Source organism: Staurois parvus, unplaced genomic scaffold (assembly GCF_062004578.1).
Source record: "Staurois parvus isolate SC_StPar_1 unplaced genomic scaffold, SC_StPar_1.0 ptg000009l, whole genome shotgun sequence".
Lineage (NCBI taxonomy): Eukaryota > Metazoa > Chordata > Amphibia > Anura > Ranidae > Staurois > Staurois parvus.
In genome coordinates, this window is record NW_028317805.1 from 1431997 (window position 1) to 1573012 (window position 141016).

Sequence of the window (141016 nt, forward strand, 5' to 3'; positions counted from 1 at the left end):
AAACTATGAAAACATTCTAGTGTGCTTTCATTCACAAAATGATCTCCCTCAGATGAAAAGCGATCCATCCTGCATATACTTTTCACCTACTGGCCAGTTCAGAGTTCCTCTAAATGTTATTTTGTACATTTATAAAATACTGCCAGCAAACAGCAGATGATCAGTAAAGAATGTGTGTGTTTCTTAGTGAGCTGACTTTAAAGTGTTACTAAAGTCAATTTTTTAAAAATAAAATAACAAACATGTTATACGCACCTGCAGTGGTATTGCACAGCCCTGATCCTCCCCTTCTCGGGTTATCTTGGCTCTTCCTCTTCTTCGTGTGTCTCCATAGCCAGCTGTTTGCTATGGGGGCACACGGTATCTGCTCGTTCCTGAGCTGTGTGCACTTCATAGACACACACAGGGGGACTTCACCTCACCCCCCACTTTCTCCTCACTGCATTTGATTGACAGCAGCAGAAGCCAATGGCTCCTGCTACTGCTGGAGTCTCAGGGTGAAGAGGAAGAGAGGTGAGAAGAGATGGAGCCGTGTACCGCGCAGGAACTCTTCTCCCCTCTATTCCCCTTCACAAAGGGAAGGGGGAGGACAAAGGAAACATGCAAGGAAGGCATTAAGGAAAAAAAATGTTTTTAGCTTTAGCATCACTTTAATGTTTTAACTCATGTTTTCTTTTGTGGTGATTTATTCAGCTATTATAACAAATGTGCAGTATTTTCCCCGCACTCAATATTTTACTTTGATGAACTGACTGTTTTATTATTTCATGCGATATTTGCTGAAAAAATGGGTCACATGGCCTTTATATCGCATGTGGTAACCTTTAGTGAATTCACCCCAATTCATTTTAAATTTATTAAACTCTAAATAAGTACAATCAGTTTTATTTAGGCACTTATCTTATGCATGACATAAATGTGGGGAACTAATTGTTTATTTGGGAACACATACAACCGTAGTCTAAAGGATACAAACATTTTATGTGATCTCTTCCTATTTTAAATTGAATCACGTAATTTCAATCTTTACAGATGGTTTAGGGGATGGGAGGAATGGGAGGGGATGATAGATGGGTGGGAGCCAATAGTGGCAGAGCATGAATGTTGAAAAAGAGGCAGATCATGGAAGCAGGGCTGCTGTTAGAAACCAGAGGGTCCCATACATCCAACCTGCCAGGGCCCCCCTCCCCCCCCCCAAAAAAAGTTTATTATGCATCAGTAATGAATGTACAGAGTGAGTGGTCAGTACCGATCACTCATTGTGTTCATTCATGAAAGGGGTTGGTAAATGTAACATATTTACCGGACCCTTCCCTCACTCTTCATCCTGAAGGATCCTATTGTGTGTTTGCAGCTGCTGGTGGGAAGGAGAGGAAGGAAATTTGCAGCACTGTAGGGGCACACAGGGGGGCCTGGGCAGCAGGGGGAAACATATGGTGCACAGGGATGGTGATGAAGGATTTGGGGAAATGGGTAAAAAGGTAGCAGGGGAAGTTAATGTAAGGTGAATTTTATTAGAGGATTGGGTAGGACAGGGGCCCAAAGATCAGAGGACATCAAGCTTGGTATATGGAGAACAGATGAGAGAGAGATTAGAGGAGGAGGGTGGGACATATTGGATGGAGAATGAATGAACAATGTATGATAGAGTGTCATCTGGTCCAGATTATGGTTGAGCAACAATTAGGGCAAGGACAATGACTACATATGATTGCATTGTAGACAGGAGGACAGCAAATGTGCCAATTACAGAATGTGAGTGGGAGAAAGGCAGATTGTAGCTGGAAGGGCAGAGATAGAGAAAGCAGCAGGGGCAGACTATGGATGGTAAGGGAGAGAAGGAGGCAGGAGGAGCAGATCAGAACTGATATTCCTGAGATGGAATAAGGGAGAAGGAGGGTCTAGGCAAGGTAGCAACTTTCATCCCCCACCCATTCAATTTACAACTACTGCAATAGGTACAAAGAAGCCAACCCATTTTCATTGTATTTACTGGCATGGCCCCATCAGACATCAATCAGGCATCAACTGCTACAAGTACATCCTCCCTCGTGACAAGCAGGTGCCCAGCTTTGACCAAGTGTGCTGATCCCCTGGGTTACTACAGGAGCCTGAAATTTGTAGTTGGGCCTCCTGAAGATCCACTGAGCCCTACGCTCATGCTGTCATGAACAAGCCAGGTCAGCAACGGAAGATCAGCCAGAAAAACCAGGAACAGGAATCACAGGGAGCTTAACAACATCCAACGATAAACACTTAGCAGGATCTCCTTTAAATAGGCAACTTGGCAACAATGCGGGAGGACATGCGCACTGTTGCACTCTGGCGCACAGAAATGTGCCTACGTGCTATTGCATGCTGGATATTAGCCCAAGCTCGTCTGTGTGCTGGTACATGTGCATTAGCATTAGCTGTATTAGCTTTCTGACACCTGCCTAGGTTGCATTTGGATGCTCTGACTCTGATAACAACCCCATCCTCCAATTATCTAACGTGGAGGTGCAGCAACAGCATGTGCTCAACCTTTCTTCCTTCATGCCACATGTCAGCGACACGCCATGGCAAGAATGTATTTTATTGTGTGTATGTACTGTTCAAATGTTTGTGATTGACGATTTGAATGATGATTGTGTACCCATAAAGTGTATCTGTATTCAAAATGTAAAATCATATATTAATTTCTAAATTGTAATTATTTCTATCCTACTCCTATTAATCTGAACTATCTTGAAGTTTGTAAACGTACTTTGTGATGAACCCTGCACATTTTTTTTGTTGTCCCCACACATTTACTTACTTGAATTCTATGACACATATTCACTATGCCTTGTGGGCAGGCACTGCTGTGTCACACATTTCACAGAGCTTCTAAACTGCAGAGGTACTGAGAGGAGTTTCAGGAGGCGCAGTCAGTACAGGAATCACTGCTTGAAGACAGCAAGGCACAGCTGCAAATCATGCAGGGAGTCCAGGAAGTTGTGCAAAGTGATGACCAGCAGACAGGCAGCAATCACAACTTGAAAGGAGATTTTGCAAGTAAACTTATGTTGGACTGTCAAAAATAACTATTGTTAAGTGTTCTTGCATGGCAGACCACTTACTGTTATCGCACATATATATTCTTAATATTATAGCCAAATTTACCACCCTAACTCCTCCCACAGTTTTTACACTACATAGACAGTATTATACCGAAACGTGCGGATTGTTCCAGATTGGTGTGCTATTAGTTTGTGGAACGTTTCGCCGAATGGTTCACAAAATATCGCCTTTTTTGTGGTGAAATTGGTCCCATAGGAATGAATGGCGGAATGTTCAAAACTAGAGTGGGAGCTGACAAAAGCTAGTGAGCTGATATATAAACTGCCATCACTCCCTCATTTTCAAGCCCACCTACACAAATCTTATATCATTTCAGCTATCCCTGCTGCCACTAAAAATGTCTACGGCTAAGCCATAGTCCTGATAGTTTTCACAATATGACCATTTGTTTGCAACTCACGCCACCCATTGACATTCATTGAAACTCCACTCTAGCCACCTCAAATTTGAAGGGCAATTTGTAAATTGCAACTGTGCCTTCATTTTTAATATTTCAGAGACATACTATGCATCAAAATGTAGGTCTGGGTCTTGTGTTTCTCACAATATAAAGCTCTTGGCTGTAGGATTTATAGTTTTTAAAACTACGACCGTTGGAATATGGCAACCGCCAGTGACGTGAGCAAGTTGGAGCAGTTTGTTTTTAACCGCTCTTCTCTGCCCTTGCTGTAGAGTGAGTTGCCATAGGAACCCAGGTGTGTGAGCAGGCAGCAGAGTGACAAGCCACTCCACCCAGTTACTCCGCCCACTCCAGTTGTAGACTACTGGTGGAGGCAAGAACACTTCACACAATTTCCCCAGAAATTGTAGCTTTTCTAGTGTGTATTGCTATTACAATGCTGAAGTTATAATATGAAAGTATATGCTGTGACCATGGATTTCCTTTAAGTATTTTCTTTTATATAATTTATATATATTTGAAGTATTTTTTTTTTAAAAGGCTGACTAGGGCAGGCTTAACACTAATAGGACTGGAAGGGATTGTATTGTTTCAGACATATCATTCATATACTTGTTGCAGCTTCATTTATTGTAAAATGTCTGGGTGGAAAAACTGATATAGGGAATTAGCAATACTAGTAAAGATGGAAAGAGCAGAGGAGCCGGGGAGTGGAGCTATTGAGACTTTGAGAAAACATAACAGGAGCAGTCAGGGCTGCTGCTATAAATCACGGGGCCCCTTACAGCCAAATTGACAGGGCCCACCAAACCACGGGGCCCCACACAGCCAACCTAACAGAGCCCCCCACCCTCACAAAAAAAAACACAGTTTACTATACTTCAGTTATGAATGAACACAGTGAGTGATCGGTACCAATTCCCTGTATGCCTCTCTCTGCAGCAGCTGAAAGCCAATGAAGAGGGGAAGAGGAGAAGAATCTAGATTTCAGCTGCTGCAGAGAGAGCCATACAGGGGATTGGTTCCAGTAATTGCCCCCCCCCCCACGCTGTGCCACTCACCCTCTCTGCCCACATCTGATTCACCCAGCTGCCTGGGCTCCCCTGCTGTCCTGGGCCCCACAAAGGAGGACTGGTGGTACCCCCTTATCCACGGCCCTGGGAGCAGGAGAAAAGCAGACACACTAGAGGTAGACATGAATAGCATGGAGCGGAGAAAAAGGAAATGACTTAACATAAAAAAACTCTACTCTAAAACATTTATAATTGGTGTTTAGTGAAGCCACACTAATCCCACTATATTGTTGGTTATGGGGAAATAGTCCTAATTAAGGGATTGTGAAAAAAGCCCCAATTACATTGCTGGTGGGGGCCCATTTCATTGGTGATCATTGGTAGAAAGTCACCATTAGCGGTTATTAGGAAAAGCTGTCCATAACATTTGTGGCCTCAGTGCGTAGCAAAGCCCTGCATTACACTGGTGATTGCTCACTAACAGTAACACTTACTTAATGCATAGAAAAAAAAAGAAGAACTTGCTGGAGGTGCACGATCCCGAACTATGAAAAGCTTGCAAATAACATGACCATTAGGGAGCCTTTAGGGACAATGAGAAGAATCTCAAATCTGTCAAATAGATAGTAGAAAGTAACCCTTGATCACCTACATACCATTCAGGAATAGGGGATAGCAGTATAGTGTACATAACACAGAAATTGACTGAGTAAATAAATGTACAAATAGGAAGTTAATGAATATATAAAAAACAATAATACAAGAGACTGATAAAGAGGAGGATCTTCTCGTCGAAACGCATATCTCAAGATACATTGTTCTGTAACACCAGTAGAAGGTAGTAGGAGCAGATCCAAGCAGCACCTGTGATGGGAGAAGGTCCTTTCAGCATCCGGCCACAGTGTTTACCAGCACACCAGTGGCAGCCTCTAAGGCCTCAAAGCACTGCATTGTGAGAGGACGGGATTTGCCCATGACATTGCTCAGCCAGGCAATGGGGTTGATTTACTAAAACTGGAGCATGAAAAATCTGATGCAGCTCTGCATAGAAACCAATCAGCTTCAGGTTTCATTGTCAAAGCTTAACTGAACAAGCTGACGTTAGAAGCTGATTGGCTGCCATGCACAGTTGCACCAGATTCTGAGAGCTCCAGTTTTAGTAAATGCCCTCAATATATTTCAGCAAACTCCGGTAGTGCTGTACGGTTTTTTATTGAAAAAATAACTGTATGATCTGATATTTAAATGATAATTAAGCTTACTAGTTTTTAATTTTGACTTTTTTTTTTACTAGGGCTTTGATCAAATTCCCTTTCTTCATAGCTAAAAATGCATTACAGCCATTCAAATACCTGCTTCCTATGATCTAAGAGCTGATAACTCAATGAAAAAAAACCTCTACTATTTGTTAGCCACACATGAGTAATCACCAGCAGGGATTTTTATAGTATCAGAACAAGTCCCACCACCAGATGAAGAAGATTAGGTAGGAATGAGGGATTGAGTTATGTTGCAAAACTGAAACAGTAACAGATGGGTTCTTTTTGATTGATTCAACTTTGCATTACAATATGGCAGTTCTTGTATGTTTGCATTGTCTAAAACTAGTTATAAAAACTAGAGTGGCCTTTTAGTGTCCCTAGAAGCTGTTGTATGTTGCTTCTGACATTTGTAAAATGAACCCTTTATTTGTTTTTGATGTAATGCTAAACTTTAGATTCTGGATTCCTAGCCATTAGTCTACTTCTATAGCCGAAAGAACTCTGTACAACTCACCAGCTCTGACCTTTTGAATTGTCTCAACATTTTTGCTTGTGTGACCAGATATGATTGGACCAGCCATTCTCAACCGGGGTTCCGTGGAAGCCTAGGTTTCCTCCAGATGTTGCTAGAAGTTCCTTGAACTGTGGATGATTGACCTCCCATTTGGTGGTGCCTGCGTAGTTTCAGGGCCAACCACATGGCAAAGTCAGTAGCATGATAACGATTTTTTAGCGGTCTATAAGGGTGGTATTTTGACCACCACTGTAAAGCCTAATGGACTCTGGACACTTTGGACATCACTCTGAGGCACCTTTCCTCCTGGCAGCAGCGTTTTGGCAGAATAAACTATTGACACTTGCAAATGCATGTAATGTGTTTAGGCACGTCTAGCGCTTGGGCGGTAATTCATTTTATTGTCCAGAAAAAGTATTTATTTTGGCCATTTAAATTAATGTATGCTGAATTACTAAACACGTCTTTAGAATTTATTTGCAGTGTTGGAAGGAACAGTATCAATGGTTATGACAGCATATACAGTTTTCGAGAAACCATTGTCTGATAAGCATAAGAGCGGTTGACATGGTCAACTGAGCAAAAGAAAAAAAAGGACATTGGGCAGGATTGTTACCCAGAATAATAAAACAACTGCTGCAAAAGTGACTGTAGAGCTCAGTCTCAGTCTTCCAAAACCCGTGTCCACAAAAACTATATGGAGGGAACTCCATAAGCAAAACATTAGTAACCGATATTAATATTAAGAGTGAGTGATGCAATACCCATAAATCGTGGACTATCAATCAATGGAGGACTGTAATATGGTCTGATGAATCGAGCTTCACACTAGACCCAACCACCGGACGTGTTTATGTGTGGCAAACACTGTCCCAAGCTTACGACCAGGACTGTCTTGTGCCAACAGTAAAGCACGATGGCAGTCCAATCATAGTTTGGGCAGCCATATCTTGGTATTCTGCAGGTCATATCATCACCTTGAAAGGTAGAGTCACTGCCAGCAAATATGTACAACAAATATGATAATGCTTCGATATCCATAGCTGGTGTTGTCAAATCATGGTTTTATAAGTATACAGATGAAGGCTCACACCTTCCATGGGCTCCGCAGTCATCAGACCTCAATATCATAGAGCCACTACTGTATAGTTAATTTTGGAGAACAAGGTTTGGGGTAATTTTCCGCCTCCGACATCTCTACAAGAACTAGTATGATTTTTGCATGAAGAGTGGTATCAGATTCCGTTATTCAACATCCAAGATTTACACTCAGCGGCCATCTTATTACGTTAATGTATCTGTTAAGGTCGTCTTTAAGGTGTGTGCCTAAGGGGCCTTCATTTATTGAAAATGTTTTATTATCTTCTTTTAGTATGTTGCATTTATATTGTAAATGTAATGGTACTGAGAATACTTCTTATGCTGGGGTATATCTCTTATCTGTACCTTGAAATTTTTAAGGAACTCTTTATCATTAATGACATTGTGATCTAATTTTTATTTTGATGTGACTGTCAAGGGTTTGGCATGTTATATATGGATTATTTAATGACATGTTGTTGTTCATAAATTCAGCCACAAGACAGGGTTTGCTATTTTTCAGTTTCATGTTATAGCAATCAATTGTCAACTTTATATAATTTATTTATAATTTATTCACAATTTAATTGAAAAAAGAATTCTAGGCGGTTAAGTCATTTTAAATATGGTCGAAATATGCCAGACGTATGTGTGGACTTTGCTAGTCAATGTCTGTAGACATTTTTCAGGCTGTGGCTGTTTTCATGTGCACATCATTTCTGGTACGTTCTGCTTTAAATGTTAAGTGCTGATGTTGCACACTGACCTCCAATCCCAGAGGATGCCAATTGCGGGGAAACGTGCCGGGTGGAGTGTGACGTCATCACATACCGGCTTGACGGCTGACACTGCAGCCAGTTTGTTTGTATATGCAAAGCTTTTCAGGCCCGCATGTTTGTAAGTGCAATACTTTTAGAAAAATAAAAACATTTTTAAGATTTATTGCACTATGAGGCTTCTCCCTATTTACACCTTACACACACTCTATTGCCAAAAGTATTGGGACACCCCTCCAAATCATTAGATTCAGGTGTTCCAATCACCTCCATGGCCACAGATGTATAAAATCAAGCACCTAGGCATGCAGACTGCTTCTACAAACATTTGTGAAAGAATGGGTCGCTCTCAGGAGCTCAGTGAATTCAAGCGTGGTACCGTGATAGGTTGTCACCTGTGCAATAAGTCCATCCGTAAAATTTCCTTGCTACTAAATATTCCACGGTCAACTGTTAGTGGTACTATAACAAAGTCAAAGCAACTGGGAACAAAAGCAACTCAGCCATGAAGTGGTAGGCCATGTACAATGACAGAGCGGGGTCAGCGCATGCTGTAGTGCACAGTGCGAAGAAGTCGCCGACTGTCTGCAGAGGCAATAGCTAAAGACCTCCAAGCTTCGTGTGGCCTGCAGATTAGCACAACAGTGCATAGAAAGCTTCACGGAATGATTTCCATGGCTGAGCAGCTGCATCCAAGCCTTACATCACCAAGTGCAATGCAAAGCATCAGATGCAGTTTGGTGAAGGGGGGATTATGGTGTGGGGATGTTTTTCAGGGGTTGGGCTTAGCCCCTTAGTTCCAGTGAAGGGAACTCTTAAGGTGTCAGCATACCAAGACATTTTGGACAATTTCATGCTCCTAACGTTCTGGGAACAGTTTGGGGATGGCCCCTTTCTGTTCCAACATGACTGCGCACCAGTGCACAAAGCAAGGTCCATAAAGACATGGATGAATGAGTTTGGGGTGGAGGAACTTGACTGGCCTGCGCAGAGTCCTGACCTCAACCCAACAAAACACCTTTGGAATGATATAGAGTGGAGACTGTGAGCCAGGCCTTCTCGTCCGACATCAGTGCCTGACCTCACAAATGTGCTTCTGTAAGAATGGTCAAACATTATTACATTACATTGAGTTTATATAGCGCCAAAGGGTTTGCTCAGCGCTGTACAATAGAGGGGGGGACAATACATGAAACATTACAGCAGCTACGAACAGCACACGAGGGGTAAGAGGGCCCTACTCTTTCGAGCGTACAATCTGGGAGGGAGGGGGTAGTGGTACAGGAGGAAGTGGCTGTGGGGGATGGAGTGGTAGGAGGAATGAAGGAGAGCAGCAGTTAGGTGAGGGTGGGGTAGGCTTCCCTGAAGAGGTGGGTTTTCAGGGAGCGCCTGAAGGTGAGGAGGGAAGGTGACAGTCTGATGGATTGGGGTAGTGAGTTCCAGAGGATGGGGGAGGACCTGGAGAAGTCTTGCAGACGTGCGTGTGAGGAGGAGACCAGGGAGCAAGATAGAAGGAGGTCCTGTGAAGAGCGAAGGGTACGGGTAGGGTGGTACTTGGGAATCAGGTCGGTGAGGTAGTTAGGGGCAGTGTTGTGAATGGCTTTGTAGGTCAGAGTGAGTAGTTTGAATTTGATGCGTTGGGCGATAGGGAGCCAGTGGAGGGAGAGGCAGAGGGGGGTGGCAGAGGTGGAGCGGCTGGTGAGGTGGATGAGTCTGGCAGCTGAGTTCAGGATGGTCTGAAGCGGGGAGAGTTTGCACTGGGGTAGGCCGGTGAGGAGGGAGTTGCAGTAGTCATTCCCATAGACACACTCCTAAACCTTGTGGACAGCCTTCCCAGAAGAGTTGAAGCTGTTATAGCTGCAAAGGGTGAGCCAACTCAATACTGAACCCCTCGGACTAAGACTGGGATACCATTACAGTTTATGTTCGTGTCTGGCAATATAGTGTATGCCTGCCTATTGAGCAGTTCTACAGGTGAGATAGCACTACTGAAGAGGATGCTATTGATAGTTCTGTTCCTTGAGTGTGTGCTTTGAGCGCTGTTTGATCCCTATCATCTGAGATCATTCCCATCCCATAAGAGGCCATCTCTTTTCCTCTGAGGACCACATTTTGAGCACTGGAGCACTTTTTAGAAGTGGAAGCTTATCAGCACTGAGCACTTTCTTTTCCATGTGGATCATATGAACTTTTTGAGTTGATTGTAAAGACTGAAAATGTTATAATTTATATGTTTCTGTTAATTTATATCATCACTTCCATTAGTGTTTGGTGATTTGCATATGTTTCAATAAATTGTAAAGGGACAGCGCACTTTTTTGAGTATTTACTTTATTAGGTACTTTGCTAGTGCCAAGAAAATATCCCCCACATCATTACACCACCAACAACAACCTGAATTGTTGATATAAGGCAGGGTGGATCAGCACTTTCATGTTGCTTATGCCAAATTCTGACTCCACATCAGCAAGGCATTTTTGTCCACACAATTGGCACTCACTGAAGAATTGGACAATTCTCTGTAAACTCTAGAGATGGTTGTGCGTGAAAATCCCAGTAGCTCAGCAGTTTTTGAAACACTCAGACCAGCCCGTCTGGCACCAACAACCATGCCATGTTCAAAGTTACTTAAATCCCCTTTCTTTCCCATTCTGATGCTCGGTTTGAACTTCAACAAGTCGTCTCACCACATCTAGATGCCTAAATGCATTGAGTTGCTGCCATGTGATTGGCTGATTAGCAATTTGTGTTACCAAGCAATTGAACAGGTGTACCTAATAAAGTTGTCAGTGAGTGTATATCTGTCAATTCCCAGGTGAATTCAGGCCGTCTTGGATACCAAAGGCAGTCCAACACCATATTAGGTAATGATTTCATCATCTTACCTGGTGTTTTCATAATTTTGTCCAACCCCTGTAAATCTGTTATGGGAAAATAAAATGACAACTGTAGGCTCCAGGAGATCAGTACACACCAAACTAATACAACACTTTCTTCTGAATCACTCTGAAAGCCCCTGAAATGGACATGAAAAGAGTAATATGCCATCATTGAAAGGCAGGCATTGCCCAATCTCCCTCAAATGATATTGCCATGTGACTGGCAAAATAAGATCTCTGCACATCCTGTTTACCAGCAGTAGAGCTGTAGATATACCAAGTCTAATCCAAGTTTTCTAAAAAAAAAAAAAAAAACTAGCACTTTCCTTGCTATATTGGATTAGATGCCATGGGCCATTTTCAAACCAGTGAATATGAACACCTTGATTTTTCAAGGTCCTCTCAATACAAGCACATCCATCTGCACTCAGGATAAGTAAATACCAATACACACGCAACTCGCCTAGATTCAGTCTATGCTTCAGACTATGCTAGTCCTTCATAAACAAACACAACTTCCATTTAAATATTAATTTAATCATTTTTGAGGCATGAAAAAATAATTCTCTTTAAATTAGGAATCTCTGGTTTCTCTCACCGTGAGGTTAAACAGTTTTTTTTTTCTTTCCAAAAAAGTTGTTTCCTTCATGTTCAGTCCCTGTGTCGGTATATTGAGCTGTATTATCTGACATCCAGAGGAATCCTGTGATACAGTTTTCTAGACTACCGTTACCCTTCCACATCTGGTAACTGGTATTCTTCACTGCAGTTCCACAGTTTGAACTCCGGAGGGCTGTCAAGCATCGCTTTTCACTAAAGCATGCAGTTCCCATATAAGCCCACTAGATGTCAGAACAACCTCTTAAGTGCAGCTGATCATGCAGAAATGAGAATATAAAGGGATCCTGTCATTCCCCTTGCTACCTCTCCCAGAGGAAAGCACTGTTTGAAAGCAGCTGTGCTAATTTTTGGTTATAGGGTCTATAGTAGTCTATAAGAAGCTGTCTGGTAATGGGGAGCATGGGTCCCAGGCTACAGTCCTCCGGGCGGCGGCTGTTCGATGCTTGTTTCTGGCTTATCGAAGCCTCCTGTTCATTATTCAAAGGTCCTGCAAAGAAAAATTAAGAAGATTACGAAAGAATATTAAGAAAAATCCTATCAGCCAGAAGAATTAAAATTAATATATGTGTTCAGATATAGTGAAAGTGATTGTACACGCTCACCATGTAAAACAACCCATTTAGCTTAAAATAGAAATGAAAGGCAAAACATTTGTGCAAACATTAAAAAAAATATAATTTTTTTTTCTCCTTTTTTCTATCAGGGATCACATACCCTCTGTTCTCAGCTGCATAAGAGGTAGGAAAGGAGAAACAGCAGTACAATAGCCTTCCCAGTGAATGGAGTGGGGTGTCAACAGAAACCTGATCATTGGAGGAGAGCAGGCTGACTTCCCAGCACAGCTAGAAAACTGACCTTACTGCACTGTCATGCCTAGTGTGGTCTGTATTAAATAGGAAACCAGAGTGACTGGCAGGAACACCAGGGATTTCACAGAAAGGAAGCAATACACAGAGAACAGGATACTTTTTCATACAAGTACATGGTACAGCATGTGCAGGTATCATCAATGAATTTCAGGTACATCTACACATATCTTAGATTTGGATTGAGTAAGGTTACAAAATGTATTCATTTTTTTTACATTGTGGAGATTTTCCTTCACTTCCTGTTATGGAGACACCATTACATTCATATCCCAGGGTCACTATGAAAAAACAGAGTGACAACATAGACAGCAACACAAACCTGGAAGAGCAGATGGGTGACGCTGGGTCTCCAAAGCAGTTTATGTTTCTAGTTGGACACAAGACATGCATTTTTTGCATATTTTGCTGAATCAGATTAAAGCCGGTCTAGGCAGCATTCACCCTAGCCCAAAATTGCTCAATAAAATGCATGCTATTAATGGCGCCCAAACATGAAAAGCAGACATGCCTCATAAATGAAGCCTATTATCTTCTCGGGCCCTTTCACACTGGTGCACGTTTGACACACACACACACACACTGGCAAAAATGCATCATTATCATTCCCCTTTAAATCCTATGTAACTTTTTACATCGCTGAGCTGTGTTTTGAAAAGTCCTGCATGCTGCATCTTTCGTACACTTTTGAAAAACGCACAAAACAGTTTAAGTCAATGAAAACATAACAAAAACGTACCGAGGGAGTGGTTTTTAGTGCATTTTTGGAGTCACATGACAATTTGTTTTAAAAAAGACGCTGGTTGTTAGAGAGCCGACACCTGTTGGTGTAGACATATAGACAAAAAAGGATTATTTTTTAAGATCCACAGTATCTCCCTCTAGACTGTGTTCTTTGATGTCTCGCGCTTTGCCTCTAACCCCCGAGGACACTGGTTATGGTTATTATTATTATTATTATATAGGATTTATATAGCGCCAACAGTTTGCTCAGCTCTTTGCAATATAACAGGAGACAATACAGCAACAATACAGTTCAATACAAGAGGGTTAGGAGGGCCCTGCTCCTTGGAGCTTACAATCTAAGAGGGAGGGGCTGGTGGTACAAAAGGTAATAACTGTGTGGGATGGACTGGTAGGAGGAATAGAAGATTCCATAATTAGCTGAAGGCAGGATGGGCTTCCCTGAAGAGATAGGTTTTCAGAGATCGCCTAAAAGTGAGCAGAGTAGGCGATAGTCTGATAGATTGGGGTAGAAAGTTCCAGAGGATGGGGGAAGCTCTGGAGAAGTCCTGGAGACAAGCATGGGAGGAGGAGACAAGGGAGCTAGAGAGCAGGAGGTCATGCAAGGAGCAGAGAGTACAGTTTGGGTGATATTTGGAGACAAGATCGGTGATGTAATTTGGGGCAGAGTTATAAATGGCTTTATATGTTATTATTAATGATTTTTGAATTGTATCAGTTGGGCAATGGGAAGCCAGTGTAGGGATTGGCAGACATGGGTGGCAGATACGGAACGGTTAGTAAGGTGGATGAGTCTGGCAGCAGCATTCATGATAGACTGAAGAGGGGATAGCCTGCGATGAGGTAGGCCAATGAGGAGGGAGTTCCAATAGTCAAGGCGAGAGATAACAAGGTAGTGAATAAGTTGCTTAGTGGTTTCCGAGGTTAAGAATGGGTGTATCTTTGAGATGTTGCGGAGGTGAAGTCTACAAGATTTGGACAGTGATTGGATTTGGGGCTGAAAGGACAGATGGGAGTCTAGGATTACACCTAGTACCCTGGCATGAGGGGAGGGACTGATGGTTATGCGTTAGATGGGGCGCAGCACGTGACGTCATCATGCACGGCAGCCGAGGACCTAGCAGCGTGTTTTACTGCTATATCAACATTCTACAGCATCTTGTAAGTGCTTTTATTTTTATTTAAAAGAAGCGGCTTTAAAAGGTTACTGCACTACGGCATCGCCCTCTTTGTCCTAAATGCTTTTGTGGGGTGCAACCCGCTTATACGGCGGAGGAGCATTAACTTAAATTTGTGGCTGGAGCTGCGGGGCAGCAAGGCGAATGATGATCTCTTTGTAGGATCTGAACTCACGGTAAGGTGCCTGGCAACCCTTTGATTGGAGTGATCTGTTGGCACCTTTTCTCCTATGGCACAGCTTCCATTTGCTCACTCTGGAGATTGGTCACCTGTTGGGATTCTTTTATTCATCTGAACTTCTATTTATTCTGACTTTTTTTTATGCATTTCACTGAATTCATCTATTGCACTTTTTTTATATCATATATCTTATGAAGTGCACTTTTTTTATGTCTTTTACTGCACAGTATTTAGTAGTACAATATTTTCACAAAACGCGTCAGCCCTGCTCTTTCCCCCCACTGTATGCTGTACCGCCTATTAATAAAGAGGATCTAGTCTGGCGTGCCATTGTTCGGGATTTTTCTCTTACCTCCTCACTCCTATTTTCATTATTTAATTAAATTATTTCACTTTTTTTTACTGTGTTACACTTTGCGCTGGATTAGTGATTTTGGTAAAAAGAAAATAACATCAGCTAACATCTAAACCCCGAATGCCTGTCTGATGGAAAGGATTCCTCCATTGCTGGGTTTTCATTAGCTGTTGCTATAGCAATGAAGAAGGAAGTCAGTCCGATGAAGATAACACAGGCTCACCGCATGGCGCTAATAATGAACTCCTCAGTAGATTTCCATCTGGACAGATCATCAATACCTTTCAGTCTATATGTAGTACAGGTCATTTGGAATCAAATATGTAAACTGTCTTCCACAGTCTTCCTATTTCCATAGCAACCAGATCCTTCCTTATAGTTCTCAGGTTGCACCTAGATAATTGCAATGGGGAATTGGTTGTTAGGGGCAACAAGATTGTCTTTAGATTTAAAAAGCAAACAGTAATGTCAGCATTTATCAAAAATAACCGCATAGCAATCCATCCGGAGAAAGTTCTTGTCAATTCATTCTGTGAGTATGGGGCAAAAAACAGATGTTATTAGGCTATTTCCTGTGCTGGTCAAATCATTTTCAGTCATTTGGGGCCATTCACACCACGTGCAGTCCAAATGCATGGATAGTAAGTTATATGGTTTCCAATGGCATAGGTCACACCAATGCTGTCATTTCCAGTGAATTCCAGTTCCGGAAAAAAAAAGTAGAACATGCTGAATTTTTTCTGAACTGAACTGTACTGGAATGCAGTAAAACGCATCAAAAATGCACCGGAATACATATGTCTTTATCAAGGTGAGGAAAAAAAGGAGGGGGGAAAATGCACATGCAGAAATATCTCTGGAACACATCCGGACTGTGTTTCCATGGTGTGAACCTTGGAAGTCAGAAGGACGAAACATCAGTGTGTGATTATATGGCAATAGTAAGTGATGCAGGGCTGGGTCTAGGGGGGTGCTGGGGTGGGCTGTGCCCCCCCCCCCCAGATTTTAGTCATGCCCACCCAGGTGGGTCAATATTGATGGGGACAGTCCATGTAAAGGGGCACTGTGATAGGGACACCTGATGTAAGGGGGCACTATGATGGAGATAACTGATCAAGTGTAAGGGGCACTCAGATGGCGACAACTGATGTAAAGGGGAACTCTGTTGGAGACTCTGAAGTAAGGAGGCACTCTGATGAGGACCCTGATGTAAGGAGGTACTCTGATGGGGAACCTGATGTAAGGAGGCACTCTGATGAGGACCCTGATGTAAGGAGGCACTCTGATGGGGACCCTGATGTAAGGAGGCATTCTGAAGGGGGCCCTGATGTAAGGGGGGACTCAGATGAGGACCCTGATGTAAGGAGGCATCCTGAAGGGGGCCCTGATGTAAGCAGGCACTCTGATGGGGACCCTGATGTAAGGAGGCATTCTGATGGGAACCCTGATGTAAGGGGGGACTCTGATGAGGACCCTGATGTAAGCAGGCACTCTGATGAGGACCCTGATGTAAGGAGGCACTCTGATGAGGACCCTGATGTAAGGAGGCACTCTGATGGGGACCCTGATGTAAGGGGGGACTCTGATGAGGACCCTGATGTAAGGAGGCACTCTGATGGTGACCCTGATGTAATGAGGCATTCTGATGAGGACCCTGATGTAAGGGGGCACTTTGATGAGGACCCTGATGTAAGGGGGGACTCTGATGGGGACCCTGATGTAAGGGGGCACTCTGATGGGGACCCTGATATAAGGGGGCACTCTGATGGGGAACCTGATATAAGGGGGCACTCTGATGGGGACCCTGATATAAGGGGGCACTGTGATGGAGAACCTGATATAAGGGGGCACTCTGATGAGGACCCTGATATAAGGGGGCACTCTGATGGGGACCCTGATATAAGGGGGCACTCTGATGGGGACCCTGATATAAGGGGGCACTCTGATGGGGAACCTGACATAAGGGGGCACTCTGATGGGGACGCTGATATAAGGGGGCACTCTGATGAGGACCCTGATATAAGGGGGCACTCTGATGAGGACATCTGATATAAGGAGGCACAGGTTCTGTTTAATCACCCTAATCTAATGACAGCCTAACACATACAAGGTCGTGACACTGTATAACAGTCTGTCAGTGACTCACACACAGTGTTGTCATTATGCCCCCTGACTTTTTTCTTGCACCCCCAGATCTAATAGGCTAGATCCGGCCCTGAAGTGACATCAGAGCAATGACTGAATGTGACACGAATCCTGGTGATGTGGTCAGGCGCAGTATGTCACTGTTACTTTGGCCGGAACGTAACTCTGAATTTGATGAGCTATAAGCTGTTTCATCGCTGTGAGTGTATTTTTAGCTTTTTAATGAATTTGTTAATGCTGGATCCCACTGTGAGGAGCGTTTTGTGTCCTCTGTGCTTGAGTTTCCAGTGGAATTGAAGACCAGTTTAACGGGGACTGCTGACCAGTGCTGGATCCTCTGCTACCATAAAGTGTTTGAGTGCATTGAGCCGACCAGTAATGAGAGGCAATAATTAGCGGTGAGAGCGATGGCAAGAGGGAAGTGTGTTTCACCTAAAGCACAATGGTGGTGTGAACCTCTCAAGGGATCCAGAAGCTAAAGTTTATGGCCTATTAATGAAGGACATTTTCATTGCCTATTTATTTGCACATTTTCTTCACAAGTGGGTGGAGGCGGTGTGATTTCTTGATAGATTGAGTGCTGCTCGAGTAATTGATGTTCCCTCTTGCTGGTTTATAATGGTATAATTGTTTCCCATATTAACAAGCTCTCACACTGTTACACAATAATTGGTGGTAATGACAGCAGCTATATTAATGGGACATTGCCTGGCAAACCAACAGCTGATCCCCCAATGCACAGGTTTTCAGCTGCATAGAATACATAGTATCCACATCTCTGAAATAGAGAATGTCCCTGATGAAAATTGAAAAGATGTTTTCTGTTTTGTCCCACTTGTATGTACTTTTTCTGTGTTGTATTGAACTGCATCAGATTACGATTGTTCTGCAGTATGCTGATCTGTTTATCATTTTGAGCTACTGTAAACTTGTTCATTTATGTGATTTGGTATCTCCATCTTATCTCTCCCTCCTGTTTAGTGCTAGTTAGCTTGGTCCTAGTTAATTCCTCCCTGTACTCATCAATGTTTCCTCAGTCAGTGTTAGTAGGTCATGGAGACAGGGCTTAGGAAAGTCATGGTCTTCTTACTCCTCAAATGACTGGAAAAACCTCCTCTGTACTGCATTTAGCTCAAGTAAAATTTTGTTGAATTCAACATCAGTGTCTTACTGAAGAATTTAGTCAGAAAATGAAGTCCTGCAGCTAGATCACTTCCGGCTGGCCCCTTTTGCAGGTACAGTATAGCTATGTAAAACATTAAAAATAAGTGTCTATACCAGCGGTTCTCAACCTGGGGGTCGAACAACCATTTCACAGGGGTCGCCTAGGAGCATCGGAAAACACATATTTCCGATGGTCTTAGGAACCGAGACACCGCTCCTCTATCCATTTCCAGGCAATGTGTGGATGACATGCCGCCCCTGTCATCTGGCCACACCCCTGGGATCACTCAACAGCTCCGCCTCCTCGCTGGTGATTGCCTGCCGGAACTGTAGCTCAGGAGAGGCACAAAGGCGGCCAATCATCGGCGAGGAGGTGGAGCTTGGAGAGGAGGAGCCGAGCGGCAGCGCAAAGATCAAAGAAGATCGAGTGAGGGAGTTGCCGGAGCGAGTGAAGAGGAGAGCGGCCGGAGAAGGAAGACAGCTGACCGGTAAGTGTCTGTACCGTGCAGATGGTGCTGCTGCAGCCAGGTATGCTGGCTGTAGATGGGAGAGGGAGGGAGCGAGCCCAGGTTGGAGCAGAGGTCAGCAAGGTAAGTATCATTGGTGTCAGTGGGAGGAATAGAGCCCCATCATTGGTGTCACTAATACCAATGATGGGGCACTATTCCTCCCACGGACACCAATGATGGGGCACTATTTCCCCCTCACTGACACCAACGATGGGGCACTATTTCCCCCCACTGACACCAATGATGGGACACTATTCCTCCCCCCACTGACACCAACGATGGGGCACTATTCCTCCCCCCACTGACACCGATGGGGCACTATTCCTCCCCCCACTGACACCAATGATGGGGCACTATTCCCCCCCCCCCCCAACACACTGATATCAATGATGGGGCACTATTCCTCCCACACTGACACCAATGATGGGGCACTATTCTTCCCACTGATACCAATGATGGGGCACTATTCCTCCCACTGACATCAACGATGTGGCACTATTCCTCCCACTGATACCAATGATGTGGCACTACTCCTCCCACTGCAAAATTACAGTTATGAAGTAGCAACAAAAATAATTTTATGGTCGGGGGTCACCGCAACATGAGGAACTGTATTAAAGGGTCGCGGCATTAGGAAGGTTGAGAACCACTGGTCTATACTGTTTAAAACCCACTATACACTGTCGCATCCTGTTCTGCACATGCTCAGTTGCTCACTATTTTTTGGCATCAATCGATCATTGAAACTAAAAACATTCTTTACCTAAAAAAGCATATACTTAGAAGAAAAAAATGTATGTAAACATTTACTAGGAAAATATGTATATGATGCAGGGAAAATAAAATATGATGCCAAATGTCATGTATCAGCTCCAAGGTATCATCTTCACACCCTGCTCTGCTCTAAATAGCCAGAACTCTTTCTAAGAATTACAAGAAAGCAGACTGCAGGTTTTCTAAACGGATCTCTGTACCTACCAAGACCAAGGAACTGGTACACAAGCCTCATGCTCTGCGTGGTGTTGGCTGCGTGATCTTCCAGCCGGAGTATGAGAAACTGATCAAGGTTAAAGACGGACAGCCAGTCCCACAGATATATTGCATACAGACCAACATGGAGCCGCACCTGGACAAACACGATACAAGACGATACATTACAATATTTAAATGCATTAAAGTGGACTTTATTAAGCTTTCTACCCATTCTAATGAGGGTGGTCACAGGTACCAAAGCAGTCATGCATCTCCCTTAAAGCTGAGCACCACAAAAAAGCTATTTAATTACTTTTTCAATATTCAGAGCAACACCCCCCCATCCATCCTTGTCTCCATGTTTTACTTTACTGGGAAATCACTTTAAAAAATACCCCCCTAGCATTTCTGGCAATGGCCAACTTGAGTAAGGGCAGATGATTCATGTAGCATTTACTTCCTGGAACCCATCTGCCCTTAGCTCAGGCATGCAGGCAAGAGGGTGTGCTTAGCTGAGAAAAACCCTCCTCCCATCCCGAAGACTCCTGGGATGTATGGCATCATTTTCTTAGGCCTGGAAACCAGGAAGTACCTGAAGAAATGTTTTTAAAAAAAGGTTTAAAATAAGTACATAGTATAATCCTATCCATTAACTAATGCCAGCAGCATAAGGGTTCAAAATAGTCACTGTTGGTTGAGAGAGTAAAGTTCCACTTTACACTCACCACACACGTTACAATCTGATTGTACAATCTCCTTTAGATCTACCAACAACTATGTAGTGCAAAGGTGTGTCTGATTGGATACAAATTGATTGGATAGATTAGGTAGATCCTCATATTATTGGTTTTGGTAGATCTAAAGGTTTTTTTTACCAAAATGATTTTTATTTGGAAAGTTTTTTTGTGATACAAAATATAAATGTACATACTTGAATAAGCCTTCTAATAAAAATATGTTAGGTGTACACAGCAGAGTATCACAATGAAACACATGAAGCAGACATAGTAAGAAGGTCTCTCTCTGTTCCAACAACAAGATGTACATATAAGGCTTTTATCAAAGTACAATACTGCTCTGTATATAACAGTCAAACAACCAAAATAGAACCAATGACCAACAAGTGTCTGTATACACCCAAAAGCCTGTAGATAAATACCCATGTGCACCTAAACCTTTAGCTCTCACCGCCAGGGGTGGACTGACCATTTCGAAACTCGGGCACTGCCCAAAGGGCCCGGGTCAGTAGGGGGCCCCATGAGATGCCTATGTACCTTTTTCATAGGCTTTTTTGAGTTTGGGCAAGGACACAGGGGCCCCATGATCCCCTATTGCCAGGGGGCCCCATGAGTTGTCAGTCCGCCCCTGCTCACCGCTATTTAGTAGGTTGTGTAACTCAGGCCAAGGAAATGTGAAACCTGTCTACTTCCATGATACCACCTCAGCTATTGGAGATCAACATTGTAGCAACCGTAATGAAACCAGGGAGAGAGGGGCAAGTCCCAGTATCGTAAGAAACGGTTCCCATAATTTGGAACATTTTTTTGGAGTACCCCTGTATTGATATATCTGTTTTTTAATTAGTTAGTTATTGCATGTCTTTGTCCTTTCAATAAAGCTTCGGGCCTGTGAACTTTGTCTCCCCTCCCTCTGCCCTCCTTTCTACCCCCCAACACACCCGGTACTTGTTTGAACTGTTTTTTTCAATAATGTTTTGCATGGGACAGGGGTTTAACCCAGGCACTGCACATCACGCTGCCAGGTTACTCTGGTGGAACCTTAGGGGGCCACAAACAGACTTGAGGTAAGCAGTGTCATGCATGACATGATGGTTTGGGGAACTTTTTGTCCCGCACACCACGTTAGGCATTATACCGCTGAGTGAATGTATTTATTGTATGATTGGAACTGTATTGTTATGTGGTGTATTTATGCGCTGCAGTACAAGGTGGAATGTACCCCGACTAAAGTATCTTGTTTTTTTATACTTCTGTTTTTTAATTAGTAGGGTATTATTCACTTCAATTCACCAGTTCTCAAATGTAGGAGGACTGTGGGATAGCCACTTCATAGCTATCATTTTGTGGGCAATATACAATAATCGTATGGTAGGAGTAGGTATGCAGACCCCCTATGAGTACGTGTCATTGCACGAAACGCGTCAGAGGCTACAGCCACGCCGCCGGCACTTCAGTGGTCCAATGGTTCAGATTGATCAAGGTGTACTAGGTGTTGCATTACTTTAGTCGATCTAAGTGCTAAAACTTTTGCTAGGATCTTAATGTCAGAGTTAAGTAAAGAGTTTTAAAGTAAGATTCTGGATATAGCACATCTTTACCAGGTTTAGGGAGAACTACAATACTAGCATCATTTATTGATGTAGGGAGTGTAAAGGACTCAAAGGCTTGGTTAAAAACTGAAGCAACACTTCTCCATCAGTGATGTATTTAAATTTTGGGCTGCCCTAGGCAACACAAAAATTTTGCGCCCCCCCCCCAATCAGAGAGCAAGAGAGTTCAATAAGTGTGTGTATGTATATATGATTCTCTCTCTCTCTCCTCCCTCTCTCTCTCTCTCCTCCCTCTCTACACACACACACACTATGATCACCCCCCAAGGTCTGCTAATCTCTGGGCTGCAGGAAATGTGGGCAGGGGGTGATAATCATACTGTGTGTGTGCAGTAACATATGATCTGTCAGTGATCGTGTATCATGTGCCAGATGGACGACAGGAGGGAGAGCCCAGAGAACACAAAACAGCTCACCTCCTCCGGGATCTTTCCTCTCCGCCACTGCTCTCCCTGCTCCAGGTGCTTCCCTGGTCCTGGCTCTGAGTGCGGGTGGGGAAAGGAGCTAAGAGGAGAGCGGCCACTCAGGAACACCAGGTCACCTCCTCCATCCGGCCAGGTCTGTCTCTCCCTCCAGCAGCAGAAAAACAGCAGAAAGGAGAGGGGGAGAAACCTCAAACCGGCTTTCAGCTGCTGGAGGGAGAGATACACAGTGCATCTTTCTGCAACTGCCCTCCCCCACCACACCGATCCTCATGCTGTCCGGGCAACCTACAGGAGTACCAGTGGTACCCCTCTGATGGCGGCCCTGCATGGCTCTGTCTGCCACTGCTCACCAGGACCCTTCTTCTGGGGGGCGGTACTGCCCCCCTAAAAATTGCCAAACACCTTGTTTGCCTCGTGGTAGATATGCCCCTGTTCCCCATATGTTTTACATATCTCAGATGTAAGCCCATCTGTGCCAGGAGCCTTGCCAGCAGGAGCCTCTGCTACCGCATGAGCCAGATAATCTAAAGTAAGGGGGGCATTTAAATATTTCCTATTGGCTGGAGACAGCTTAGGAAGGTGTGTAGAGACTACAGAATATCAGTAAATTGAGTGGTTATCTAGATCTAAAGTTGATTTACAGAGATTGTATGGTCAGATTGTAACATGTACGGTGAGCCTAACAGGACATAAAAAAAAGCAATAAAAAATAACAGTCATAGGTTATAATAATTCACCATTACATTTAGAGCAAACAAAGTTGTCTGGAATTCCATTTTAGTGTGAAGAGGTTGAAATGTATGCTATGATTTTTTTCTCTCTGCCATTAAATTTTAAACGTTAAGTGCACTTATCCTCGCAGGGCTCCTCTGACTGTGCTAAGCATATTTGTAATAGCCTATGCTCCCCTCCAGAGATCCAAAGTCTTCTGAACCAGCAAGTGAGCACTGTGCATGAAAGGCCCAAACTTTCTCCACAGCAGTGAAACGTTGAGGATCTGTGGTCGGTAGAGATTCTGCTGCATGTACAAGGATACATACACTATCAGTGCCCTTACCCTTATAAAAAGAAATTTAAGGTTTATGTCAGATAGACACCTGCGATTTGTTTTGTTACAAATTGAAATTCAGACAAAACTTTCATTCTTTGGAGATATGGATGTAGTCGAATCTCCAAATCACAATAGTAACAAATTTCAATGAATCCAATATAAATAACAAAACAAATTCATTTGTATTCATTTGTTTCATTCGGATGGCATGATGCAATTGTTTGGGCCTTTTGTTAATGTTTGAAGCATCCAACATAATGTAACATAACGAATGATCCAAACTGATTCGGATCCATTTAATTCTTATTTTGAATTAACATTTTTCAAGATGATAAAAAAAATGCACTACATATGAGATTAAAACATATTGCAACAAATACAGGTATAAAAGTGAAATAAGATTATGATTCCTACAAATTGTGTTTGGGCTGGATGGAGGTGGATCCAACAGAACCTCAGAATCATAACTTAACAAATGAATTCAAAAATAAATTTGTTCCATTCGTTCTTTCGGATGCACATGACTCCAGTTGATATTGTGCAATCAGCTCCTTACATCTCTCTTTGTGGGTTGGAGTAGCAGGGATGACTTCCAAAAATACAAATATATGAAACAAATCTGAATATATGAAATTAATTCCAAAAACGAATCATTTTAACATAACGAATATTACAAAATGAAATGATTGATGGACTTAAATGAATACGAAACAAAACTAATTTTTTCGGTGTGCACATCTCTAATGTCAGATGCCCATTATTTGATCAAATGTGGAACACGTATTGGATCCTCTGATGTTTGGAACCCTGAAGCTCCCTTTTCTGAAGCACACAGAATACCAGTGAATACCAACACAGGATTAGATCTACATATCACTGTTTCTCTGTCTTTCTGGTCATTTAAGGTAACAACATCTAATTTGGAGGAATGTGACATCTCCCATGTCCCAAGGACCTTGCTATAGAACACCAAGTACTCCGGCCCAGGAGCTAGAAACAATGCCAGCTTATAAGAACATCTTCAGATGTGATATGAACTTACATACATGACAGCAGAGAAAACTAAGGAGTCCTGAAGGCTACTGTGGGAGTAGACAAACAGCGGCAAGGGGAATGCACAGGGAGGGGGAACATGTCAGGCTTTGCATTCCTCTTGCCAATGCTTGTCTGTGGAAAGTGCTCATAGCCGAGATAAGCTGCACTCATGAATCAGCTGTCTCCTTCAAAGCTGTTGTCGGATCAGCTGTAGCAGGAGGGGAGGAGGGCAGTTTGGACCTCATAACTATGGCTGGAAAGCACGTAGCAACATGGGACAAAGTACTGCATGTACATTGTCCCATAGGGGACAGAACTCTAAAAAATATATAATAATATGTATTTTTTTACCTGTTGAAAAGAATGTAACCTTTGCACACCCTTGAAGAAACTCCAGTATGCAAGTATTGCTTTACCTTTAATGGTTTTATTTTTGCACAGACAAGAGGAGATTTACTAAAACTGCTGCACACAGAATCTGGTGCAGATGTGCATAGTAACCAATCAGCTTCTGACTTCAGCTTGTTCAATTAACTACTTCTGGACCGGAGGCCCACGCAGACAAAACTATGTACTGGTATGTCGCTGCCTGTTTCCGGGTTTCTCACGTGCGCCCCTGCCCTCCTGTCAGCAGGTCCTGGCCAATGATTCATGGATTCAACACAGGGCTCTGTACAGAGGGATCAATCTCTCTGTTTCTCATCCCTGCAAATGCAGGGATGAGAAACAAAGAAATCTATTAGTAAAAGTAGCACATAATACGCACATTACCCTTGTTAGGCACACATTTAACCCCTTGATTGCCCTAGATGTCAACCCTTTCCCAGCCAGTGTCATTAGTACAGTGACAGTGTATAGTATTATCACTGATCACTGTATTAATGTCACTAGAGATGTCAGTTGCAGTTTGTCAGTTCCCCTCAGCAACAGTTACTGTCAGATTGCCTTCCGTACTATTGCAATCCCATTATAAGTCACTGATCACCGCTATTAGTAGTATAAAAAAGCAACCAATATACACTTATTGGGATTTTTTTTTTACCAAAGTCATGTAGCAGAATACATTTTGGCTGAAAATTATAAATACATTTTTATTTATTTCTATTGGATATGTTTTATAGCAGAAAGTAAAAAATAGTTTGTTTTTTTAATTTTTGGTATTTTTTCATTTATATTGCAAAAAATAAAACCCAGTGGTGATCAAATACCACCAAAGAAAAGCTTTATTTGTGTGAAAAAAAAGATAAATTTAATTTGGGTACAGCGTTGCATGCCCGCGCAATTGCCAGTTAAAGTATAGTAGTGAGAATTAGGAAACAATGCCCAGGTCATGAAGGGGATAAAACCTTCCAGAGCTCATGTGGTTAAGCGTTGACAATAAAACCTAGAAGCTGATTGGTTACTATGCACAGCTGTACCAGTTTTAGTAAATCTGCCCCACAATGTCTATGTAGGTATTGAAATCTATTCTGTACATATGTACTTCTGTGCTGTTTATTTAATTTAAATAAACAGAGTTTAGAAACAAGCAAAAAAAAAAACAGAACTATTCCTATTTGTGCTCCTATGTGATGCAAAAGCTGTGCATTCCTAATAAAATTCTGAACAGTCGCCAGTAGCCCTAACTTTAGTGGTAAAATATGCTATTCTGAGAAGATCTTTTGAAATTGTCATTTGTTTCTGAGATCCCATTAAGGCAATAAAGAATAAGTATCAAAATGAAAAGAAACCGTCACTCTTCCCCGCCAGATGGAAGGCTGCCAATTAGTTTAAATTAAAGAGAACAAAAAAGATTGATGATAAACGGCATTAAAAATATAACGGATGTCAGGAAATGCTGTCAAACTGGAAGCAATAGATCTGCTGTGACAATCCAGTTGCTATGGAACTACAATTCCTATAGCAACCGGAGAGTTACTGCATATGCAATGCTACTGCCCTCAGTCTCATAGCTTTTGCTGATATCACTTATATTACCATAGTCTTTCTTCACTTCTTTTCATCTTAAAGTGGAACTTTAATGAAAAAACAACAAAGAAAAAATGTGGACAGGCCTGGCAGCTTCTGGGCATTGATCCCCGCCTGTTTTAATTGGCTGGCTCGAGATGTCACTCCTGTTCATGTATGGTATGTCTCTTCTGCATTAAAGTTCCCTTACCTGCCTGTTCACGTACACTGAGCTGCCCTTACCTGCCTGTTCACGTACACTGAGCTGCCCTTACCTGCCTGTTCACGTACACTGAGCTGCCCTTACCTGCCTGTTCACGTACACTGAGCTGCCCTTACCTGCCTGTTCACGTACACTGAGCTGCCCTTACCTGCCTGTTCACGTACACTGAGCTGCCCTTACCTGCCTGTTCACGTACACTGAGCTGCCCTTACCTGCCTGTTCACGTACACTGAGCTGCCCTTACCTGCCTGTTCATGTACACTGAACTGCCCTTACCTGCCTGTTCATGTACACTGAACTGCCCTTACCTGCCTGTCCGCATACACTGAGCTGCCCTTACCTGCCTGTCCACATACACTTTGCTGTCCTTACCTGTCTGTCCACGTACACTGAGCTGCCCTTACCTGCCTGTCCACATACACTGAGCTGCCTTACATGCCTGTTCATGTACACTGAGCTGTCCTTACCTGCCTGTCCACATACACTGAGCTGCCCTTACCTGCCTGTCCAAGTACACTGAGCTGTCCTTACCTGCCTGTCCACATACACTGAGCTGTCCTTACCTGCCTGTCCACATACACTGAGCTGCCTTTACCTGCCTGTCCACATAACACTGAGCTGCCCTTACCTGCCTGTCCACGTACACTGAGCTGCCCTTACCTGCCTGTCCATGTACACTGAGCTGCCCTTACCTGCCTGTCCACGTACCACTGAGCTGCCCTTACCTGCTTGTCCACGTACCACTGAGCTGCCCTTACCTGCCTGTCCACGTACACTGAGCTGCCCTTACCTGCCTGTCCACGTACACTGAGCTGCCCTTACCTGCCTGTCCACGTACACTGAGCTGCCCTTACCTGCCTATTCACATACACTGAGCTGCCCTTACCTGCCTGTCCATGTACACTGAGCTGCCCTTACCTGCCTGTCCATGTACACTGAGCTGCCCTTACCTGCCTGTCCACGTACACTGAGCTGCCCTTACCTGCCTGTCCACGTACACCGAGCTGCCTTTACCTACCTGTCCACGTACACTGAGCTGCCCTTTCCTGCCTATCCATGTACACTGAGCTGCCTTTACCTACCTGTCCACATACACTGCACTGCCCTTACCTACCTGTCAATGTACACTGAGCTGAGCACGCAATGCAAGGTGACTGAATGCCTGCACATGCACGGAAATGACGTCATCTGGGGCTGGCCAATTAAAACAGGCGGGGAATCGATACCCGGAAACCACCAGTGGCTGTCGGGGAGCTCCGGGGGATCACAGTGTTGGAGAACAGGTGAGTATAGTTCTGCTATAGTTCACACTTATGCGCTTTGTCATGCAACTTTGAACATCAAAGTCGCATGACAAATTGCAGCCCACTCTTTTCAATTGCACACATTCTAATCGACGCAACTTGAAGTCACAGCGACTTTGAAAGGTGCCTGCACTGCTTTGATGTGACGTTTGATGCAACTTTGATCCAGAGAGTGTAAAGTCAGATCAAATTCGCGCTCGTGACTTTGGAGTCGCACAAGTGTGAGCAGAGTCTTAAACTAACTGGCAGCTGTCCATTGGACAAGTGGTGTGATGTGGAAAGTGATGGTTTTCAAAGGCTTCTCTCCCGCACTTTGGTGTCCAGATGCTCCCTTCCGGCCACTGACATCTTTGCCCAGTCTGCTTCTGAGTACCACTATAGTATATACAGTAGTTTCTCATCAAGGTATTTCAGAAAACTATACTGCATTTTGGCGACTAGATGGAGCTGACGATACAGAAATTAATCTTTTTGAGTACATACTTTGAAATTTTGTTCATTTTGCAGAGATGCTTCTGACATTTGTGCAACTAATGAATTATAAGCAGAACCCTCTGCATTAACAATCCTGCCCGCTCACAATGTTTTTTCCAAAGTTCCACTTTAATTTTGATATTTTATGTTTTAGGGCCTTAATAAGAAGACAAAATAATATCACTCCCAAAGATTACATCAATAAAATATTATACCACTAGAATGAGGATTGCTAGTAATTAAATGTCAGGCCAGAAAGCATTTCTTGGTCCTTCTCTTTTTAATGTTATCTTCTGTTGCATATTTATTTCTAATTTCTTTTTATGTAATTGTCCTAATTCATATAATGCATTGTAAAATGAGCTTTATGGAATGATGTTCTGTGAGTTCTTCTTTTTTATCTGTTTGTAAATTAAATTAATAAAAATATATAAAAAAAAGAAAAGCATTTCTTAAGTTTTACATTAAGTTCCAGAGATCATATCCTAAAATCACTAAACATCGCTGTACCATAGCCTCAATTGCGTCACCATGAGCTTATGCAGCAGCACATTGCAGACGCGTCCCCTGCCCTTGGGTCCAGGATGATTGCTTGATGTTCATCACTGCTCCAACCATTTTTTCCAATTTGCCTCTTCCTTATTACATTGAATTGTCATATATTATGTTAGGCCTATGCATTTTTAATCGATTTTTCTTTGAGTATGACATAGATGTGCTGTATGTCTGCACCAAGCAAATATATATTTTCTCCACCTTAACTCTTTTTTTGCATCTTAAATCACAGATATCTACTTGATCTAACATTTTCAGTGTTGACCCATCCAAAGCTTATATGTGGTTATGGGTGTAGACTACTGGGTGGTTTAACCACAGACTTCTTACAGCTCCGAGACTCCAACAGTGGGCCAACCGTGATCGCGTTTCAAGCTCTGTAGAATCCCCCAACACACTTCTACACCCTGTAATGGCATGTTAACCATCCACCTCCTTCTGGGGATGTCTTACTGATTATTTTGCATCCTCCACCATATAAAACACATTGAAATCCTGCTGGAAAAGTTAACAGGGTATTAAACCCAAAATCAAAAATGTAATATATTGCAGATTGCCAATCGTTAGATGTGGTGGCTGCATTAGTTTTCCTTCTTTAGGATTTTTTTTCCTTTCTATTGTCATCTGGTGACCTGGCCAGTAACACTAGAAATTCTGAAGACCCTCTGCACACTGGAATACCAGTGTGCAGAGGGTCTTCAGAATTTCTAGTGTTAATATGTGGTTACACCCCTTTAGCACCTGATGGATAAATGCATGCACTAGCTGTTGGGATTTGAGCACAGGGATCTCTTGTTTGCTGGCCAGTAACACACCACCTGTATTAGAGTGCCTGCACTCTGGATGAAGGAGCACAGGGGCACCTTTGGACAGCAACATTGTCCGTCTGGGGGGGAGGGGAATGCTAAATGTACTAGCAGATTAATATACACTAATAAATTGAAGCCAAACTCCAGCTAAACACTTTTAACCAGTTATGGAAAACAGTTTTTTTTCCTTTTGAGATAAAGTTTTTACATAAATAAAAGCTGACCATTGTAAGTACCCATGTCAGTGGTAAATGGTTTGTCTCAGCCCTCTAACAGCTACAACTCCAGGACAGCTTGTTCTGTTGTAAAACAACATGGCAAACTGGCATGATCATCACATTAAAATAAAGGAAGAAAGCCTAAAAAATAAAATGAATGCAACCATCACATGTAAGAATTGCTGCAATATAATAAATGTTTTTATTTGGGTTTAGTACCACTTTAACACTCCCCCAGCAGACTGATACTCAAAAATGCAATGACAGATCTTGCTACAACAGTTCCAGAGAGGCATAAGAACCAAAGATTAAATTAGTCCACCAGCATCCATCCAAAACAGAATATCAATTTTAAGTGGAAAGGCCATTTAAATTAGGCAAAACCAATAGCAATGATGTTGTGTAAAGTAGAGTAGTCTATAGCAACCTGCCCAATTTTAGTTTACCATAATCAGACCAGTGAGAGGTGAATTGTTCTTTGTCTTGTTAAAAGGGGAATTGTTGGCAGATACAAAATCCACGCATTTGACTTAAAGTGGAGTTCCACCTGAAAAAAAATAAATAAAAGTCAGCAGCTACAAAAACTGTAGCTGCTGACTTTTAAAATACAGACACTTACTTGACCCTCGGTCCAGCAGTGTCCTCACCAACACTGGTTTCACCGGCCGTCTTCTCTTCCTTGTGCCGGCATCTTCAGTGTGGGCACTTGGCTGTGACAGCTTGCTGCTTCACAGCCAGGTGCCACTGCATGCGCGAGAAGTGCTGCACTTTGTGAATGGTCCTGTAGTCTTCTGGGACCTGTCGTGTGTCCCAGAAGACTATGGGGAGGGAGGAGGAAGAGGGTACCTGTCAAATTCAGGTACCCGCTCCCCAAAGGTGCCAATCCTTAATAGGGAGCAGGAGACAAAGCATTAAAGCGGAACTTCCCCTTTTGGGTGGAGCTCCGCTTTAAGTTATGTGTTCATTAATTTAAAAAAAAAAAACTTACCCTTGCAGTGGCAACCCTGGCTTCCCACCCCCCTTCACCCCCTATACTGCGAGGGTTACATGCTTGTTATGTCTAGGGGTGCCAAAATAAGGGGAAATACTTATATTATTCCTTGCTCCAGCAGGCTCCGTCCAGTAATGTGCCTAGGTCACTGGAGCCTCCGCTCTAAGCTGGTCAAGGCCAGGGTCGCACTCCTACCCCCTCTATGTAAAATGCAGAGTTCATAGCTCTTCATTGTACATGATTAGAAAGAGGGGTTGCCACAGACCAGAGCTGCTGGGAGAAGAGGACAGGGCCAGAGCAAGGGTTAGGGCATGTAATACTGCTTCTGTTTCTACCCCCTAGACCAGCCTTTCTCAATCATTTCAACACAGAAGAACCCTGGAAATATCTTTTTAGGCTAAGGGAACCCCTGCTAAAAAAATTACTAAATCTACAACTCATGATCCAGTGGTGTTATATTCAGTGGGAAGAATGCTCCTTACACTTCTGATCATTGGGAAGACTTACCCCCTTACAGAAAGCTAAAAAGATCAATGGTGTCAATTGGAACTTATCTGAGAGGCAGAAATTGCTCAAGAAAGCCTAAGCAACCTCTAGAGCAGTGGTGGCAAACCTATGGTGCACATGCTGCAGCGGGCGCACAGAGTCCTCTCTGTCAACATGCTAGCCAAGTTGCCCCAGCCTCACTTCAGCAGCTGAGTATTGGATAACGGCACACATAGGGGCCAATGCACATGCTGAGAAGCCGTGACTCGTCTGAGCTTTTGCATGGCCGGTCAGTGCACTGCCAAGGAAATTTTATATATATATATATATATATATATAAAGCCCCCAAAAGTCAGGAAACGCACTCAGATGCCTTTTCAGAGCAGGCCAAAAGCTGGTGGTCAGTGGAACATTGCCCCTCTGTGCTGGTGGTCAGTGGAACTTTGCTTCCTTGTACTGGTGGTCAGTGGAACTTTGCCCCCTTGTGCTGGTGGTCAGTGGAACTTTGCCCCCTCATGCTGGTGGTCAGTGGATCTTTGCCCCCTTGTTCTGGTGGTCAGTAGAACTTTGCTCCCTTGTGCTGGTGGTCAGTAGAACTTTGCCCCCTTGTGCTGGTGGTCAGTGGAACTTTGCCCCTTGTGCTGGTGGTCAGTGGAACTAAAACCTCAGTATTTAGGTTTATTTGCAGTGTTGGAACTTTGTGATAAATATGTGGATTTTGGGTTGCAGTTTGGGCACTCGGTCTCTAAAAGGTTCGCCATCACTGCTCTAGAGCAGTGGTCTCCAAACTTTCTTAACAAAGGACCAGTTTACTATCCTTCAGACTTTAGAAGGGCCAGACTGTGGACAAAGGGAGTAGAAAATGTCCTGGAGTCAGTAATAGTGCCCCATTCTTGGTGTCAGTGGGAGAAATAGTGCCCCATCCTTGCTGTTAGGGGGAGGAATAGTGCCCCATTCTTGGTGTCAGTGGGAGGAATAGTGGCCCTTTCTTGGAGTCAGTGGGAGGAATAGTGGCCCTTTCTTGGAGTCAGTGGGAGGAATACTGCCCCATCCGTGGTGTCAGTGGGTGGAATAGTGCCCCATCCTTGGTGTCGGTGGGAGAACTAATGCCCTATCCTTGGTGACAGTGGGAGGAATAGTGCCCCATCCTTGGTGACAGTGGAAGGAATAGTGCCCCATCCTTGGCGTCAGTGGAAGGAATAATGCCCCATCCTTGGCGTCAGTAGAAGGAATAATGCCCCACTGATAATGTCAGTGGGAGGATAATTCCTCAAGGGCCAGATAAAGGCAAGCAAAGGGCCGCATCTGGCCACCGGGCCACAGTTTGGAGACCTCTTCTCTAGAGAAACTCTGGTTGAGAAACCCTGCCCTAGACATAAAAAATATTTAACCCTTGCAGTGTGGGGGTGAGTCACTGCAAGGATGGATTTCTAGAGTTGGACTATAAATGTGTATTAAATGGTACCTCACCATGTAATTTTATCAGCCTGCTTTGGTTGCCTGCACAGCGGGATTCAGGCTGGAAAAGAAAGAAGGAACACTATAAACCATGCAGGTTCTACTGCATTGCACACTGTACAGGGAGCTGGCTGACACAAGGGAGGGCACAGTGCTGACCTGAAGCCAGGGCACTGCTGCTCCTCACTATCCAATCACAAGCCAAGGCGGACCCTGACCAAACTGCCTTGGTCTAACTACAGTATAGAAATGGGAGGTCACAAACTGATTGTGCTATCTTAGGGGGGTGTCTGGATTAGAAAATTGAATGGAGGGCAATACACATTTGTGGCAGGCAAGACACATCCATACACATCTGTGCCACTTGAAATAAACCTGTATGAATAATGGAGTGCCAGATAAATGGTTCTCCTTGAATGGGGTGCTTATGTTGTGAAAGTCACAATAAAAATGACTTTCAGGTAAGTAAATGTTTCAATAACTAGCCACAATGTGTACTTGTAGAGATTACACTAGAGCTTCTATTAAAGCATTCTGTGGCATGCAGGGAATAAGCAAGCCAAGGCTAATGACACACAGCTCTCCAAATCCCTGTTGTAACAGCATGTGTCATTTTCCTCAGCTCCGGATTAGAACAGATGTAAGAGGCTCTGACTGTGCACCGTGATTTCCCAGGAGAGATGTCTACATACCGGTAGGATGTTACTGAAGGTGGTGTTGTAAGCACAAGCTCGGAGAGAAGAGCCTTGCAGGCAGCTGTCAAACATCTGCAGAGACTCATTCACTTTGTCATTGAAGTCCTCGGCAGACTTGTTTGCAATAGCGAAGTACAAATAGTCTGAATACAACCTGTGGAGAGGGAGAAAAAACAACATATGATAAGCAAACAAAGAACACAAATATCTGGCAGGGGTTATACAGGCCACTTATAACAATCTGCAGTAAAATGACTGTGGGCCATTGCCAGTTGACAGTCATCAAGTTTGATCATCAATATACAGTCATCAAGCAATTTCTGAGAAACACCCATACATCAAATTATTTGTGCAATTATCTAATCCGCCCATCATGTGGGAGCAGCCTAATGCATACAATATGTAGGTATAGGTCAGGAACTTCAGGCAATCAAAATACAGAATGGGAAAAATGTGTTCTTAGTTACAGTATTTTGACCATGCAGTTGAAGATATTGGATCTCTCATAGACACTCAACTATGTCTGCCTTTTTCCACCCCCCTCCATCATTCATAGCCTTAGGACCAGGATCTGAACCCGCGACCTCTGATGCAACTGACAATAGGTCTCCTTGCTGAGCCACCTGATATGCTGTACAGTGTCCTGTCTGAACCCTTGGTTAATCTTGCCTTGTACCTTGTTTCTGGTAAACATTGAAATCCTTGCTCTTCCCATGAACTTCCAACTTAGTGTGCTCTCTCCAGCCAATATGTTGCTCTTATGCATACCTGCAACTGCCCTTATCTCCACTACTACTCGTTTCTGACGTTTGGTTTGCTCCTCGACTACCCTTCTGCTTTTATTATTATTATTATACAGGATTTATATAGCGCCAACAGTTTGCTCAGCACTTTACAATACAAGAGGGTTAGGAGGGGTCCTGCTCCTTGGAGCTTACTGCTTGATCCCAACCTGCAACCACTTGTTACCGACCTTAGGCTTGTTTACAACTGCACTTCTGCTTTATCCTTACCCGCTATATCTGTTACTGGACCCTGGCTTGCTCACCTCCTCGTGGGGCAATCCTGAAGACCATGACCTGGTACTAACACGCAGCAAAACCCATCTCCACCATTAGGAGCTCTGGTAAATACCGGTTAGTGCTTAGACCCCGCACCTCGTGTGTGTCAGGTTGACCTGCTTATCCATCTGGTCTCTACTGCTATAGTTACTGGTCTCCGGGCCTGACTCCAAACGGTGACAATAGGTGTGCTAGACAAGGGACTGATGTGTGCGGATTCAGATTCTAAAGCACTGCATTAACCATTGGTGCTATATAAATACCTGTCAGGGCTCCAGGTATGACCAGAGATATGTGGACTGACACAGGGAAACACAGGCTTCAAGTATGGTGTAAAACAAAATAATATATTGAAGGCTATACAGTAACCCAAACATACAGTGCAAAACCAAACCTCCAACAGATCCCAGTATGTGCGGGAACACGAGCGTAGTCAGGCAGGCCGGGTCGGTAACTATCGGGCAGACAAGGTACAAAGGAGCAGGCAGGAGAGTGGTCAGGAATAGCCGGGGTCAGTGCAGGCAGAGTTCAAGCAGAGTCAAGATCAGGCAGGAATGTCAGGCAGAAAGCAAATAGGATGCAGGTACAGGGGCTCATGGGAACAAACACCAAGGCACTGTTTGCAGGCCTGGCTATTGCTTAAATACACCTCCTGCAATCAGCCTCAGGTGATGGCTTGACTGCAGGAGTGAGATCCTGGCTGCTGAGAGCACCCTCTGGCCAGCACTGGTACTGCAGCCCACAAGACAGGTGAGCCCCAGCACCACCTGTGCTGAGCCCATTCCTGACAGTACCCCCCCCCCTCAAGGAGCGGCCTCAGGACGCTCAAAACAGTCCATAATGGCCCCAATGTTCCACCGCCTGTGTCCGGTAACTGGCTGGACATCCCACTGCTGGAATCAAGTGACTGGCTGGGTCTCCTGCTGATAGGCCTATCTTTTTGCAGGAGACCGCAGGAAGGCAGGTTGCTGGACACAGGATTTCCAGAAGCAGGGCATCAGGAGCTGGCACGTCAGGCTGGGAAGCAGAGAGAGGCACGTCAGGCTGGGCAGCGGACAGAGGCACATAAGGCTGGGCAGCAGGCACTGGGACATCAGGCTGGCAGCAGGCACCGGGACATCAGGCTGGCAGCAGGCACCGGGACATCAGGCTGGGCAGCAGGCACCGGGACATCAGGCTGGGCAGCAGGCACCGGGACATCAGGCTGGGCAGCAGGCACCGGGACATCAGGCTGGGCAGCAGGCACCGGGACATCAGGCTGGGCAGCAGGCACCGGGTCATCAGGCTGGGCCGCAGGCACCGGGACATCAGGCTGGGCCGCAGGCACCAGGACATCAGGCTGGGCAGCAGGCACCGGGACATCAGGCTGGGCAGCAGGCACCGGGACATCAGGCTGGGCAGCAGGCACCGGGACATCAGGCTGAGCGGTAGTTATCGATTCCTCAGGCTGGGCAGCAGGCACCGGGACATCAGGCTGGGCAGCAGGCATCGGGACATCAGGCTGGGCAGCAGGCACCGGGACATCAGGCTGAGCGGTAGTTATCGGTTCCTCAGGCTGGATAACGGACACTGAGGCATCAGGCTGGATGACGGACACCGGAGCATCCGGCTGGATAAGGGACATCGGGTCATCAGGCCGGATAGGATCATTAGGCTGGGTAGCGGGCACCAGATCATCAGGCCGGGTAGGATCATCAGGCCGGGTGGGATCATCAGGCCGGGTAGCGTACACTGGGTCATCAGGCATCAGGGCATCAGACTGAACAGCGGGCACTGGGTCAACAGGCAGGACAGCGGGCACCGGGTCATCTGGCAGGACCGCGGGCACCGGGTCATCTGGCAGGACCGCGGGCACCGGGTCATCAGGCTGGATCGGGCCATCAGGCTGGATCGGGCCATCAGGCATCAGGGCATTCGGCTGGACAACAGAAGGCAGGTTCTCAGACAGCATGCTGACCGATTTGGATACTGGCAGGATGGTACTGGTTGGAAAGAATTTTCACTTATTCTTGGGTTTAGTTACTGAAGCACTGTAAGTAAATGCAGGTCTGTAAACGGAGGGAGCAGCTGAAGACAGAGAAGAGCCAGAGGATGGAACAGAGGAGGGAGCAGTTGCTACAGAGGGTTTTTTTACACTGGTAAAGGCAGGATAGGTGCAGCGAGTGGGAACAGGGTACTGACATGTGGTTGATAGCAGGGTATACTGGACTGGAACTGGAGGTGCTGTCGGGAATGCAGGAATAGAGCTTTGAGAAAATGGATTAGAAGCAGGACTGGGTTTTTGCAAGCTGACTGAGGCTGGGTGTAACAAGTCTGACCATGTCTGTAATACCGGTTGAACAAAGCTTAGCTTACATGTAGCCTGTCTGACCAAAGACTGCACTGCGTTTATACAATCCACAAGCATATGTGATGGACAAGCTCAATAATGCTCACGGAAGCAATCTGGATCATCCTCCAACAATCATACCAGTGACTCTACTAGATCTGCATTAAATGGTGGAAAAAAGTCATCCCTGCTTTCAGGGGTACTAGATAAAGCCAATTCAGCATAAGCCTGGATCAATGGCTGCACCTCAGAAAACTCCATGCCCTGGTCTACTAGTGAATGAGCAACTTGCATGCACTCTAGCAGCTGATCCCTGGCATACTTCTTCAGAATATGACAGCAGTACTCTCTGTCTTCTATTGCTAGCAGAGACAAGTACACAACTTCCTCCAGATGCATCCTTCCACAACAACAAGCCAAGATGGCTTCCCTGTGCAGCCACTTCTGGTCAGGATTGGCCTTGGTGCTATGTCAGGGATCCGGGTATGACCAGAGATGTGTGGACTGACACAGGGAAACGCAGGCGTCAAGTATGGTGTAAAACAATATAATTTATTGAAGGCTATACAGTAACCCAAACACACAGTGCAAAAACCAAACCTCCAACAGATCACAATATGTGCGGGAACACTAGCGTAGTCAGGCAGGCCGGGTCGGTAACTATCAGGCAGACAAGGTACAAAGGAGCAGGCAGGAGAGTGGTCAGGAATAGCTGGGGTCGATGCAGGCAGAGTTCAAGCAGAGTATAGATCAGGCAGGAATGTTAGGTACAGGGGCTCATTGGAACAAACACCAAGGCACTGACTGCAGGCCTGGCCATTGCTTAAATACACCTCCTGCAATCAGCCTCAGGTGATGGCTTGATTGCAGGAGTGAGATTCTGGCTGCTGAGAGCACCCGCTGGCCAGCACTGGTACTGCAGCCCACAAGGCAGGTGAGCCCCAGCACCACCTGTGCTGAGCCCACTCCTGAAAATACATGTAATAAATACATTTATGCATGGTATACATATTATACGTATTATGAATTTTTGGCTAATGCCTTGCACATTTCCTGTTTGGGGCTTGATTTCCTCATTTAATCCCTTATACTGGAGGAAATGTCACCAGACACCTTTGAAGTAAACTTATCTAACTCCTTTTGCAACATACTGTATTTGTGTGGCTTTTGCCCTACTGGCTCACAATTCTTTCTGAATTGCTGGTCTAGAGCAAGAATACTGATCAAGCAAGTCAAAGAAATGTCCTTATTCATTTGCAGGTCAGGAAGTCAATCTTTTCACTCCAGAGTGTCATTATGACTGCCAGACAGCAAGCATTTTCAGAAGGTGAAGTCAGCCATTGCGACCTTCATGTTTCTCCTATGACAAGCTCCCTTGTTTGTTGATATCATCTTTGAGTCAAACATCTTTACAGAACATGCCTGGGTTATATCTGTCGATCCATATGACAGCCTTACCCAAACCAATACATGGCCAACTGCTAATTGCCCAAATTCTGAGGCAGTCTGTTGTTGCACAGATTGGAAATTGTCTACAATTCCATATCCTCAAGTAATAGAGTACTTAATTCTAAAAAACAGAACCAATTAGAATTCAGTGCGCTAAAGCTGACATTCCAAGTGGTTGCTATAGAAACTAGACTTAAGAATGATCACTTAAAGGAGAAGTATGGCCAAAGCATGCCACTGAGAACCTGAGCAAACCACTCCAGCCCCCTCCCCAGCCTGGTACTCCAGTTAGTGCTGGAGGGGCAGAGCAGAGAGCCAGTGACTGACAATAACCAGATCTCTGCTCACTGAAGTCAGAGAACTGAGCGATCAGGGTTCTTTGATCACTCAATTCTTGGTGTAGAGCTGGTGGGGAACAGATGCAGCTTGGATCAATGCTGCAGCTATCTAGGTGAGTATGGAAGTTTTTTTTTTTTGGATCCCGCACTTCTCTTTTAAGACTCAAGGACTCTTTTAACATTTTTTTTGTTATTTTGTAAGGTTGTAAACCTTTTTTTTCCAAACATAAAAAACATAATATACATGCCTTCCTTTTGCAATAGTTTTGCACAGAGTAGCCCTGAACCTCCTGTTCTAGGGTCCCCCACCAGCGTGCTCTGTTTCACCTCTTCTCTGAGTGCCCCCATAGTAAGCCGCTTGCTATGGGGTCACTTGTGTGGGTGCACTCCTGAGCTGGGCTGTGTGCATCCATAGTCCCACAGGAGTGGATTGACAGTAGCAGGCTGAGAGTATAAGGTGAAGAGCCGACAACTCGCTCTCCTAATAAAAGTACTTTATTGATAAAGGTTACAGTGCGCAAGTTACAGCAGCTTATGCGTTTCAGTAAAAAAAAAACCTTAGTCATAGTCAATGAGAGAATGAGTTGCTGGTTCTTCACCTTATACTCTCAAGCTATTTAAAGTGCCAGGAAGACACTGTGAGCTTTGTAACCTCCTGTTCTAGGGTCTCCCACCAGTGTGCTCTGCTTCACCTCTTCTCCGAGTGCCCCCATAGTAAGCCACTTGCTATGGGGGTACTTGTGTGGGTGCGCTCCTGAGCTGGGCTGTGTGCATCCATAGACCCACAGGAGTGGATTGACAGCAGCAGGATAAGAGTATAAGGTGAAGAGCTGGCAACTCGTTCTCCTAATAAAAGTATTTTATTGACAAACGATACAGTGCGCAAGATATGCATTTCAATAAAAAAACATAATTCATAGTCAATGAGAGAATGAGTTGCTGGTTCTTCACCTCATACTCTCATGCTATTTAAAGTGCCAAGAAGACACTGTGAGCTTTGGAGCACCGTTAGTCTACCTTCAGGGGAAATCAACCTAGCTGTACATTTTCGTTTGTGACAGCAACAGGAGACTGCTATCAGCAAAGCCTGAGACCAAGAACATGGAAGAAGACCTGCTATAGATGGGAAAGCACTGGATTGAGCGAAGACACAAGTAAGACTTTAAGAGGGGGGTGCTGGAGGGAGCTGCTATTGAAAGGTTTTTTACCCTAATACAGAGAATGCATTAAGGTAAAAAAAAAAAAAACCTTTTGCCTTTAGAACCTTTTTAACATCGCTTCACTAGTTCTCAATATAATATATATATATATATATGTTAAATCCCCATCCTTTTACATAGTTAGTCTGGCTAAAAAAAGACAAAAGTCCATCCAGTTCAACCGTAGAAAAAAAGTTATAATCCTATACCCACAGTTGATCCAGAGGAAGGCAAAAAAACCCAGCAAAGCATAATCCAATTTGCTCCTGCAAGGAAAAAAATTCCTTCCTGATCCCCCGAGAGGCAATCAGATATTCCTTGGATCAACTCTACCTATAAATGTTAGTATCCAGTTATATTCTGTGTATCTAAGAAACAATCCAGGCCTTTTTTAAAGCAATCCACTGAGCTGGCCAGAACTAACTCTTGAGGGAGTCTATTCCACATTTTCCCAGCTCTCACTGTGAAGAAACCTTTCTGTGTTTGGAGATTAAAATTCTTTTCCTCCAGACGTAAAGAGTGCCCCCTTGTCCTCTGTGATGACCTCAGGCTGAATAGCTCTACACCGAGTTCACTATATGAACCACTGATGTATTTATACATGTTGGTCATATCCCCCCTTAATCTCCTCTTCTCAAGAGAAAATAAATTCAGTTCCTCTAATCTTTCCTCATAGCTGAGCTCCTCCAGGCCTCTTATCAGTTTGGTTGCCCTTCTCTGTACTTTCTCCAGTTCCCCAATGTTCTTTTTGTGAATTGAGGCCCAAAATTGAACTGCATATTCCAGATGAGGTCTTACTAATGATTTGTACCAGGGTAAAATGATATCTCTCTCTCTGGAGTCTATACCTCTTTTAATACAAGAGAGGATTTTGCTCGCTTTAGAAACCGCAGCTTGGCATTGCATGCCAATATTAAGCTTGTGATCTACCAGAACCCCCAGATCCTTCTCCACCATTGATTCCCCCAGTTGTACTCCCCCTAGTATGTATGATGCATGCATATTCTTAGCCCCCAAGTGCAGAACCTTACATTTATCAACATTAAACCTCATTTGCCACATAGTTGCCCAATTAAACAATGCATTGAGGTCGGCTTGTAAATTGGAGACATCCTGTAAGGACGTTATTCCACTGCACAGCTTGGTGTCACCTGCAAAAACTGAAATGGGATTTTTAATCTCAGACCCTATATCATTTATAAATATATTAAAAAGTAAGGGTCCCAACACTGAACCTTGGGGTACACCACTGATGACCCCAGACCATTCAGAGTATGAATCATTAACCACTACTCTTTGAAAACAATCTTTTAGCCAGTTTTCTATCCATTTACATACAGATTTTTCCAAGCCCATAGACTTTACCTTACGCATTAGCCGTGTGTGGGGAACTGTGTCAAACGCTTTTGCAAAATCCAAGTATACCACGTACACCGCCACCCCTCTGTCCAAGGTTTTGCTCACCCCCTCATGAAAACAAATCATATTTGTTTGACAACTTCTGTCTTTCATGAATCCATGCTGTCTGTTGCTTAAAATATGTTTTTCCAGCAAGAACTCATCTATGTGGTCTTTTATTAAACTCTCCAGGATCTTCCCAACTATAGAAGTTAAACTAACAGGTCTATAATTACTTGGTAAAGATTTTGACCCCTTTTTAAATATTGGCACCACATTGGCCTTACGCTGATCCAGTGGTACTATGCCAGTCATTAAAGAGTCCCTAAAAATTAGAAACAATGGCTTTGAAATGACAGAGCTCAATTCTTTAAGGACCCGTGGGTGTTTGCCATCTGGTCCAGGTGCTTTATTCACCTTTATACTGTCTAAATATTTTTGGATCGTATCAATTGTGTGCCAATGTGGATCATCTGAAGCTGTGTCAACACCATGCCCATTATGGACAAGAGCTCCCCCAGGCTCCTTTGTATACACAGAGCTGAAGAAGGTATTAAATAAATTTGCCTTCTCTTTGTCCCCAGTCACCCACTCTAGATTATTTTGTAAAGGGCCTACATGCTCAGACTGAACTTTTTTACTATTAATATATTTGAAGAATTTTTGGGGGGTTGGTCCTGCTATCTTTTTCAATCTGTCGTTCGTTTTCAATTTTTGCAGCCTTTATTTCCTTTTTGCATATTCTGTTATATTCTTTGTAATGTTTAAACGATAATAGCGTTCCTTCATTTTTATATTTAATAAAAGCTCTTTTCTTATTATCTATAGCCTTTTTAACTTTGGCCGTAAGCCACATAGGTTTGATTTTTAGCCTTTTAAACCTGGGAATATATTTTGCAGTGTGTTCACATACAGTCTTTTTGAAGAACTCCCATTTCTGTGTTGTGTTCATCAATGCCAATATTCCCTCCCAGTCTAAGTCTTGGAGAGCAGCTCTCAACCTTGGAAAATTAGCTCTCTTGAAATTGAGCATTTTTATTTTTCTCGTATGTGCTTGCTGTTTACAGCTAACAATAAATGAAATCATGTTATGGTCACTGCTACCCAGATGTTCCTTTATATGGACAATCGTAATAAGCTCTGCATGATTTGAGATTACCAGGTCCAGTAGAGCATCATTCCTAATAGGGACCTCTATGAACCAATTCCACTGGTTGTTTGTAACATGGGAACCTTCTTATCATCTGCCCTAGCCTTCCCCCCCATCTTTCCCCATTCCACCCACCAATAAGTACTGACCCCTGTCTGATCTGTCTGCCCGGTTATAATCTAATTCTCCGTCCCCCCTTGATCCTAGTTTAAATACTCCTTCAGCAATTACATAAACCTCTCCCCCAGCACAGCAGACCCCTTCCATTTAGGTGCAGACCATCTCTAGCATATAGGTTGCACCCCAATGAAAAGTCAGCCCAGTGCTCTAGAAACCCAAATCCTTCCCTCTTACACCAGGTCTTCAGCCATGCATTGAGTTCCCTGTCTTTCCTGAGTTGTGCATGGCACAGGTAATATTTCAGAGGATATCACCTTGGAGGTCCTTCCCTTCAACTTGCAGCCTAGTTCTTTAAACTGATTCTTAAGGAGCCTCCATCTTCCATGTATTCTGTCATTGGTTCCAACATTAACCAAGACAGCTGGGTCATGCCCAGCCCCTCCCAATAATTTATCAACTTGGTCCACCACATGCCGAACCCTGGCACCAAGGCGACAGCAAACCGTTCGGTTGAGGCGATCCTTTACTTTTGAATTATGCATGTATTATGTACAAAATCATTTGACTGCCAAATTGTTCCTCGGGTCCTGTAAGAGTTAATATAAGGGATGAAGCAAGTGCTTCTTTGCAACAAAAGCTGGTCTACCAATTAAGGATTGTTGCTTTTCACCAACAGAAAATGGGAACTGATACCTTGAGTGGATGGTGAATAAAATTCATACAGCATAAACGTAAATAACATGTACCAATCCTTAGCAGCAGGCAGAAATGTGACAACATAACCGAGCAGGAAACAGAGGGTATTTCATTTCCTTTGTTATATATATAGAAACTTAAAACGGTATTAAACTCCAAACCAAAACTGAATCTGTGTAACCTTTCCTTCACTTTTTACCAAGGTTGAAAAAGAAAAAAAAGGAAATGGGGAGCCATTCTTTTTTTGGACACGTTTTTGCTATTCTACTGTTCTCCTTTCTGCTGTTATTATGCATTTATATACGCACCTCCACCTAACCACTCAAAGCTTGTACCTGCAGCATCTTGTGAAATCGTTACCATGTCTGTATCACGGTTTCCTGTGTGTACTCTGTAGAGGAGTACAAATAGTACATATCTGGCTTACAGCAGTCCACATTTTTGCATACAGATGATCAGTTTCAACCAAAGGACTGAGCCAACAGCAGATTGTCCTTTATTGACATAAAGGAAACCTGTACCAGCAGAAATATGGAGGTTACATAGTTACATAGTTAGTCTGGCTGAAAAAAAGACAAAAGTCCATCCAGTTCAACCATTAAAAAAAAAAAATTATAATCCTATACCCACAGTTGATCCAGAGGAAGGCACAAAAACCCAGCAAAGCATGATCCAATTTGCTCCTGCAGGGAAAAAAATTTCTTCTTGATCCCCCGAGAGACAATTGGATATTCCCTGAATCAACTTTACCTATAAATGTTAGTATCCAGTTATATTCTGTGTATCTAAGAAAGAATCCAGGCCTTTTTTAAAGCGATCCACTGAGCTGGCCAGAACTAACTCTTGAGGGAGTCTATTCCACATTTTCACAGCTCTCACTGTGAAGAAACCTTTCCGTGTTTGGAGATTACATTTCTTTTCCTCCAGACATAAAGAGTGCCCCCTTGTCCTCTTTGGTGACCTCAGGGTGAATAGCTCTACACCGAGTTCACTATATGAACCACTGATGTATTTATACATGTTGATCATATCCCTCCCTTAATCTCCTCTTCTCAAGAGAGAATAAATTCAGTTCCTCTAATCTTTCCTCATAGCTGATCTCCTCCATGCCTCTTATCAGTTTGGTTGCCCTTCTCTGTAAGTTCTCCAGTTCCCCAATGTTCTTTTTGTGAATTGGTGCCCAAAACTGAACTGCATTGTCAAGGTCCTACCTTTTCCCTGAGGTTATGTTACTCCATGTGCTGGCGTCCATCTTGGATTCTGCTGTGCATGATGGGAGTCCTTTTTATGCCTTCAGGTCTCTGAGGTCCACCCCCCAGAGGGGCGTGGCTGATGACATATAAGCCTGTGGCCCGCACATGCTCTTTGCACTTGTGTCTTGTGTCTTTGTGTTACCATTACTCTGTTCTGACTCTCATGACTCTCCTGGTATTCTGATTTGGCTTGTGACTTGACTATTCTTTGTATTCTCCTTTGATCTGACCCTCTGTTGCTGAACCCGGCTTGTGACCTGTGATTCTCGTCTGCTGTCCTGTACTGTTTTGTCCTGTTGTTGTTGACCCCGGCTTGTCTGACTACTCTTTTGTTTCTTCCACCAGCTACACGCGATTGGCGGCGGCCATTACCGCAGCTGAGGTGTCTTGGGGGCCGCGACCTGGTTCCTGGCTGCGTCAAGTCCATCCCCACCATCAGGGGCCCTGGTGAAGGGCAGCCTGGGACTTAGACTCCGCGCCCTGAGGGACTCCGGTCTGTGGGTGGTGGTTGTCGTCAGCCAGTGCGTTACATTGTTAGGCCTGCCTGTCCGTTCCTCGCCTCCTGCCCTGACATGCATATTCCAGATGAGGTGTTACTAATGATTTGTACCGGGGTAATATGATATCTCTCTCTCTGGAGTCTATACCTCTTTTAATACAAGAGAGGATTTTGCTTGCTCTAGAAACCACAACTTGGCATTGCATGCCATTATTAAGCTTGTGATCTACCAGAACCCCCAGTTGCTTCTCCACCATTGATTCCCTCAGTTGAACTCCCCCTGGTATGTATGATGCATGCATATTCTTAGCCCCCAAGTGCATAACCTTACATTTATCAACATTAAACCTCATTTGCCACATAGTTGCCCAATTAACAGTGCAGTGAGGTTGGCTTGTAAGCTGGAGACATCCTTTAAAGACGTTATTCCACTGCACAACTTGGTGTCATCTCCAAAGACTGAAATGGGATTTTTAATCCCAGACCCTATATCGTTTATAAATATATTAAAAAGTAAGGGTCCCAACACTGAACCTTGGGGTACACCACTGACAACCCTAGACCATTCAGAGTATGAATCATTAATCACTACTCTCTGAATACAATCTTTTAGCCAGTTTTCTATCCATTTACATATGGATTGTCAACTTCTTTTTTTCAGGCATTCAGAGTGCCTGGCTGCTTCAACTCTCAGTATTTCCCAAGTCACTGATATGAAACCAGCATGCAGCCAGTGAAGTGAAAACTCCTAATCTACCTACTTATTCTGGGTCCTTGACTCCGAAGACATTAAATCCCTTGGATCAAAACAGCCTTGCAAAAAAAAAAATGTTTGAAAACAATTCAGCAAAAGTCCCTTATGTATTATCCCCTTTCACATAAAAAAAAAGGCAAGACAAAAATCTGCATGTACAAATAACATATTATGTAATTGCTTCTGTAAAACTCATAACAAAAGCTTTATAGAAAAAAATAGAACATGGTGCTTGCCAGACGTATTGGCAGGAAATGTCCTTGTTTTCAAGCTAAAAATGGAAATGTCATTCCAAACTAGCGGAAATCTTCAGACTAGTCTGACACAGTCAGCTGGATGCACTAAAGCGGGAGAAATGTTTTAGGGCTTATTTATATCACGTTCATTAAGCTGCATTTTTCTGCACACCACCACACATGGCACATAGATAATAACTGTGCTCTGTTCACAACATACTTGTGCAGTGGTGTGCAGAGAAATGCACTTCAATGGACATCGTGAACAGACCCCTGAACCCTTTCCATTGTTGGCGACAACTCACCACTGGCAGCATAGCTATGCAGAGCACACCAGGTTAGTAAAATACTCATCTACTTACATGTGTCGCATCCTCGCTGGTTGGATGAAGGAGGTGTCCCTGTCTGATGGCAACTTACATTCTGCAGTGTTTTCTAAGCAGGGGAGCCACACATAAAAGTAGGTGAGTTTTTTCTACACATTATAGCAATCTGTCACTAGCACGTTTATGCCGGCGGCAGGATCACTAGTGGAACATGGGTCTAAGGCAGAGCAACGTCCAACTCAGGTAACCCATGGCATCCAAATATTACATACAGTACTGTGCAAATATTTTATGCAGGTGAGAAGAAATACTGGAAAAATATATAATAAAAGGCAAAGTGAGAGAAGAGAAGAAAAATCTAAATCAAAACAACATTCGGTGTGACTACTCTTTGGCTTCAAAGCAGCATCATTTCTTACACTTCCACACTTTGTACACCTGCATAAAGTCAAGGTTTTTGTAGGATTAGAGTCAGGTATATGAGTAATCATTTATCCAAGCAGGTGGTAATGATCATCAATTTCATATGTAGGTTGAATCACAGTCACAGTTTTGCAGAAGGCTTAAAACTGGGAGAAGAACAGCCAAACTCTGCTACTAAGGTGAGGATGCGGAAGACTGTTTCATGTCACAGGTCATACACCATGGCAATTATGAGCACAACAACAAGACACAAGGTAGTTATACTGCATCAGAAAGGTCTCTCCCAGGAAAAGATTTCAAAGCAGAATGGGGTTTCAAGATGTGCTGTTCAAGCTCTTTTTAAGAAGCAGAAAGAAACGTGCAGGACTGTGGACACAGTGGTCGGCCAAGGGAACTTAATGCAGCAGATGAAAGACACATCATGCTTATTTCCCTTTGACATCGGCAGATCCAGCAGTGCCATCAGCACAGAACTGGTAAAAACAATTAGGACCCAGGTACACCCATCTACTGTTCTGAGACCTTTGGCCAAAAGTGGCCAAAAAGCCATGTCTTTGACCTCGAAACAAGGCTAAGAAACTCAACTATGCATGAAAACATAGAAACTGGAGTGCAGAAAAATGGCAGCAGGTGCTCTAGACTGATGAGTCAAAATTTGAAATATTTGGCTGTAGCTGGAGACCGTTTGTTCACAAAGGACAGGAGAGCAGTACAATAATGAGTGTCTGCAAGCAACAATGAAACATGGTGGAGGTTGCGTGCAAGTATGGGGCTGCATTTCTGCAAACGAAGTTGGAGATTTGGTCAGGATCAATGGTGTCCTCAATGCTGAGAGATTCAGACAGATACGTATCCATCATGCCATACCATCAGGAAGTCTTGTGATTGACCCCAAAATTAGTCTGCAGCAACTATTCTGACAATGACCCCAAACATACAGCCAATGTTATTGAGAATGATCTTCAGCATAAAGATGAACAAGGTGTACTGGAAGTAAAGGTTTGGCCCCCATAGAGCCTTGATCTCAACATCATGCAGTCTGTCTGGAATTACATGAAGAAACAGAAGGAACTGAAGCAGTCTACATCCACAGAAGATCTTTGGTTAGTTATCATTATTATCACAGGTACTTATATATATAGCGCTGTCAATTTACACAGCACTTTACATATATATTTTGTATATTTACATTAGTTCCTAACCCTCAGCGTACAATCTAAGGTCCCCAAGTCACATTCATACATACGCATACTAGGGGCAATTTATACAGGAGCCAATTAACCTACCAGCATGTCTTGGGAGGACACACAGGCAGGTGGCTCCATGGTTGGGATTCAAACCAATGACCCTAGTGCTGCCAGGTGGAAGTGCTAACCATTTAGCCTCTGTTCTCTAAGATGTTTGGAACTACCTACCTGCCAAGTTCCTTCACAAACTGTGTGCAAGTGTATCTAGAAGAATCAATGCTGTTTTGAAGGCAAAGGGTCTGTTCATTTAGTTTCCATTTTTTTAATTGAAAACAATAAACCATTAACACTTCTATTTCTGAAAACATTCTTACCTTACAGCATTTTTTCACACCTGCCTAAAACTTTTGCACAGTAGTGTATGTCTGATTTTCTGCAAGGAGATATTGGATTGTCTGCTATGGCACACCACCTTCACTCCTCACACTATGCTATTCAAGAAATGTTTCAGAGGCTTAAAGCCTAGAAACAGGTTTTGTGTTTTTTTTTAATACTTTGATTGGGTTAAGCTGGCCCAAACAAAATTTTTCTATTACTAATTGATGTGTCTGCAGTCAGTAAAAGAAGGGGAGGATTAGAGAAGACAGGATCAAACAGTCTTTTTACACAATGTAGAGGATTAACCCCTTAGGTTCCACAGTGAGTATAACAAGCATGCTTTACTGCATACACAGACTGATTTTACTGTTGTGGGCTTAGTAACACTTTAAGGAGATTTTGCATTGCCATAGACTTGGATATGAGAATCTAATAGCCATTTGAAGTGAACCAAAGTCCATCCACACAGGCCCTTACTTTATCTCATGATCATTTTCATATCAAAGATGTTCAAATTTCAAAAACAAACAGTGCATTGGTGTGGATTTTATATTTTTCCACACAAAGTTAGCATTAATCTATGGAAAAAGTCGAATATTTTTATGAAGTGCTAGTTTACCTCACAAAAATGTTAGTTTACCTACCAAAAACCTCAGATGGCTTCCTTTTCCGGCTCTCCTCACTAACCCACACTAGCTGCCTGAGCCTACTCTGACATTTATCACATACATGTTAAAATCAGCATTTGTTGGCTAGAAAATTACATATCACCCCCAAACATGATATATTTTTGTATATGTTTTCTTTCAATTAGTTTTTATTGAACTTTATTGTCATCACAAGGGATGAACAACATCCCCTGTGATAGCAGGTACTGACATGTCCTCTTTATTGAGAGATCTGGGGTCTATTAGACCCACGATCCCTCCACTGCCCTTCAAAGCAGCCAATTAAATTGAGATCATTGTGATCAGCTTTTTGCAAGCTGGTAATGACCAGTAAACAATGAACCAAAACCGGAAGTGATAAAATTCTCACCGATTCTGGTTTCTTCCACCATAAAGAAGTTTTGGGAATGGATGTTCCTCCTTCTCCATGGTCAGTCACCAGGACTTCCCACAGCAATCCCAGGCTCCCTGGTGGGAAAAGACAGCCCAGGAATGGCACGAGAGAGGAAACTTTCCACTACCTATAAAAGTGATCAGGTGGCTGTATAGCCACCTGGATCACTTTTATATTGTAACCCATTGCAGGATAAAAGGTTTGATATCAAAATCATGATCCTGGCATAACCATATGTTCCCAAGGAGGTACAGATACATCCTTTTGCGGTAAGAACAAGATCTGGTCAGTGTTCTTTGTACTTTGTGATTTGACTTTTACAGTCAAAATACCTTTAAAAATGTGTGTCTGATAAACCTGTAATATTTTCTGGGAATTTAACAAAAGCAATTTGAACATTAATCACTTCACATCCTTAGACCTTTTTAAACTATCCTGGCCTATGGGAATAGGTTACACCAAGCTCGTGGCTGCAGCTGGTGTCATATTTTTAGCCTGTTCAGCAAAAGTGATCCAGGTCAGCTCCATAGTCACCCGATCAATTTTAGTAAGAGTCTTGAAATATTTGTTATCCATTCACTCACCGCAACCACATATTTTATCTTTCACCAGAAATTGGGTATTATATTGAGATTCAGGCACACCCCTTTTGAAAATGTGCGTGTGCACGAAACGCATCAAGGAGGAGCCGTACGCCGTGATGTCACGCTGCCAGAGCCGCACAAAGGTCCGGCAGCCATCTTAGTGAGTGGCTGATCAGCCACATGTTTTTCAGCAGCCAATATATAGCTTTTTTACTATTAATTGCGGATATTCTTTGGATGACCATCTAGTTACTATTTTTAAGCAATAAATTTACTTTTAATACTACACTATGAGGCATTTATGTTATTGGCTCTGACCTCAGCTAAGGATTGCAGAGGACCCCAGTGGAAGCGTGGCTGCAGAGAAAGCTTTGTGTCCAGAGGAGGGATCCTGGTTCCATGCTGTCTGGCAGATCTACTTAAAGGGGCTCCCTACAGATTCATATTCAGCTTAATGCACATATAATATGCGCATCTGGTGAGTGCGCATTTTTACAGTCTTTCGCATGGATTAAGTCACATGGATATACTGGAAGTCACTAGAGCAATTTAATTATATGGAGCAATAATATGTTGACCTGACCGCGTCAAGCATGTACAAATCTTTTTTGGATTATAGACTATTCACAAGATCACAATTATGTTTGGCACCTTTCATAGCGCTATATTCACTTATGTCTATATGTTATAACCTCTATTATTGATTATTATTGAATTTGAAGTACACTTTTAATAATTTTATTTAATATTTTTTTATATAGTATTTTCTAGCGCTGCACCCTTCCTATATTTTTGTATTGTTCACTAGGTTTTAGGGCTTCTATATTGGTGCATACGCAGCTTATGGCATTTTTATCCTGAGCGCTCTCTGTATTTTCACCATATTTTAATTATATTTAGATTGTGTGCACTAATATTCATTTTAGTGTATTTTGTCCAGAAAATATGTGTTTTATAAACAGCTGCGTAAATATTGTGTGATATATAAAATTGCAACAGCCACCATTTTAATCTCCAGGGCCTTTTCTAAAGTACTTTTCTAGCAAAAAATTCTGAGTATAACATAAATGGGAAAAATTTAAAAAAAAAGTGTCCCTGATGCAAAGTGGTTAAAATAAGCAAATAATACACAGGAATTAAAATGCCTAAATGCACTATGCTTTTATAGACTGAGGCCAATATCACTTGATTTGTGCTCTACTGACACATCCAATAGGGAAGTTACCAGCACCTACCTCATGGCCTAAAGGGGATGCAGATGATGGCACTGGGGATCAAGGCTGTGTTTCTCCCTCTTTGGAGATGTATTGTCAGCAAGCACAGAAAGTGAATTATGAGGAAAAAGAATTTCTGAATCTGCATAATTGTTCTGGATCAGTGACTCAAAGTATTGAGCGCTTACAGGATATCCATGGCTTATAGCATGGTACGGTAGTCCTTTGCACCAGGGACAACCAACACTCAACTTGCATGTTCAGAAGGAAGACAGTGATTGCGGCCCCATGTTTTCCTTTTGATCATTTTAGTTTAGCTACAGTAAGTAATCTGTATGCTTTTTTCCAGGATGGTGGCTATAAAAATATTAAATCCAATGGCAGTCAGGCAACTAGTATTAACAAATTATTTTTCTGATTCTATACTTTTTTTCTGTCCTTTGTTCCTCTTATCTTATATTAAATCAGAAAGACTGAATTTGTGTAACTGAAATTTCATAAAACGTCTCAACAAACATTTTTATGAAAACTCGGTTCATGTGTTTTATATGCTGGGACAGAAAAGAGGCAGGAAATCTGCTGAACAGCTTATATCTATATGTTTTGCTTCCAGTAATTGTTTCCTCCATTTATGAATTTCCATCTTGCATTCCTTCTGTCATCACGCAATCAGCAGGGTCTAGGAATGCAGGCAGACTATACAGGAGAAGATGGCTTCATCTGTCCGAGCTTTATATCTTTGTAGACACATTTGTTTTGATCGTTTGAGCAAAATATCAGACTTTTCTACTAAGAACAGTCTCTTTTTGGCTTACACTGGCACTATGTTGGCAGATTAAAGACCACATTGGGCTCTCTAAGATGTAGGTTGAGGGGATTCAGAATGTCTGTGCTGAACGGAATTGTTTTTCTCTGTTGGCTCCAGGATTGGTAGCTCCCGGATTGGGTTCTGGTGTCCAGAGGATTTGAAGAGTCTTGGGAGGAAAGAAGCCTTTAACCCTGGGTCTAGGTTTTACTGGGGACTAGTAGGCTGTGTGTACAGGTTTGCCTAACCTTCATAATCAAGGGTTCCACCTGGGAACCAGGAGGTCCCTGCCCAGAGGACAAGGTGTGGGCCAGAACAGCAGGGAGCTGCAAGAGAGAGGTACAGTTTTTATGTACATGAGCACAGTGGTGCTGTGAGATGGTCTGCAGGACACACAAAAGACCTAAGCTTGAGGCCAGAGCAATGTTTCTGAAAGAAGAAGCCAGATGGCTCAAAGTGATTGCAAACTCATTTGTTTTAATGAGCAGCAGGTTTGAACTTACCTGCTCTGTGCAATGGAATTGCACAGTGCAGCCCCAATCCTCCTCTTTTTGGGTCCACTGTGGTCCACCAGTACTCATGGCTGTCAGAACACCCAAACAGTGCCTGTATCTGATTGGATGCATGCGCTGTTTGGCTGAGAATTTTCCACCACTCCTTTGACAAAAGTTGACTTTTGTTAGGAAGGGTGGTGCCAGCAGGGTTACCCCCAACAAATTTTAGCCGATTCAGCAAGAATCAGCTGAAATTTGATCTGCGTATGGCCTTCTATAGACCAGTAGGGGGTGGGCTGGGCTGAGTCCAAGCACTAATTTACATTTTGTTTAGATTTACTGTGAGGGCCTACCTACTCATGGCTGTCAGAATACCCAAACAGTGCCTCTATCTGATTATTATTATTATACAGGATTTATATAGCGCCAACAGTTTGCTCAGCACTTTACAATATAACGGGAGACAATACAGCAACAATACAGTTCAATACAAGAGGGATAGGAGGGCCCTGCTACTTGGAGCTTACAATCTAGGAGATTGGATGCAAGCGCTGTTTGGCTGAGAATTTTCCACACATTCCTTTGACAAAAGTCAACTTTTGTTAGGAAGGGTGGTGCCAGCAGGGTTACCCACAACAAATTTTAGATTTACTGTGAGGGCCTACCTAAACAATCAATTCAACTTGTATCCAATCAGGCAGGCTCTTGTGCAACATAGTTATTCACAGATCAAAAACATATTGTACAATTAAATCCTAACATGTACAGTGAGCCTAATAAAAACTAGATAAAAAGCACTCTACTGTATATATTGGGCCTGTTTCTAATCTGCTTCTGTGTGCGATGGTCACAAACAGGCCACAGCATACAATGCAGTTTAGTCCATTACCAGCCTGTCCCCCCTCAACCTCCTCCAGCCATGTCCATAACACCAAACTTGTACCCCTGCGGAAGACAATGTCAGCACAGGATTATAGAGGTTTTTTTGGGGGGGGGAGGAGTTATCCTGACTGGTATTCTCTTTTGACTGCTCTGAATGTTGTGTCCAAATTATTGTATTGACTTCATGAATCCTATTAGCCTTTGACTGACCTCTCCACCGGATCCCGGAGCATGATGAGGAACTTGGCTCGTGGCTGGAAGGCATGAATGAAGTCTTGGATGAGAACAGGCGGTTCTGTGTTGGTGACATTATCATAGAAATAAGACCAGGCACTATTGTCCCACATGGTGGACGCACTGGCTTCTCCTAGAAGAAAAGGCCACTCTTTGTTATCTCACATAAACAGAGAGCACATAGGATTCCTCTACGTATACTGCACATTATGTATCTTGCACAGTTTCTTACCTATAACAATGGGATCCCTCATCCTTGCCTCTCCTTCTGAGTCTTCACTATGAAAATCTTGGATTTTCTGTGCTGCCCAATCGAACAAGTCCAGGTAATCCTCCAATGGGAAGGGTTTGTGGAATGGCTCCTTTAGTCTCACAATTCCTTCAGGGGAAAAAGGAAGAGAAAACATTCTTAAAGTAGACCTTCACAAAACAGCTTTCTAATCCTCTCCCTCCACGTTTTAAAAAAAGTTGACCTTTGACAAATGTTTCTGCCTTTTTTACCTGATGCCATTCTCACCAAGGCAAACATGTTTCACTCCTGTTTTCCTCCTGCTTCCTATTGGGATACAAACATCCCAGGAGGCATTATGTTTCATTCAAATAAGCAAGCAGTGCAAGCCCTTGTGCATGTGCACACAGAGATCTGGCGCAATCTATATTTACATATTGTTCTATGAATAAACAATAATAATGCCTCTTGGGTTACGTGGCATCAGTGTCCCAGGAGGTCTTACTAGTCTTCAATCATAGAAAAACCAAGTAAGCAGACTCGAGGCTGAATGTGTGTGTGATCTGGCACTGCATCATTGGGGGAGGGGGGGGGGTGTAAGAGCCAGACAAAAGGCAGCCAACTCTTCATGGTATAAACAAAAAAGATGGCGGCATGGGACAATAGAACAAGACCTGTAGGAGGATGGTGGGGCAAGAGGACAAGAGAATGCTGGATCCATTGGGCTTGTAAGTATATTATTAAATCATAAAAAGAAACACAAGACGTAGTGGAAAAAAAAATACATTCTTACTGAGGGGGTGAAGTTTTTCTTTAAAAAGTTAACTGTGGGTTAACATATTTGCACTATAAGCCAAGAATATTTTTGGTGCCTTACTTCAGCATCACTTATTCCCTGTCCTTGGGCCCAGCAGAGAGGTATAAGAATTGTGCCCCACTGTCAATGTTCAGTGGCAGGAACTATGCCTCTCTGTTTATGACAGTGGGTGAAATAATGCCCCAAGGGCCAGATAAAAGCAAGCAAAGGCCTGCATCCGGCCCCTGGGGCTGCAGTTTGGAGACCACTGTTCTAGGAGATACCAAATTTTATGGTCGTTACTAGAACAAAAACAGAATTTTCTAGTGGAGACACTTGTTCCAGTTACAACTGTCTAAGAGTGGACTTCCCTCACTATGAAGGGATCTCTCCCTACTTTTTGTTGTTTCTACAGAGCAGTAATCTGCAAACCACAGCCTGTGGGCTAAATGTGGCCCTTGGCTTGCCTTTATCCTGCCCTTGGGGCACTGTTCTTCCCAGTGATATGAAGCACTATTCCTCCCATTGACATCATTGATGATGCACCATTTCCCCCACTGATACTATTGATGAGGTACAAATCCTTCCACGTATGCTAATAGTGGGACACCATTCCTGACGCCAATGATAGGGCACTATGCCTCCCACTAACACCAATTATGGGACAATATTCCTCCCACTAACACCAATGATGGGACACTATTCCTCCCACTGGTACCAATGATGGGACACTATTCGTCCACCTACTGGGTACAGAGGTTATGTAATTTTGTAATCGCACAGACCACCAAGCCTGAAGACATAATCTATTCCTACTAACGTTGGGCATTTTATATTTCTGCTGGCCACAGTCAGGCAACTGTAAAGTCTAAGTGATAGTAAACTGGCCCTTTGCTTAGAAAGTCTGGAGACCACTACTATAGAGCATGAAATAAAGGGAAATTTCCCCAATGGGACATAGAGCAAAAAGACTGACAGTGGTTTCAACTATTGCTAATTTTATGCATAATTAAAAAAAACAAGTTTGTCTTTAGATATTCTTTAAGTTATGGTGTAAATAGGTCTGCAATTTGTTTTAGGTTTTTTTGGGGAGTTTTAATATACAACAATCACTTTTAAAGTAGTCAGTATACTGTATGGAGGAATTACTAAAGCAAACATTTTACCAAAACGTTTCCTGGTCCACCAGTGAGGCTCCTTGATGACAGAGAATTGGACATTAGGGTGCAGACGTAAGCGGTCATAGAGGTCTGTAGTGCCACATTTGGGCTGCCCAATGATGTAGAAGTGGGGTAAACAACGCAAGCGGTAATGCTGCCCCTCAATCAGCTGAAGTCGCTCCTGGAACCCTTGCCGCATCTCTTCAAAAATGGCGTGTAAACGTTTGGCATATAAGGAATAGCCATTTTTCCCATAGGGATCAGTGCTGTAATTCCCATCATATTTCTGGTACCAGCAAGGGCTACGACTAAGGCTTAGGAACTTCTGTGGAATTACAGAAAACAGCTGGAAGACAAAATGACAGAAACCGATTTAATAAATTATTGCCTCTAACAAGATAAAAAAAATACAAAAACCACTGATAAAAATATTTTAATTGTAATTCATATTTTGGAAAGTAAAATAAAAACAATCTAAAAATGCCCCTGTCACCACAGGCTTGCTTGCATACAAACACATACCTATAAAAGAAAAATTAATATATTACTTTTCCAGTGGCTCTTGTTGAATTCCTGTTGCTGCGTTGCTCCCCCTGCAACCTGCTGCGGTTTCTTCCTCCAGCTAATACATCCTGTAGTGACATACAGGCTTGAGAGAAAAACTATAGCATGCAGCAGAGGATCAGATATTTCACATTCCCAGAAGTGTGGAATACATGTATTGGGTGGGTAGAAGTGAAGAGGCAGAGATTCAACAAACAGGTTACCAGAAAGTATATTTACTTTTCTAGTACAGGTATGGCTTTGTATACCAAAGACCCTATGCTGGCAAGGTCAGCTGCACAAAGCACAGGATGGATGGGAGGCGGTACACAGTGTCCGGACTGTTGTGGACTAGCCGGCAAGGTGTATAAACATAAATGCTGCCCAATGTCCTCACTGACAATGGTCCCAGTCCTCCAATGGCATCACCCTCGGAACTGATATGGTCACAGGACGCGTTTCAAGGACTTTGAGCTGAGGAAGAGGAGTCGTCCTTGAAACACGACCAAGTTTGTCTGACACCACAAGGACATTGGGCAGCTTGTTTGTCTACACACCTTGTCTGCTAGTTCCACTATGGTCCAGGTACTGTGCACCGGCTCTCATCCATCCTGTGCTTTGGGACCTTTAAAGTCATAGAGCCCTGATCCTTATTGGTTCCATGCACTACAATGCTTACCCTTCTGGTTAGCTTTTTACTGGTTTTAATACAGTTTACTGAGTAATACTGCACTATGTGCATTGTCCTGCCTTTTCTCCTTGCCCTCTTTTGAGTGTTAGTGTTCCTTTGATTAATTAAAGAGCTACCTGCTTTTATCACCTCTATTTGTATTGGTTTGTCTTCCTGTGTACACTTTATACATATTCACTATCTTTCATACTCCTACATCACCTGGGGTTCCCCATAGTTAGAGTTAGAGCTCCATGTGCCAACCGTCATTCATGGCATGAGGCTTTCTCTTTCGTTGGTTTGATGTTCAATATTTTTAGTTGACCTTCTGGCAAGTCTTCACCTAAAGCTTGGTCATACACTGATTGAAATTCAGCCAGTTCAGTGTGTGGCAGTCCCTGCTTGAGAGAAGTCAATAATTTGGATATGTTGCAAAATTTTTCTCGATCAGAGGGTGTAGCTGTAGCCGAACAAAAAAAATACTAACACTCTATGACCAGCTTAAAGCAGTAGTAAACCGCTGCTTTTCATTAAAAAAAAAAAAAAATCCCCTGCAAGGCAATGGCATAATGTGCTAGTATACATCACATACTAGTACATTATGAAATACCTACCTTAGAACAAAGCCCTCCAGTAGCACACTGTCACCTTTGACAGGGCTTCCATCTTCCCCTGGTCTTCCTTCTGGGTTCTCTGGCTCCAGACCTTTGAATGCACACAGGAGTCACTGTTTACGGCACACAGCTCTGAAGGAACAGCACAGGTATGCCGTCCCTTCAGAGCGCATGGACAGGTGACGTCACCAACTGCATCCAGTGTGAATATCTCCAAAACACCGCAAGTTTAGGAGATATTCACTGTACCTAAAAGGAAGCCTTATTATAGGAGTTCACTATATGTGCCTGTGACACTAGGGCAAGAAACGAAAAAACTGAAAAACTTTCTGACTTTTCTTAACTTTAAAAAAAAATGTAAAAAAAAAAAAAAAAAAAGGACTTTTGCTTCAGTTTCCATGCTCCTGACTATCAATCAGACCCCCTGTCAGTGGAAGCCTCTGCAGTGGGGACAAAGACAATCATAAAACTCCAACATAGATTCTAACCTTCCCCATTCAATGTAAAACAATAAAATAAAAATATTAGACTATAAACACTAATAAAACATAAAATAAAATCAGTCTCAAAGAATTATAATGTTTTAGGAAATTCATACATGCGGTTCATACTGCTCCAGCTCTGCCACATCTGGGATCTTCCGTTCTGTTAGCCGGATCCCTCCTTCCTTTGTAACAGAGACATCCAAGCGAGGAGTAATAAATGTTACATTTACTGAACATGGCTGGATGGACTGAACAATGTTTTTAGGTTTCTCTGTACTGGATTGGTTGTAAGTCAAGGACAGGGGTGAAGATAAGGCCTGAAAGAGTTCTGATGTTCCCCCAGACAACACGTAAGATGCAACCACCAAAGCAGTGATGGATAACGCCACCAGCAGGCTGCACAGTGTTCGTTTACCAAAGCCCTTTTTCAGACTCCCTCTGGCACCTTGTGTTGCTGGCATTCCTAAGACAAAAGCTGATTTCCACATCCAGCTTGCTTTAAGATGGTGTCAATGCCAAATCCAGTATGTCTCTGCCATGTCCACACTGGTGCCCAAACATACAGGCAAAGGAGGCATGGATACATGGACCAGGACTGCCTTGTCAGTAGCTACAGTACAGTACATGTCATGCAGCGGGTTGCAGGTACATTCAGACTCTTCATCACCTCTGTTTGGATAGAATTGATCAGCAACATGGTGACCCTTCATTTTTGTCTGTCTTCATGGGTCCTGCAAGAAAAAAAATAGATTTTGAATAGCTAGAATCTGAACACCAACTGAGAAAGAAAATGCGGCTAAACGTATCTAAACCCACAAACAAAAATGTTATATATTGCAGGTGGGCAAATTAGCGCCAAGGGTTGAGCTTTAAGAACACAGTTCGCTCACCAAACCTTGCCGTCAGGGGCTTTCTCTGCACACTTTTATTAAAAGAAAGTTTAATTCCTGAGAAACAAACAAGGTTACCCCACCCAGAGGGTTTCCAGCATTTCTCTTCCAATGCTGCACAACAACACAAATGCTTCTGTCAGCCTCCTGGCTTACTCTTACAGTGCCACTGCTCTGACCTCACACTTCAGGCACACATCTGGTCCTCCAGACCATCTCACAAAACTCAGACTCTGTATCTCTTGTAGCCCCCTGCTGCACTGGCCCACACCTGGCTTCTGGGCAAGGGTCTCCTGTCTCCCGGATGGAGACCTGGACTCTATTCGGATACCATATTATAAGGCCTGTGCACACCTGTACAATGAGCAGGTTCTGGTAACCAAAACATGGACCTAGGGTTGGAAGCCTCATCCCACCTAATACTCTTCAAAGCTTTTAGGCTCCAGAACGAATTATCAGGATTTACCCATCCTGGAGAAACCTGCAAGACCAGTTTTTTCCTAATGCAACTCATATCCCAACCTGCATTGGTGAGAACCTTGGATGACACCACATCTACAATACAACACTGTGAAGCCCTCTCACACAGCTTACCACAGCTTTGATGTGTTTGCATTGGTTTGCTTTTATTTCAAGCTATGTTACCCTTTTTCACCTAATAATCCTGTGAATAAATCAGTTACAAGGATAATCCAATTCTGGCAAGAGCAACGAGTATTTTCTATAGTTGCTGAAAATATTCTTGAGCAGTGAAAAATAATGCAGATACCACATCTAAGGACTATGTTATATTGTTTTCTTTGGGGTTGGGGATAGCCTTTAAATTGTTAAAATAGTCATTGTGTTTTTTTTTATTTACTTTGTTAAAGAGTTTTTTTTCAAACCAGTAAGGCTACTTTCATACTGATCCATAGCAAAAACACGGCAAAAACATATGTGTTTCTGCCCTGTTTTTACCATGGTTGCGGTGCGTTATTTACAGGACATGTGACTTAAACACCGCACCAAAACGCAATGCATGTGCATTGATACATTGATACATACATGATTTTTGATACATTTTCTATTGATTTCAATGGGAAGGTCCTTTTTTTTCCCACACCCAACCTGCACCAAAAATGCAGCAAGTGGGATTATAAAAAACACAGCAAACCCCCAATGGATCAGTGTGAAGAGTCCCATAGGATTACATGGTCACACCTTTTTTTCTGCTTTTTTAATGCGAAAGGAGAAGAAAACAGATCAGTATGAAAGCAGCCTATAAAGGTATTTCCAGCATTGTATTGATATCATCAGTACTGGACATTCGGATTTAGAATACAGGAAGCAAACAGTTCAGTACTAAAGCCAACTGGGACACATTCTCCTATTGATCGAAGAAAAGTCTAAAATTTTTAAGCATCAGCTGGAATTTTGAAATGCATTTGCTGCCTGGCTTGTCCAGGATTAAAGCAAAAAGAAAAGCTCAACCTGAAAAATAGAAAACAATAGCTGTGAAGGCAATTTGATTGCGTGACACATCATTGAGGCTCTTATTTATCAAAATGTCTGAAATCATTACTTTCTGCATTGCTCCATAGTAAGCAGTCTGGGGATGAAAGTTTAAATGTGCATTTTCCAGGGTAGATTTGAATCTGATTGATGACTACAGAAAATACTGACGTATATTCAGTACACGTCGATTTTTTCCTATATATGTAAAGCATTTGGCAGCTTGGAGACTGCAGGCGTTAATGTTCAAGAGCTGTTTGTGTACTGCCATAGAATAATATAAGGCAGAATGTGCTCCTCATTCAGCCATTGCTTGTTAGTCAAGGGTTTAAATATCCCAATGGGGCAATACTAAGCTCCTCAATCCATTGGAGGAATTTTCTGACATACATAATTTTTTCAAATTGTTGGAAACTATTAGAACAAGGATGGCCTAATCCTTCGCTATTCTCTGAAGTGGAGAAAAAAAATTCAAAGTATTGCATGTGTGTAGGCAGGTAAATAGCCTTCCCACCGAGTAGTGTCATTGTGACATGGGAAGGGGACTCTCATAAGGGAATAGGTCCCTGAGGAATTCCCTACAGTGCCCTGAGAGAGGGAGACTTCAGCAGCCATCTTGGTTGAGGAAACCTTTTAAAAAAGGGACCCCACATCATTTTGCCGCACTTCTGGAGAGTAAGTGGTAGGGAGAAGAACCCGCTTGTGAGGGACTGTGTTTAGCACAGGGTCAAGTTCCAAACAAGCAGAGATAGCTCTTCCTTTACTTCAAACAGTCCGGTAAGCAGTGCAGAGGCATGGAGCCAATGAAGACTGCAGAAACTTCCTCTGCCTATTCAAAGAAGGGAGACTACGCCTGGTAACTGAAGCCATCCTCCAATAACATATACTGTAAACATTACCCCCCCCCCCCCAATATAAGGTACCTAACTCAGGTCCCACCTACCTGTGCAGCGCTGTAACTACTATTAGAGCACTGCTTGTTCATGTTCACCATTGAGAATGACAAAATGGAGACTCTCTGCATGACATACTTTAGGAGTTCTCTCTACATTTATGGGCAGCCTTGACTATCTTCTCTGCACAAACTGGTAAAGCAAAAAAGCTGAGTTATTGGTGGAATCTAGTGAATTCTAACCTGCTTCTTTTTGTAGCTCCTGTGACAGGTCATCTGTAACTGGTCAGCTGTAACCTTCTCCTAGAAATGTAAAAGTTACAGAATTTTTGGAGCCATGAGAAAAAAAAATTGCCTGTTTTTTTCTGGAAAAAATGGAAATTTTTAGAAAAATTTATAAAAAAAATCAGTGTGGAGTAGTTTTACAAATTGAAAGTAATTTTGTTACACTAGGAAGGTGAAATATAGTGTATATAAAAATATTATGTTTGAAATACAAGCACACCTTACTCAGTAAATAAATACATTTGCTTTTTAAAATTGTACTTTTTATTACAAGTGAAATACCAGGGACTGTTTACATTAAGAACATTTCACCTATACATTCCATTAAGGTGTGCACCCCAAAACTGAAACACAGAGCAACAGAGGCAATGGCTAGGGGTGCACACATGCCACGGCCGTGATGCTATCCCATGGCAGAAAGTTTAGAAAGCAAAGCACATGGGAACAAGTCCCAAATTTAAATAAAAAAAATTAGAATTTAGATTTTTTTTAATTCTTATAAATATTTATTAATTTTTACATTTTTAAATTGGCCTGTTGGGGGGCTTTGGTGAAATATTAGGCCCCTGATGTCTCATATTTAAAATTGAGCCTCAGATGCACAGATGAATGAATAGGAAGTGCTTACAGGCTTGCTATTCATTCACGAACTGAAGCATAGTAAACACAGTTTATTATGCTTCTCTGCTTTTACCCTTCTGTTTCTCATAACACTCACTGTGTTAATTTAAAAAATGACATATTTACCATCTTTTTCCTTCTGATGTGCAGCTGGAGGGAGGGAGAGGAGAAGAAACTGGCAGCGCTGTAAGAGAGGAACCAGAGGATCGGCGGCGGGAATAAATCAGTAAAGCTGGTCCTCCTACTTGTCAGGAGCCTGGGCCCCCTGTTTGAACTGAAAGGACCCAGACTGGGTACAGTGAGGCCAGATGTACTACCTTATCAGTGGCCCCGATGCATGGGGTGATTAGGGTATGCCCAGGCACACCTGGCACACCCCCTTGTCACACCTATGGTATTTTTAATGCCTTTAGGGCACCTCTGGCATGCAAGAATATGTTATGTCATCCTTGTAGCATTTGGAAAAGAATATTTCTTCTCACAATATTTGCAAATTGCAGCTTTGTGCTCAGCAGAAATTGCCTTGTGGAAATGTTTCCAAATTCTAGATATTGGAGGAGGAGGAAAAAAAAAACAATTTACTGACCAGACTATAGGTAAACATTATGCTGTGATGTTGGAAAACATTAATAGGAATCATTTAAAAGTTAAAAAGATAAACCTATTTGACACATTTACCCTCTTACCTGTCAATTACGGCCTGAGAAGATAGAAACTATCATCTACTGTATCCCAACAATCACCCAACTGTAGGAGGTACAAGATGGCGTCCACAAGCAAACTAAACTGGAGCCTTTCCCCTGCAGTGCCCCTAATAGCAGAAATGCAGATTTCTCTTGTTTGAGAACTGCATTGAGAAGTACAGTGTTGCTTGAACCGTATTCCAGGGTTTGCTTGTCTTCAGCTGAGAGAACTTACAATAATTTGTGACTTTACATAGAGTCTCAGAAATCTTTCATTAAGGTTTATATGTTATATATTTTGAATATCATGTCATAGAGATATTATTTATCGTTTTAAAAGAACATGTTCCACATGCTTTTTTCCCCCGTAAAAAAAAACAAAAAAAGGGCTTTTCCCCAATTATTCAATTTTTTTCCTGGCCTTCCCATCTCTAGTCCTAAATGAATGATCTGCTTATTATCATTAGGATCAGTAAAACTTTAAATCTGTGCCTTGATAGCACTAGTAACTCACCAGCTGGTTTCACTTGCTGCCTTGAATTGCTCTATAAAATAAATTCTACGTCCTCATCAACTTAGCAATGACACACTTCCCTTTCTTGGTTTTTCTGAGTGGTTGCTGTGCAGTCTGCTTGGAGACTATTTATTTATTTCACAATGTCCATTATTTGCATGCCTGAGCTCAAACTCCATTTTCCGAATAAAAAGACTTTGTGGCACACAGGCTCAACAGGTGCATGAAATAACAGTGAAGTTTTTAAAGACGCATAACAGCTACGCATCCACAAGATTTATTTCTTGGTGTTAACTAGCAACAAAAAAACAAAACAAAATGAGTGTCTAACTATATAGACAGTCTAACAATTTTAAGTAGAAGCAAGGGTATTTTCCTTCGCTACGTGTTCCTCTATATCCCACTCATGTGAAGTGCCTAAGCATGCAGTATGTCTGTTCTAGCACTTTGATTTTGGCCATGTTACTTACAGGTTGCAGAGTTCACTGCACACAACGCAAATGAGCGCACAGAACTTTCCTTGCGGCATCTTTCAGTCTAACATTATAGCCTTGTAGAGCAGAATGAAAGCTGTCCCAGCCAGGCACATTTCAAGGCAGAAGCACAATGGTGGGAGTCAGATATGCGGTTGTGTTTCTCAGCCCCTACAGCTGCGATCCTATGAATATTTCAGAGTCTTGGCAGCGTGCATGAAATCATAGAGAAAAGCTCTTTTAACAGATCCATTCACAGACTATTTGTCAACCATAAAGAAATCAATGTGACAGTGCCTGACCTCTTCTCACGGCTCAAAACATCAAGTGCTGGGCTACCCAACGGATTAAAACCAACCCTGCACAATATTCCATTTCCCTGCAGCTGGCAAACAAAGTCAACATGTAATGTAGATATGAGATTTACAGAACCACTACAAATGAAGGCAAGAATAAAGACATAATCTTATTTAATTTGAATCCTTTCATCATTTAATCATCCCTGCTGCTATTTAATGGGCACCATTCAATTTAATTAACAGCCTCCCAGCAAGGACTTAACAGCAGTCAGTGATTGAGATATTGCACAATACAATTAACTAATGCCAATTACAGCAAGGAGAGCAAAGGATGTAAAGAGAGCTGATGCAAAGTATACATTCGTACAGAATACAATAAAGGACCCCTTTCCATGTTGTAATGCATGCCATTAAGTTTTATCATTTGTGGAACCTTTGTCAACGGAGTTTGGATTTCTGTCAATGGGCAAATGCAGTGTGCTTTCCGCTGCATTCCCCTTTAATTCTAGATCAATTTGAGACAATTCTGAGATCATACACAGTTCATTGACAGGTGCATTGGTCCTGCAGATGAGCTTCTTTGACTTGCATTTGATCTCCTAAACTGTCTCAACCAGCTTCAAGATGCTTTTACATTATTATTGACTTATACAGTGAGGAACAGAAGTATTTGAACACCCTGAGATTTTGCAAGTTCTCCCACTTAGAAATCATGGAGGGGTCTGAAATTCACATTGTAGGTGCATTCCCACTCTGAGATACAGAATTAAAAATAAAATACAGGAAATCACATTGTATGATTTTTAAAGAATTTATTTGTCTTCCACTGCTGAACATAAGTATTTGTACACCTAAGAAACATCAAGAATTCTAGCTCTCAAAGACCTGTTACTGTGCCTTTAAAAAGTCCACCTCTACTCCATACATTAATCTAACTTAGTAGCACCTGTCTGAGCTCTTTGAAGACACCGGTCTACCCCATAGTCAGTCAGATGCCAACTACTACCATGGGCAAGACTAAAGAGCTGTCAAAAGACACCAGAGACAAAAGTGTGGACCTCCACAAGGCTGGAAAGGGCTACGGGGCAACTGCCAAGCAGCTTGGTGAAAATAGATCAACTGTTGGACCAATTGTTAGAAAATAAAAGAGGCTAAAGACAACTGTCAGTCTCCCTCGGACTGGGGCTCCATGCAAGATCTCACCTCGTGGGGTATCACTGATGATAAGATGATAAGGTGAGGAATCAGCCCAGAACTACAAGGGAGGAGCTGGTCAATGACATGAAGAGAGCTGGGACCACAGTTTCAAAGGTCACTGTCGGTAGAACACTACGCTGTCATGGTTTCAAATCATGCATTGCACGGAAGGTTCCCCTGCTCAAGTCATCACATGTCCAGACCCGTCTGAAGCTTGCCAATGACCATCTGGATGATCCAGAGTAGGCATGGGAGAAAGTCATGTGGTCAGATGAGACCAAAGTAGAACTTTTTGGTCTAAACCTCACTCGTCGTGTTTGGAGGAAAAAGAAGGATGAGTTGCATCCCAAGAACACCATCCCTACTGTAAAGCATGGGGGTGGTAATATCATGCTTTGAGGGTGCTTTTCTGCAAAGGGGACAGGACGACTGCACTGTATTAAGGAGTGGATGAATGGGGCCATTTATTGTGAGATTTTGAGCAACAACCTCCTTCCCTCAGTCAGAGCATTGAAGATGGGTCGTGGCTGGGTCTTCCAACATGACAACGATCCGAAGCACACAGCCAGGATAACCAAGGAGTGGCTCCGTAAAAAGCATATCAAGGTTCTGGAGTGGCCTAGCCAGTCTCCAGACCCAAATCCAATAGAACATCTTTGGAGGGAGCTGAAACTCCATGTTGTTCAGCGACAGCCCCGAAACCTGACAGATCTAGAGGAGATCTGTGCGGAGGAGTGGGCCAAAATCCCTGTTGCAGTGTGTGCAAACCTGGTCAAGAACTACACGAAAGGTTTGACCTCTGTAATTGCAAACAAAGGCTTCTGTACCAAATATGAACACTGATTTTCTCAGGTGTTCAAATACTTATGTTCAGCAGCACAAGACAAATAAATCCTTTAAAAATCATACAATGTGATTTCCTGAAATTTTTTTTTTTAATTCTGTCTCTCAGAGTGGGAATGCACCTACAATGTGAATTTCAGACCCCCCCCCCCATGATTTCTAAGTGGGAGAACTTGCAAAATCGCAGGGTTTTCAAATACTTCTGTTCCTCACTGTATGAGGAAAACAACAATTGTGATATGGACAAAAGCCACTTGACACAGGTCCTTAGCATAAACAAGCCAGAAATTCCAAGGGATGCTCCTGCATTTATTAAATGGTTGTGATTTATCTGGATTGTTGATTATGACTGCTTGAGGGGGTTAGATATGACAACTGTTGCAAAGCCTGTTGGAAAACCTTCCTGTGTGCAAATCACCACAAGAAGACTGCCATCAGCATCAACAAAGTAGTCAGGGTCTCAGCTCTCAGGGGATTTAAGAAAGATAAATACCTCCCTTTCTTGGGGAGAATTTTGTCCCTCTATGGCCCACCTTATCTGGCCACATAGGACCTAGTCCTTGTGTTGTGTTTTAACAGGATTATGTATGCCTAGATTTGGATGCAACAAGCAGCGTTGAGCCTACTCTCATGTGAAGAGTGGAAAAAGGCTGCTTGAGCATGCATTGACCCTTCCCTATTCCATGTAGAATACAGAAGATGGGCTAAATATGGCAAGAAATGCTGCTCCACATTGGCACATCCCACAGATGGTAGACACAAGTCTTGCAAGACAGACAGATAGCTCACCATCCATCATTGTCCATTAGAAACAAATCCTGATAACAGTATATGGCGACCCTTGTTTAATAAAACATTAAAACGGTAATAGTGACATGCTAAGTCCAACAACATAACCAAAAAGGTTTTAGTTTATGGCAAACCAAGCCAAGTTCTAATCCTCAGTAGCACCTGAAAGGTCCTAGGTTGTTTTTGTTTTTTATAGGATTTTAGCCCAATCAGTAAAGCTATTTTCTTGGCTGTGAATAAAGACAGTATTTACAGTTTCCATAGCTTGCAGGAGACATGATGTAACTCGTAATGAACCAATTATATATTTTATATTAGGCCTGTTCCCAACAAGTAAAGAAAAAACAGCTTGAAGAAAAACAAGTTGTTCCCATGCACACAGTACAGGGGTCATGAGAAGAAACAAGTCCATGTCAGTGGATCATCACCTCCCACCCTCAGCAGGGTGCAAACAGCAGTCCAGTGACTCCTCCAGGTCCCTGACACATACTTCTGAGTGGACTTCAAGAGGTTCCAACCGCAATGTGAGAGTAAAACAAACCCACCCTATGGTGAAGCCAAGCAACTGGCTAAACGTGTAATTACTCTAACAGCACGCTCTTGTACTCCCCAGACTCTGCGGGGGGGGGGGGAGCAGTTTCCAGCAACAGATTTAAGAGAAGCATTTAATAGAACACTGTCGGGGGGGGGGGATTCAAGGTCTCAGATGGTATCTAAGAATAACTAACATAGCTGAATTATGTATATCCCAACTAAAATCTCATTTGCATTTTATGTTAACTGTCATGATCAATTAACATTACAGAACTCAACAACAGACTAACATTGATATTATGTTATACACATGCATAGCTTACACGGGGCTTTGCATTAATATTGACCCCTCCTTCCCCCCTTATGCCCATGGAATTTTCCACCATTTTTTAGTGCTACACCCTAGATTTAAAATACATTGAATCCGGATTTTATGGCACTGATCAACACAAAATAGTCCATAACGTTAAAGCGGAGGAGAGAACATCAGCATAATGCTTCACTTTTTTCAAATAAACTGAAAAATGTTAAAGCCAAAACTCCAGAGAGATGTAAAAACACAAATTGATACAGTTAGGTATCTGTTAAAATGATTACATGTATTTAAAATGCAACTAGTGTAAACATCTAATTATGATTGCTGCCTATTGTGATTGCCTGTACATCACCACTAAGAATGGAACTTGGAGGAGCAGTACCTTAGCCAATCAGGTACCCCGAATAAACATTTGTTAACAAAAAACATGCCAACATGAAGAGAGAGATTACCTTATTAGTCTGCCACTGTCCTTTTAATAGCCAATTGTTACCTGGGAGCACAGAAAAGACCTAACCATGTGGCTTGCAGAAGAGAGAAAGCAGGTCACCAGGCTGTGCTGTAGAAGTAAAACAACTCACATATACTGTATGTATTTTAACAGTGTAGTTATCTGTTGTACATAAGTTCATCCAATCACATACCCCATTGCGGCAAAACCCCTTAGTAAGTTGTAGTACAACCACCTGCTGAATATGGTTTTACGAAATATTGGTTGAGTCAGGGAAGAGGGGCTCAGAATGCGGTTTGCAACCAAAGCTTTTTTAGTTTAATATATATATATTTTAACCCCTCGAACCCATCGTGTATTGTTTTGTTACTGTATTGTCTCATGTTCCGTCTCCCACTATAATGTGCAGCGCTAAGCAAACCTTTTGGGCGCTATATAAATACTGTATAATAATATATATATATATATATATATATAGGAAAAACATTTTTTTGCTACTTTATTTTTGCTGTTTGTGTACCATTGGGGAAATTTCCCTTTACTTCCTGTCCCAGAGAAACAATAAAAGGTTAGAGGAAATTTCCCAGAAAAGGAAATTTCTCCTTTTAGATAGTTGTCCCCATTGGAAGATTTCTCCTTATATTTTGTTCTGGGGCCCATTCTAAAATGTAAAATGCTGCATTTCCTTTCACTTTATTTTTAGTTGCCAAGGGTCATTGGTACATACAGAATGGTGAATGTCCCCAATGGGTACACAGACAGCTTTACAGAGGGCCTAACCCTTCTTTATGCCATTCAAAACTAAAAATGTTTACACTGGAGATACACTTTAATTCACATTTGCATTAGAATCAGGGCCAGGACAGGGGGGGAAAAGGGGAACTTGCCCTGAGCACAACTGTATTATGTGGGGAGGGGGTGCACCTGGTGCTTGCTGCACAGCACTTTCCCCACCTTCCCTCCAGATGCCACCTTTCCCAGGGCATGGGATCAGCCACCCCACCTACAGGTCAGTCTCTGTCTTATACCTTACCTCCCCGGCAGCACTGATCTCCTATGGGTGTCCCACCTGGGAACCACAGGAGAATTTATTTACATGTCCACATAGGTCCTCAGCTGCCCCAACCCCCTTTACTGTTTTTTTGTCCATTAAAGTGCATTAATGTACAAACACACCTAAATGCGTCTAGTATGCGCGTTTTACATTTTTTTCTGCCCAAAAGCTCCTTTCCTGAATGCACTGGTGATGGTTTTCTTCTAATACACCTGTTAAGGCCTTTGTGTGCATGGATACCAGGCTAACAAAGTGGTGCTTTTACGGGCTGAAAAAAACGAACGCCTGTAAAAGGGTCTTTTTTAAGTCCTTTATGCATGAGGCCTTAACTGGGGAAGGGTTCTTGTGTTCCTGGATGGGGATCCCCTTTATCATCCCCTGCACTCCTGGACGGTGGTCTCCTTCTACTGGATGTGTACGGGAGGGGTTCCTATACTCCTAGATGGGGGTCCCCCTGCACTTGTCTATGTTCTGGATTAGAGTGAGGGGTCCCCTTTGATCACCCCATGTGCTCCTTGGCAATAGGGGATCTTTGAATACACCTGGAATTGTGTGTGTGGAGGGGGTGTCTCGCTGTACTATAGCTGTGGGATTACTCCCTGCACTCCTGGATGGGGGCCCCTGATAACTTCTACACCCTCATTAGTGGTTGAACTCTCTGTCCTTCAGTACAGGAGGTCTCCTGTAACTCTTTGTCCATTAGTACAGGGGTCTCTCTTAGGGCCAAAACAAGGTGGGGGAGGAGGAAGAAAAGCATATTTCTTTGATGCAATGTTATAAAGCGGAGGGTGCACTGGGAGCTTGCAACAGCTCCATTCTCCAGTTGTCTCATTGACAGCAGTGACCACAGGGTCACTCCTGTCAGAAGGAGCATGGGTCTCCATAGCTGTTAAAGGAAGGATTCTCTTGCATTTTTACCTCACACCAATGTCAGGGCATTGCTTCCTTCATCACTGTTAGCCCATATTTTTCTATAGGACAGAATATGCACCACTCTTAGGCTCTTCAGTTCATTGTGATATGCCACAACCATTGGCACTAGTTTGGTGCATGCTACAACTGCTGCATATGTTTCAGCGCGGCGCTTCACGCAGTGTTTATAGCCCATCCGATATTCCACCCTGGAGGGGGGGGGGCGCAGTCTGACATCTTTGCCCTGGGAAATGGATGACCTTGCCAACACTAATTACAAATAACAAGTATTTTCACCTTCAAAGTGCTGAATCTGAACATCAGGAATTAGTTGTATTTCATTCATACAAACATTGGTCCAGCTTGGCACATTTATACATATCTCATACCTGAGGGGCCACTGGGGAAACTGGAAATGACAGTAGTAGTTGGCACTACTACGGTGATAGCTGTGATGTTCCGGGTCCTGCTTAGATTCTGGGGGAGTGGCTTCCCATCTAAACATCTGAACACAGGGGGTTGCTTGCTAGCCACTGCAACCATTCATAGAATGTCTTGTATTTTTTTCAATGAATACAAGATTTTGGGGTGGAGAGAGGAGGGAATAATTTGCTAAGGTGGGGGGCTGCTGGGGTGAGGAGATCTGAAGTGCTATGGAAGGGGGGGGGGGGTAAGGTATTATAGCAGAGGCAAAAATGTCACTATGGGGAAGGGGACATTAGGCGATCGAATATTCAATTGACTGATAAGATTTAATTGACCGATAATGTTTAATTGACTAATAATATGCTAATGCATGGTATAATCAGATTCTGCATTTCTAATATGGTGATATCAGGAGCTGCTAAAGCGTGATATCATGTGCTATAGAAATGTGACATGTTCTTGCCGGGTTATACAATTTGCTGTTGTGGTATTAAAATGCTCCAGCTCTGTCGTAGAAGGTGTCATTGTAGTATATAAATACAATTGTATTATACAAATACCATTTGATATTTCTGGTTAATATAAATTGCTGTTGTAGCAGAATGTGCTTTTGCTGGATTTTATTATACTCTTGCTCTGTGATATTCTGTAATTAGCAGCTCCTAGATTATATCCTCTGATACTGTTGTATGAAAGGCTCCTACAGCCAGTGATATCATTTCCTGTTATGGCATGGCACAGTATAATGTTCTGTTTGGTGATATCATTTGTTATTTAAGTGGAATGTGGAATGTTACTGCATAGCACAAAGGCCCAACTCACTAACACGACCATGAAAGTCATTTTCAACTCTATTCATTTTTATATTTAACAATTTTATTTTATTACTTTTAATTTTCTCCTCAAAAAGTTCACTTTACTAACAAATATTACGTAGGCATGGAACCCTTAGTATTTAACATGAAATGGTCATTTACAGGGCAAATCCACCTCTTTTCTAGTTAAGTTGATCTTCTAAGCCAGGCGTCTCCAATCTGCAGCCCTTTGCTTGCCTTTACCTGGCCCTGGAGGCACTATTCCTCCCACAGGAAACCAACAATGAGGGCTATTCATCTCACTGACACCAATGATGGAGCATTATTCCTCTTGTAGGCAGGTGCAGTCTTCTTTCTCCACTGCAAGTGGCGCAATTGCTGGAGTCACTGGGCAAGCGATCAGGTTTGATTTTGCAGCTCCATGTGAATCTGATGACCATCTTGGGCCAGGTAGAGTCTATTTTAGACCCTGGATCCCATGTTTGGCACTTTTTTTACAAGTGGACAGTGCAGGGACAGGTTACCCATCTGTCAGGGAAAGTGAATAGTTGTAGGGAAAGGTTCCATAGGAGTAGGGACAGGACACGGACACACTATCCCTTCTAGGAATCTTTCCAATTGGCCACAGACCAGCCAGGCTGCATTCCACCCTCAGAGAAAAATACTGTCGACACTCAGGACCATGAGTGTTCTCAGCTGGGTGTCTTCCCGCTGGGCTGTTTGTATCTTTAGGCCGTGACTTCAATACAAGTCCTGTTACTTGCAATTTGCCACTGCAAACCACTGCACCTATCCACACTTCCACTGACACCAATGATGTAATACTATTCCTCCTACTGACACCAATGATGAGGGACTCTTCCTCCTACTGACACCAATGATGGGGCATTATTCTTCCCACTGACACCAAAGATGGGGCACTACTCCTTCCACTGAATATTTTCTACTCCTACTGGTCACAGTCCAGCCCCCCTGAGAGGCAATAAACTGACCCTTTGTTTAGAAAGTTTGGAGGCCCCTGTTCTAAGCCACTTTTCAAAACTGTTTTCTCTACTCATTTTGTTGTTCCATTAATGGAACTTTGTCATTTAATTTAACCTCTTCCAGTCCAGCCCATGCCAATAAATGGCCAGACGGGAGCATTGCCAATGCGGTGGGATGTTTCTAAACAGCCCCCCGCATCCACTACCTGTCCGCATCCACCGGACACCGCGGAACACAGATCACTGTACGGGACCGGTGTGTGAGGTCCTGATTCATGTGATCACTGATTGGCCAATCAGTGATCACATGAACAGCAGTGAACAAGATGTCACTTCCTGACATCACTGTTTACTACTTGTGAAATCTGTGAATGATCACAGAGGTCACATGGTACAAGGCTATTCACAACAGCTTTGTACCATGTGAAAAGCTGTGACCAATCACAGCTCTCACAGTATTTCTAAATGGCTGTAGGAATGTAGCCAGAGAGAAGGAGAAATTATTGCTTTTACAGTCTTTATGGGTTTAAAAGCAATCAGTGTAAGACCTCACCCATTAACCCATGTATATAAACGGCCGGACAGGAGCAGTGCAGGAGCGGGTAGCCGTTCATAAATGGCGCTCGCATTTTCAGCCTGGGCACACTCCCTCAGAGCACGTGGCACCACGATCCAGTGCCCGCTGTGTCCTCCGGCCACAAGGGCAGGCCAATCAGTGATCACATGAATAGTAGTAAGCAAGATGTCACTTCTGACATCATTGCTTACTACTTGTGAAATCTGTGAATGATCACAGAGATCACATGGTACAAGGCTATGCAGCATTTCTCAATGGCTGCAAGAATGCAGCCAGAGAGACGGAGAAATGATTGCTTTTACAGCCTTTATGGGTGTAAAAGCAATCAGCATAAAAAAAAAACAAATCACCCCCCACAAGTAGTACAATGTCACTGTGGTGAAACTGCTGCTAGGGTGACAGTATGGTTAAAACAAATACATAAATAATAATATAAAAAATAAAATAAAAATGTAAAAACAATTTTTTGAAAAATTATATATTTTTTTTATAAACTGATTTAGATTATTTTTTTTTTTTTTACCAAAAAGATAGCTGAATACATTTTGGCCAAGATTTATGAAGAAATATTTATCTGCAAAATTGTATAAGAAAAAGACTTTTATTTCAAAATTGTTGGTCTTTTTCATTTATATAGCAAAAAAATAAAAATCCCAGTGGTGAATAAATACCACCAAAAGAAAGTTTTATCTGTCTCAAAAAAAGCTAAACATTTCATTTGGGTACAGTGTTGTATGACCGCGCAATTGTCATTCAAAGTGTGATAAAGGTGAAAGCTGAAAATTGGCCTGGACTGGAAGGGGGTGAAAGTGTCTGGACTTGAACTGGTTAAAAGAGTATAACTAAACATAACCAACAAAGAATAGGGTATACTCACCTGCCCTGCTTCTTCTCTCTTTTTCCACTGATGTTTGTTCAAGAGTTACAACCTTTGGCAAAACCTCAGCATCTGACATTTCCAGGTGTGTCAGATGCCTCCATATTCTACCACATGCTTGATTCTATCCACTAACCTCAGTGCCTCTACTGGAGTAATGTAGGAGTTGGCAGAAGGAACCACCGAATGCCATTCTGCTTTCTGGCAGACGGTGATAATCCACCGGTTGAAACATTAATTTATTTACTTTTCCCCCAGCTTCTGTACTGCAGGGGATGAAATCCCCATTCTTCCAATGACAGTCCAGGGAATTCCAAATACCTGAACATTCGTAACATGACGCACCAGAACAGTGCAGAGATTTGGTCTTCCTGGCAATCCCCACCTTACTGGAAGAAGGGTGACATCAGTCTTGCCTAGGCACTACTGGAGAGAGGGAAAAAGTTAGGTATAGTAACTAACTTTGTCCCCACCCCACAAGTGTTTCTTGATAGTTTACTGCAGCGAATTAAAATGGGGGAGAGGTCATCACTGAATATGTTTAACTATAACTACCTTGTTTCTTACTGCTATTAAAGGGGTAGTAAAGTTTGGGAAAAAAAAATTTCACTCTGCAAAGTTCTAATGTGCTACTATGCATTACATACTAGCATATTATGAGAAACTGAAGTCTTGCAGCGGTGCGTAGCGTGCCGTCATTCCTGTGCATGTACGCAGGAGTCATGGCCACAGCACAGAGCTCTGAAGGAACAGCACGGGTATGCCGTTCCTTTAGCGTACATGTGCTGGTGATGCCACCGCCTGCTGGTCACTGGAATATCTCTTACACGGTGCACATTTAGGAGATAATCATTTTACCTATTTAAATTTATTCTAAGCTTACCTGTAGGTAAAAATACCAGAAACAAGTTTACTAGCACTTTAAATCCCCCTAACAAAACGCAAACAGTCCCCCTTACAGTGCCAGTATTCGCTTACCCTCTCCATGCTCCAGCCCCGTCCCTGACTTCTTCCTTGGTCCAGTGCAGCAATCCTCTTCATGGCAGAATGACACTATCACATGCCCTCCCTAAGGGTTCGTCATCATGCAGGTTGGGCTCACAGTACTCCAGGACTGTCATTACATGAGCGCCGCTCAGTCATGGAAGAATGCCTGCCCCCCTGCTGCCAGAAAACTGGGAAGAGCCAAGGATATCTGCAAGGAGACTTCAAGGAAAAAGGTAAGTATAGAGCCATCAACAACAAAAATACTGGGGTCGGGAAAAGCAGGTGTTAGAATTCTAGAGTTCCGCTTTAAATTTACCATTGAGGTACAAGATCTGCTTTAAATAGCACATTTGTCAGACTTGTCAAATTTAAACACAGCTGCAGCATTCCGTGAATCTTATTAGTATTTTACAGAATGAGTTTGCCTGTCAATTGGATTTGCTCTTTAATTAGGCAAATTGGAAAGGAATGATTTGATGACCATGTATAAGATCTCTATAAAATGTTTTTTACTTTGAAATAAATGGAGATGCAAAAGGACATTCATGCACATTCTGGGAGCCTCTGTGCAAACACTATGGACTGGCGGCCTGAAATGAGCTGTGTGTTCGGAAGGAATGGGAAAAGTCTGCTGAATACATCACTGAGATGTAATGCCATATTACAGACTCCACAAAATGTACGGAAATTCTTTCCATGGGGGCTCCAGCATGAAAAGATTCCATGTTTTCAGGGAAAAAGCTCATATCTGATTTAGAATCTATTTAAAATATTTGCTCACATTCCAAACATCAAGACTATAACCTTTTAGCTTCTTTAAAGTGCACCTATTAGATTTCGCAAAGCCTTAAATGTGCAAGAAAATGGGCATTGATTTTGCATCAGTAGATTTCCATTACCTTCAATGGGGGAACATAGATGACTGCCTTGCGTTGTGTCTCTGGGGATGCAGCAAGTCCTATTGAGGTGCGTTTGAACTGTAGGCAAAGCAGGTCAAATGCATCATTTCCTTATCAAGTGCTAGGTTTTCCATATGATGCATGCATTTGTGTTTGATAGGAAAAGACTGCGGCTGACAAGAACGCCTGTCTTCATAAGCCTGTGTTATTGGCCATACGCCTGAAAATTACCAAAAAACAGTGACATGAGGCATAGCATGGTGGCCATAATCTAAATGATTAAGGTCTGATTTTAACATTCAATTTAGAGTGAAAGGACGTTTCTGAATGAAAACTGTTATGGTTAGAAACGTGTTTCTCCAAGAAAAATTTTACATCCTGCTCCTCTGAATTTTCTCATCAGTGCAGTCCAAAACGACCATCGATTTGACCACACAAGCGATTAGAAAATCGAATAAAATGATCTAATGAAACTCTACGAGCATATGGCCAGCTTTAATTTAGCGCACTCATTTCTATCATTTAGCACACAATTATAACTTTGGCTCTCATATGGCCAGCTTTAATTTCACGCACTCATTTCTGTCATCTAGCACACAAGTATAACTCTGCAGTTAGAAAACAATCATACTGACACCTTGCGCCAAGTAGAAAAATTCAACCCATCAACTCCCTGCCATGTTGTATCAGCTCAGCACAGACCTGAATACAACCATCTCTGGAAAAAGGCTGTCAGTAACACTTTTGAGAATAGACAATGCTCAAGTCCCCCATTCAGGATACCAAACTGATCCAGATCAGCACAGGGTAGTAAAGGTGTGCTTTCTATTCACTGTCACCATTGAAAGCACCATCTATCAGCCCCACTCTCATCATGGAAAAGTATGAGCGATTAATCTCTTCCATAGACTTGAATGAAATAAGGAGATTATGAGGCTGTTGAGAGATTTTCCCCGTTTTAGGTTTATTCCCACAAAATTAATCTCTAGAGAAAGAATTCTCGAGATAGTCTGAATTAGAAAAGGCCATTTTTAGGTCAACTTTTCTGGATGACTTAGTTTAAGTTGATGTAGTAGATAGTTTAGATATGGGCAAAAAGGATGTCAGGGATCATTAACTATGTGATCTCCAGCGAAAGAGATTTTAAAACAATACCCTCATTTCTAATATGTCCAGATTTCTTAAAGAAAATGATACTATATATATATATATATATATATATATATATATATATATATATATATATATATATTTATATCTGACAGAGGTAAAGTGCAGGTCCCTGGATCTCCAACAGTTTTCTCTCCTCTCTGCTCTGCCTGAATGCCAGGGAAAGCCCAATCAGGCAAAGCTCCAACACTTACTGGCAGTTTTTAAGCTTGCCTACTCCTTTCTGCCTTACATCACAAGTCCAGAAGGACACCTTCAATAGATCCTCATTCATTCACCTTGCTAAATATATTTTACGAATTCTCCCATTTTATTCTTAGTCCATCAAGGACCTACAGCTTAGGACACTGAATGACAATGTATTCCTTATAAGTCTCTATTGACTCTGTGACTTGGCATGGATACTGAATAAATGACCATGGCACTCTTAGAGTACTCCTGTTCTTTATGTGATAATTGGCAATGTATGAAGGATGACATGTATGACATCACTCCTTTGTAATTATCTTAAAACAAAACTCTTGGAAAAAGAAAAAAAGTGCAGAAGGGGGTGATCAGAACAGATGGGACAAGCGAAGGAAAGCTACTGCAGGCACCTGCTAGTCCTGGAACCTGTACCTTGAAAAAGTCAGATAAGGCATATCCCAAATTTCTATCCTCACCAGTTCCCTTCAAGGTACAGAATAGCATGTCAATCACCCATTCCAACTTCTCACAAGTGGTGACCACCTTAACTGTATAGGACCTGTCAATGCCTGCCAGGTGGATCAGTCAACTACTCAGGTCAGCCACCAATGACACCCCACACACACACACACACACGAATAAACATAAAGGCGAGGGCCTTACAATGGCTGCCTAATGGCAAAAGACCCAACCACGATTGACACAAATCCTGCTACATACACTAATGTTGGGACAAGTGTAGACAACACTCAGGAATGGTTCAATTCGGAATCAAGAGGTGGAGACCCATCAAAAAGAATTTAGGACACAAAAAAAAGGAAGGTTTTTTTGGAAGTGTCCATTGCACCTGCTATAAACCTTCTGAACTTGATTGTCTCCATAAATAAGATTATAAAATGAAATTCTTAGTTTGGCATTTCTCCAATACGGCTGCTCCGGTCAGCTGTGAATGTATATATATTCTGCTAAACAGACCATTGAAGATTTATAGGGCACCAAAGACTTGCTGTAATCCTATTACAATCATTGACTGTCTCAGTGTATTTGGTAACGCCAGACTACACAGAGGTTAGCTCAGGAGAGGGATATACCTCTGCATGGATTGGCACTGTCAAGTGCTGGGTGGTGGAAAAATCTTTGCTCATCATACAATAAGATAAATGCAGGATATAGAGAACCTATTGAGTGCATGTGAACTCAGGAATGGGATGTTGAAATAAACTAACTTTGCTAGAGGAAAGAGTTCAGTGTCACTGGGTAACAAGAGCAGTCTGTGAGTAATCGTATGTTTGCATAGGAAACTGTTATTAAGGAAAAAACTCAGAGCATTCAGATGTGCACAAGATTCACCAAGACCTGTGACAACTTGCAAGTACATGTCATTTTTCTACTTAACCTACAAAAGAAAAAAGTGTGTCTGTTTAAAGTGGTAAAATAGTGAATAAAAACAGAAGCAAAAAAAATGTTATATATCTATCTACCGATGCCATCCATGATTATGTATATAAAAGTTCTTTCAGGTTGCTTGTGCTGAACACAGATCCACTGGAAATAGGTGCACTGACTCCCAGGGCCATGTTAAGAGCATCATGGGCCCCTGGGCAAAGTAATTCACTGGGGCACCCAACAGCCTGCTCCAATTTACACCCCTACTCTCAAGAATGAAAGTGTAAATAGTGGATAGAATGAAATGGACTGATTTATCAGTACTTTAAATAAAATTGATTTTAAACAATAAGAAAATGCAATAAATCAAAGACTAATCAGCACAAAGAGCACCGTAACGGGGGGGGGGGGTAAAGGAAGAAGGGCACAGTACAGGAGGAGTCAGGAGGGCACAATACTGAGATCAGGAGGGCACAGTACAGATTCTGGGGCACTGCCCAGGCCATCCCAGGACAGCTTGGTGAAAAGCGTGACTGTCCTGGCAAAACTGAGACAGCTGTCAAGTATGATGTAATGCAAGGTTATCATGGGGCCCTATGTACCTGTATCCATGCATTAAGACAGCCCTGCTGACTCCAGAAACTCTGGGCAATGGAGGGTATCCATATACTAGAACAGGGGTCTCCAAACTTTCTAAACAAAGGGTCAGTTTACTGTCCTTTATTCTTTCAGAGAGAAGACTATAGCCAGGGGAAATAGAAATTTGCCTGGCATCACTGGGAGTAAAGCGTGATCCATCTTGGGTGTTAGGGAGAGGAACAGTGCCCCATTGTTGGTGTCAGTGGGAGAACTAATTCCCCATTGTTGGTATCAGTGGCAGGAATTATGCCTCATTGTTGGTGTCAGTGGATGGAATAGTGTCTTTTATCAGTTGGAGGAATAATCCCTCAAGGGCCGGATAGAGGAAAGCAAAGGATGAGCATGCGGCCTTCATGCCACAGTTTGGAGACCACTGTACAAGAACAAGAGAAGAGTGCACCAGAAAGAGAAGAGCGCACGAGAGAAGAGCGCACTTTTTTATCAAAAGTTTCAAAGACCAGTTTTGTGACATGCCAACAGATGGCAGCATAAAGCTGCACGCACAGCGTTCACCGGGAGCACTGACCTTCATAAGTCAGTGTGCCAAAAGACATCGCCTTGTGTACATCAGGAGCTGTGCAACTGGTGCTATTCTGATCACGTGCGTTACCATGTTTGCTATTTCATCACGGACAGCAAGTTAGAACAAAGAGCAAACAGGAAATTCTGCGTGAAACTGGGCAAATCACTAGATCTCTGCAATGTTGTCAAAATGGCAACTTTTGACCTGGATCTTCATCTTTGTGAAAATGGCAATTTGGGGGTTGAGCTTGTTGAAGGTCTTCCTGATCTCTCTTGTCGTCATCCAGTGATGTTCTTGCGCTCTTGAAGCATGCGTGCCACTCTAAACACCACAAACAAATCATTGCAGCATCGCCTTAAACTTGCCGAATCATGTCAAACATCTCTGTGGCAGATTTGCCCAGTTTAACACAGAATTTCACGTTTGCTCTTTGTTCTAACTTGCTGTCTATGATGAAATAGCAGACGTGGTAATGCACATGGTCAGAAAATCACCAGTTGCACAGTTCCAAATGTACACAGGTTGATGTCTTTTGGCACACTGACTTATGAAGGTTGGTGCTGCCTGTGACTGTGCGTGCAGCCTTGTGCTGCTATCTGTTGACATGTTACAAAACTAGTCTTTAAACTTTTTGATACCAACTCGTATGTAGCATTTCTATACTGTAGGGCTTTTACTGCTCCTTAGGCTTGAAAAAGAGGAATATATCCTTGAAATGCACCTCCTAACCCTCCATCTGGCTATAACTTCACCCCTTTTCCTCCAGAGATGCCATCAGGGGATAGAGATTGTCCTTTTCCCAAGATCCCTCAGACCTCTTCACTTACATGGGAGAATTTGACTGTCCAAATAGTTTGCTAGGAGGTGCCCCCTGTCAACTCAGTATAGAGTGTCAAAATTGCATACAAAGCATAGGGCTGTGGCAATGCGTACTCACCTACATGTACTGTGTGCTCTGGCCAGTTTAGGCAAAGCAATGGATCTGCTTTACTGCCCCATTTCCTGAAAAATATACCACCCCTTTACTCCCCCATCTCTCCATTTAGCCATCAGGAATAAAGAAAATAAATGGTACATCCAAGTATTAAGCAGCAAGTGACTTGCTTCCCTGCCACCCATGAGCAGTGCTTAACGACCAGCCAAGTATTGTTACATAAGGGTGGGGAGATCAGTCTCCAGTCCTGTGTAAATTTTTGCTGATTTAAAATCTTGCAAACATACAGCTTATTGATAAAAGCATATTTACATATATACAAAAAAATAAAAATGTATAGATATCTATATGAATAAACAAAACCAAACAAGCTTACATCAGCAATAACAGAAAACGGATTTTTTCTGAAAAAAAAAAAAACATAAATAGAACTACAGTATATACAAAGAAACATAATTTTATTATCTGAAAACCTACTAAATTATGCAAAACACAACCCGACCTTCACCTAAACACAACCCGACCTTCACCTAAACACAACCCGACCTTCACCTAAACACAACACGACCTCCACCTAAACACAACCCAACCTCCACCTAAACACAGCCCGACCTTCACCTAAACACAACCCAACCTAACAGCCCGACCTTCACCTAAACACAACTCAACCTCCACCTAAACACAACCCAACCTCCACCTAAACAAAACCTGACCTCCACCTAAACACAACCCAACCGCCACCTAAACACAGCTGGACCTTCACCTAAACACAGCCCAACCTCCACCTAAACACAACCCGACCTCACAGCCCGACCTTCACCTAAACACAACCCAACCTCCACCTAAACACAACCTGTCCTCCACCTAAACACAACCCGTCCTCCACCTAAACACAAGCCGACCTCCACCTAAACACAACCCGACCTTCACCTAAACACAACCCGACCTTCACCTAAACACAACCGACCTTCACCTAAACACAACCGACCTTCACCTAAACACAACCCGACCTCCACCTAAACACAACCCGACCTTCACCTAAACACAACCGACCGTCACCTAAACACAACCGACCTTCACCTAAAGACACCCTCAGGCTAAGAAACGATTAAATATTTATCCCATGCATGCAGCCTTTTTCCAAAAATCTGATTTTACAAAAATCTAGGGGACATGAAAGAACAGAAAGAGAGGCCACGCACCCAGAGACCGACAGACAGCAGCTACGGGGACCTGACATTCCTCCACGCCTTTGTCCAGGATCCCAACCGCCACCTGTTCTTCTCAAGACCCCGAATGTTCCCAACCTCACCCAGAATGTTGTGCACCACCACCTCGACAGGAAGGACTTTTTTCCGCGTGGAATCCTGACACCGTGCATTTCAAGTGTAGTGACGGATTACTAGGCTAAGTAGAAAAAGTCTCCATTCCTGTGTAAGCTCTGACAAGGGAAACAGAGCTTACAGTGCCCCTGTTAGGAAGATTCACCCTCTCTATTGGTCCTGTTTATCGTTATCACTGAGGAGAAAGTGAAAGAAAATCCCCAAATTTCAGTTTGTCACCAAAACAGGAAAAAAGGGGAAATCATCTATTGGGACACTAGCTCTGGTGACACCCAGGGATTCCCTTACTTTGGAGGGGTTTCCTCTTTATTCCTGTTTTGGCTATGGGACAAAAAGTGAAGAGATTATACCTAATGGGACACAGATGGCAAAAATAAAAAACAACTGACAGGGGTTATAAGCCTCCCTTACTCTATCCAAAAAAAAAAAAAAAAATTGCCTTTAGTTCTACTTTAAGCATGCCTTTTCTGTGGAGCTGAGCAGTGAAGACAACTCGTCAGGGATAAAAAAAAGTGACATGTGATTGGCAGCTCCAGATTCCAGCTCTGTACACCAGTCTATTCTCCAATATATGCCTGTCCTAGGCAATACCATATATTAACATTCCGCCCTCTCCGGCACTGTAAGGGTTAACCCACAATGTGCTGTCTTATCGGTATTCTCTTGCAGTGCCATCTGGAGAAAATGGATATTACACTCCCATGTCACTGTTTCCTCGTATCAGAGGCAGAATAGATCGAATTTTATTAGCAGCCCTTGTGTGCCTATCTCCATTATTTCTCTATTACTCCAGCACAAGACCAGGGCTGTATATTGATGAATCAGATGTCTAGCTGTGTCTTAGAAGGGTGATAATAAGTGGAGATGCTTATCCCTCTCACCTAGGAGCCCCTTGATAATTGGACTTAAAGTGGAAAAATCTAATTGTATCTCCAGCCTCCTCCCTCAACCACAACTGAAGATTTTTGTTGTTTTGTGCTGCAGGGTGGCACTTCTACCTTTCTTGCCTAGATGAGGTGTTGCGCTCAAGCCACGTGTGTACAGATCACCTGATGGGCTATGTCCGACCTTCAGTACCCAACACAGTCCTTCAACAAATCTGTGCAGGTGAGGGAGTGCTCGCATGAACATAACGCAATTTGGGAGATATAGTGCTTTGTGTCCGATCTGCACATGCACTGAAGAATCAACAAGTGCACAAACCAAATATCATTTTCCATACCTTCCTAATAGCACCAGGTTTGTGCACACCGACATGCGCAGATCTGTTGCAGGGCTCTGGCAGCTCCTGAAGGATGGGCAGAGCGATTCAGCATATCTGAGCATGCACTTGACCATGAAAGATGGTAGTGACAGTAAGGGCTTGTTTACACTTGCTTCAAAATGTGGCATTGGACAAGCTATTTTAAAGCACTCTAAATGCCAATCAAAGCCCCTGTCTCTAAATAAAATGGTAAGCTTACAGTCCTGTTTAGAAGTTGCAAAGCATCTTCAAACCTTCTATAGAAGGGTATGACAAAGGTTACTACTGAGTGGGGGATCAGCAGAGCTGGGGGTTACTACTGAGTAGGGGATCAATAGAGCTGGGGGTTACTACAGAGCAGGGGATCAGCAGAGCTAGGGGTTACTACTGAGCAGAAGATCAGCAGAGCTAGGGGTTACTACTGAGCAGGGGATCAGCAGAGCTGGGGGTTACTACTGAGCAGGGGATCAGAAGAGCTGGGGGTTACTACAGAGCAGGGGTTCAGCAGAGCTAGGGGTTACAACTGAGCAGATCAGCAGAGCTAGGGGTTACTACTGAGCAGGGGATCAGCAGAGCTGGGGGTTACTACTGAGCAGGGGATCAGCAGAGCTGGGGGCTACTACTGAGCAGGGGATTAGCAGAGCTGGGGGTTACTACTGAGCAGGGGATCAGCAGAGCTGGGGCTTACTACTGAGCAGGGGATCAGCAGAGCTAGGGGTTACTACTGAGCAGAAGATCAGCAGAGCTAGGGGTTACTACTGAGCGGGGGATCAGCAGAGCTGGGGGTTACTACAGAGCAGGGGATCAGCAGAGCATGGGGTTACTACAGAGCAGGGGATTAGCAGAGCTAGGGGTTACTGCTGGGCAAGTAATCTGCTGAATGAGAGTACTAATAAGCTAGGGATCTGCTAAATGAGGGTACCAATGCTGAACAGGGGTACAAAGGAGCTAGCGATCTGCTGAGTAGGGGTACTACCAAACCAAGGTTCTACTGGGTCCCTTTAAAACAAATAGAAAATCAACACACACAGGGCATCTGCCAAGCTTCAAAAAAGCATCACTGAAGCATCACTGGGGCATCACCAAAACATCAAAAACACATAAAAAAAGTATGTTGAAGCAGTGGGTCCTTTAATGTGTGTTGAAGTCGAAGCAAGTGTAAATGAACCCTAAGGTGGAGGAGAGCAATCATGGGACTGAAGTTATTCTTTAAGCTGGCCACAGATGGGCAGCCAGTGGGCTAAACGAAAAAAACCAAACTGGTTCCTCAGTCCACACAAACACGGTGAATAGAAGAATTGCCCTTCTGGGGCATTGTATTCTAACAGCGTATCCTGACGCTGTCAGAATACAATGATCAGTGGCTCATTGAAAAATGTTTCCCAACTTGTCTGTTTATAAGAGAAGTCAATCTAACAATCCTGTCGAACAGGGTTGGCAATGCACTGATTAAATCAAACCAGTCCCTGCTCAACCATCTGCTATCTGAAAAAAATGCTCCGCTGTAGCCCAGTGGAGGCTTGATGTAATTGTTAAGGCATTAGTCCACCCAAAACTGAGAACTCCATAAACAGCCTTTTCTCTTTATTGGGCAGTTCAGAAGTAGAATCTTCCTGTCTATTTCTGGATGTTACAACGTTTGCACAATTTAGTTTAGATTTACCAAACCTGCAGTAAGTGCTATCAATACCTAACCAATCAGGCATGCCTTTGTACTACATACATTATATTCCCAAAAGCATTGTGACGCCTGCCTTTACACGCACATGAACTTCAATGGCATCCCAGTCTTAGTCCATAAGGTTCAGTATTGGGTTGGCCCACCCTTTGCAGCTATAACAGCTTCACCTCTTCTGGGAAGGCTGTCCATAAGGTTTAGGAGTGTGTCTATGGGAAGGTTTGACCATTCTTCCAGAAGCGCATTTGTGAGCTCAGGCACTGATGTCGGACGAGAAGGCCTGGCTCACAGTCTCCACTCTATCTAATTCCAAAGGTGTTCTATCGGGTTGAGGTCAGAACTCTGTGCAGGCCAGTCAGGTTCTTCCACCCCAAACTGGCTCATCCATGTCTTTATGGATCTTGCTTTGTGCACTGGTGTGCAGTCATGTTGAAACAGAAGGGACCATCCCTAAACTGTTCCCACAAAGTTGGGAGCATGAAATTGTCCAAAATGTCTTGGTATGCTGATGTCTTAAGAGTTCCCTTCACTGAAACTAGGGGGCCAAGCCCAACCCCTGAAAAACAACCCCACACCATACTCCCCCTTCTACCAAACAGGTTTCGAATGCTTAACACAGATTCTTCTTCAGGGATATGATGCCACTCTGTAATAGTAATTAATAGTCAATTTTAGCAAACATTATCATAACTGTTTAGTACTGAACCAAACCATATGAGGTAGAAAACTTACATAACCACCACGGATATTCTGAGAGAAGTGTCTCACGGTGTCAGCAGATGAATCCCCTCCAAACATGAGGCCATCAAAATGCAGTCAGGCAAGTACCGTTCTCCTGGCAAACGCCAAACCCAGACATGTCCATCAAATTGCCAGGCAGAGAAGCGTGATTCGTCACTCCAGAGTACACGTCTCCACTGCTCTAGTGAAAGTCTTTAGTCCCAGTACAAAAAATTATATCTTACATTTGATGTGATTTCTAAGGCAACCTTAAATTGAACAAAAGAAACCACTTTAAAAAAAAAAAAAAAGAAAATCAACATTTTATTTATATAAGTCATTCAAAATTTGTTTTGCTTGTCAGCAAATACAAAAATGGTTATTACATATTGGCAAAATATATTACACAGCAGTTCACACTACTCATTCAATTCACAGATTGTGGTACGTTGCAATACACATCTGGTGGTATCCCCCATAGCTGATTTCCATTTCTCCTGTACTCCTGTATCACTAGATTTTTATTATCTTTTATTAAATCTTTTATTACATCTATATGTACGTTTTATTATGGCAGTGGCTGTGGTGTGGCACCCGTGGTCCTTGCACGTCAAAATGATAGCCTAATTTTTGGAGGGGATTCATCTCCTGACACCGTGAGACACTTCTCTCAGAATATCCGTGGTGGTTATATACGTTTTCTACCTCATATGGTTTGGTTCAGTACTACTGTGAAGCAAAGACAAAAAAGAAGCACACCAACCTTGCGCATTACCTCAGTAAACCAATTTTACTGAATACAAAAATATACTCACAAACAAAGAAGTATTTCAAGCATGTCAGTTCTCAAAGGAACTATGGAATGGTAAGACCTGCGTGAGTCCCATCATAGGGGTGGACACTCAGGGATCATCTGACGCGTTTCGAAGGATGTTCCTTCTTCATCAGAGCTTGGTCAAGCGCAAGGTTGGTGCACTTCTTTTTTGTCTTTGCTTCACAGTATTGGTCGGGCTTCCCCAACCTTGTTTGGAGCTGCACAACCCCATATGCAAAGGTGGTCGAATTTATTCAAGTTCTGGTTCCATCCATCCACCTCCTTTGGGTCTTAGAGCGCAGGAGAGTTTGTTTCTATTTGGTTCAGTACTAAACAGTTATGATAATGTTTGCTAAAATGGACTATTAATTGCTATTATAGAGTGGCATCATAGAAGAAACAAAAAGAGGGCGCACAGGCCTGGTGCATTACCTTAAAAATTAGATTTATTTATAATTGTAAAATACTCACAAGAAAAATATATAAAATCAGATCAAAATGAGAAGCATGTCGCAAGGGATGCAGAGTGGTTCAGGAACCCCTAAAGGTGGTCTGGTGGGGGACTGTGAACCTCTGGATAGCTGCTGGATGATGCGATTCGAGGTTGTATCTCTTCCTCATAACCCTGAAGAAGAATCTGTGTTAAGTATTCGAAATGCGTTGGATCCCAGGCTGAATATATCTGCAATCAAACTTTGAGCTTGCAAGATGGAAATCAGCTATGGAGGATGTATACTGGAACGTACCACAATCTGTGAATTGAATGAGTAGTCGGAACTGCTGCGTAATATATCTGTCAATATTATTATTATTATTATACAGGATTTAATAGCGCCAACAGTTTGTGCAGCGCTTTACAAAATGAAGGTAGACATTACCATTACAATACAATTTGGTACAACAGGGAACAGAGGGCCCGGCTCCTTAAAGCTTACAATCTAGGAGCAATATGTAATGACCATTTTTGTATGTGCTGACAAGCAAAACACATTTTTAATGACATGTATAAATTAAATGTTGATTTTCTTTTTTTCTTTTTTTTTTTTAAGTGGTTTCTCTTGTGCAATTTAAGGTTGCCTTAAAAATCCCATCAAATGTAAAATATAATTTTTTGTACTATAGAAATAGGGATTATGGCAACCACACCCTAAACTACACTGAATTACTTTGCCCACAGTCTTTAGTCCCAGAGGAGTACTCTCAGAGCTCATAGCATACCAAAAGAGAACAGACACAAAAGATCGCACTGTTACCACAATTTTAAAATCATTTCCAGAGACACTTTCCAGGCAATGCACAATGTCAACTCAGAGGACAGACATCCTTATAAATCCAGATACAATGTATATGTTACATTGAAGCTCACAGGCAGCTGCACATTTTAGGATTTTCTGTTCCGTAACTGGCTGTGAAAAACTGATTCCTACATGCAGAAAAATGCCTGTGTATGAATGTGCAGCTCCCATCAACCCCAACCAGGGACCTAAACCCTCAGCACACATTTCTAGGAACAGTTCTTGTGAAACTGGGACTGGCACTTCATTCAAATATAGTTACAATAAATTCAGCTGTCACTTTACCCAGCAACCAATGTAACATGAATGTCATCCAAATGAAAAAAAATGAGTGACTTCTTTGTATGATGTATGAGTGTATCATCATGCAAATAATGTGTGATCACAGCGCTTCGTCATGCAGTTATTGTGCAATCCTAGTGCATCATCATGAAACTGTCGTGTTATCCCAGTGTATCATCATGTAACTGTCATGTTATCCCAGTGTATCATCATGTAACTATTGTGTGATCATAGTATATCATCCTATAACTATTGTGTGATCACAATGCATCATCATACAAATATTGTGTCATGCCAGTGCATCATGCAACTATTCTGGAATCACAATGTATCATCATGTATCATGATTACAATGTGTCATTGTGTAACTATAATATAATAGCAAGGTATTATCATGAAACTATTCTGCGATCCCAGTGTATTATCATGTAACTATTGTGCGATCACTGTGTGTGTGTTTGTGTAACTATTGTATGATCACAAGGTATCATCATGTAACGATTGTATGATTGCTGTGTGTGTTTGAGTAACTATTGTATGATCACAAAGTATCATCATGTTACTATTATATGACTGCTGTGTATTACCATGTAACTGTTGTGCGATCCCAGTGTATCATCATGTAACTATTGCATGATCACTGTGTGTTTGTGTAACTATTGTATGATCACTAGGTACCATCATGTAATTATTGTAAGATCACTGTGTGTGTAACTACTGTATGATCACAAGGTATCATCATGTAATGATTGTATGATCGCTGTGTGAGTAACTATTGTATGATCACAAGGTATCATCATGTAATGATTGTATGATTGGGGTGTGTGTGTGTGTGTGAGAGAGAGAGTAACTATTGTATGATCACAAGGTATCATCATGTAATGATTGTATGATCGCGCTGTGTGTGTAACTATTGTATGATCACAAGGTATCATCATGTAACGATTGTATGATCGCTGTGTGTGTGTAACTATTGTATGATCACAAGGTATCATCATATTACTATTATATGATCGCTGTGTGTGTAACTATTATATGATCACAAGGTATCATCATGTAACTATTGCATGATCGCTCTGCATTGCCATGTAACTGTTGTGTGATCTCAGGGTATCATCATGTAACTATTGTATGATTGGTCTGTCTGTAACTATTGTATGATCACAAGGTATCATCATGTAACTATTGCATGATTGCTGTGTGTGTGCATGTGTGTAACTATTGTATGATCACAAGGTATCATCATGTTACTATTGTATGATTGCTGTGTATTACCATGTAACTGTTGTGTGATCCCAGTATATCATCATGTAACTATTGTATGATTGCTGTGTGTGTAACTATTATATGATCACAAGGTACCATCATGTAACTATTGTATGATCACTGTGTGTGTGTAACTATTCTATGATCACAAGGTATCATCATGTAACTATTGTATGATCCCAGTGTATTACCATGTGACTGTTGTGTGATCCCAGTGTATCATCATGTAACAATTCAATAATCACTATCATGATGTAACTATTGTATGATATCGGTGTATCATCATGTAACTATTGTATGATCTCAGTGTATCATCATGTAACTATTGTATAATCCCAGTGTCTCATCATGTAACTATTGTATGATCCCAGTGTATCATCATGTAACTATTGTATGATCTCAGTGTATCATCATGTAACTATTGTATATTCCCAGTGTCTCATCATGTAACTATTGTATGATCCCGGTGTCTCATCATGTAACTATTGTATGATCCCAGTGTCTCATCATGTAACTATTGTATGATCCCGGTGTCTCATCATGTACTTATTGTATGATCCCACTGTCTCATCATGTAACTATTGTATGATCCCAGTGTCTCATGTAACTATTGTATGATCCCAGTGTATCATCGTGTAACTATTGTATGATCCCAGTGTCTTATCGTGTAACTATTGTATGATCCCAGTGTATCATCATGTAACTATTGTATGATCCCAGTGTATTATCATGTAACTATTGTATGTTTCCAGTGTATCATCATGTAACTATTGCATGATGCCGGTGTATCATCATGTAACTATTGTATGATCTCAGTGTCTCATCATGTAACTATTGTATGATCGCAGTGTCTCATCATGTAACTATTGTATGATCCCAGTGTATTATCATGTAACTATTGTATGATCCCAGTGCATCATCATGTAACTATTGTATGATCCCAGTGTATTATCATGTAACTATTGTATGTTCCCAGTGTATCATCATGTAACTATTGCATGATGCCGGTGTATCATCATGTAACTATTGTATGATCTCGGTGTCTCATCATGTAACTATTGTATGATCGCAGTGTCTCATCATGTAACTATTGTATGATCCCAGTGTATTATCATGTAACTATTGTATGATCCCAGTGCATCATCATGTAACTATTGTATGATCCCAGTGTCTCATCATGTAACTATTGTATGATCCCAGTGTATCATCATGTAACTATTGTATGATCCCAGTGTCTCATCATGTAACTATTGTATGATCCCAGTGCATTATCATGTAACTATTGTATGATCTCAGTGTATCATCATGTAACTATTGTATGATCCCGGTGTATCATCATGTAACTATTGTATGATCCCGGTGTATCATCATGTAACTATTGTATGATCCCGGTGTCTCATCATGTAACTATTGTATGATCCCAGTGTCTTATCATGTAACTATTGTATGATCCCAGTGTATCATCATGTAACTGTCGTATGATTACAATGTGTCATTATGTAACTATTATTCTATGACCCCAGTGTATCATCATACAACTATTGTATGATCACAGTGTATTTCATGTAACTATTTATATTACAATAACAGAAAATCCATCAGCAATCTAGAATCCCTCTCGCAATCTTGCACCCTGCATGTGAGTGATCATGCCCATTGACGCTGCAATAAAGCATTGAAGTTGTGAATGATGGGTGTCATGCAGAGACACACAAGTTACCTGTGCATGGACTCCATGCCTTCCCAGTCTATGTCCCTGTGCAGCCTGCATCCCCCCAGCCTGGGACTGGCAGATGACTGCGGAGAGCCCAGCCAGGCAGCATCTCTGGGAGGATACTATATCTGCCTGTCTACAGGAGAGATGCCTGGGCTGCTTGCAAGAGGCTGATAGGGCACGCCCCTAAACGTCAGCCAAACCCGGCCCACCGAACCATGATTACCGTACTGTACGAAGTAGAAGCGCAGTACGAGGACCAGCGATGCTACTGTAGGAATTCAGCTTCGGTTTAGTCCTGAAATGGAAAACAACGTTTACAAAAAGTCAGTATTGTCCAACAACATCCTCAGAGTGCTGCTAAGAAATATAAAAACAGTAAATATTGGAGGAAAATCACAATAATACATTTGGTCTGGTAGGTTTTGTATCTGCTTGCAGCCCTCCAGAGGATTTACTCCCCTTCCTCACCAGGCCATTTTTTGCATTAGGGCGCTGTGTCACTTTAACTGACAATTGCGCGGTCATGCAACGCTGCACCCGAATGAAATTTATGTCCTTTTTTCCCCACAAATAGAGCTTTCTTTCAGTGGTATTTGATCACCTCTGCGGTTTTTATTTTTTACGCTATAAACAAAAAAAGAGCGAGAATTTTGAGAAAAAAATATTTTTGACTTTTTGCTACTAAACATGTCCAGTAAAAAAGTTTAAAAAATCAAATTTCGTCATAAATTTAGGCCAAAATGTATTCTGCTCCATGTCTTTGCTTAACAAAAATTCCAATATGTGTAAATTAATTGGTTTACGTGAAAGTTATAGTGTCTACCAATGGCGGTATAGATACTGGGATTTTTTTTTTATACTAGTAATGGCGGTGATCAGTGACTTATAGCGGGGCTGAAACTATACCGCCTCCATTATACAGCAAAGGCACTGCCACCATAGTACAGCAGCGGGGGAGTTTACACAACACCCCGCCACTATCGCCATACTACGGTGGCAGTGCCATTGCAGCATAATAGGGAGTGGTTAGGGGACAGTAAAAATTGTTAATGTCCTTCAAACACAAGTGTAACTAAGAAGTAACAGGAAGCCTCTCACTCTGCTTATGTACTGGTCATCATTATCATGTAGATGATCACACAATACAGAAGGTGCCATATGTCTGTCTGTATACAGTGTATTGCTGTATCTCTGTCTGTGCCTCAGAAAACAGAAATTGTGAGATTGCCTGTGCACCGGGTTCCCATTGCCGCCTGTGCCCTCGGCCACCTCTCTGTTCAATCACTTTCTGCTACAGGGCTACAGCCTCACCATTTACCCTCCACAGCAGAGGAAGGGATAATCACCCCACCAGCGAAAGAATCACTCTACCAGTGAAAGGCTGTGAGCAGCTGCGGCTGGCTGCCACTGATCAGAATTGCAAAACGCCTGCACCTGACCAGGGGCGGACTGACAACTCATGGGGCCTCGGGCAATAGGGGATCATGGGACCCCTGTGTCCTTGGCCAAACTCAAAAAAGCCTATGAAAAAGTTACCAGGGGCATCTCATGGGGACCCTTACTGACCCCGGGCCCTCAGGCAGTGCCCGAGTTTCCAAATCATCAGTCTGCCCCTGCACCAGACATTAAAAAAAGAGTCCCTCTTTGCTCCTCACTTTCTGGGCTCCTCTGGTGAACTGATGGGGCCCAGGGAAAATATAATGTCACAGGAGAGTCGCCTGTACTGTCCTATTGGTGGCCCTAGCTATGGATGTGCCCTAGGCTGCTGCCTAGTTTGCCTAGTGGTAGTACCAGTCCCAATAGCAGTTTGTTGTGAATGGGGCTGCGTAGCCACAGACTGATCAAAATATCCATGCTGAACTGTGTCCACAGTCAAAAGCGCCTACAATGAGCATGTGAGCATCAGAACTGGACCACGGACCAATGTAAGAAGATGTCCTGGTCTGATGAATTCAACAATGGTTTGAGGAACACCACAATGAGGTTCAGCTGTTGACTTGGACTCCAAATTCACCAAATCTCAATCCAACTGAGTATACTGGATGTAAAGGATCTGCTACTTTACAGCTTGGTGCCAGATATCACAACATACCTTCTGAAGTCTACTGGAGTCCATGCATCATAACACCATGTGGGATAATGTGTATGGTCAAATTGTTATGACTGACTGTGTATATGTTACAATCTGACTGTACAATCATCTCTAGATCTACCAAAACTATGTAATATGAGGAAATACCCAAATTACCAAATCAATCTGTATCTGATAAGATAGGCCCTTGTACTACATACTTCTTGGTAGATCTAAAGGAGATAGTAAATCTAGACTGTCCCCTCCCTCTTTGATTGTAAGCTCCAAGGAGCAGGGCCCTCCTATCCCTCTTGTATTGAACTGTATTGTTGCTGTATTGTCTCCCGTTATATTGTAAAGCGCTGAGCAAACTGTTGACGCTATATAAATCATATATAATAATAATTATCTAATCAATTGTTATTAACCTCCCTGGCGGTATTCCCGAGTGTAGCTCGGGGTAAAATGTCAGTGCCAAAAGCGGTAACCCCCGAGCTACACTCGGTCTTACCATGCGGCGCTGCATAGGAAGTCCCTGCAGCACTTACCTTGTCCTTCACTCCCGCGATGTGTCCCCTGCAGCATCCCCGGCCATTTCCTCCGGCCGATGCCGGCATCCGGCTTCCGTGTTCCGGTCCCTGTTTCGTCAGGACATACGGGCGCCAGCGGCGGTGGGAAATTTGAAAATTTAAAAAAATTACATTTTTTTCAAAACACATTTTTCATAGTAAAACATTGCTGTTTCAACCCATTTCACATACATTTTGTCCCGAGTGCTTTGTCCTGTGCCCTGCCTGCGTTTTGTCTGTTCTTTCTGCCTGAAAACTGAGAAATGTCCATGGCGTCCAAAAAGTGTCCCTTTAGGGCAAAAGCGGGTTTAGACCAGCTAGAGAACAGCGATAGTAAATCAGAACCACTTGCAGAATTGAGTGATAATGATTCGTGGGGAAATTCGTCATCAGACACTGAAAACGATTTTGCGACTTTGCTCAGCGATGTGCGAACTTGGCGCTATATTTCAAATTTCAGTGTTTTTGGTTTGATTACATTATTGAATTAAATGTATTATTATTATATTATTATTTTTTATGATTATTTATTAAACTATAATTTATGATTTCGTGTTTCAAATTTTATCATTCCCGGGATGTTTACTAGACTCTTGTTCGTACAGATTTCAGTGAGTTATTCCTAAAAATTACAGTCTACAATAAAAAAACTACATATTTCCATGCAAAATAATGGTACCGCTTTCAGCACAGAAATCTGAAATAATCATACCGCCAGGGAGGTTAAAGGAAAAGTATTCTGCTGACGGTGGGCTAAAGTCACCTGACATCACTCAGCCGGCCCAGACTCTGGAGGGATCTCAACCAAATGTCAGGATCCACCCAGATTCCTGTCCGGCATCTGGCTCGGCCACTCAGCGAACCACTGAGAGCCTGAGCCAACTGCTCCCGTCCCCTCCACAGCCTAGTCCTTCAGTGAGCACTGGAGGGGCAGAGCAGAGCGGCAGTGACTGACAGATACTGTTCTGTGCTCAGTGCAGACCAATAACTAAGCAATCAGCAGTCTATGATCACTCAGTTCTCAGTGTAAAGGCAGTGGGGGACAGAAGCAGCATTGGACCCATGCTGCACCCACCTAGGTGAGAGTGTGTTTATTTTTTCACATCCCTCTTCTAACCTCTGGCAGACCCCATAACACAAAGTCGACAACATAAAAAGTGATCTTTAATGCCCACATATGCATCCATGGCAGCCTGAGGTTGTGTGCTGAGAGCATTGATCATCGCAGGTTTCCAACACATGAATAAGCTATCATCAAAAGCTCTAAGTCACAGCTTCTAATCGGAAGCCAGCAGGACTTGAGCTCAAGTCAACACTCACAATGTCACAGGACAGCTGAACACTTCCCAGTTTCCACTAGACATCTGTATGTCACAGGACAACTGCACCGCTCCTAGTCTTTTCCAGGCTGCAGTATAGTTACCCACTTCCAGCTTCCACCAGACGCTCTTCATTGAGTGAGAGGTTAATACTCTCAATGCTTCATGGCAGCTATGCACTTTAAAGTTTCAACTAGACACTCCTTTGTGAGCTCTCCAGACCAGATCCTTAGGTAAAGTCCCTTAGATGGCTCCAAGGATACTTAAGAATAGGCCCTTTAACTCTGCCACAGCTGGGACCTCGATGAACATCAGCAAACTCAAGTAAAACTACCTCAAAAGGGCTGCAGCCCCTTAGGCTGTTGAACTTCACCAGCCGAACAAGAATCCGGCTGCTCCTAGCCCAAGACTATTTATACTCTCACCCACCACCTACTGGACACACCTCCCCAGAGATTGGCTGAAGTACAATAAATATTCAGGCTACCCCTTTGATTCTCCCATCCTTATGTTCTGGAAACTTCCAGAAGACGGGGGAGCATCTAAACCTGCAATCTGTGAGATCTATAACAGCCTAAAGAAATCCATAACTACTCCAATGATTACATTTGCCTGACATCTTAGCAGCCTTTCTAGGAGGGTGCTACAATTATAAGACTGCAGGCAGAGTACTTTAATACAGATCAACCCTATGAGATTGCAGGCAGAGTATGTTTTTGAACCCGTGTGTCTTTTCGTGACTCACCCAACAGATACTACGCTCTATTCTAATTATACTTATCATTAAACAAATTGCCCAAAATTGTAATTCTTCATTTTTTGGTAGATATCAGGCATTACCTGAGCTTAAAAGAAAGATTAGCTCCCACCATTGGATGAAGTCAGTGGGTGCAGAAAAGTAAAGGCAGCCGATAGTTGGCCAGTTCAGCAGGGATTTCGAAGCATGTATGGGCAGATCTAAACCCAGCAGCACTGATCAGTGTAGCCTGATGGTGGGGAACGCTCCCCACCATCAGCATATGATAACCCAGTGGGAAGGATTCCTCCATCCACATCGAATGTGTGGATGGGGGAATCGGTCATTTTTTTTCATTCAACCTGCTGGTTAAACACAAAAAAGAGCAATGTATGGGCTGCCTTACTAAGCTGCTTGCTGTCCCCAGTCTTAGTTTTGTTCTACTGTGGACCCAACAAGGGATCACTGCCCCAAAATAAACATCTTGTTGATTTTAATTGAATAATTTTTTTTTTTTTACTTTTAGTATCTATTGAATGAAGAATTTCAGGTCCAGAATAAAATCTATAGATGTAATATCAGGGTCAGCTCTAAAACCTGGGCGCCATTTTGAATACTTGTTACAGCTCTGTCCAGACATTGCTTGTTTCCAGTCTTGTTCCAGCCTACCTGCCTTGTCTACTGTCTACTCATTGCTGACCAGGACTTCCAGACTACTCTTTGATTGTTGCTTGCTTTAGCCCCTGCTTGGATCTTACTACTCTCTAGTCTTCTCTGGTAGGGCAATCCCATGGGCCGTTACCTGGTGCCATTTTGCAGCAAGGAAGACTGGAGGCTATTAGGGTTCCCAGGTATCATCCCTTGTGCATCATTCCAGCTCAGGAGTCCAGAGCTGTCTTCACCTGGACTAGATCTTCGTCAGTCTCTGGGTCCCTGATACCACCATCTTGGCTATGGGAGCTGGCTGTGACTTCCTGCTGTTTCACAGCCAACTCCTCACTGCGCATGCACAAGATCTTGCTGCACTGTTAGATTGGCCCCACAGCCTCCTGGGACATGTGACATTTTCCAGGAGGTTGGGGATGGAACAAACTTTCAGTTGCAGAGGTGGGAGCAGGTTCCTGTCAGAAAAAGGTATCCGCATCCCCCTAGCCAAAAAACCTTCGTAGATTGCAAGCTCCATGAGCAAGACCCTCCTATTCCTTCTGTATTGAACATTATTGTAATTGTACTGTCCCCCTTATATTGTAAAGTGCTGTGCAAACTGCTGGCACTATATAAATTCAGTATAATAATAATATATGTTGGAGGAGGGGGAGGTGAAGCAGATTAGTGGTACGTTCACTTTTAGGTAAAGGTCTGCTTTAAGCTGCAAATTGGGGCAAAAATGTCACGTGTCATTTGCTGGCTGCCTAACATGACCCATTTAAACGAATGGGGAAGTGCCGCAAGTACCCCACAACCATTCCCACACATATTTTTTGATAAGTTTACTTTAATGCTTTAATACTCCTACCAGAGAACACATTTTTCAGGCTTTTTTCTAGAAGACAGCAATACCAGATTGCCAGTACAATCCCATCCCCAGGTCCTGGCCATAGGGTTGACACTTCCCTTACATTATAAATACAATACATTATTTAAAACATGCACACTGGTTGTAGGGACAACACATTTTTTCTTTCAGCCCCTCTTCCATCCATGTAGCTCAGGAAGGACTGAATCATTGATTGTGCATTCTTGCTGTGTGCTTCTCTCTACGTGTCCTGTGTAAGAAGGAGACACAGCTCTCTATGCAGCCAGAACCAACATCAGCACAACTGCTTCACTGGGTACAAGGAAGGCATTAGTATTACAAATTTTACTTTTTATTCGTTCCTTTGAAAACTTTATTGCTTGTTCTTGCGGATCCTTTCATGAAACTTTGTTGCTTTATTGTTGCCTTGTTTGAAGTTGGGTGATTGTAGCCAGGGTTTTTTTTCAGCAGGAACATGGAGGAACCTCCAGCACTGAATGTATGTAATAGCAAGGGGTGCTGGAGGGTCTATTGATGCTGGCTGTTGGGGGATCTATTGTCACTTAAGGGGATCTATTTTTTCATGGTGGGCTATTGTTGCTGGGAAAGTCTGTTGATGCTGGAGAGGGATCTATTGTTGCTGGGAGGTCAATTGTTGCTGGGAGGTCAATTGTTGCTGGAAGGGGTCTACTGTTGAGGGAGTGGTCTATTGATGCTTGGTGATGGGAGATCTGTTGTTGCTGCTGGGAGTCTATTGGCTGGGAGTCTATTGTTGCTGTGCAGATCTATTGTTGCGGATGGGCGCTGTTGTTGCTGGCTGCAGGGGATCTATTTTACTGCTTTATTTGTTATCCTTACCAAATTCAATACAAAATAATAGTTGGCTCTGTATTCTCTAAAAGGAGCCATACTCGGAGGTGAGTTGAGTAGGCGGTGGAACCAAGGGACAGTGGGTAGGGGGGTGAAAACAAGGGGTGACCCAGAATGTGGGAGTTCCTTCACCTATTCTCTGAGAAAAAAAAGCCCGATTGTAGCCATATTAGCACAACATAAAACATACAGTACAACATATTAGCACAACATAAAACATACAGTACAACATATTAGCACAACATAAACATACAGTACAACATATTAGCATAACATAAGACATACAGTACAACATATTAGCACAACATAAAACATACAGTACAACATATTAGCACAACATAAAACATACAGTACAACATATTAGCACAACATAAAACATACAGTACAACATATTAGCACAACATAAAACATACAGTACAACATATTAGCACAACAAAAACAATTCAGTACTGTCTGTGAAACTTGTTTTTGGTATTAGTACTGCCTTGACCTTAGAAGAATGGGGAACTTTTCCTGAAAATTAGACTGGTAGTGGAAATAAAAAGGTATGATGGTCCGCTGTTTTTGAATGCAAGGAAGGAAATGATCGATGACATCAGTTTAGGTTCCTTGGAGGGGTCACATTACGGTATTTAGAAGTGGCGTTCTGTCCAGCATTCCAGCATTTCCCTGTTGAATCTACCTGTCATACCATTCAGGAATATGAACATATAAACTTGTTGCTCAGTTCATTTCATGGCTGCGTCTATTTTATTGTCACAGTTTTTGGGCAGTGATCTCTAATTAGCCAAGATTTTCTCTTCGGTTGCTATTTGGAACTATACATGTGAAATACAGACACAGTGCATTTGACCTTGTTTCATGCTCCATATAACTGATTTTAATCTGCCGTGTGGTGTCATATTTATTCATGTTACATGCTGACATGTACCATTTGCACATTTTAAAATTATAACAATCATGCTGAAATGCTTTCATCTTCACTATTTTGCCAATATCTTGTGTAGCACCCCCCAACCTCTGGAAGCATGGTGGTAACCCCCAAAGACAAGGTGGGCTGACATTTCTCTCAGGTGTAGATCTCATAGGCAATAATGAAATGTGAACATATGGATGCCAGTCACTTTCAGGTGCAAAACAAAAAGGAGTTTATTAGCTCACACCAAAACTCCAAGGAGAGTGGGATAGGGCACAAGACACTCATGAATAGCAGGTTCTGCAAAAATAGAACAAAAGTAGTCCCAGTCCACACAGATAAAGAACCTTGAAGCCCTGCATTCTGTGATTGCAGACCATGAATGTAAGATTCTTGAAGATTTAGTTGCCAGCATCCTGGGCAAAGGACACCACGCTCTAGTCAGGTCCAAGTTCCACATCTGAGCTTCCTCTGACCCCTCAAGACATCTGCAGGTCCCCCATGGCTACCCTACAGGCTAGACCCCAAATCCAGGCCTCAGTCCAGTCACATGGCCACCCTCTCGGGCAGCAGGCCTAAGAGATTTTAGCAGCACAATACACCCATACCCCAAGCAGGAGGTTCAGGGGAGAACAGGCTCCTCCGGGTCACTTCTTGAACATTTATGCCCAGTATTCACCAGTAGCCAGTAAATTCTACTGGTTGGCCAAGGTGAAATAAATATTCATAACTCTGATTAATGCATCTCTTGCGCTAGTACTAGAGGCAGCAGTGCTACCTACTGGCAACAGAAGATGACATACAGTAACCAGGGCCCAGGGGAAACCCAAAGAAGCTGAACTATCAATTCAGCCAAGCTGACTGCAGCTTAGCACCATTACATTTAGAAAGACACTCCTACTTAAGGCAGGGTGGCTACACCTGCCTTTGTCTTTGATTGCATTAAAGCCTAACTCCAACTTTGCTGTCATTTTAACTAGTTTGATTGGGCCAAGCTGGCCCAAACAAACTATATCCTTTACTAACATATTTGGAGCTGTCAGCACAATATAAAGTATATGTAGCATCAAGCTTGGCCCAAACAAACTATTTAAAATAATAGAAAAGCTGGGGGTTAGCAGAACTCCAGTTATTTTTTTCATTTTCCCATGCAGTGGGGCTGTGGCCACACTGCATGCGTTAACTGCTCGTTTTGTTGAGGGGCTCAAGGAGAAGCTTTACTTACCCCATCCTCTGATCCTCTGGAAAACTGCACTCCCCCATATCAAGCAGTGGACTGTCCCTGTCGTCCTCATGTCCGGAGCTGGTCTATGGGTGTGATGTCAGGAACAGCCCATTCACAAGATCGCTAGCATGCTGGAAGGTCAGGAGTGGTGGGGACTGGGATCTCAGCTTTATAAACCCCTATCAAAAATGAGCATTTAACCCATGCAGTGTGGACACAGCTCCACTGTATGGGAAAAAAACATTTTTGCCCAGATTTCTTCTTTAACTCTTTGATGTATGCTGCTGTTCAGTTGCAGGGCACTCTGGAGGTGACAATGTTGTCATAACATTTTATTCAATGGGATATTTTTAGGTTGGAGTTTATGGCTAGCTTGGCCCAATGTAAATATGCATATGTGATACCAGATCGCCTCTGTAGGAGCTGTAAATCACTCTAGTAGCCTAAGATACTACAGTGACGGCTGCAGTCCTCTGTGTGCTGAGCTGAGCAGCTGCCCTTCTGCATAGTAAATACAAGGGGTCGCTCACTTAGCACAGCCACCATTCAGAGAATGCCTTGCATTTTCCCAAGGAGAGGAGTGGAGAATAGGGCAGTGACATCACAATCTTCACCTCGTCCAATCAGAGAATGCCTTGGTAATGATTGCAACCTAGAACTGATTACACATTTTTAAGAGCAGCTAAGTTGTTACACTAATCTTAGGCTCTACTCACATAAGGGGTGCTGGGTCAGCGATGGACGTCCATGTCCAGAATAGTCCTAATGCAGGACAATGGCAAAGCCTTTGTTCCCTATAAGGCCATTTGACACTACATAGTGCAGTGTGTATACTGAACAAATACTGCATGTTTAAGCATCAGGACGTGAAGGAAAATCTTCCCAATGGAACACAGCACAAATAAAAATGATGTTGTTCCATTGTTCCACTTTCTAGGCTTGACTACATTAAAGTGGTTCTAAAGGCTCAAGGTTCTTTACCTTCATACATTCTATGCATGAAGGTAAAAAACCTTCTGTCTGCAGCAGCCCCTCCAGCCCCCTAATACTCACATAAGCCCCCTCTCGATCTAAAGATGTGCACTGGAAGTCTCAGCTATCCCAGGACTCCCTATTCTTGTTGGCCGAGACAAAAAGCGGTAGCCATTGGCTCCCACTGCTGTCAATTACAGCCCACTGAGAAGTGAGCGCGGCGGTGGGGGTTTTTGGTAGTCGCGGCTCCATGTGTGAATGCATAGCAAGCTGCTTGCTGTGGGGGCACCCGACAGGAGGGAGGGGCCAGGAGAGCCTGTGGGAGACCCAAGAACATGAGGATCCAGGCTGCTCTGTGCCTTGCCTTGCACACAGCAGGTAAGTATAGACATGTTTGTTATTTTTTCTTAGAAAAAAAAAAAAAAAAACCTCTAGAATCACTTTAACTCCCTTCTCCACAGCTGATTATTTACCTCCATTGAGAAGGTAAAGCTTGTTACATTTCAACCAGTGAGCGCTGTGTAAACATGCTGACAATACTTTTTGCACTTAAAGAATATGTAAACCCAACATTTCATATTTCTGCTATGTGATTGCGATATCATGTACTTGTATGAAAAAGTATCCTGTTCTCTTTGTATTGCTTCCTTTGTGGGAAATCCCTGGTGTTCCTGCCAGTCCCTCTGCTTTCCTATTAAAAACTGACCACACTAGGCAGGAAAGCACAGTTTTTTTTTTGTCTGTGCTGGAACTGAGCCTGCTCAGACCTCAGACAAAGATCCGCCCATCAGTCAAAACTGGTTTTGCCAACTTACTGCTTTCAGTGCTTTCACTGTAACCAAAGTGCACAGGTACCAAAAAGGGAAGGTTCTTCAGCAAGGCAGCCAAAGCACAAAAAGTGCTTACCTATGTGACAAGAGTGGCTTAATAAACTATGATTGTATTGTAAAAAAATATACATTATATTATAAATCAAAAACGTCTAAAACATACAAAATTATTAATTAATGCACACACAACATCTTAATTAACATTAAAAACAGCTAAAAGATGTCTGACACTTTGTGTATGTAATGTTATTAAAGCCACAAGGTCACTCTCTCACCGTCAGTCTGAATGGTGAGAGAGTGACCTTGTGGCTTTAATACCAATACATACACATAGTATTACCATTAAGATGTTGTGTGTGCAGTAATAATTTTGTATGTTTTAGACTTTTCTGGTTTATGATAAAAACATTTTTTACGATACAATAATTGTTTATTAAGCCACTCTTGTCACATAGGTAACCACTTTTCTGCTTCAGCTCCCTTACTGAAGAACTTTTCTTTTTGGCAAATAATCAGACTTCTGCTGACATGCCCCTTTCACAGCCATTCACTGGAGGACCAGTGTTCTGCTGTTTCTCCTCTCTGATCTCTTTATGCAGCTGAGAACAGAAGGTATGTGATAGCTAAAAAGGGGCAACATTTATTTATATTTTTTTTATATGTGTACACAAATATTTTGCCTTTCATTTCTATTTTAAACTGAATGGGTTGTTTTACAAGGTGAGGGTACATTAAGGTTCAAAGTGTTGAAACACTTAAAAAGTTTGTTCTTCTGCTAAGACAGTGTAAAGAAAGCCTCTTTCTAATATAATGTTCCCAAATGTAAATGGTTTTTAAAAGCCTTGAAGGCCAAACCCGTAGCAGATAGCAGGCTGCTAATCTCTTTACAAAAGCCTCAAACAGGAAGTGCCGTGATACGTACTCTCATGCTTCTGATATTACACTGTGCTCCATTATATAATGTCATCCTAGAGAAATCTAAAAGCTTTTTCCTCCTGCTGGCATTAAGCAAAGCCTTTCTAAAATCACTTTTCTTTTAGTCATGGATGATCATTATCTTTGATTGTAGATAATGCTTTTTATAGTAATTTTATCTAAATCTAGAATTGTTAAAGGGTGAGACCAACCAAAAGTGGTATTTCGGTTATGGGTAGGTGCACACGTAAACAACTCCAGCTTTTTATCCGCGCCCTGCCAATCCCGTCAAGACTATAGCAGGTGGATATACCAGAAATTCACATGCAGAGTTCTTGCTTCAGAAGTCTCTCCAACTTACAAAAATCTAAAGGGTGACCCTTTAAAGGTCCATTTTTCACACTATCGATCCTGTCTCTGATGGCAGTTCACTAGCCACAGGAGCACTAAGAGACCATAGACCTGCTCCTATGACGCTGCTCCCTTGCTGGATTCTGCAGCATTTTAGCCACCAAGGGAGCAATACTGTTGCAGCAAGTGAGTAATATTTTAAGAAGTTCTATAGGACCAAGTGAGTTGTCTCTTTGGATACTCTGTAGGAATACGTAGCCTTATGGTGGATATACTCCACAGTATATCTCTACAACAGAGCAATAGTATAGATAAGAGTAAGGCTGTGGATAAGGGGTACCACCAGTCCTCCTGTACGGGGCCCAGACCAGCAGGGGGGCCAGGCAGCTGGGTGAATCATATGTGAGCAGGGAGAGTGATGGGCAATTACTGGAAGTTCTGTAGGAGGACACATGGTGATGGTAGATAGATCTGGTGTCAGTTCTATAGAAGGACACATGGTGACAGTAGGTTGATCTGGTGTCAGTTTTGTAGGAGAACACATGGTGAAGGTAGGTGGATCTGGTGTCAGTTCTGTAGAAGGATACATGGTGACAGTAGGTTGATCTGGTGTCAGTTTTGCAGGAGGACACATGGTGACGGTAGGTGGAGAGGTGGCAATTACTGGAACTGATGAATGGCTTCTCCTCTCTCTCCCGCTGGCTTTCAGCTGCTGCAAATAGAGACATACAGGGGATCGGTTCCAGTAATTACCCCCATGGTTGCACCCATCACCCTCCCTGTGCACCATACATTTCGCCCTGCTGCCCAGGACCCCCCTCTTGTGTGCCCCCACAGTGCTGCCGGCTTCCCTTCTCTCCTTCCCACCGCAGCTGAAAGCACACAATAGGATCCTCCAAGATGGAGAGCAGGGGAAGGGTCCTATAACTACATCTACCAGGACCTTCCTTTCCTGAATGAACACAATGAGTATCTTGGTACCGATCACTCCCTGTGTTCATTCATAAACCGAAGCATAGTAAACTGTGTTTCTTTTTGGAAGGGCCCTGTCATGTTGGCTGTATGGGGCCCTGTGGTTTCTAAGAGCAGCCCTGGATAAGAGTATAAATAATTATAGGTTGCTCTCCAAGGTCAGGTTGAATTAAGAAGTAAATTAAGAAAGCAAAAAAGTGAGCGTGACAGCCAGACAACCAGCAACAAAGGAGAAATTTTCACAGGAAACCTCCACGTTTCATTCATGACAGGTTTACTCTGATGTAACTTTTACTTTCTTGTCGCCATGAAGTCCTTTCTACATTTGTTTATGATTATCTAAGGAATGTGCACACCCAGAGCTCCGGGAACCTCATATATAAAAGTAACTGAAGATGAAATAGTTTCTAAATGATCTCTTTAGCTACTGACATATGGAAGTAATATACCAGGGGTCCTCAAACATTTTAAACAAAGGGGCAGGTCATTGTCTTTAAGACTTTAATGGGGAGCCAGACTGTGGTCAGTGGAAAAAGAAAATCCCCTGGTGTTAGTGGTTAGAGGGGGACAACAACCCCCTGGCTCAGTGGTATATGAGAGTAAAAATGCCCCAGGGTTAGTGATAAGTAGGAATATAAAATGACCTAGTGCCTGTGATCAGATGGAGGAGGAATAAGATCTATCCTTGGTGTCAGTACAAGGAATGGTGTCCTAGTATCAGTAAGAGGAATAGAGCCCCATCTTTGTTGGCAGTGGGAGGGAGGTATAATGCCCTAATGTTGGTGTCAGTGAGAGGAATTGTGCCCCATCTTTGGTGTCATTTGAAGGAATAGTGCCCCATAATGATGTCAGTTGAGGGATTAGTGCTTCATCAATGGTGTCAATGGGAGGATTTGTGCCCCATTGTTGTGGTCAGTGGGAGGAATTGTGCTAGGTTCACATGGGCACAGCAGGCCATTTATTTAAGTAGGCTGTTGTGCCTCATGAAAATATAGGGAAAAGGTCCCTGCACCATTCTGCCCACACTGTGGTTTCCAGTGCATGGTAGAGCCATTAGGATTAATGTCACCTCGAAGCATCTCATAAGAGGCAGCACATTTTTCTGTGTGGTTTGTTGAGGTTGCAGAAACAAGTGAGGCAATTACAGGTGTGAACCTAGCCTGAGTTAGGATGAGCTGGAACCAGGGGCGGACTGACAACTCATGGGGCCCCTGGGCAATAGGGGATCATGGGGCCCCTGTGTCCTTGCCCACACTCAAACTACACCCAAAAAAGCCTATGAAAGGTACCAGGGGCATCTCATGGGGCCCCTACTGACCCCGGGCCCTCGGGCAGTGCCCGAGTACCCTAATGGTCAGTCCGCCCCTGGCTGGAACCATGTATACAATAAACTGTGAGAGATTGTGCTATATCAATGCTGTGTCTACCAGAAGTAAATGTTCTCACTGTTACAAAATTCCTGGTCTGTAGTTCATACAAAGGTGTGCATGCAGGGTGTATAAAAGAGCAGGGCTTACAACAGGGGATGAACGCTGCCAAGGGTTTACAAGTGGTGAATGCTGCAGAGAGAGAGAGACCATCATGTTGGTGTCATGAGTAAGGTCAGGTTCACATATGTGCGGCCGTGTGGGCCGCAATTTGCGCAGGCACAAGAGCCAATTCATTTGAATGGACTCCCGTGTCCCGGGACATGCAGGGAAGAAGTTCCTGCTCTTCTTCGGAAATTGCAGCCCACATTGTTCGCAGTACAGTTGCGATTTCCAGTACGGATGGCGTGCCATTAGAATTAATGGCAGCTGCCCCTCTGTCCCGCATTCCTTTGTATGGACCAAGCCTAACCAGAGGAGCGTTTGCTGTTAAAGCTCCCAGCTGGGGTGTGTGCAGCGTGACTTGGCAGGGATGACGGCGTGCTCAGGTAGCAAGGGGGTGCTAAGTAAGTAGTGAGGTGGCATCAAAGCTAGACTGGGGAGTGGGATACAAGCTCCGCAGTATACCCTCAAAAGTGCTGCACCATGTAAAGAAGGATGAGTACAGATAGTCAAGTGTAACACCGCTGTGAAGTTGATAAAACATGAAGAGTTATTTGTGCCATGATATGTACTCACTTCTAAGTTGGAGTTGCGCCTTAATGCAGATTTCTCATGATTGTGGCCCCGACCTTCTTAAAAGGGCATTGGCGAGCAAAGTTTCCCGAGTTCCCATTTAAGGAACATTAAGCCCTTCTCACACACTTGTGAGGCCCCCAATTCCAATAAACACAATTTAAAGGGTTAGTACACTAAAACTTGATATTTCAATTTTGGTAGATGCTGGAAAGATATACCTCTTAAGGCTCCATGTACACGGGACACTTTTGAACTATGGAAACTGACTGCTGGAAAACGTAGGTTTAAAAAACGTTAGTTTTGCTGCGTTCGCATACCGCGTTTATGCGTGTTTAAGAGTGTTTGCGTTTAAAAGCGTTTTTTAAAGATAACCACAGGAGACCTTCCAAAATGCCCAGAATGCACTGAAAAATAGTAAAAAATTAACTATTTCAGACATTTTGAGAGAAATAGAGAGAGCAGAAGCAGAGAGACCAGTATTTGTTGAGATTAGCTGGCTTTTTTTTTTGTGGTGTTTTGATGTGTTCCAGCTCATTTCTGTGCAGAAATCATTGCAGCAGTGTCTAATATATTTTCTTTCATGCGAAACCTCAAAGTATGGTGTACCAGGTTCATTTGAGTACCGGGAAAACGCTTTGCATACATTTTTCATGATGAAAAAAGGCTCTGGACAGCATCTGGAAATGGAAGAGTTAAAAAAAATTCCCAACACGGTTAGCTGCGTTTAGCCACATTTACACGTGTTTACAAGCACTTGGCGTTTGAAGCGCTGATAACATCTACTCCTGAACGCAAGTTTGGTGCATTCAAAAAAATGACTGTAAACCAGGACAACTCATGGGGCCCCCGGGCAATAGGGGATCATGGGGCCCCTGTGTCCTTGCCCAAACTCAAAAAAACCTATGAAAAAAGGTACCAGGGGCATCTCATGGGGCCCCCTACTGACCCCGGGCCCTCGGGCAGTGCCCGAGTTTCCAAATGGTCAGTCCGCCCCTGCTGTAAACTCAACTGTCTGTAAATGACTGTAAACGACATAGTGTACATGGACACATAGGAAAACATTAGGGAGAGTTCAGGGGCTGCTGACAAAAACGCAGAAAAGCTCCTGAACATGAGTTTATCAGCTGCAGTGTACATGGAGCCTAACAGTTTAACATAACTCTCAGCTTGTTGAGTATCGGTGACATTTCAGTGCTTGAGATTCTGTTTCTGGGTGACTGCTGTGGCCATTATGAGGGCTCCCTATATCCCTGCTGGATTGATTATTTATTTTGCATTATGGGAAATGCAGTAAAGGTGGCCATACACTAGTAGAATTTTGTTTAAAATTTTTCACATTAAGAACGTCCAGTTATGGACTGTTGCTGCTATTCGCTTATTCAAAGTTTTGTACATTTTGTAACTCTTGTACCTATTATACTTGATTCTGGTTTATTTTTTGTACTACTTTGGAAAAAAAACTTCAATTAAAACTATACAAAAATAAAGAATGTCCAGTTGATTTTCTAATGGTTAGTGGAGTCAAACTGACAATACTTTTTTACCACAATAACAAGAAAATTTGAAGGAGCAGGGGAGCAGGATGGAAATTTTTTTCTCCAGCGAATGAATTTCCAACAGGGGCTACACCCAAAATTCCCAGGTGGAGAACAGTGAATAATTATGGAAGGGAGATTTAGCTCTTGAAATATCCAAGATATATAAAAGTCCAGGGGCTAATGCAGGCCATAGATGGGTCGAAAATCGGACGATTTTTCGGCCGAAAATAAAATCGGCCGATTTTCGGATCGTTAGTGGGTGAGGAAGAGGATGAAGAAGAAGAGGATGAAGAAGAGGAGGAAGAAGAGGATGAAGAAGAGGAAGAAGAGGATGAAGAGAAAGAAGAGGATAAAGAAGAGGATGAAGAAGAGGATGAGGATGAAGAAGAGGATGAAGAAGAAGAGGATGAAGAAGAGGATGAAGAAGCTGAAGAAGAAGAGGAAGAAGAAGAAGAGGATGAAGAAGAAGAAGAGGATGAAGAAGAAGAAGAAGAGGATGAAGAAGAAGAGGATGAAGAAGAGGAAGATGAAGAAGAGGATGAAGAAGAGAAGTTCCAGTCCGGCAAAAAGTGTCCCTGCAGAGAGCTCCGCTATTTCTTTGACAGTTCCTTGACATTTATAGCAGTTGCAACAATGTATCTATTTGTTTCCGAATAAAACCATCTGTATCCTAAATGGATACAAATAGATACATTGTTGCAACCGCTATAAATGTCAAAGAGCTGTCAAAGAAAAAGCGGAGCTCTCTGCAGGGACACTTTTTGCCGGCTGTAGACGGGATAAAAATCGGCCGATTTTTTTTACCATTGCTCTTAATGTCAGCCGCTTGAACGACCGATTTTTCATTTTTTTTAAAGAAAAATCGGCTGATTTTCGACCCATCTATGGCCTGCATAACTCAGCCTAATGCAGGCCATAGACGGCTCGAAAACTGAGTGGTTTTTTGTTTTCGATAAATGAAAAATCGGTAGTTCGTTAAACAAACGTAACCACCAATGATTATGAAAATCAGCCAACCAAGTGATAAAGTTCACCCCATATCAAAGGCGAAACTTCTGTTCCTTCCAGGTCACGACTCATGCGCATATATTTTTCATAAAAACGATCGTACAATTTGACCATCATTGACACGAAAATCGGTTGTTTTCCACGAATTTTCCAACATGACCGATAATCCAAAAGTGGAAAAAACGCGAAAACCGGCCAACGAATTAACCCAGTAACAGTGTGAAAATCAGCCGATTAATCTTTCGGATGAAAAATCGGCCGATTTTTGAACCGTCTATGGCCAGCATAACAGGTGTTATCTTTAACTAAAATATCCCTTTAAGGTAGACTGACCCTTTATACATTGGGGACAACAGGTAATCTACCCAAACATGAGAAAACAAGATAGACAATTACCAGAAACAGGGTGTCACCCACTATTAACTAAACACAGTCATATATGGAAGCTGCTTAGGAATGAAACAATTATTGTCATGTAGCTGATTACACTTACAATCCTGCTGTCAGTTTGATTTATGCTGCAGTGAAAAAATAGCATGGCCTATTCAAGTATTCAGGACACATCACATCTTCTTTCATACTGTTCATGTCGGTGCAGACATCAGCACCTCTCCTTCCTTGATTATTCTGCTTTCCTGAAAAGGGAATAGAGCAAGATTTTCAATCCACATAAACACATTGCTATCTGTTCAGTTATATTCAAACTAAATAGATGAAACCTACTGTCATTTCATAGTTAAAGCAACTTGTAATCGGGGGACATATAGTAGTTGCCATATCAAATATTTTCTGAAAATGCTACTTTCCTGGCTGTCACTAGTTTAAATATTTTTTTAATATGCTAACCAGGAACAAGCATGCAAAAAGTGAAGTCAGAATTTTGAGTTATAGTGTATGCAGGGGTGTCCCGAGGCAGGTGCGGAAGGTGCCACGGACCCTAGGGATGCCCCTGACTGTATGCATATTTCCAGTTTCATTAATCTGCTTGAAAAAAGACACAAGTCCATCCAGTTCAACCAAAAGCCTACAGCACCTGGTATTCTCAGGCGGTGTCTCGTCTTCGTACTAACCAGGCCCAACCCTGCTTGGTCTCCAAGATCAGACCAGATCAGGCACATTCAGGGATATTTTTTACACTGCAGGTAGCGCTCATTCGCAGCAGCAATGGAAATAGAGAGGCAGCTGAGGGAAACATAGTCCCTCTATGGTTTTGGTCACAGGAAGGATGCTATCCTATTGGATGCTGGTGCCCCGGTGACTGTGGCGGCCATCTTGGGTCAAGCAGAATCTATTTAAACCACTGGCTCCCGGGTTTAGCTCTCATTTTGCGAGTGGCTAGAGTAGGCACAGGTCACCCATATGTCAGGAACAGTCCATAATGTCAGAGAAAGGTTCCAGAGGATTAGGAAAATTGCAGGGATGCGCCATCCCTCCAGGAAGCCTCCCCATTTGGGTGCAGGCTGGCCAGGCCGCATTCCAATCCTCAAGACAGATGCTGTTGTCATCTCTGGTCCACTGCTCTACTGCCGCTTTGCTATTCCATCTAGTGAGTACTTCCAATCAGGTTGCTTTCCCACTGGGCCTGTTTGCTTGTACTGGACTTTTCTATATTATATTCTTCAAATTGCCATACTCTGCACCTACCCACACTGGTATGAACAGGTCCTTGCTATGCTGTACTGTTTGCTGCTCTAGATGTTAGCCTGTCCCTTTATCTTCCAAACAGTAGTCTGGGGACGAATCATAGCCATTGTAAATGACTTACTGTGCTAGAGGACCACCTGCTCCTTCATCATCCAATCAGCAGTCTGGGGGTCGGTTTTTGGTCAAGCTGAACTGTTTACTGCACTGGAGGCCTACCTGCTCCTTCATCATCCAATAAGCAGGCTAGAGGTAGGTTCTTGACAAAGCAGAACTACTCAGGATCCTTTCACACAGGTGTCTTCCGTTCAGTCATGTTTTTGAAAAGAATATCTATTTACATCCGCTCAGATCTGTCTAAACAGAAAAGGATGAAGCCTTGTTCCTTCAAAAAAGATTTCAGTTTGTTTTTCAATTGAGTTGTACAGTTTATAGGTTGCATTAAAGGTGGAAAATGTTCTGAAATTATTTATCCCGGTCTCATTTTTTTATATCACAGAAACCTGACATTTTAACAGGGGTGTGTAGACTTTTATATCCACTGTATATAAGATTTTAGTGTCTGGGTTTACATATGCAATGTTCTGTACTCTCTGTGTCAAAAGGCATTTAAAAGTATTTAATATCCAATTTGATAAGCACGTTAAAATTAGCGTGGAGTATTTGGATCTCAAATCTTCAGAGACAGCCTTAATCATCAGCTTTGATGCAAAGTGACCCTAAAGGAACATTATGGCAGCTGTGGGCATAGGAGAAAATATAATTTATATGAAAGTAGCTTCTAGTCCTTTGAAATTGTTATTTTTTATGTTTCCCCTTTAGTAAAAGATTAGTGTGTGAATGTTCTCTTTTTTCCATGCCTAGTAGTAGTTAGTCAAATTCAACTGGACTTGTTCTGTAGTTTCTACATTATCCATCAAGCACCTTTGCCTTGATCCAGTCACCATGGAAAGGCAAGAACATCTGATGGGAAGATGGGAAATATGGAAAATGTTAAACCACCCTGTTCTAGTTCTATAATCCCATCCTTGGTGTCAGGAAAGCTTCATAAATGCTAATCCTTTGATTTTCATAGCTGAAGGTGTGAATTGTCACCAAAATGCCAGGGTAGCCTTAAATACAGGGGTGGGGACCTTCAACACCATCCACATAGAATGCTGTTTTAACATCTCCACCCTGGTTCACACCTTCAACCATGTAAATCAATGGATTAACACCTGTGAACTTTTCCTAACACCAAGGATGGGATTATGTTTTAACACCTCCCATTCTGTTAATGGACAATCAACATCTTGACTCATTCCATGGTGATTGGATCATGGTGTTGGTGCTACCTGTGAGAATATAAATGTTGGGGTATTTTCTCAACACACATTAGAGCTGAAGAAGTGGCTTCAAAAATCTACCTAACAAAGAATGGGTGGGTTTATGTCACTGAAAGGCTTTTTTGGGTACCATCCCTAAATTCAAATGGAAACAACTCTCAGCCCAAAAATGGAAGGAGAGATATATACAAAAATAGGATTTTCAATTTACCACATACAGAGAAACCAATATACAAATGAATCACTTAAGACCCACCAGCCCACAATGTACTGCGGACGAGCAGCCCTTGCAGGCAAAGCAATGTACTGGTATGTCGCTGCCCTCTTCTGGATGTAGGGCACGTGTATGTGATTGATCGTACACAGCTGGAGTCTGTCAGCAAGTCCTGGCCAATGGTTCATGGCCAGGACCTGCTGATCGGCTGTGTACAATCACAGCCCAGAGTCCGGTGTTGACAATCAACACAGGGCTCTGTGCAGAGGGAACAATTTATCTGCAAAGTAGCAATAAGAAACAAAGAGATCTGTTAGTAAAAGCAGCACATATTACACATTCTTAGGCACACATTCAATCCTTTGATTGACCTAGGTGTTAACTTCTCCCTGGCCAGTGTCATTAGTACAGTGACAGTGTATAGTTTTATCACTGATCACTTTATTAGTGTCATTGGTGATGTCAATGGCAGTAAGTCAGTCCCCCCCCAGTGTCAGTTAGTGTCAGATTGCCCACAGCACTATCACAGTTCCATTATAAGTCACTGATCACCATCATTAGTAGTATATAGAAAAAATTCCAATATATACCCTAGTTTTTAGATGCTATAACTTTCACACAAACATATCAATATACATTTAGTATCAAAAACATGAAGCAGAATACATTTTGGCCAAAATGTATGAAGAAATTTGATTTTTTACATTTTTATTGGATATGTTTTATAGCAGAAAGTACAAAATATTGTTTGGTTTTTTTTTCAAATTCTTTTTTTTTATTTATATTGCAAAAAATGAAAAACCCAGTGGTGATCAAATTCCACCAAAAGGAAGCTTTGTTTGTATGAAAAAAAATGATATAAATTTTGTTTGGGTACAGTGTTCATCACTGCACAATTACCAGTTAAAGTAGTGCAGTGCTAAATAGCAAACAAATGGCTTGGTCATGAAGGGGTTAAAACCTTGTGGAGTTGAAGTGGTTAAAAACAAATTTTATTACAAATGTAAAAAATAATGATGATAATAATGATCCTTCAAATTAATATTATTGTTTTGCACTATGGATCCTAAGGACAAAATAATAATTATGTCAATATGGAAGATCATTGTTTTTGATAAGTTGATCTTTTACATTTATAATAAAAAATGTTTAATTTGTACATTAGTTACTTTCTGAGTGGTAAATTGAAAGTCTCATTTTTTATGTGATAGACCAACATAAAGTGGCACATATTTGTGAAGTGAAAGAAAAATGATAAATGGTTTTCAAATTTTTGACAAACAAATATCTGAAAAGTGTGGCGTGCATTTGTATTCAGCCCCCTTTTTTCTGATACCCCTAACTAAAATCTAGTGGAACCAATTGCCTTTATAAGTCACCTAAATAGTAAATGGAGTCCACTTGTGTGTAATTTAATCTCAGTATAAATAAAGTTGTTCTATGAAGCCCTCAGAGGTTTGAAGCCTTTCATTAGTGAACAAACAGCATCATGAAGACCAAGGAACACACCAGACAGGTCAGAGATAAAGTTGTGGAGAAGTTTAAAGCAGGCTTAGGTTTTAAAAAAATATCCCAAGCTTTGAACATTGCACTGTTCAATCCATCATCATCCGAAAATGGAAAGAGTATGGCACAATTGAAAACCTACCAAGACATGGCCATCCACCTAAACTGACAGGCCGGGTAAGGAGAGCATTAATCAGAGAAGCAGCCAGGAAGCCCATGGTAACTCTGGAGGAGGTGCAGAGATCAACAGCTCAGGTGGGAGAATCTGTCCACAGGATAGTTGTACAGTCCACAAATCTGGTCTTTATAGAAGAGTGACAAGAAGAAAGCCATTGTTGAAAGAAAGCCATAAGTCCCATTTGCAGTTTGCAAGAGGCCATGTGGGGGACACAGCAAATATGTAGAAGAAGGTGCTCTGGTCAGATGAGACCAAAATTGCACTTTTTGGCCTAAAAGCAAAATGCTATGCATGGCCAAAAACTAACACTGCACATCACCCTGAACACACCATCCCCACTGTGAAACATGGTGGTGGCAGCATCATGTTGTGGAGATGCTTTTCTTCAGCTTTCAGTCTGCAAAAGCCTTGAGACTGGGGCAAAGGTTCACCTTCCAGCAGGACAACAACCTTAAACATACAGCCAGAGCTACAATGGAATGGTTTAGATCAAAGCATATTCATGTGCTAGGCTGACCCAGTCAAAGTCCAGACCTAAATCCAATTGAGAATCTGTGGTAAAACTTGAAAATTGTTGTTCACAGACACTCTCCATCCAATCTGACAGAGCTTGAGCAATTTTTCAAAGAAGAACGGGCAAAAATTTCACTCTCTAGATGTGCAAAGCTGGTAGAGACATCCCCAACAAGACTTGCAGCTGTAATTGCAGTGAAAGGTGGTTCTACAACATATTGACTCGAGGGGGGGGGGTGAATACAAATGCACGCCACACTTTTCAGATATTTATTTGTAAAAATTTTGAAAACTATTTATCATTTTCCTTTCACTTCACAATTATGTGCCACGTTGTGTTGGTCTATCACATAACTTCCCAATGACGTACATTTACATTTTCGGTTGTAACATGGCAAAATGTGGAAAATTTCAAGGAGTAAGAGGTAAGAATACTTTTTCAAAGCGCTGTACTTGATAGTAAAAGTTAACTATATCCTTTATGTTAGTCAATGGTTCTCAACAATTTTCTCAGTAAGGTTCAATTGTCAAAAAATAAAAAATAATAAATATATATATATATATATATATATATATCACAAAAAAATTAAAGGAACACTTTGAAAACACATCAGATCTCAATGGGGAAAAAATCTCATGCTGGATGTCTATACTTATATGGACTGGGTAATGTGTTAGCAATGTAACGATGCCTCATCGTTTGATGGAGATGAAAATGATCAACCTACAGAGGACTAAATTCAAAGACGCCCCGAAAATCAAAGTGAAAAAATGATGCAGCACGCTAGTCCATTTTGCTGAAATTTAATTGCAGCAACACAAAATGGTACTCAGTAGTTTCTATGGCCCCCACATGCTTGTATGTATGCCTGACAACATCTGGGCATGCTTCTGAGATGGCAGATGGTGTCCTGGGGTATTTCCTCTCAGATCTGGACCAGGGCATCACTGAGCTCCTGGACAGTCTGAGGTGCTACCTGGCGGCATTGGATGGACTGAAACATGATATCCCAGAGGTGTTTGATTAGATTTAGTTCAGGCGATCGTGGGGGCCATTCATTGGTATCAATTCCTTCATCCTCCGGTTACTGCCAGCAAACTCTTGCCACATGAGGCTGAGCATTGTCATGCTCCAAGAGGAGCCCAGGAACCACTGCACCAGTGTAGGGTCTGACAATGGGTTCAAGGATTTCATCCCGATACCTAATGGTAGTCAGGGTGCCATTGTCTAGCCTGTAGAGGTTTGTGGGTCCCTCCATGGATATGCCTCCCCAGACCATCACTGACCCACCACCAAAACAATCATGCTGAACGATGTTACAGGCAGCATAACATTCTCCATGGCTTCTCCAGACCCTCTCACATCTGCCACATGCGCTCAGGGTGAACCTGCTCTCATCTGTGAGAAGCACAGAGCACCAGTGGTGGACCTGCCAATTCTGGTGTTCAATGGCGAATACCAATCGAGCTCTATGGTGCCAGGCAGTGAGCACAGGGCCCACTAGAGAACGTTGGGCCCTCAGGCCACCCTCATGAAGTCTGTTTCTGATTGTTTGGTGAGAGACATTCACACCAGTGGCCTGATGGAGGTAATTTTGTAGGGCTCTGGCAGTGCTCATCCTGTTCCTCCTTGCACAACAGAGCAGACACCAGTTCTGCTGATGGGTTAAGGAACTTCTATGGCCCTGTCCAGCTCTCCTAGAGTAACTGCCTGTCTCCTGGAATCGACTCTATGCTCTTGAGACTGTGCTGGGAGACACAGCAAACCTTCTGGCAATGGCACGTATTGATATGCCATCCTGGAGGAGTTGGACTGCCTGTGCAACCTCTGTAGGGTCCAGGTATCGCCTCATGCTACCAGTAGTGACACTGACCCTAGCCAAATGCAAAACTAGTGAAAAACAGTCAGAAAAGATGAGCAGGGAAAAAAAATGTCATTGGCCTCCACCTGTAAAACAATTCTTGTTTTGGGGGTCATCTCATTGTTGCCCATCTAGTGCACCTGTTATTAATTTCATTAACACCAAAACAGCTGAAACTGATTAACAACCCCCTCTGCTACTTAACTGACCAGATCAATGTCCCAGGAGATTAATTAACTTGATGCTATACTCTGATTAAAAAGTGTTCCTTTAGTTTTTTTGAGCAGTGTTTATACTCTACAGTTTATACTTAAATAATACATTAGGGAGACAATAAAAATAGCAATGAAGCTGTATGACTGCAGGAACGAGCCAGCTTTGTGACCCAACGGTGGTTTTCTATGCTTCCTGCGTACCAAAGATAGAACTCAACAAAGTCTGACTGCTGAGAGAACCACATAATGAGCAGGTCTGCATTAACTTCTCTCAAAGTCAGCATTCTCTGTGTGCTCATTCACAACCGCTGACAACAGAAGCAGATATGATGGAGTGAATATGAGGTCATTTACAGTTTCAAGGGAACATCCTGTATTTTTCAAGAAACCGAACTTTGTGTAATCTGCATTTATCATTCTGGTATTTAGATTTGGCTCTCATGAACTTTGGATGTAGCTGAAAAACATGCAAAAGTCTTAAACCCATGTCCAACCCAAAAACAAAAATGTAATATATTGTAGCAATATATTGTAGCTTACCAGTGCCTAGATGTGGTGGCTGCATTCGTTTTTTTCCAGATTTTTTCCTTTATTCTTACATGATGATTCCGCCAGCAGTGCAATTCCTGTCCTAGGATTAGGGATGAGATGTTCAGTCCAAACTTAAAGGAGAAGTATAGTCAAAGCTTTTTATGGATCACAGGAGTGCAGTTTGTTCTGCACTCCTGTGACCTGATTTCAGCAGACAGCGGGCTTTAGCACAGACGTGCTAGTCCAGGCTCTGAAAAGATCCCGACCACATGGTTGGGATCCACCCAGATGCTTGGATCAGCAGCTGGCTCAGCCTCTTAACAAGTCACTGAGAAGCTGAGTCAGCCGCTCCCTCCCCCTCCACAGCCTGGCACTCCAGTGAGCGCTGGAGGGGCAAAGCAGAGAGCTGGAGACTGACAGTCACCAGCTCTCTGCAACCTGAAGACTGGGAGCTAAGCGATCAGCGGTGTATGATCAGACCAATGCTGCATCCACTTACGTGAGTATAATTATTTTTTTAAAGAAACCCATGCTTCTCTTATAAGTCCAGTCTGAACATTCGTTGTTGATGTTTGCCAGAATGTTGTCCTGTTCCTGTTGTCACTGGTTGCTAAGAAAGCGATGAGTGCTTCCTTAGCACCAGCAACACCACTCACCAAACGATAGTTCCACAAGTTGTCAAAATAAGGGAAGAGGCGGTGATAGGGGGTGGCATCACAGCCTACTCATTCACTAAAAAAAATTTAAAGTGTACATAAAAACACAAATACAATTTTTGACAACTCCTTAAATAAAAAGATTAATGCCAAAAAAATCCCACCATGTACATCTATCGTCAATCATGGCGTCCAGTGATGTAGATGCACATTAATTACAATACGCAACACCCACCGACACATATAAACCCAAAGAATACACACTCACAATTGTCAGCTGCGGTAGATGACAGATCATAAAAATAAAGAGACTATGTGAAAATTAAAAAAGAATCAAATAAATAATAAAATATTTAAAAATATTTGAAGTGGCCATGTCCCACCATGCTTACGCACAATGGCAAATGCACAAGTTGGTCCCGCACGCACACGTCTGTCACTTTGAATATGGGAGCGAGAGCTATAATTCTAGCACCATCAAACTAGTAACCTGTAAAGACTTTTAAAAGCGTTGCCTATGGAGATTTTCAAGTACCGTAGTTTGGCACCATTCCAGTTGAATTTTATTGTGTGACATGTTAGGTATCTATTTACTTGGCATAACATCATCTTACATATTTTACCAAAAAGTGGGTATTATATTGTGTTTTTGTGCATTAAAATTCATTAAAGTGTATTTTTTCCCCCAAAAACTTACAATTGATAAACCACTGCACAAATACCGTATGACATAAAAAATTGCAAAACCCACCATTTTATTCTCTAGGGCCTCTGCTTAAAAATATATAATGTTTGGTGGTGCTGAGTAGTTTTCTAGTAAGAAAATGTTTTTTACAGGTAGGAGATGAATGTCAGAACTGGTGGTTAAGGGGCTGAATTTTGAATAGGAAATTACTCCTTTTTACGAATAATGACCCTCTTTCCCCCTTCTCTTTCCCCTTTCTCCCCTTCTCCATCAAAAAAAGTTAGCCATGGCCAATAGATTTGGCAGACGTAAAATTGATCAAGGTGTATTGAATTAAAGGTCTTTGGTTTTCAATAATTTTTTTATCCAATTCAGTCAGTTGAGTTGCATCAAACGTGCATGTCAATACATATGTGACCACCATAAGAAAAAGAGCTAAAAGGAGGCATTCAGCTTGCTTTCCTTTAAAGCACAACTCCAGGCTTGTTTTGGATAGAGGGGCTATAGTTAAATTGTGTCAGGTTTTTTTTTCTGTCCGTGACCCCATTGGGCAGATTTGCCATCACTTCCTGTCTCTGCAATGCTAATACAAGGAATGGGTTGTGCAGTTGTCACTAGAACAGGGAGGCACAAACAGCAATGAAAACATTGTCAGAGGTTTTACCCTTTCTCGGTATGTATTTTTTTTGTCTGTATCTTGCTAGATTTCACATCACTCCTCCATTCCCAGACACAGGGCCACATAGCTAAATATACAGGAGCATTTATAGTTGCATGTAAATGATGAACATGGAGAGAAATGCTTGAAATGTATCTATAATGCAGCTATACAGTCCTGTATTTTTTTTCAGGCTAAGTACATTTTTTGCAAGCACAGAACAATACCTATTGATCCAGCAAGAAATCAGGTTTCATTGTAACTTTCTGTGAACTGAACTGAAATAAATACAATTAGCTTCCCCTTCTGGCATGTGTGAACGTCAAAACACCACCCCCTCATCCAATGGAAATGAGAAGAGGGGCAGGTGTTTCTAGTTCAAATTAGGAGAGCAGTGTAGGGTGATAATGCATAGATAGATAATACATAGATTCAGTACAATGAGTGGGCTTGGTCACCATAGGATAGAAAATGTGTTACTGGCAGGAGAGCAGCAGAGGGTGAGAACACAGTACAATGAATAGGCTTGGTCACCACAGGACAGAACATATGTTACTGGCAGCATTACCATGTGAGCATAAAGGAGAACAAGCCTGAAAGAGAAAACTAACACAGCCACCACACCTAAGGACTAGTAAATTGCAATAAGTTACTTTTTTGTTTTGTTAAATTTTAATGCCTTTGGAAACAGTGGATTTTGTGGATAATAAGTAATTGTTGATTCATTTCCAAGGTTCCAAGGCTTTTCATTCCTCCTATTTGTCCCAGATTCTGCAGGACTGTCCTGGGATTTAAACAAAGTTCTGGCTTTCCATGGATTGAGACTGATCCCTGAGACTGAAACCCTGTGCTTCAACAAGTTCAGGCACTTGGATCCATTAATGTACCCGGCAGGGGCTTGCTAGTGCCTGGCACCCAAGGCACGTGCACCGCATCTCCTGGGATGCCCAGGTCCACAACACTGTGATCTTCCACTCGGTGGCAGCCGGCATCTCTCCCCACCAGCTGCCCCTTACAATAATACATGGTCAAAGCTGAGAGAAGCTTCCCCTAGGCTCCTCCTCGAGTTGGATGTGTCGCATGAACAGAGCTGCTGATAAGGCAGTATAGCCAGCCCTCCTGTACTGGTCCCTGGTCTCATCGGTTCAAAAGGGGGGCCCAGGCACCTGCTGAGCAGAAGGGCTGGCTGTACTGTCTTATTGCTCACACATGTGACTCTTGTGGATCCCCCTGCAGCACTACTGGCTTCTACTCCTCTTTCTCCCTCCAGCTGCACTGCAGGGGGATGGGTTCTTGGAACTGCGTCCCCTTTCACCTACAGTTGGACCCTTTGTATGCCCCCTTCCTCCACAGTGCTGCCGGCTTTCCTCCTCTCCTCTCCCACCAGCAGCTGCTGGATAGAGTGTGTGTGTGTGGGGGGGATGAGCATTAAATATGTCATATTTGCCAGCCCCTTCCTTTCCTGAATGAACACATTGACCGATTGGTACCGATCACTCCTGTGTCCATTCATCACTGAAGCATTGTATATTTACTATGCTTCAGTTTTTGAATGAACAAGATACCTCTGGGTGCTTCCCTTTCATTCACTGTCTAGTGTACTGCTTAATTTATGTCCTCAGTCCCTTTCTCTGTCTCAAATGTGAGATATCAGAAGTCTGTTTAGACCCCTGATATTTCACCAAAGGCCCCCAACAGGGCAGTTAGAAAAAAATGTAAAAAACAAAAAATAAAATTCAAAAAATAGGAACAAACTTAAAAAAATAATTTTAAAAAATGAAGGACTTGTTTAACTGTGCTTTGCTATCTAAAGAGCAGTCAGCATTTGGATTGCTCTTCAGAGAATATTTGACAGGTGATGAGGAGGCAATATGCTTAAGCACATGGCAACTGCGTGCCTTGCATGCGGCTGAGGGGTGCTTGCAGAGCATTGCTATTCACTTGAATTGGGATTTTTTGATGGGGGTACAATTTCTGCCATGGCTGCAAGGCATTGCATCATGGCCATGGCATTTTAGTGAAAATATCATTTGATATTTTTGGAGGGGGCCCCCATGATTTCTAACAGTAGCCCAGCTCATGACACAACATCAGGAGAAGCCCAGGAGGACTGAAGTCCCCTGCCATTGAGCCAAGCTGTATCTGAGGTTTGTATGTTTTACGGAGGGGTGATTGCAGTGGGGGAACATAGTGACAGGAATAAGAAAGATTTGTGCTGAGAATATAGGATTTCTCCTGAAAGGAGTGACTTTTTTTTTTGGGGGGGGGGGGGGTAGTGTACAAGAAGGGGGAATTGTAATAAAAGGAGGGAGATGATTTGTGCTGGATGGGGTGATTGGGGGGGGGGGGTAAGAAGAGGGTTTGGACTAGAAGGGCATTTTGGGGGGATTTGTACTGGGGGGGGGGGGCGATTTGGGGAAGAGAACATTTGTGCTGGGGGTGATGGGGCAGGGTTTGTCTTATACTCACCTGTCTAACCTTCCTGCCAGGTTCATACTGTGCAGGCCACAGGTTGCTGCTCCGCCACTGCTGATCCAGATTGTTAAGTCCTGGTATGGGACCTGGAAAAAAAAATCAGTTTGTTCCAGTTTGTTCTACCGAAGAAAAACATTCTGCCTGATCACCTGAGGCAATTGAATATTCCCTGGATCAACAGTCTCTGCTGTTATTACTCAGATACTTGGATGTGTAGCGTGTGGTTACTGTTGAGATTTACTGTGATGAATAGATCACATTTATCTTGTGATTAATCGATGGTGTTTGGAAGCATGTGAAGAACTGTTTATTTTCCTCTTCTGTCATGCTATCATTACATGGCGCTTAGATGTGTATAAATGTTGTTATAAATTCTTTTATTGCTGGTAAATCCATATAATTGGACCTTATTGTTAAATGTAAGGCAAGTAAAAACATTTTTTTTAGTTTTCAATAGAGTGAGGTTAAAATACTGATTGTTAAATGTAAAAAGTGACAGAATAGGCTTGGTCTTCAAGTGGGTATAATGTGCAGACATGTCTGAGCGCTCACTCACTGACTCTCCATATATTCCAGTAACAGCATATTAATCCCAGTATCCCAGTAAAAGGAAATTTACAGTTCGGGCATATTAACCACTTGCTCTCCAGAGGATTTACCCCTGTTCCTGACCAGGCCATTTTTTGTGTTACGGCGCTGCATTATTTTAACTGACAATTTTTTTGCTAGAATATTTCTTACAACCCCCGAACATTATATATTTTAAAGCAGAGGCCCTAGAAATTAAATTGGTGGGTTTTGCAATTTTTTTCTTATGTCACATGGCATTTGCGCAGCGGTTTTTCAAACGCATTTTTTTGGAAAAAATACACTTTTTTGAATTTTAATGCAAAAAAACACAATACATAACTGATTTTTGGAAAAATAAAAAAGATGATGTTACGCTGAATAAATAGATATCAAACATGCCATGCTTTAAAATTGCACACGCCCATGCAACAGCAACAAACAGCATATATTTTACTATTCATTGGCGAAACTTTAAAAGCCTTAACAGGTTACCACTTTAGATTTACAGAGAAGGTCTGGAAGTAGAATTATTGCCCATGATCTGATGTTCAAGGAGATACCTCATATGTTTTGGACAATCGTTGTTTGCTTGTGTGCAGGACCGACACGTGCATTCACCTTTGCATGTGTGCATGGGAGAACAGGGGAGCTTTATTTTTTATTTTTACACTGTTGCTTTAAAAAAAAAAAATTTGATCACTTGTTTTGCTGTCACAAGAAATTTGAAAATTCCTTTTGACAGCAATAGGCATATGACAGGTACTCTTTATGGAGAAATCTGGGGTCAATAAGACCTCAGATCCCTCCTCTGCCGTTAAACGCATTTGATCACACCACGATTGCTTGCCCTGTATTTGGCTCTATCCATCTTCCCATCAACTCTGGCCAACTTCCCTGTCTCTGCTCCTCCCTCACAACATGATGCTGCCACCACCCTGTTTCACGGTGGGGATGGTGTGTTCAGGGTGATGTTCAGTGTTAGTTTTCGGTCACACATAGCGTTTTGCTTTTAGGCAAAAAAGTTCAATTTTGGTCTCATCTGACCAGAGCACCTTCTTCAACATGTTTGCTGTGTCCCCCACATGGCTTCTCGCAAACTGCAAACGGGACTTCTTATGGCTTTCTTTCAACAATGGCTTTCTTCTTGCCACTCTTCAATAAAGGCCAGATTTGTGGAGTGAACGTCCTGTGGACAGATTCTCCCACCTGAGCTATGGATCTCTGCAGCTCCTCCAGAGTTCCCATGGGCTTCCTGGCTGCTTCCCTGATTAATGCTCTCCTTGCCCGGCCTGTCAGTTTAGGTGGACGCCCAAGTCTTGGTAGGTTTGCAGTTGTGCCATACTCTTTCCATTTTCGGATGATGGATTGAACAGTGCTCCATGAGATGTTCAAAGCTTGGGATATTTTTTTTATAACCTAACCCTGCTTTAAACCTCTCTACAACTTTATCCCTGACCTGTCTGATGTGTTCCTTCGCCTTCATGGTGCTGTTTGTTCACTAATGTTCTCTAACAAACCTCTGATGGCTATAAACCCAGGTATATGTGCACAATTCCACCAGGACTTTTGCTGAGCCCTTTGCAATAATACCTGTTTGTGGATGTAAGTACTGCTAGCAATCTTTTCTTATATAAAGCTTGTATTATTTCCATACTTGCATGCATCTTAATGTTAGGTTCACGGTTAATTTCCTAAGAAGGGAATGCCCTCTGTTCACAGAAGCCATATCCTGGTTGGAGGCACTTCCAACTTTATTATCACTCCCACACTTTCATAGCGAAGGTTCTGGTTCTCTTATTTACCCATATGTTTAGCACAATGGGCACAATTCACTAATCGGTATCTTACTGCATCCAAGTATGAGGTAGGATACCACATAGCATTTTGTAAAAAAAAGTTTGAATTCACTAAAAAACGCTACTAAAATACAGCATGAGCTATTTTATCAAGTCACGCGGTATTTTAGTAGTGAAAACCATGCGTTAATGTTTCATCTGTCAGCCTCCCCGCTCCAAAGCACCCCATGGATTTGGGGGGGGGAACTCCACGCCAATTTTTTTTTTAAATTTTGGCGTGATGGTTCCCCTCAAAACCCATACCAGAACCGAAGGGTTTGGTATGGATGGAGGGGGGGAGACCCCATGCTGTATTTTAAAATATTTTTTTAATTGCTGGCAACTGTTTTTATTAACATTCAGCTGTCAGTGGGGAACCCAGCTGACAGCTGTTGACTCATAGGTTGTTAAGGACTCTGCTGCCACCCACTCCTTAACAACCCATGACAGTACTGACAGACAGCAGTACATACCGCATGCCTGGACTACTACTTAATTACCGCATGCATTTAATTATTTATTTCCTTTTGTGAACTGACTTTAAGGTCTTTTTATGCGGTATTTCCAGAGTGTTTTTGCTATTTTCAGTAAATACCGCATACTAGCAATAGTGAATTGACATTTTCAGTATCGCATGTGATATGTGGGCATGTTACCGACTTAACTAATGCGAGAAGCTTTAGTGAATTGTGCCCAATATCCTGGTGGAGAGGGCTATTTCTAATAACCCCCACCAAAAAAACTAGGGCTCCCCCTTTTTGTAGATGACATCAAAAGAAAAAATTGTAGATGACAGCTGCCTTATGTATGGAGGTGGTGATGCAATAAGATGGTTTGATGGTGGCAAAGTAATTCTATTTAATTCAATACCCCAATACACAAGTACAGAGTATCCTAACATCTTGTGTCAAGGAATCCATTACATTTGTCACCATAGTGTATATATTGAAGGGTGGCTATTTGTACTTTGCAGCTGTAAATACCCCATCAGCTTTCCCTGACTGAGGGGCAATCATTAGATCTGTTTGTATAGCATTCAGCAGTTTTATTCCCATGTAAATGATATACATGCAGCCCTTTGGGGTTCCTATTCCGTATTTTTTTTTTTTTTGCATCTGAGGTGGTGATTTGGAGTGGATGACATTTGTTTTATTGGGAGTGAAGCCATGGTGTTTTATGTACAGTATTGTATGCTAAGTAAAATGTGAAAAGGTTATAGCCATCTATAAATATGTTATAAGTGAGCAGATTTTTTTTTTTTCATATTAGTCTGTAGTAGTCTCTCTACACAGGTTAGTATTGTGACTCCCTCACACACAGTACAGGCATGCTTAGAATTACACCCCAAAACACATTCTGCTACTCCTCCCAAGTATAGGGATATCACATGTGTGCATCCAGGATCCAAGCAGCACCTCAAAAGGGGCATAAACATACTTCCCAAATATCCTTTTTGAAAGGACTGTCCCTATACTGAACCAAATCCCCCTTTTTAGTTCTCAAATGTACCTCTGCTGGGACTACGGAAAAAAATAAAAGTACACAATAGGGGTGTATTTATTTTAAAAAAAAGTGTGCAGAGCTATTCATTCATTCATTATGTGCAAATGGGAACAAAATCAAAAGTTACTAAGCTATTTTCTCACCAGATCAAAGATTGTTCATTTGCAAAGAATAGTGAATCAGCAAAATACCACATTTTTGCCACTAGAGGGAGCTGAGAATCATAGTAAAAAAATATATACACAGTATCAGGGGTAGACAACCTTTGAGAGGTGGAGATCTACTTGAACAACATGAGAGATCAAAGCTCACCGGGTTCAGCGCCATTTAAAAATAAAAAATAACTAGCAAGGCCTAATGAAATAAAACAAATGTCACTGTAAAAATACATAGCCTACCTTAAAAACGGACAGTGTCAGTCAGCAGGGCAATGGAAGGTGTCAGTAAGGCAGAGGTTGGTGTCAGTCAACAGGGCAGTGGACGGTATCAGTAGGGCAGAGGTTGTTGTCAGTCAGCAGAGCAGTGGATGGTGTCAGTCAGAAGGGCAGTGAACAGTGTCAGTAAGGCAGAGGTTGGTGTCAGTCAGTAGAGCAGTGGACAGTGTCAGTAGGGTGGAGGTTGGTGTCAGCAGTTTTTATTTTTTAATATTTTTCACAATTTCTTTTGAGTCCTGTTGAAAGGGGAGTACTTGAGGGAGGGGACAAAAGGAGGAACAAGGATGCGAGGGGCAGCAAGGGAGGCGTTTACTAGAACTGATCCCCTGGATTTTCCTCCTGCAGTAGCTGTATGCTGGTGGGAGGGCAAGGAGGAGATGCTAGCTTTCAGCTGCTCCAGGAAGACAATAAAGAGGACCATCGGAAGGTAGGTATTGTAAAAATCTGAATTCCCAGCAAGTGGCTGTGAATTGGGATTTTTCTGCCCCCAGCTACCCTGGTGCCCTAAGGCAGCTGCCTAAGCAGACATATGTTGGGTGTCAGCATAAGGCTGCTTAGGCAACTGCCTTAGGGCACCAGGGCGGGGGAGCAGAAAAATCCCAATTCCCAGCCACTTGCTGGGAATTCAGATTTTTAAAATACCTGTCCATGGGACGGAAGGGGGTGGGGGGAGGGCTAGAAGTCACTGCTATGGGGAAAGGGGGGCAGAGGTCACCGCTATGGGGGAAAGGGGAGGGGTGATGTGAAGGGAAGTAGAGGACACTGCTATGGGGGTGGCCCTACCCTTAGCAGTGTCTTCTGCACATCACCTCTCCCCCCCAGTAGTGTCATCTGCCCCCCTTTCTCCCATAGCAGTGACTTCTGGCCCCCTTTCTCCCCCCCCAGAAATGTCTTCTTCCCCCCTTTCCCCCATAGCAGTGACCTCTGACCCCCTTCCCCCCCGCTCCAGCAATGTCCTCTGCTCCCCTTTCCCGCATAGCAGTGATAGCTGGTCCCCCCCAGCAATGTCCTCTAACCCTCTTTCCCCCATAGCAGTGACCACTGGTCCCCTGCCCCCCTTTCCCCCATAGCAGTTACTACTGGTCCTCTCCCCCCCACCTCTGCCCCCCTTTCCCCCATAGCAGTGACCACTGGTCCTCTTCCCCCCCCCAGCAATATCCTCTAACCCCCTTTCCCCCATAGCAGTGACCGCTGGTCCTCTTCACCCCCCCCCCTCCAGCAATGTCCTCTAACCCTCTTTCCCCCATAGCAGTGACCACTGGTCCTCTGCCCCCCTTTCCCCCATAGTGTGACTGCTGGTCCTCTTGCCCCCCCATCCCCAGCAGTACACGGTGGAGAGCAGAAGACAGCATGGCTCAGGAGCTGGACAAATTAACTTTTCATATTAACAAGCAGGTAGACTGCGATTGACGGGTTGCCGACCCCGCACTATATGGTCAAAAGTTTGTGGACACCTGGCCATCACACCTACAATATACAAGTTAAATATGCCATTCCAAAACCATGAGCATTGATACACAACTGAACAACACTTTGGGGCTATAACAAGTTCCACTGGAAAACGTGTCTGTGGGAATTTAGCTCATTTAGTAAAAAGAGCATTTGTGAGGTCTAGGTTGAAGTTAAGGCTCTGTGAAGGCAACTCGGGTTCCTCCACACCAAGTACATTGCTGGTCTATGTTGGGCATATATGTAACAGCAGAGAACACAGGCATTTGATGAATAGGCTCATATGACCACAATTCATTAAGTGTTCTTGCATGGCAAGACCACTTACTGTTATCTCACATATGCAGTATATTCTTCTTATTATAGCCAAATTTACCACCCTAACTCCTCCCACAGTTTTTACACTACATAGACAGCAATATACCGAAACGTGCGGATTGTTCCCGATTGGTGTGCTATTACTTTGTGGAACGTTTCGCCGAATGGTTCATGAAATATCAGCTTTTTTGTGGTGAAATTGGTCCCATAGGAATGAATGGCGGAATGTTCAAAACTAGAGTGGGAGCTGACAAAAGCTAGAGTGTGAGCTGAAAAATCAGGACATGATTTCTAAACTGCCATCACTCCCTCATTTTCAAGTCCTCCTACACAAATCTTGTATCAAAACATTCAGCTATCCCTGGTGCCACTAAAAATGTCCACGGCTAAGCCATAGTCCTGATAGTTTTCACAATATGACCATTTGTTTGCAACTCACGCCGCCCATTGACATTCATTGAAACTCCACTCTAGCCACCTCAAATTTGAAGGGCAATTTCTAAACTGTGACTGTGCCTTCATTTGTAATATTTCAGAGACATACTATGCATCATAATGTAGGTCTGGGTCTTGTGATTCTCACAATATAAAGCTCTTCGCTGTAGGATTTATAATTTTTAAACTACAACCGTCTGAAGATGGAAACGGCCAGTGAAGTGAGCAAGTTGGAGCAGTTTGTTTTTAACCACTCTTCTCTGCCCTTGCTGTAGAGTGAGTTGCCAAAGGAACCCAGGTGTATGAGCAGGCAGCAGAGTGACAAAAGCTATAGTGTGAGCTGAAAAATCAGGACATGATTTCTAAACTGCCACCACTCCCTCATTTTCAAGCCCACCTACACAAACATTTGTTTGTAACTCACGACGCCCATTGATGTTTTCACAGTTACTCCAGCCACTCCAACCACACAACAGTTACTCAAGCCACTCCACCCAGTTACTCCGCCCACTCCAGTTGTACACTACTGGTGGAGGCAAGAACACTTCACACAATTTCCCCAGAAATCGTAGCTTTTCTAGTCCTTTTTGTAATGCCTATGTTGAGGGTTAGACCCAAAAGAGTTTTAAATTCAGAAACCGTGATACGTTTCCATTGCGGATTGTCTGGCAAGAGCTGGATTTGGGTGGGCGGCCATGTATTGTTGTGCATTTAAATTGCCTTGGCCCACCATCAATTGATACAAATCTTCTGTGAAAAACAGCAGAGGGACTAAACCAGCAACGGGCAAACTACGGCCCGGCGGACCTTTTAATCCGGCCCGCGGAGCGTGGCAAACATTGCCTGTCAGAATGTGTGTAGGCAGGGCAGCGTGAGGAACGTGAGGGGAGCTAGGCTCCTCTCACAGTCCGCCCTGAAGACCGGAATGGCGCAGGAACACGGCGAGAGGAACGCGCGGAGCAAAGGTAAGTGAATTGACACAGGGGGGATTTGGCTTACTACTTGGGGGGGAATAGGACTGTGGGGGATGAAATACTATATGAGGGATGAATTACTATATGGGGGATGAATTACTATGGGGGATGAATTACTATGCTTACTATGGATGACACATACACTGTTCTGTTAGTGGATCCTGCTCAGATGCTCACACACTGTAGTTAACAGGAGACATTTTATTAGGTGCTTCTAGCTGCCATTATACATGTGTCTGCCCTAGAACTACAACCAAAGAGAGGCAATAACACAGTTGTACCAGTATCTAAGTAGTGAGACCCCTAGAGGCCATACACAGCATATAACATATTGCTACATCCTTTCTCTTTTAAATAAAAGAACAATGAAATATAACAAACACAAAATGGTGAAGTAGAACATAGCTATAAATTAGATATAATCCTTGAGGTGAGCCGGCTTTCTGATTGTTCTGCCAGCTCGCGTAACATATGAGGTTTCTTCACAGAAATCTTGGTGTTCTTCTGATTCTGGCAGTCTATTTTCTGGGACTGTCTCTCTCTGCCTAGAGACCTCCCTATGCTCCTCAGCAGTCCCTGTTTCTTTGTTGCTGGTATTCATAGTCTCATCGCTTTGAGTGTCCATATACTGTTCCCAGGGCCCTGTATCATCTCCTTCTTGTGTTTTTCTCAGATGTCTCCGATTTCTCCTCCATCTTCTTCCTTCCTCTGTTATAATTTCATAGGACCGTGGTCCCAATTTCTGTACAACCTTCGCTTTTTTCCAGTGTTTGTCATATTTCCCTATTGGCTGAATCCGTACATTGTCATTGCTCTGGAGAACAGGCAGATCTTTTGCAGATTTATTATAATAGAAAGCTTGCCTATCTTGATTCTTCGTTAGTTTGGCTTTAACATTGCCCACAAGCATTGGCTTTAGTAGTTGACCTGCAGTTGGTAGGAGAGTCCTTGTACGTCTACTCATAAGCCGCTGTGCTGGACTGGTGTCTAGGCCTTGTGTGGGTGTGTTTCTGTGGTCCAGTATAGACAGGTATATCTCTGTACCTGCCTGTTTTGCCTTTTGCATGAGTCTTTTGGCTGTTTTTACTGCTGACTCGGCTTTACCATTACTCTGCGGATATCTAGGAGATGATGTCTGGTGCTCAAATTCCCACCTCTCCCTGAATTTTTTGAATTCTTCCGATGTAAATTGAGCGTCGTTGTCAGAGAACACAATATCCGGAATGCCATATCTGGCAAAATGGGCCTTGAGTTTTTTAATTACTGTTTTGGCCCTTGTGTCCTGTAAGTAGTCTATCTCCCAGAAGTTGGAAAAATAGTCCACAGTTACCAGATATTCCTTGTCGTTCCACGTGAACAGATCTGTTCCTACTTTTGACCATGGTCTGTTTGGAATTGTATGTGGTTGCAATGTCTCTTTCGGTTGCTTATCATTGCACGATGCACATATTTCACACTGTGCTATAAAGTTTTTTATGTGGTCATTCATTCCAGGCCAATAAACATATTCTCGTGCACGACGTAGACATCCTTCTACACCTAAGTGAGTCGAGTGCAATCTTTCTATAATGTCTCTTCTAAGTGATTGTGGTATGACAGCTCTTTCTCCTTTAAAGATGATTCCATGCTGCACAGAGAGTTCATCTCTTATGTGAAAAAATGGAGAAACCTCCATTGGAGCATGCTGCTTGTGTTTTGGCCATCCCTTCAAGATGACAGTCGATAGGATCTGTAGAGTTTTATCTTCCGCTGTGCAGGTCTGTATTTGTTTCAGTCTGTATTTTGAGACAGACAGATATTCACACATATTGATGCTTTCAATGTCTTTTTCTTCTTCATTTGTGATGGGTAAGTAAGCTCTGCTTAGGGCATCTGCAATCAGTAAATCCTTCCCTGGACAGTAACAAATGTTAAAATCATATTTCTGAAGCCTTAACAGCATACGCTGCAGTCTTTTTGGGGCATTCAGTAGTGGCTTCTTTGTAATACATTCTAAAGGCTTGTGATCTGAATGCACCACCACTTGTCGACCGTAGGTGTACTGGTGAAATTTCTCTAACCCAAATACTACCGCTAGTAGTTCCTTCTCGATTTGAGCATATCCTTGCTCTGTTAGAGTTAACGCTCTGCTTGCATATGTGATTGGCTGTTTATCCTGCATTAGTGTGGCTCCAAGGCCGGTTTCTGAGGCATCACATTGTACTACCACTGCTTGATCTGGATCAAAATATTTTAGCGTTGCTGCGTCTGCAATAGCATTTTTCACTGACTGAAAAGCAGTTTCATGGCTTTCTGTCCATTCCCAGAGTACATCTTTGTGAGTTAGCTGTCTCAGTGGCTCACACATGTCTGATAAATGCTTGCAAAATTTGGAAAGATAATTCACCATGCCCAGGAATCGTTGTACTCCACGTATATCTGTAGGTGTCGGCATGTCCTGTATCGCCCTCACCTTCTCTGGATCGACTTTAACACCATTTGAGGTAAGAAGATGTCCAATATATGGTACTTCTGTCATTTTTAGTTTGAATTTTTCCAGGTTCAGTTTGATTTGTTTTTTTCTACATCTGTCTAAGAATTGTATCATCTTTTTATCGTGATCCTTTGTTGCGGATTCTAGATCATCACCTTCCCCAACTATTAGTATATCGTCTGCTATTATTTTTACTCCAGACAGTCCTTCCAAAGCTTGCATCAATTTTAGTTGGAACACTTCTGGAGCTGGGCTTACTCCCATTGGCATTCTAAGCCACTTATAGCGTCCAAATGGGGAAGAAAATGCTGTTAATAAACTTGATTCTTTATCCAGTTCCACGTGCCAGAACCCATTTTTCACATCACATACCGAAAATATTTTAGCCTTTGATAGATCTGGTAGAATATCTTCTATTGTTGGCATTGGATAGTGATTTCTTTTAAGGGCCTTGTTCAGTGGCTTAGGATCAATGCATATTCTTAACTTGCCTGATGGTTTTTTCACTATCACCAAACTGCTTATCCAGTCTGTGCTTTCCTGTACTGGTGCTATCATACCTCTGCTGTGCAAATCCTGCAGTTCCTCTTTAAGCGGTTGCATTAAGGCTACAGGTACTCTTCTTGTAGGCAGTCTGGTAGGCTGTATTGTGTGATCAATTTCTAGTTTGTATTTACCTTCCAGGCACCCATCACCTTCAAATAAATCAGCATACTCTGTTTTTATGTGGTGAAAATCCAAAATGTATTCTGCCTTTTGTGTAGGATTTTGAGTATTGTCAGAAACTTCCAGAGCCATGATGTTATGGGACTGCACCTTTATCAAGTCCATAGCCTGAACTGCTTTAACTCCCAGCAAAGGAATGTGATCGTCCTCCTGCAACACAGTAAACTCCACTCTGTAGCTCTTTCTGTTACGTGGATTTCTTAATTTTAGCTTGCATGTTCCCATGGGTTTCAGAACACTTTTGTTGTACATGACCAGTACCTTATCAGTGGGTTCAATGGGAACCTGTTTGTTAAGCAGAGTAAATGGAATGACATTGCAACTTGCTCCACAATCCAGCTGAAATCTTATGGGCTGTTCATCCACCATAAATATGGCAAAGAGCTGCTTTGCATCATTGGCTACTGGCTGTTTGACTACATTGACGTTCTCTGTTGCAGACTGCAGCTGCAGCCATGTGATGCCCTCTGTGCTGTCCTCGTCTGTGTCCTGGGTCACTGTGTGGACTTGTCTGTACTGTTTGCTGGTTTTGAATCTGCACACAACTGAAAAGTGGTTCATCTTGCCACAAGTCCTGCAGGACTCCCCATACGCTGGACATTTCTCTTTGTCTCTTTCATGTCTTTTGCCACAGTATTTACACTGGACTGAGCTCACAGGGAGCCTGGACCTTGCTCTGCCTTTCACAGATACTGCATGTACTGAGGCATCACTGGTGCACTCCATCATCTTCAGCCTGTCTTTAGTCAGCTCTGCAGCCCTGCAGATTTGTATACATTTCTCCAGCGCCAGCTCTTCCTCCCTCAGTAATCTTTCTCTGAGGTGAGAGTCTCTGATGCCACACACTATCCTGTCTCGGATAAGGGAGTCCCTGATGTCCCCAAATCCACAGGTTGCAGCCAGTCTCCTCAGCTCTGTCACATATCTGTCCACACTGTCCCCAATCTCCTGATTCCTTGAGAAGAACTTGTATCTCTCCACCGTCTCATTCTTTTTGGGGTCACAGTGCTTATCAAATGCTTGCAGTATGTCTGTCAGTGCCATGCTGTCTGTGAGCAGGGTCTCGGCTAGTTCTCTGCCTTTTTCCCCAATCAAGTAATAAAACAGCTTTACTTCCCTCTGCTCATCTCTGGGTGCCACTGTCAGGTCCACATACAGAGTAAACTCTTCCTTCCAGTGTCTCCATGTCTGTGAGAGATTGGAAGAAGTGACATCCAGTCTCTGAGGGGGTTTCAGGCCACTCTCCATAGTGCAGTCTGATAGGGACTCTGTACTTACAGTTGCTGATTCTCTGTACAGTTCCCGTGTCACACAATCTGTATTTGTAGACAGAAGACTTGCTATTCAGAGGTTCAGTGCCCAGCTGCCACCATGTTCTGTTAGTGGATCCTGCTCAGATGCTCACACACTGTAGTTAACAGGAGACATTTTATTAGGTGCTCATAGCTGCCATTATACATGTGTCTGCCCTAGAACTACAACCAAAGAGAGGCAATAACACAGTTGTACCAGTATCTAAGTAGTGAGACCCCTAGAGGCCATACACAGCATATAACATATTGCTACATACACATCATTCATCTACTCTTGGTCCGGCCCCCGGGTCCAATATATGAACCCATTGCGGCCCTCAAGTCAAAAAGTTTGCCCACCCCTGGGCTAAACGCTAGTGCTGGTAGCAAATGGGGCCGATCTTGCTAACTCTGCATTTTTGTGGACACTATACAAAAGGAGGCACTAGTATAGTTGTGAATGTGATCAATATCTTGATGCATACAAACATTATACTAGTAAGTGTCACTTCTATCAGTGCAATTTTTACAAATATATATAAAAAATTTTTTTTAAACCAGCTCTATAGTTTTAAATAACATAGTATAACGACTTATATATTGGTCTTCCTGCTGATGTCTGTTTTTTTACACTTAAGGTTTGTTTATTGCAGCCTAGTGCAGATATTATAGTGTTATCATTTGATCACAGTAAATAAGTATTTATGATATTGAACTCCATCTGGTGGCCATACTGTGGTATTTTCCTGATTCACTCTACTCTTTGTGAATGAATAACCTTCAAACTGGACAGAAAATAGCCTATTAACAATTGATTTTGCCTCAGTTCCCACAGAAGGAATGTATATGCGGTGGCACTGTACAGAATTCTACAACTTTTTTTTTTAAAAATACTGTATATCCCTATGTAACTACCAAAAATGTTAGACTGTCCTAAACCTCTTCTACAACCTGTACATTCATGGACATTGCTATTGTGAGTAATTATATGCTGGTTTAAAGAAGAATTCTGGGATAAGCAAAATAAATCACCCATTAGTACCCCCCCTTTCCCCTATACAAAACACTAAACAGTAAATACAATTTTGAAAATCCTTAAAATTTAGGAGAAAAGTCTCATTTAATTTTCATGACCCCATCTCTATAATTCAAAAGAGAACAGTGTCTGCTCTGCCAGGGAGTAGGTGTAACAGCATAGATTACATCATATCCTTTCTCTCTCTCTGCACTTAAAGGAAACTACAGTTCCCATCAACCACATAGAATTGTAGTGAATGTGAGCACGTACATTAGACCTGTACATGTTGAATGTGTCTGAGAGTCTCAGTCTGCCCATCATTGCAAGTGGGGCTGAATAACATTACTGCTTCCTAGAGAAAGAACTACAGAAGGGATGTGCCACGACCAGTGGCTGGGGAAATAGGAGGCAGAGCAGTCACTGGTCTTACAAACAGGAAAGCAAAGAGAATCAACTTTTTGATTTGAAAATGAATAGGCTATTTCAGAGCAACTACTGAGTGAACCAGAAGATGGATGACATGTTCAGTAATAGTAGGAAATCAGCAACAAGGACATGTAAAGATGTTCTTACCCAGAGATCTGCTTTAACTATTTATTTTTGTGCATATATTTTTCATGCTTTGTATCTCTGGGGGAGTGGCAGAGGGCATGTCCCAGGAATACATACTTTATGCTAAAGGTGTCTCTCATTACCATCGCAGATATTTGGGGCATATGCTTATGTAGTGTGAGGGTCTACAATCTATTCTGGTTAAATTCTGGTAACTGGATAATTGCATGCTGTATTTTTGGAGGTCCCCTAACAAATTGATGTGACTTGACCCCATATCAATTGATTTGGACTGGAATCCCAAAACACAAAGTAATACACCCAAATGCAGTATGTAGGAACGTTTGTCTGCTCATTTCATGGGTTTCCCTGGTGGCAATAGGCCCTGTTAAGAGCAACATATTTTCCCACGTCCATACATTTTGGAAATCATAAAAATTTACAGCGCATCCAGTGTTAACAAAGATTTTACCATTTGAACTACATTAGAGTTAATTAGTGTTTGTTACTTCCCTGCTTGAAGACTTTCCAGATTGTGGGAATAGTGACCTCTATAGGCTACTGCCAGGCCTGACCAGTGCCTGATATGCTGCTTTTGGATCATTTTTGTAACCTACTCATCCTCCTTGTATCAAAAGAGTACAACACAAAGTTAATGTCTACATTGCCCTAGGGCTGATAATGGTGCTCATACTGAATATATATTACAGAATTATGCATCACATAATGAAAGTGGAGGAGCTGCAACCGAGAAGAAACCTGTATGAGCCAATCTACAGTGTCCGGAATCAGGCAACACTTACCTTACAGCACTGCTTCAGCATCACTTCTAAAATGCTTTTATTTTTAACTGGTTACATACTGTACAATACCACTCCAGATCTACTAGCATACTGTACATTTGTATGATGTCTAATATAAATATACGGTTGTCTCATGAGGATGAGAAAGTGTCAGTTCACAAAATCATAGCATAGGTGGCATTTTCATTACCATGTGTTTTTGTTTTCCAAGTTTGATGACCACTTTTTCTTGCAGTTCATTAAATGATTTATTGCATGGCTCTGTTGAAATGATGTCAACTGTGACTATCATTTGTAATGCATCACAGAATGTACCCTCATGAATAACAGAAGCTGGTGTCCGAAAAAAGACTAGAAAATCTTAACACAAATAAAATCATCTGGACTGGTTGGCTTACACCAAAGTCCTCAAAGAACTCAGTAAAGTTATAGCCAGACCACTCTTCCTAATTTTTATGGACATCACACTGACAGGAATGGTACCAGCTGATTGGCAAAGGGTCAACGTCATACCAATATTCAAAAAAAGAGCAGAGACAGATACCTGGGAACTACAGACCAGTCAGTCTAACAACAAAAGTATGTAAACTATTGGAAAGGATAAGGCTCTATATCCAAGAATATGCTGATGAAAACAGTATCATTAGTAATAATCAGCATGCATTTACGAGAGGTTGTTCTTGCCAAACAACATTCTACAAAGAAGTGAGCTGCCATCTAGATAAAGGAAGGCCGGTGGGTGTGGTGTATCTGGAGTTTGAAAAATCATTTGATACAGTTCCCCATAAATGCTTAAGCTACAAACTGAGGACTGTAGGCTTCAACCATAGGGTTTGTTCACGGATAGAAAACTGGTTACAGGGGCGTATCCAACAAGCAGCGATATATAGCAAGTACTCAGACTAGTCTGGAGTGGTAAGTGGTGTACCTAAAGGTTCTGTCCTGGAACCAATTCTGTTTAATTTTTTTTTTTTTTAAGAAATCATATGGAGTTTGGTATAAATAATTCAATCTCAGTGTTTGCTGACAATACATAGCTAAGTAGGGCAATAACATCAAAGCAGGATATAGAAACCTTACATGGCAAATGAGGTTTAATGTTGAAAAATGTGAAGTAATGTACTTGGGGGCTAAAAATTTGTATGCATCTTACTCGCTAGGGGGAGAACCTCTGTGGGAATCCAAGATGAAAAAAAGATCTTGGGGTCCTAGTAGATGAGACTCAGCAATGGCATGCAAAGCTAGCAGATTATCATGCATAGAAAAGGGTATTTACTCAAGAGATAAAACCATAAGCCTGCCACTTTATAAAACTCTGCTTCGGCCACATCCGGAGTATGCCATCCAGTTCTGGTCACCAATCCTCAGGAATGATATGCTGGAACTGGAGAGAGTCAACAAGAGAAGGTCGACAAAAGTTAGTAAGTGGACTGGAGGACATCAGTTGAGGAACAACTGCAAATGTTAAACTTCGGCTCCCTGGAGAAGAAACTTTCCTAGCTGGGGACAACACTTATACAATAAACAAAACTAGTTTTAGTAGCCCTGGGACACTTTGAAAAACACTGATGCATAGATCCCAGCTGTACCACATTTCAAGGGACTTTGTCTCCTTTGAGACCAAATCACTGTGTCCCTTGTGCAGCCTCAGTTGTTCATCTTTTTGGTCTGATGTATGCAACGCTATTCAAAATGTTTTGTTTTACTACCAAAAGTGCATTTACCTGGAAGTCTCAGGCCTTGAAACGTCTTGGCATTAACCCGACTCCACACTTAAAATTGATTCTATGATTGCCATCCATAAATCTCTACATTCTTCTATAATTTGACTCTGCAACTGGGACAAGACATGCTTCACATAGCTTGGCAGGATGAATATAAAAATTAATATCCTACCTAGAATCCTATATACCGTATGTGCTTCAAATAGTACTCAGACTTCCAAATGAATTCTTTTCCCACCTGCAAAATTTCTCCCTTCAGTTCATTTGGTAGCAAGACCCCCTTAGACATACCAAATCTGATGGAGCGTTAGGCCTAGTAGATATTACTTTGCACCATAAAGCTGTAGCATTGTCCAGTATTTTGAATTAGAATATACACAAGACAAATTATGGGTGCCTCAAAAAAACAAAAAAAAAACCCCACACACACACACACTAGGCAGATAGAATCTAGTCCATGCTCCATGGATCCTCCAACAACAGAGGTTGTTAGGAAATTACATCTCCTCTGACACACTTTGAAGATCTGGGGCAGCCTTAAAGCAAAAACTACTCTACTGCCGAGCACCGCAAACCAAAATCTATATTTTTTTTTACACTATATTCACAGCAAGCTCACCTATCCATGTCCCCAAACTTTATTTTGCTGAGAAATCAATTTGAAAAAAAAAAAACCCTAGCATTTTTTACCTTCACCATCTTGAATAAGGGCAGATTCCTGTAGCATTTACTTCCTGAAATCCAGCTGCCCTTAGCTCAGGCAATAGGGTGCGTTTAGATTAAAAAACCCTCCTGCCCTCCTGAAACGTATGACATTTGTCTAGGCTTAGAAACCAGGAAGTAACTGAACATAAAAAAAAAAAAGTTTAAACATGATATATTTTGCTATTTACCAATTCTAGCAGCATAAGGGTAAGAAAAAAAAATTAGAAATGTTAAAGAACTTCATTCTCCCAATCTAAAAAATCTGTCACCTTCTTAACCCTCCTCACTAATACTCTTAATGGGTTATGGTTGGACTCAAATTCCTAGCTTTGTTTTTGAGGTGTGCAGATTGAATAACCCATTGTTTGAAATTTGGAATCCAGGAGACTTCAGCCTCTGAACAACCTGAAACAGATCTGGTTGCCACTGAATCAGTGGAAATATAAAATTACAATTTATACCACTGTAAATGTCTCCCACTCAAATCCATTGAATTGCTGTCCCTATGAGACCATTTGTATGACAAATACCATGAGTGAACATACTGACGTAAATTTAAAAACTGCTACACTCTTCAGAATCTAAACCATTTTCATCAGGAATGGGAAGGAACTTCAATATTCCTTCTCTCCCCAAACAAAAGATACTCCCATATTCTATTAACAGGAACTCTGGTTATAAATGTGTAGTGCTACTCCCATAGGAGCCACAGAAATACTGTCCATGTCTTCCCCAAAAGCTTTGCTCTGCAGCCAGGCACATAGGCTCTTTCACACATTTCATAAACGACCAGTGTAGGGGTGTTTATTTTTGGAGAACTTGGATAGGGGATGAAGGCATTTGGTATGATACTCCAAAAACAAGTACTACATACCATTGAGGACTTGCTAAAACTAAATCTGTGCTTGCAACAGTGGACTTGAACTTTAAAGCAGCAGTAGTAGTTTAGGAGTCCCTTTTTAGTAGGAGAATAAATGGACAAAGCTCATCGGGACTCCAGCTGTTGTCCTTTAGCTAGACCCCATTTCCTTGCTACTAAATATTCCACAGTCAACAGTTAGTGGTATTATAACAAAGTGAAAGAAACTGGGAACAGCAGCAACTCAGCCACAAAGTGGTAGGCCATGTACAATGACAGAGCTGGGTAAGCACATGCTGAAGCACACAATGCGCAGAAGCTGCCAACTGTGTGCAGAGTCAATAGCTAAAGGCATCCAAACGTCATGTGGCCTTCAGAGTAGCACAACAGTGCTTAGAGCTCATGGAATGGGTTTCATTAACTACATGAATATGTACACTGATATGGACTGGTAATGTGGTACGAACACAAGGATGCCCCATCGTTTGAATTCAGTCCTCTGTAGGTTAATCATTTTTTCATTGCCATCAAAGACACCCCGAAAATTATGCAGCAGGCTAGTCCATTTTGCTGAAATCTCATTGCAGCAACTCAAAATGGTACTCTGTAGTTTGTATGGCCCTCCACATGGTTGTATGCATGCCTGACTTCGTTGGGACATGCCCTAGGACACAATCTGTTTCATTAGGAGCATTTCCTCCCAGATCTGGACCAGGGAATCATTGTGCTCCTGGACAGTCTGAGGTGCAACCAGGCATCGTCATATGGACCAAAACATGATATCCCAGAGGTGTTCTATTGTATTTAGGTCAGGCGAGTGTGGGGGCCTAACGATATCAATTCCTTCATCCTCTAGCAACTGCCTGCATACTCTTGCCACGAGGTCGGACATTGTCGTGCACCAGGAGGAACCCAAGACCCACTGCACCAGTGTAGGGTCTGACAATGTGTCCAAGGATTTCATACCAATACCTAAAGGCAGTCAGGGTGCCATTGTCTAGCCCAGGGGTGGGCAAACGTTTTGACTTGAGGGCCGCAATGGGTTCATATATTGGACCCGGGGGGCGGACCAAGAGTAGATGAATGATGTGTGTGTCATCCATAGTAAGTATAGTAATTAATCCCCCCTATAGTAATTCATCCCCCATATTAAGTCCCCAAGTCCCCCGTGTCAATTCACTTACCTTTGCTCCGCGCGTTCCTCTCGCCGTATTCCCGCGCAGTTCCGGTGTAGCATGAAAATCTGTCTCCTATGAGGATCTGTCCCCCTCGACGTATCTGCGCATGTGCCAGTTTCAGGCATTAGCAGCCGATCGGCGATCTCCAGCACATGCGCAGATACGTCGAGGGGGACAGATTTTCATGCTACACCGGTCTTCACGGCGGACTGTGAGAGGAGCCTAGCTCCGCGGGCCGGATTAAAAGGTCCGCCGGGCCGTACTTTGCCCATTGCTGGTCTAGCCTGTAGAGGTTTGCAGATCCCTCCATGGATATCATAAAGTGACAGTGAATTTACAAATTTATCCTAATATACAATAACTGAAAAATAATCTCTATATACCGTTGTCTTAAAAATGAAAATTATTTTTTTATATATCCAATCCACTACAAAATAAAGTC

General features: G+C 42.6%; 1 protein-coding gene across 4 annotated transcripts; it reads right to left on the bottom strand.

The window, feature by feature from the left end:
- Window positions 1–11542: 11542 nt before the first annotated feature.
- CHST15 (carbohydrate sulfotransferase 15) lies at window positions 11543–91511 on the bottom strand. Of its 4 annotated transcripts, XM_089669008.1 has the most exons (10): window positions 91358–91500; window positions 76159–76378; window positions 75251–75478; window positions 58464–59081; window positions 56045–56384; window positions 54086–54232; window positions 53830–53986; window positions 33780–33936; window positions 19768–19915; window positions 11543–12134 (listed from the first exon to the last, which is right to left on the bottom strand). In XM_089669008.1, exons 4-10 carry the CDS (start codon window positions 58836–58838, stop codon window positions 11947–11949), a joined length of 1512 nt encoding a protein of 503 aa, XP_089525134.1. In that variant the 5' UTR covers window positions 58839–59081; window positions 75251–75478; window positions 76159–76378; window positions 91358–91500; the 3' UTR covers window positions 11543–11946. The 4 variants fall into 4 exon arrangements, with proteins under 4 accessions (XP_089525134.1, XP_089525126.1, XP_089525117.1 ...); XM_089669000.1 differs by lacking the exon at window positions 76159–76378 and having other exon boundaries at window positions 91358–91508; XM_089668991.1 differs by lacking the exons at window positions 75251–75478; window positions 76159–76378 and having other exon boundaries at window positions 91358–91511.
- Between the last annotated feature and the right edge of the window lie 49505 nt (window positions 91512–141016).

Coding starts and splice junctions, on each gene's coding strand:
- CHST15 (XM_089668991.1), bottom strand. CDS start 58,838: ATGTGGAAATCAGCTTTTGTCTTAGGAATGCCAGCAACACAAGGTGCC. Junction 53,987..54,085: donor GAGGGATCCCATTGTTATAG/GTAAGAAACTGT, acceptor CTTTTCTTCTAG/GAGAAGCCAGTGCGTCCACC. Junction 12,135..19,767: donor GTACCAGTTCCTTGGTCTTG/GTAGGTACAGAG, acceptor TTTTCTTTGCAG/GACCTTTGAATAATGAACAG.